Here is a 140,897-nt window from a genome sequence, read left to right as displayed (position 1 = left end):
CTTTTGGAGGGAGCATGCCCAGGTGACATCTTTTTTTTGAGACAGGGTCTTGCTCTAGCTCTGTCATCCAAGATCAGAGCAGTGGCACAATCTTGGCTCGCTGCAGCCTCCGCCTCCTGGGTTCAAGCAATTCTCTTGCCTCAGCTTCCCAAATAGCTGGGAACACAGGCGCCCGTTACCACGCCTGGCTAATTTTTGTATTTTTAGTAGAGACAGGGTTTTGCCATGTTGGCCAGGTTGGTCTCCAACTCCTCGCCTCAAGTGATCCTCCTGCCTTGGCCTCCCAAAGTGCTGGGATTACAGGTGTGAACCACTGAGGCCGGGTGCAGTGGCTCACTCCTGTAATATCAGCACTTTTGGAGGCCACAGCCCAGCCCCAGGTGACATCTTAATTTTGGACTGTAGCCTCTAGACTGTGAGAATAAATTTTTATTGTTTTAAGTCCAACCACAAAGAATTGGATCTGATTTTTTAAAAGAAAAGTCTGGCCAAGTCACACTTGTAATCCCAGAGCTTTGGATGGCTGGGGCGTGCAGATTCTTTGAGGCCAGGAGTTCAAGATTAGGATGGGCAATATAGTGATACCCTATCTCTACAAAAAAATAAAGAAAATTAGCAAGGAATGATGGCACATGCCTGTAAGTCCCAGCTGCTCCAGCCACTCGGGAGGCTGAGGCAGGAAGTAGTTTGATCATGCCACTGCACTCCAGCCTGGACAGAGTACGATCCTGCCTCTAAAAAAATAAAGAAAATAAAAACAAACAAAATAAAAGCCCGCAAAGGGTGTGGAGGCTGGATTCATTGGAAAGGATTTAGGCAAGGAGAGCCTTACATAATACCCACAAAAGATCATAAGTGCCCAAACCGAGAGAGTGCTGTGGGGAAAAATAGCAGGAGGCGAGGAACAGAGAGAATGAGGAGGGAGAATCCCTGGCACGCAGCTGCAGCCCTTTTAGAATGAGAGATGGGAGATAAGGATTGCACTCCAGATCACAGCTGCACCGCCCATATGAAGGGGGATGCTGCTGTCTGAGATAAGCAGTGCAGGAGGAGAAACAGGTTTGAGATGAAGGAAAAGGGTGCTGAGTTAAAGTGGGAGTCTACTGAGGCTTCTGCAGGAGGTCTAAGTGGAGTTCTGGCCCAGCCCATGGAAACAGGGAACAAGAGTTCCTGGGAGCAGATGCCTAGCCAAGGCAAAGATTTGTAAGAGTAAAGGGTAGCTGAAGCCCTGGATGATGCGGAGATGTCCTGATCTAGGCAGAGAACAGAGAGGTCGCTACCAGGCTGCCTGGGATCAAAGTGCTAGCTACCTGCCTGGAAGTCACCTCATAAAAGATTCCAGGGTCACAAGACAGGGACTTGAGTTTCTTGGTAATTATCAGGAACCTACATTTGCTTGTTTTTTTCTCAGCTTGATGTTTTAGGTTCCTGAATTTCCTAGCTTATTGGAGACAATGAATGCCATTTGGATGTCTTCCACGAAGAAGCTGGAGGCGTCGTGGAGAATTGGAATGGCTCACGCTTGTAATCCCAGCACTTTGGGAGGCCAAGGCCGGAGGATTGCTTGAGCCCAGGAGTTTATGACCTGCCGGGGCAACAGAGCAAGACCTTATCTCTACAGAAAATTTAAAAATTAACAGGGTGTGGTGGTGCATGCCTGTAGCCTCAGCTACTTGGAAAGCTGAGGTGGGAGGGTCACTTGAGTCCAGGAGTTGGAGTCTGCGGTGAGCTGTGATCATGCCATTGAACTCCAGCCTAGACAACAAAGGGAACCCCTGTCTTCAAAAAGGAGAAGAAAAAGAAAAACAAGAGAAAAAAGAATGACTGGTGTCAACCAAATAATTAAATGGAGTAAGTGTGCCCGCTCATGAATAAAAAGTCACAAATTATCCTAGGCTATCTAATAGTCAGGCACAGTCCCTGATAAATGAAGTTAGAGTTGAGCAGCGTGAAAGAGCTGGTTGTTTTCTTTAGTATCTTTAAAATACAAAAAACAAAAACAAGAAAGACAAGCTCAGGCTTGTGCAAATCTTGTCCCAGCACAAAAGGGCTGCACGCAGTAATCAGAACATTTTGCTGATTTCATAAGGCACCACATTCTCCCTTGGGTATCCTATAATAATCAAGAGCTTTGATTGGCAGTTATATGTGTTTTTTATAAACTCTGAGAAAGCAAATTAGGTTGATTTAGTCAATGCACTTTAATTGCCAGACATCAATTTTCAAAACCTGAAGTTTCTAGAGATTAAAAAGTAAAACAAAATTAAATGTTATACAGAGAAGTCCAGGCACGGTGGCTCACGCCTGTAATCCTAGCACTTTGGGAGGCTGAGGTGGGCAGATAACGAGGTCAGGAGATCGAGACCATCCTGGCTAACACGGTGAAACCCCGTCTCTACTAAAAATACAAAAAAAATAGCCGGGCGTGGTGGCAGGCGCCTGTAGTCCCAGCTACTCGGGAGACTGAGGCAGAAGAATGGCATGAACCTGGGAGGTGGAGCTTGCAGTGAGCTGAGATGGTGCCATTGCACTCCAGCCTGGGCAACAGAGCAAGACTCCGTCTCAAAAAAAAAAAAAAAAATGTTATCCAGAGAAGTGACAAGTTTGGGACCTCACGGCAAGTGCTCAGCCCTTATTCACTGTCCTTGTTAGTGAGTTGGGCATCACCAGCAGCTCCACCAGCATCCTCTGTGGTGAGCCAGAGTCCTGCCAGCTGCAGCTTCCAAACACATCTGTCAAAGAGGTGAGTGGAAAATTTTAAACCTCCCTAGCTAATTCCAAGGGACTCTTCAAGTGATGGTTCCTCTAAGAAACCCCCCACGGTAGGGACTAAGTAAGTAGCCTTCCTCTGGGCTCGCTCTGTTTGGCCACATTATTTTGTATTGTCTGGGTCTGCCTTTTGTTTTGTGTTACTTTGTTTTGGTTTGGGTCTGGGTCTGCTCCTAGACAATAGCGTCTTTGAAGGCAAACATCGCCTTCTTCCTCTCTCTGTCCCCAACATCTAACATAGTACCTGGCATATTTCCAGGGCTCCAAAATCATATGGACCAGAAGACAATCTGCTTTACAATCAGACATGCCTCCGAAGACAAGAGGATGAAGAGAAAGCAGTGGGAAAGGAGGGCCACCCCAAGATCTGAGGCAGCTGAATAAAGAAACCTCTGGGCCGGGCACAGTGGCTCATGCCTATAATCCCAGCACTTTGGGAGGCTGAGGCAGGTGGATCACCTGAGGTCAGGAGTTCAAGACCAGCCTGGCCAACATTGTGAAACCCTGTCTCTACTAAAAATACAAAAAATTAGCTGGGCATGGTGGCGGGCGCCTGTAATCCCAGCTACTTGGGAGGCTGAGGCAGGAGAATTGCTTGAACTCGGGAGGCGGAGGTTGCAGTGAGCCAAGATCACGCCATTGCACTCCAGCCTGGGCAACAAGAGCGAAACTCTGTCTCAAGGAAAAAAACAAAAAAACAAAAAAAAGACCTCTTTCCTGCCTTGAAGGACCATCCCTGCAGCACCCAGCAAACACAGATACCTACTACCTTCAAGGCTCTAGGATGACACGTGGCCTTTGGTGACTTGAAACCTCCATCTAGTTAGAAAACAAAATCCAGCAACCCATAGAGTAAGTATTTTTTTATTTCAATAGGTTTTGGGGGAACAGGTGGTGTTTGGTTATGTTCCGTCATGGTGATTTCTGAGATTTTGATGCACCCATCACCCAAGCAGTGTACAGTGTACCCACTCTGTAGTCTTTTATCCCTCACCCCCTTCCCACCCTTTCCCCTGACTCCCAAAGTACATTATATCATTCTTATGACTTTGCATCCTCATAGCTTAGCTCCCATTTATGAGTGGGAACATATGTTTGGTTTTCCATTCCCGAGTTGCTTCACTTAAAATAATAGTCTCCACTTCTATCCAGGTTGCTGCGAAAGCTATTATTTCTTTTTTTTTTTTTTTTTTGGCAGAGTACTATTCCATGATACATATACAGCACATTTTCTTTATCCACTCATTGACTGATGGCCATTTGGGTTGGTTCCATTATTTTTGCAACTGCGAATCGTGCTACTATAAACATGCGTATGCCACTATCTTTTTCGTATCACGATTTCTTTTCCTCTGAGTAGATACCAGTAGTGGGATTGCTGGACCAAATGGTAGTTCTACTTTTAGTTCTTTAAGGAACCTCCCCACTGTTTTCCATAGTGGTTGTACAAGTTTACATTCCCACCAGCAGTGTAAAAGTGTTTCCTTTTTACCACATCTATGTCAACATCTATTATTTGTTGATTTTTTGATTATGGCCATACCATGAACGTGAATCTTGAGAGCCCAAGAAGTTCTTCCTTAATGAGAGATGCAGGAAGTGGAGAAGGAGCTGGAATCTGAGTATCTTTTTTCTCCTTATCTACTTAGACCCTGTTAGACAATCGATCTAAATACGCATTTATCTCTGAGCTAAGTCTAGTGGGCACTGCAGGAAATTTAAATCAGGACAGGTGTGGACAGAAGTGTTTGCTGTTTCTTCTCCTTTCTTTTACTTTTTTTCTTTTTCCTCTTGGCAAAGGGCAAGAGGAAGATTCAACTCCAAATGCTCACAAAGTATGTTTCTCCTTCATTGTAATTAAGGTTTCAGTCACCCATGGCTTTACTAGAACTGTACGTAATTGCATTCCAGGTCTCCTCTTCAAATGACTCCGGCAATCTTCCTGGAGGACTCTGCTTTAGGTATGTCTTAGTAGGTGCGAGAACTGACTTCTGAAATCATTTATCTACTTACTTACCCAAGCTCTCCTCCTTTAAAAAATAACAAGCAACAGAGTCTTAAGATATTTATTTCACCTAGCACTAACGGCTCACAAATAGAAATTCAGACTTTGAGGGGGTGATTTCAAAAGGCAACCTTTAATCTCTTTTAACTGTCAGCCATCAGTCTGTAAGAACAGGAAATGTGCTGTATGTAATTGAATCACCACCCTGTTTTCCATCCTCCATTTCTCTTCCCTGATAAAGAGTCTCTCCTCACATTCCTTTATCTTTGCCTAATGCCTCACCTCTGGGAGAAGGAGCTAGGAGCAGTAAAGAGAATTAATTTGGTTGCAACAATCTGGGGGAAAAAAGCATGCAAATGAGGTTGAAGGCAGGAGGTTTTACTTTCAGAATCCAGTTGCTATTCACACTTCCTTGTGCTTTGTAAGTGCTTCCAAATGTCAACCTTCAGGGTGAAGGGAGGCGGCTGCATCTGGTTTCAAAAATGTGGTTTCACACTTGGATTCTCCAGTCTACTCCACAGGGGAATCTGGGATTCCGCCAAGCCAGGATGAGACCTCCAGACTTGACAAACCCCTTCAAATGAATCCTGGGCGTGGGTGTGCTCACAGTCTACTGTCTGGTCATTTTCAGCGTTATCTTTTAGCACGTGGTTGATCACAGGCGTAATACGCTGCTTAGAAATCAGCAGAGGCTCTCTGCTGAGTGTCGGGATAGGAGGGAGAGAGGGGAGGACTGCATTTCTTGGTAGAGATACCCAATTCAGTGATTTGTTTTATGACACTCCTCAGATGAAATCCACATCATGAGAGTAAAGGCTAAGAAGGAACCTTAGCCCTTTGGGGTCACCCCAAGCTCTGACCCCCTGCACGGATTGTCATGGCCACACTGCAGCGCTTGAGAGTTTCCATTTCTGTGGAGGCCGAGCTCACAGTTCTGCAGACTGTGCTTTTTGTAAGGTGGAGGGGGAACGGCGTGATACTGCTGTTACCCAGTTAATATTCCACATATGGCTGCACTTTTCATATCTCTAAGCATGGGGAGTTGGGAGTAGCAGGACATGATTAATAGAAAAAATGAAGTGGAATCAGAATTCTTGGATTCTAGTGCTTTTAGCTATTTGAACCTCTGTCTCCATGTCAGGAAATAGGAAGGAGAAATGTCACCTAGACTAAGAGTCAAGTCAACATAAAAGGGCTTCAGGTACATCAGTCTCCACAAGGGACTTAGGTGACACATGACTTTTTGTCCATACAAATGTGGGCATTGGTGGAATTTTTTCATGGGGTGGTGGACGCGAGCTTTGAAAATTTTCCAGGATGAAATCACCTCTAGCCCTCTCTGGAGAATAAAGCTCTGACTTGTTCATGGGGTAGGGTGGACCCTGAACTGTTTCCTGAGAAATTCCTGGCTTTGCCTTCAGGTCCTCCCCGCCTTCCATCGCAACATAATAAGGTTTCAAGTCTACAGATCATTCTTCAAATACAGACACAAAATAACATCTCTCTAAGCCCTTGAACTGATGCCTTCCAACTCTTATCCAAAAGCTGCGTGACAGGAAGTTCCCTAGGAAGAACTATTTAAAAATTATTTAGTTCATTCAGTTTTCTTAGTACTTTAGGATTTTTCTTTGGATACAGCTGGACATCAGTAAAGTAAACTCCTAGTAGTTAATATTTGGGTTCCAAACAAAACTACAGAGTTACATTTTCATCAGGGAAGCTCCGAGAGCCAGGGGAGAAAGCATGAAGCATTTGGTTTGGACCTGCTCACATTGTGGAGCACCTCCTGCACCTCCTGCATCTATTCTAAGAAACCTCACATCCAAGGCCATATGCAGTGGCTCATGCCTCGGCCTTTGGGAGGTCAAAGTGGGTGGATCGCTGGAGCCCAGGAATTTGAGACCAAGCTAGGCAACATAGTGAGACCAGTCTCTAAATAAAATACAAAAAAAAATTAGCCAGGCTTGGTGGTGCACACCTGTGGTCCCAGCTACTTGGGAGGTTAAGGTGGCAGAATGGCTTGACCCCGGGAGGTGGAGGTTGCAGTGAGCCAAGATCACACCACTGCACTCCAGCCTGGGTGACAGAGTGAGACCCTGTCTCAAAAAAGAAAAAAGAAAAAGAAAAACTTCTCATCCAAAAGGCCTTTTATTTGTCATGGCTTCAGAAAGCTTTCTCTCCCCTGAGTTTACTCTCATTACTGATTTTATCTTCCCTACCCTACCACCCTCCCCCAACCCTGGGATTTTTTTGAGATGAGAGTCTCAGAATCCAAATGGAAATGCAATATAATTCCATGGCCCCTTGTGTGTCCTGCCTGCTTGTGCCACATTACTTTTCAGACCTTGCTGTCTATCCTGCTTGCCTCCTGCCTGAGTTTTGCATGTGCTTTGGTTTAAATTGTCTCAAGTCCTTTTTGAAAATTAAGTCATCATGCCGGGCACAGTGGCTCACACCTGTAATCCGAACACTTCGGGAGGCTGAGGCGGGTGAATCACAAAGACAGGAGATCGAGACCATCCTGGCTAACATGGTGAAACCCCGTCTCTACTAAAAATAGAAAAATTAGCTAGGTGTGGTGGCGGGCACCTGTGGTCCCAGCTACTCGGGAGGCTGAGGCAGGAGAATGGCGTGAACCCAGGATGTGGAGCTTGCAGTGAGCCAAGATCACACCACTGCACTCCAGCCTGGGCGACAGAGCAAGACTCCATCTCAAAAAAAAAAAGAAAATTAAGTCATCACAAGCAAATGTGTTTGTATTGGTCTGTTCTCACGCTGCTAATCAAGACATACTCAAGATTAGGTAATTTATAAAGGAAAGAGGTATAATTGACTCACAGTTCAGCATGGCTGGGAAGGCCTCAGGAAACTTACAATCATGGTAGATGGGGAAACAAACATGTCCTTCTTCACATGACCGCAGCAAGGAGTAATGCAGAGTGAAAGGGGGCCGGGGGGAAGACCCTTATAAAACCATCAGATCGCCTGAGAACTTACTCACTACTAGAAGAACAGCGTGGAGGCCCCTCCCATGACACATGAGGATTATGGAAACTATAACACAATTCAAGAAGATATTTGGGTGGGAACACAGCCAAATCATATCACTGTTTAAAATACGTTTAGCAAAACACCTGTTTAAAATAATCAATTTCACATTATATACATGTTACAAAATCTCTCATGTACTCCATAAATTTGCACAAATAAAAACTTTTTTTAATTAAAATAATCAGTTCGAGAGACTGATGATCCAGGTCATAAATTGGCCAATCTGTTTTTGTCTTCTTTCCTTCCAACTATCCTTCCTCTAAACAACTTCAGTTCTCAATAACACGGATCAAGTAACAACGTTACAGTTTAAAGTAGTAATTCTAAATGACTTACAATACTCAGCACAGAGTCATGCCAATTAGAGGGTATTGGATAAATGTGAATGAACAACAGAAAATCTGCAAAGATCAGAAACTCAGTTTTGCTCTAGAGCTTGAAAATTCTTTCCACATTAATTACTTGAGTTTCTACCCCATAATTGAAGTTGTTTTGCTTTTCCTTTTGAGCTCCCTCTGGTTTGGACATTGTTCGTGACTTCCAGTGCCTGTTTCATTCTCCTTGGAGGAAAGGTTGAACAAACTGGAGAGCAGGGGCTGGCAAACATTTTTTTTTTTAAGGGGCACAAAGCAAATACTTTAGACTTTGTGATCTGTATAGTCTCTGCTGCAACTACAGCTGATCCTCATTATTTGTGGATTCTGTATTTCTGAATTCACCTACTCACTAAAATTTATTTGTAACCTCAAAATGAATACTCATGGTGACTTTGCACTCATTCCTGGAAAAACATGTGTCACTTGACACCCACGTTTACAGCCAATGCTGAACAGGGCAATGTTCTATCTTTTTGTTTCAACTCTCACACTGTAAATAAGTTGCCTGTTCAGGATCTACTTAGTCCCATGTGTTTTGCATTTTTGTGCTTTTTGTTAGTGATTTTGCATTTCAGTGACTCCCAAATATAGTGCTGAGGTCCTGCCTAGAGTTCCTAAGCACAAGAAGCTGTGAGGTGCCTCAAGGAGAAAACCTATGTGTTGGATGAGCTTCGTTCAGGCCTGAGTTCCAGTGCTGTTTCCATGAGTTCCATGTTAACAAGTCAGCAATGTATAGTAAACAAAGTCCCTTTAAACAGAAGCACATATAAAATATAATTACGTATTGATCAGTAGACAAAAATGTGACTGGTGGCCTACAGGAAACTAACCCTATATTTCCCCTAGGAGCAATGGTTCAGTATTACTAATTCAGTATTAACGGTGACTTTATGGAACATAAATGCTGCCAATAACAAGAATAGATTGTACTCAATTCCCCAGATGCCATGCGAAAGCAGCCACAGACAATATGTAAACAATGAGCCTATGTTCCAGTAAAATGTTATTTATGGACTCTCAAACTTGAAATTCATATAATTTGTATATCTAACAAAAGACTCTGCTTCTTCTGAGCTTTCCCCCAACCATTTAAAAATATAAAACTAGTTTAAACCCGCTGGCCATACACAAACTGATGATGGGCTAGATTTGACCCATGGGCTTCTGTTTGTCAGCTCCTGCTGTAAAACCTTGTTTTCAATGAATCTCACTGCTTTGGAGCCAGATGATGGTCAATTTGGGAGGCCCATAATCTTATTCCCCTCTGATATGGTTTGGCTCTGCGTCCCCACCTAAGTCTCATCACAAAATGTAATCCCCATGTGTTGAGGGAGGTGATTGGATCATGAGTGTGGTTCTCCCCATGCTGTTGTCATGACAGTGAGTGAATTCTCATGAGATCTGATGGTTTTATAAGGGGCTCTTCCCTTTCTCTCACCTGCCACCATGGAAGATGTGCCTGCTTCACCTTCCGCTACGATTGTAAGTTTCCTGAGGCCTATCTAGTCATGCGGAACTGTGAGTTAATTAAACCTCTTTCTCTTACAAATTACCCAGTCTTGAGTATTTCTTTATAGCAGTGTGAAAACAGACTAATACACCCTGGAAGTCTCTGCCATCTCAGTGTCATCACTCTGATAGGGCCTAAGAACATTCATGATGTTTGGGTCTGTGTAACAGAAGGAAAGACTACTGAAGTTGGACTCCAGAGAGCTGGTTTTGAAAGCCAGGGGTCTCATTTTGTCACCCAGGCTGGAGTGCAGTGGCACGATCATAGCTCACTACAGCCTCGAACTCCTGGGCTCAAGGGATCGATCCTCCCACCTCACCTTTCTGAGTAGCTGGGACTACATGCGCAGCTAATTTGTTTAAGTTTAAACAAAGTGATCACACCTGGCTAATCTCTTTAAACTTTTTTTTTTTTTTTGGTAGAGACAGGGTCTCCGTATGTTGCCTAGGCTGGTCTTGAACCGGCCACAAGTGATCCTCCCACCTCAGCGTTCCAAAGTGCTGGGATTACAGGTGTGAGGCACCCTGCAGGGCCAGGTATCACTTCTTAAATGTTTGACTTGAGGCAACTTTACTGAGCCTCCTACAGAAGGCAGAGAAAGACACCTGTGAATCTCCCAGGGCTATAATGCAGGTTAAACCACACAGCAAGAGTAGGCTTTGCAGATGGGACTCCTGATTGCGCCTTCGCCAGTCCCACCCCTTTCCAGTTAAGAAATTTGACCCCTGAGGTTCCTTGGAAATCATCCAACTCATGCGGAGAGCAAGCAGATACCGACAAATCTCATCCTTTTCTACCCTTCTCAACATTTTCAGGGGTCAGGGATACCATGCAATGTCATCAAAAAATGAGCAGGAAGATTTTTCCCTAAAAACTGTAGCCTTCATTTCCATCCACTCACAACATGCTGTTTAGAGTACCAGGGAGGCATCCTCAGATCGTCCCCACCCTTGTTTAGGCTCATGTCAGTCAGATAATTCTCAGGCTTGGGCAGAAACCTGCTGGTGAGAAACTTCTCAAGTGTCACTGCTTACAAAAGAGGGAAGAAAACAGAAAAGTCTGTTTATTTTTCTGACCTAAAAGATAACATTGCTTTGCCCTTTCCTTTTGTTTAAGGTTAGATCGGGAGCATTCCATGAAAGTTGCCCAAGAAGAGATTCTCTCAGCCATTTTTTCCTGGCAATTTGTGTTTTCATTCAAAATGGATTACTTTCAGTAATAACCAGGATTCATATTATAAGAAACAACGCTAATTTCCTCATCTGTAAGATTGAAACAGTGGCTCAGATCCCTGCCTATCTGATCACTTAAAGTGATCTGTAAACTATGTAGGAATTTTTTTTTTTGACAGAGTCTTGCCCCGTGGGCCAAGCTGCAATGTAGTGGTGCAATATCAGAGCTTACTGCAGCCTCGACCTCCCAGGCTCAAGCAAGCCTCCTGCCTTAGCCTCCTGAATAACTGAGACTACAGACGTGTACCATTATGCCCAGCTAAGTTTTTAAATTTTTGCAGAGACGGGGTCTCACTATGTTGCCCAGGCTAGAGTACAGTGGTGCAGTCATAGCTCACTGCAGGCTCGAACTCCTGATCTCAAGCAGTCTGCCTGCCTCCATCTCCCAAATTACTGGGACTACAGGCATGAGCCACCAAGCCCAGCCTGAGTATTGCCATGCTATTGGATTACAGAAACCGTGGGCAACAAAATTAACTCATCACCTCTATCCCAAGGAATTCATGGCACTTTTCAGACACGGTATCATTAATTTTTTTTTTTTCAGAGTAAAATGCGATATTCATAAAGCCATAGCCTACACCTGAGAGCTGGAGGGGACCTCAGAGGGCTCATCCAAATCCTTTGTCTATGATGGGGAACCCGAGGCTCTTAGGAGCCTGAGGGGCCCTGGAGGCGGGGGACTCGCGCTGCCCGGTGGCTGGGCCAATCCAGCCCAGTAGGGGCACATCCGAGGGCAGCAAGGGGCATTGTGAGTGGGCAGTCACGTAGCTGCGAGTCTCCACAAGCCAGGCCAGGTCGTTCTGCTCCACCTAAGGACTGCATGACTCCTGAGGTCAGCATTTTATTACCTAGGTATGACCCAGGTTTCTCATAACCTTAGTCGCAACTTGATAGAAAATGGGAATCTGGCACACTTGTATGCGTTACACTTTTCAAAGAAAAAGAAATGTCACAGTGAGAGGTAACAGGGTACCCAGAGAGCGTAGTTTCTCTCTTGTTTTGCAGATAAGAAAATAGATTTGGCAGGCCGGGCGCTGTGGCTCATGCCTGTAATCCCAGCACTTTGGGAGGCCGAGGCGGGTGGATCACAAGGTCAGGAGATTGAGACCATCCTGGCTAACATGGTGAAACCCTGTCTCTACTAAAAATAGGAAAATTAGCTGGGCATGCTGGTGGGCGCCTGTAATCCCAGCTACTCAGGAAGCTGAGGCAGGAGAATGGCGTGAACCCAGGATGGGGAGCTTGCAGTGAGCCGAGATCGGGCCACTGCACTCCAGCCTGGGCGACAGAGCGAGACTGCGTCTCAAAAAAAAAAGAAAAGAAAAGAAAAAGAAAATAGATTTGGCCAAAATCCAATGGTCTAGGAGTCCTCCACAACCTTCCCTTCCCCATGCCCCTCTCTGCCTTCTCCTCTTACCCCTCCACCCAGGTTGCAGGTTCTGTACCCTTGCTTCTGCAGTTCCGTACCCTTGCTTCTGCAGTTCCACAGTTTTTGTTTGTTTTGAGACAGCGTGTCACTCTGTTGCCCAGGTTGGAGTGCAGTGGCACGATCATGGCTCACTGCAACCTCGAACTCCTGGGCTCAAATGATCCTCCCACCTCAGCCTCACTTCCACTATTTTCATCTTAGTGGGTTTTTTAGGACTATAAACAACCCATCAAAAGCGTCAGAGTTGGAAAGCTGACGTCACCTGTTCTGCTGAGTGTGTGTTTTTAGTGAATTGCTTTACCTCTTGGGACACAGCGATTGCAACAGGAGCTGATCTCAGGTGTGCTGCCGGGAAGGGTGACTTGCTATCATGTGGAAGGCAGCAGTATTCTCTCTTGCTGAGCCTTGACAAGGTTTGAGCCCTCCCCAAAGCCCAGGGTTGGTTTCTATACCCACTGCAATTCAATCTTTTCCAGAAAACCTACACACTTTTACGGGTTGTAAAAGGGCCCTGCCCTCCTGCGAGGAGAAAGGAGAAGATTCCACTTGGTTATTATTATTATTATTATTATTTTTTGAGACAGGTTCTCACTCTGTTACCTAGGCTGGAGTGTAGGGTGCAATCATGGTTCACTGCAGCCCTGACCTCCTTGGCATCAAGTGACCCTCCCACTTCAACCTCCCTAGCTGGGATTATGGGCACCAGCCACGATATCAGGCTAATTCTGTTTATTTTATAGAGACAAGGTCTCTCTATGTTGCCCAGGCTGGTCTCAAACTCCTGGCTTCAAATGATCCTCCCGCCTCAGCCTCCCAAAGTGCTGGCCTTGGTCATTCTATAAGACAGCAGCTTTCGGTGCCAGCAGACATGGTTTTCAAAATTCCGGCCATGGAGCACAGCTTTCCAAGGAAGGACCCATCGGAAGCACAGTGTGTAAGCCAGCTCGTGCTGGGCTGCCCTGTCTCAAACAGGGGTGTGCTGGAGTGGAGATTAGAGCCCAATTTAATCTTCTACACCTTGCCCTCATCAGGTGGCCTGGCAGTGGTGAAGCCCTATGGTACAGTTTGATTGTGACAGGTTGAAATTTAACCTGAATGTTACAGGTTAAAATTAAGGCTCTTCCAGGAGTTTGAGGCTGCAGTGAGCTATGATCTCACCACTGCATTCCAGCCTGGATGACAGAGACAGACCCTGTCTCAAAAAAAAAAAAAAAAAAAAAAGAATGAAAAAAAAAAGCTAAAGCTCTTTCACATGCGCCTCAGCACTCAACACTGTTTACAATCTGGCCACAACCATTGCCCACCCTCCACCCCAGCCCATGGTCCACACACATCAGAATGTGCCCCTGTAGGGTTACTGCCTCTCTCCTGTTCCCAGATTGACCCATCAGGACTCTGTTCAGATGTCACCTCCTCTGTCATTGCTTCCTCGATGCTTTCTCCAGCGCCTTGTGCACATCTGGAATATAGCATTATTTACTCTGTTGTCTGAGGTCGGTTTCCCCCAGTGGATCATGAATTCCTTCAAAACAGGAACTGGGTCTTACTGTTGGAATGTTTAAGGGATGCTTGAAGAACACTTGAGTGCTGGGGGATGGGGATGGAGTTGAAAGGGGAAGCCTGACCCTCACGGAGCTGACATCCTGGAGAGGAGGAAGACAGACAATAAACACGATAAACAAGAAGGGGGGGTAGCTTATTATAGAATGAGCAGTGCTGTGGAGAACAAGCAGAGATGGGGACAGCGAGTGTGTGTTAGGTGGGAGGAGGGCATTTCAGTTGCAAAGGGTGGTCAGGGAAGGCCACCCACAATGACCATGGGTATCAGCCTGAAGGTAGCAAGGGGGAGAGCAGTGTGGCTATTTGGGGGTAGGGGCATAGCAAGGTAGATTATAAAATGTGGTCAGATTTTGGACGTATTTGACCTAGCATTTCCGTCCTAGGAATTTATTCTAAGGAAATAGTTGCACAGTTGGCAAAGCTGTAGCTCGCAACAATGTTCATCGCAGCTTGTTCGTGATATTAGCTTTGCAGAAAATGTAAATTTACAAAAATGGCAATCTCACTGAATAAGTTATCAATAATGAAATAGAAAATTATGTATCCACTAAAATAATAATGTAGAAATATGTTCACTGATGTGAAAAGATGTTCACTTGATATTATTAGATGAAGCAAAATGAAAATATAAAATATTTTTCATTTTATTTTTAATTGTGGTAAAATACACATAATATCAAATTTGCCATCTTAATCATTTTATTTTTTTAGACGGAGTCTTGCTCTGTCGCATAGGCTGGAGTGCAGTGGCGCTATCTCGGCTCACTGCAAGCTCTGCCTTCCGGGTTCATGCCATTCTCCTGCCTCAGCCTCCCGAGTAGCTGGGACTACAGGCACCCACCACCACGCCTGGCTAACTTTTTGTATTTTTTAGTAGGGACGGGGTTTCACTGTATTAGCCAGGATGGTCTCGATCTCCTGACCTCATGATCCACCTGCCTCGGCCTCCCAAAGTGCTGGGATTACAGGCGTGAGCCACTGCACCGGGCCCATCTTAATCATTTTTAAGGGCAAAGTTCAGTAGTGTTAGGTACATTCAGACTGTTGAGCAACAAGTCTCTATAACTCTTTTCATCTTGCAAAACTAACTCCCCATTTCTTCCTCCTGAATTATCTGGGGACCACTATTCTGCTTTTGTCTCTGTAAGTTACTCTACACTAGGTATCTCATATAAAGAGGATTATGCCATATTTGCCTTTTTGTGACTAGTACATTTTACTTAGCATAATGTCCTCAAGGTTCATTCATGTTGTATCATGTGTCTGAAGCTCCTTCCTTTTTAAGACTGAATAATATTCCATTGCATGGATATACTGCATTGTGTTTATCCATTCATCCATTAATGGACATTCAGGTTGTTTCTTCCTTCTAGCTATTGTGAATAATATCTCTATGAACAGGGGTGTACAAATATTTATTTGAGACTCTTGTTTCAGTTTCTTTGGATATATACCCAAAAGTGGAATTGCTGGATGGTATATTAACTCTACTTTTAATTTTTTTTTTAAGACGGAGTCTTGGTCTATCACCAGGCTGGAGTGCAGTGGCACAATCTTGGCTCACTGCAACCTCTGTCTTCCTGGGTTCAAGCGATTCTCCTGCCTCAGCCTCCCGAGTAACTGGGACTACAGGTGCATGCCATCACGCCAAGCTAATTTTTGTATTTTTAGTAAAGACAGGGTTTCACCATGTTGGCCAGGATGGTCTCGATCTCTTGACCTTATGATCCACCCACCTCAGCCTCTCAAAGTGCTGGGATTACAGGCGTGAGCCACCATGCCCGGCCTATCTTTAATTTTTTGAGTAACCATCAACCTCTTTTCTAGAAAGGCTGCATTGTTTTACATTGCTATCAATAGTGCACAAGGGGCTGGGCATGGTGGCTCACACCTGTAATCCCAGCACTTTGGGAGGCTGAGGTGGGTGGATCACGAGGTCAGGAGATCGAGACCATCCTGGCTAACACGGTGAAACCCTGTCTCTACTAAAAAAATACAAAAAATTAGCCAGGTGTGGTGGCGAGCACCTGTAGTCCCAGCTACTCGGGATGCTGAGGCAGGAGAATGGCTCAAACCCGGGAGGTGGAGCTTGCAGTGAGCCGAGATAGTGCCACTGCACTCCAGCCTGGGTGACAGAGCGAGACTCTGTCTCAAAAAAAAAAAAAAAAAAAGTGCACAAGGGTTCCTGTTTCTCCCCATCATCACCAACAATTGTTATTTTCTGGTTTTTGATAGTAGCCATCCTAATCGGTGTGAGGTAGTATCCCATTGTAGGTTTGATTTGCTAGAAATGCATTTTTATTGTAGAAATTATTGGCATTCAGTATACGTGGACTGGCTAAAATATTTTATAGAGACATTCCCGAAGATAAAAATAATATTCAAAGATTGCATTAAAAGTAAGCAAAGGACACAGAGACATTCCTCCAAAGAAGATATTCAAATAGGTGATAAACACAAGAAAAGATGCTTAACATAACCAATTATTAGGTAATGCAAATCAAAACCACAATGAGATACAGCTTCACACTCATTAGGATGGCCATTCTAAAAAATAAAATAAAATAAAATAAAATAAAAAGTGTTAGTGAAAATGTGGAGAAATCAGAACCCTTGTGTACTGCTGATGGTAATGTGAAGTGTTGCAGCCATTGTGGAAAACAATATGGTGGTTTCCCAAAACTTAAACATAGAATTACCATATAATCCAGCAATTGCACTTCTAGGCATATACTCCAAAGAACTGAAAGCAGAGACTCCAACAGATATTTGTATACTCATATTCATAACCTCTTTATTCTCAATAACCAAACAACCCAATTGAATTGAATTGAATTATTCTAAATTTGAAACAACCCAAGTGTCCACTGACAGATGAATGAACAAAAAAAGTGGTATGTACATATAATGGTATATTATTCAGGCTTAGAAATGAATGAAATTTGGACACATGCAGCAACATAGATGAATCTTGAAGGCATTACGTTAAATGAAATATGCAGGATGCAAAATGACAGATATTGTATGATTTTGCTTATATGAGCTACCTAGTAGTCAAATTCATAGAGTCAGAAAGTAGAATGGTCATTGCCAAGGCTAAGGGAAAGTGAGGATGGAGAGTTACTGTTTAATGATTTCAGAGTTGCTTTGGCTTGGGTTGTTGAAAAAGTTCTGGAGATAGATCATGGTGATGGTTGCACAACAATGGAAATGTACTTAATGTCACTGAACTGTATGGTTAAAATGTTACATTATATGTTATGCATATTTTACCACTATTTTAAGAAAATCTGTTTAAAAAAGGAACCTCTTCAACTCATCTGAGGAGACCAGAAGTTGCAGTGTCTCTCATATTCTCAAGACTTAAATTTTGCCCTTTGACTATCAGAGTTAGAATAATAAAGTCTAATCTCTACATCGTTCAGCTGAAGAAATAGTGGCTCAAATCACGTCAATTTGTTGAGCACTTAATTCTGTGTGATGTTAATTTTATGTGTCAACGTGGCCAGGTTATAGCACCCAGTTGTTTGGTCAAACATCAGTCTAGATGTTGCTGTAAAGATATTTTAAAAGATATGGTTAACATATAAGTCAGTAGGCTTTGAATAAAGCAGATTACCCTTTATAATGTGTGTGGGCCTTGTTCGACATTTGAGGGCTGTAAGAAAAATAACTGAGCTCCCCTAAAGAGGAAGGGATCCTGCCTCCAGGCTGCATTCAGACTCAAGACTGCAATAGCAGCTTCTTCTGGAATTTCCATTCTGCTGGCCTGCCTTGGAGATTTTGGACTTGCCAACCCCCACAATCGCAGGAGCAGCTTCTTCAAAATAAATCTCTTTCATTGGCTCTATTTATCTGGAGAGCCTTGACTAATCACCATAGAAAGGGCCGTGTGGGATGTACAAGTGGTTCAGACCTGGCTTTCAGGCCTTTTGACTGGTTCAACATCCACTTACCAGACTCTAAACCAGAGCAATTGTTTGGTTCACAGACATGTAATTCATAACATTGCTTGGGAATAAGTGGTTTTCCTGACACATTCGGTTTTTGGTGTGACAATTTCAAAACACCATAAGCCAAAACCAAAATTAAACCCTTTGAATTTACTATTCTTCCCACTGTGCCACACTGATCCTCTTAGGAAAGAGCCTCACCAAACTTAGGCAGTTTATTGCTGACACGTCCCATCTGTTGTCCTCACAGTGTGAATGCCATGTGTTCGTCAAGTTCACTTGGATTTCTCCCACACACTCACACTCTGTATTCTGGGAATTAAGCTGAGGAAAGTATCCTCTTCCTCACCAGCAACTGCTAGAGTCAGCTTCCTTTAGTAAACAATGTCGGTGCAGTGAATGTTCTCAGTAAAGTCCTCTGGATGCGTTCTTTGGCTGTGTAGAGCCAAAGAAAAAAATAGCTGAAATGTGCAATCTCAGCATTTTTCTGTCTAATATTATCAGCGCTCAGTCTCTTCCTTGGAGATCCTGTGTAGACGGCTACGAAACAGGATAAATTTTTTGTCTTAAAAAATGAGCTGATATTACATAACGGAAATTATATATTGGTTAGGATTTCAGCTCCTATTCCCTTCTCCATGAGCTCCATTATAAGAAACCAAACAAAATAAAAAGGAAACATTGAAGGAAAATATTTGAACAACTAAGGTTTGGGACACACACACAACTTTCTTTGAATTCACTTAATGTTGCTTTTAAACAAGAACAGCTTTTTTGATTACATCTTTCTGATTGCAGTCCTCTTTCCCTCTTCCATGATGAGCACTAGCTCCTGGTTCAGCCACGGGTGATGGAGCCAGTGGCTTAACAGGGTTCTCAAAGGATAAAAGGAGACACTCAAACCACGGGGTTGAGAAGACTTGAGCCAAAAAGCAAGCTGGGTTTCAAGTAGCTAAGAGGTGAATCACATTTGCAGAAAGCAAAGAGAACTTGAAGTAGAAATTGAAAAGCTGGGCCACAAAGCTAGAATTTAGGATGAATCAGATAAAGTGACCAGCTAGAATGCACCCTCGTTTTCCTAGCTTTACTTTGCGGTACGTGCATTTACTGTAGAGTAGAGGGCTTTTTGAAGAATGAACAAAGGAAAACTATTCTGCTTTCCTTATCTTCTCTGTAATTTCCTGCTAGTGCCCCCACCCTTAGCTACCACCCGCCCCCATACTAATCCAATCAGCAGACTGGCAAGGCTCATTCCTCATGCATTATTTAGAGCGCATGCTGGTGGTGTTAGAACTAGGTTAGGCAGCTGTGAAAACCTAGAGGCTCCTTTGCGATTCTGATGTGACTTTTTCTGATTCAACTGTGTTGTTCCCTTGTGATGTCCCCCAGAGTCCAAAGTGAAGGCTTGGGATGATTCCTGTAATTTTTAAGGTGAAAAATGTCCCTGTGATAGAGATGCAGGACCAACCATTAAAGTTTATGTGAGAATCTGTTTTTAGGAGACAAAATGTACCCAAGATACATGTAAAAGTTGGAGAGAGAAGACAAAACAACAATGATGAAGGTGTGGAAGACAGGACAAAAGGATACTGAAGCTGGGAAAAATATGATGAAGCCCTTCAGGCTTTTATTCCCAAGATACTTGTGATGAGATCCCATACAGCTGCTATACGGGGATTATAAATTTGGCTTTAAACACTTTAGAAGCCGGGCTAAAATGGGACCATATAATAAATTATGTGACTGGGGGAGGGGTGGTTAGGACAGAAGTACTATTGCTCTTGAAATAGAGATTAGAGAAAAATCCATTCTCCCACCGCCCTTATCAGCCACTCAAAACTCTCTCTGGGGACAACATGAAGACCACAGAGGCTGACTGTGGTGGCTTATGCCTATAATCCCAGGACTTTGGGAGACTGAGGCAGGAGGATTGCTTGAGTCCCAGCCTGGACACCTGAGCCAAATTATCCAGGGGTGGTGGTGCCCGCCTGTAGTCCCAGCTACTTGGGAGGCTGAGGCAGGAGGATCACTTGAGCCCAGGAGGTTGAGGCTGCAGTGAGCTGTGGTCATGCCACTGCACTCCAACCTGGGTAACAGAGTGAGCCCGTCTCTAAAAATAAAAATTTTTTAAAAAAAGCAACACTACTGTGCAGTAGATTTTCTAAGCAAATTTTCTAATGTTCTTACAACGTAAGCATCAACCTTCTCCAAAGGCTGGGACTGTAGGGATACGAGATGAAATAATAGACTTGCTTTCAAGAATTTTCTGATTTAATGAGAAGGGGGAGTATGTTATTATCTAATTGATGGAGGGGATTGAATGGATGGCTTTGGGTGCGCATTTCTGTAGCAGGGAGGTTTTTCCACATTGAAGTAGGGTGCACATGATCTGTCTACAGTGCAGTTCTGCACAGAGACCTGTAGCCACTCCAGGACATGTCTTCTGGAAAACACGAAGTGGCTAAGAGAGAAATGACCTGTGAAAGGGATCAAATGTGCCTCTGTTTGGGGTTACAATAATTCATACTTATGAGAAAAGCGTGAAACCCATGAAACCAGATCGTGGCTCCTCAGTGAAGCATGGAGAAGAGCATTAACTCCCAGAGAACAGATAACAGGGAAAGGCGGAGTGAAAGGCTGATAGCCCATGTCCCAGGACTAGAGAGAGCAGCTGCATCACAGAAAAACACCAGAAGCTTGCCCAGGAGATGCCGCCCTACTGCAGAAGACACATTCCTTCAGCATGAACAACAGCAGCATCTTGCTGGGCTAAAGGAGAGAGAAAAACAAGGAAAGAATTAATTCCAGGGAAACTTTCTCAAGTGAGTAGCATCATATTTATTTCCTCCATGGCAAAGTGCTTTTCAAAGCAGCCACCACACCTGGCTAATTTTTTTTTTTTGAGATGGAGTCTCGCTCTGTCACCCAGGCTGGAGTGCAGTGGCGCAATCTTGGCTCACTGCAAGCTCTGCCTCCCAGGTTCACGCCAATCTCCTGCCTCAGCCTCCTGAGTAGCTGGGACTACAGGCGCCCGCCACCACGCCCAGCTAATTTTTTGTATTTTTAGTAGAGATGGGGTTTCCCCCTGTTAGCCAGGATGGTCTCGATCTCCTGACTTCATGATCCGCCTGCCTCGGCCTCCCAAAGTGCTGGGATTACAGGCGTGAGCCTCCGTGCCTGGCCCACACCTGGCTAATTTTTATTTATTTTATTTTATTTTTTGAGACGGAGTCTCGCTCTGTCACCCAGGCTGGAGTGCAGTGGCGCAATCTCGCCTCACTGCAACCTACACCTCCTAGATTCAAGCGATTCTCCTGCATCAGCCTCCTGAGTAGCTGAGACTACAGGTATGTGCCACCAGGCTTAGCTAATTTTTATTTTTATTTATGTTTTTTAGAGACAGGGTTTCATTCACCATGTTGACCAAGCTGGTCCTGACTCCTGACCTCAAGTAATCTGCCCACCTCGGCCTCCCAAAGTGCTGGGATTACAGGTGTGAGCCACTGCGCCTGGCCTTACCTGGCTAATTTTAAAAATGTTTTTGATAGAGATGGGGTCTCACTATGTTTCCCAGGCTGGTCTCGAACTCCTGGCCTTAAGCGATCTTCCTGTCTTGGTCTCCTAAAGTGCTTGGATTACAGGCGTGAGCCACCATGCCCAGACTATTTTTTACTGTTATTTGTCTGGTTTTGCCCTAGATACCCAGGTTAGGTGAATACTGGTACAGATGAAAAATATTAGTATGTCCTAGAAGCAGCTCTGGAATGCCCCAAAGCAGGAATAATAGGCAGCTCCTGAGTGTCAGTGTAAGTTGGGTATATCCATCAGGGTAATGGAAACTTTACATTACAAACAGCCCCAGTTCCATCCTTGCCCCCTTCTGCCACCATCCTCAGGCAGAACAAGTGGCAGCTAGGAGCATCAGCATCCCACGTTGGCCCCCAGCAGGACAGAGTGGCTTCTTGTCCTGGCCTCAGCTTTTCTTAAGTGATTTCCTCCCAGTAACTTGCTATTCCCCCTGGGAGACTGGCCAGGCTTCATTCTACCCAGAGCCCTTTCTTTTTTCTTTCTTTTTTTTTTTTTTTTTTTTGAGATGGAGTCTGTCACTGTCTCCCAGGCTGGAGTGCAGTGAGACAATCTCGGCTCAGTGCAACATCTGCCTCCTGGGTTCAAGAGATTCTCCTGCCTCAGCCTCCTGAGTAGCTGGGATTACAGGCACCTGCCACCTCGCCTGGCTAATTTTTGTATTTTTAGTAGAGACAGTGTTTCACCATGTTGGCCAGGCTGGCCTCAAACTCCTGACCTCAAGTGATCAGCCCGCCTCAGGCTCCCAAAGTGCTGGGATTACAGGCATGAGCCACTGCGCCTGGCCAGGAGCACCCCTTTCAAATACAAGCAACCTTGCTTTCTGTCCTCTTCGTCTTCCCCAGCTTTCTAGGGCTATTGCAATTCTACGGTAGACAGATTCTCACTGGAATCTTCAGTCATCCCACTTATGATGTACTGTTATGCATGCCGGATGCACAAACGTGACACCTGTTGGGTTGGGGCCACCTGGCTACTGGCTCACCCCGTCATGCTCAGTCGCATCGGTTTATTTTTATGGTTATCACATCACTTAACATTGTTGGAAGTTATCAATCACCTTGTATGTTGATTCACTTACAAGTTTACTGTCTATTTTCTCCCTCTAGAATAGAAAGTCCACAAGACCAGTGACCGTGCTTATCTCATTGACTTCTGTATTTTCAATGCTTTGAACAGTGTTTGGCACATATTAGGTACTCAATAAATTTTTTTGTTGTTGTGAATAGAGGATATAGTACATTCTATTTTATTTTTTGTTCATTTATTTATTTTTGAGACAAGATCTCACTCTGTCACCTAGACTGGAGTGCAGTGGTGCAATCATGGCTCACTGCAGCCTCCATCTCCCAGGCTCAGGTGATCCTCCCATCTCACCCACAGGAGTAGCTTGGACTACAGTCTCACACCACCATGCCCGGCTAATTCTCATTTTTGTTTCTGTTTTGTAGAGACAGGGTCTTGCTATGTTTCCCAGGCTGGTCTTGAACTCCTGAGCTCATGCAGTCCTCCCACCTCTGCCTTCCAAAGTGCTGGGATTACAGGCGTGAGTCACCACACCCTGCCAGGATATAGTAAATTTTAAATCAGAGAACTTAAAGAAATACAACTCTACTGAATGCTGCAGTAGGGGAACTTAGAGTGGACAAAGGCCACCAGGAGCTGAAGAGCTGAGGAAACAGGCGTGCAAAGGTATAAAAAGATGCCGAGAGCAGTGGTTCTCAAAGTGTGCCTCAGACTGCTGTGGGGTGGTATCCCTGAGACCACTCCAGGGAGTTTGTAAGGTCAAAACTACTTTCATAATAATATTAGGATACTATTTGCTTTTTTCACTATCTTTACATTTCCACTGATGGTGCAAAAGCAAAGACTGTACCTTCAGGGGTCATTTCTGTAGTTCATTAATATAGTTTTCTGAGCATTAGAGCACCAAAAAAATAAAAATATATATATTTTAAAAAGAAAAAGGGGATAAAACTGCTGTCATTTTAGCATGGCGCCAAATTATTACCACATACTTATAGTAAAATGAATGGCAGTTTCACTTAAGAATGTCCTTGATACATCAGTACTAATTAATTTCATTAAGCCTTGATCTTTATGTTCATATCCATTTAATATTCTGTGTGACCACATGGGAAAGGCACAAAAGCAGTTTTGCTGAACAGTGAAGTATATTAGTTTTCTTGAGAAAAAAAAACACTTGGTAATTGAATTGCGAGTTAACCTAACCATTTTTTTTTCATGGAACACTGTTTTTACTTTAAATTATGTAAGACAAACTATGGTTATTTTAGACTTAGATATTTCATAAATGCTTCCTCAAAAATGAATAAAGTGAGATTCTCACCTCAAGTAAAAACAGAGTATTTGTTGCCAAAGATAAAATTTGAACTCAAGAGAAAATAAGAACTATAGAAAACTTATGTCTATCCCAGTGAGTTTGACAGCTTCCTTATAGAGACTATTCTGATGAGATCGGTGGTAATATTGTTAAAAATGATTTTTGATGTTGTATAATAAAATATGTTGAAATTGGAAGGTCTATATAACTCAGTGAACCAATATCTTCCAAATGTTACAAAATCATGCATAGATAAAATGTATTCAAAGTGCAAAATAAATCAATGGATTTCCTGTAACAGAGGAAAAACTCCATTGTTAAAGTTGCAGAAAACTCCATTGTTGAGGTTGCAGATTCCACACTGAAATTCACTTCTAAGAAACTAGTACTTACTGAACTTAGGTATAGTATCACACCGTAAGCACCAATACCTGAAAAAGCTATTAAAATATTTCTCCCATACACAGAGGCTGATTTTTCTTCACGAACTTCCACTAAAACAAGTTATTACAACAGGCTGAGGGTAGAAGCAGAGTGTATATGAGAATCCAGCTGTTTTCTATTAAGCTAGACATTAAAGAGATCTGTAAACTGTAAATGACATCACTCTCCTCACTACATTTTTGTTTTGTTTTGGAAAATACATTTTTCATAAGCTGTGTTATTTATATTAACATGTAATACATTACTTTTACTTTTACATGAATAAATAATTTAAGACTTTCTCAGTATTGTTATTCTATTTATTTTATTTTGAGATGCAGTCTCACTGTCGCCCAGGCTAGAGTATGGTGGCACAATCTCAGCTCACTGCAACCTCACCTCCCACGTTCAAGCGATTCTCCTGCCTCAGCCTCCCAACTAGGTGGGATCACAAGCGTGCACCACTATACCCAGCTAATTTTTTTAGTTTTAGTAGAGATGGAGTTGCTCCACGTTGGCCAGGCTGGTCTCGAACTCCTGACCTCAAGTGATCTGCCCACCTCGGCTTCCCGTAGTGCTGGGATTACAGGCATGAGCTACCATGCCCAACCCTGAGTGTTATTTGTGAATATAGTAAATATCAATAACCCAGACTTAAAAAGCCATTTGGAATCCTCAATTTTTAAAAAAGTAGGTGGGTTCTGAGACCAAAATACTTGAGAACTTCAGATATAGATTAGGCCTAAGAGAACTCACCAGTGGCTCCACTGTAAATGAGGCATTTTCTTCTCACTTTTCTCTTTGAGGCCCAAGTCCGCACAAATTAAACAAAATAGAACAATTAAATGGGGTCGGGCGTGGCGGCTCATGCCTGTAATCCCAACACTTTGGGAGACCGAGACAGGTGGATTGTTCGACTCCAGGAGTTCAAGATCAGCCTGGGCAACATGGTGAAACCTCATCTCTACAAAAAATACAAAAATTATCCGTGTGTGGTGGCGTGCCTGTAGTCCCAGCTACTTGGGAGGCTGAAGTGGGAGGAACACCTGAGCCCAGGGAGACTGAGGCTCCTGTGAGCCATGATTCTGCCACTGCATTCCAGCCAGGGTGACAGAAGGAGACCCCTGTCTCAGGAAAAAAAAAAAAAAAGATATATATATATATATATATATCTGAAAGAAATGGCTAATATTTACTGGTGTGTCTTCGTGCCACAGAACATTGACTCTTTTTTTTTCATATGTAGAAAAGAGGCTTTATTAAGAAAAAAATATGGAACGCTTCACGAATTTGCGTATCATCCTTGCACAGGGGCCATGCTAATCTTCTCTGTATCGTTCCAATTTTAGTGTATGTGCTGCCAAAGCGAGCACAGAACATTGACTCTTATTTTCACCTCAGAACTATTCTGGAAGGCAATAGTTAATCAATCTCATTTTGATAGAAGAAGGAAGAGGCTCAGAACAATTAAGCTGCCCAAGGTTACAGAGCTAGTAAATGGATAATAGCCCCACAGGTTTTCTCAGCATTTCCCATGAGACCAGGATGCATCTGATGATTATTGGAAATATTTAGGTCCAGAATACTTTCGCCTAAAGTATAAGCACAATTGAGGTAAAATATGGCTTTGATTTGTTTGAATTATCCCCATAACTGCCTTGGTACGGCTACTTTCCTGGGCCGGTGAAGACAATGGCATCACAGAGGTCCCCAAATTTCCTGCAAAATTCTATAAACCAGCTGGGCCTCTCTTTAAACTTCTTGGTATAAATCCTCTTCCAAAGGAAAAGGATGGTTGGAGTTATTTTTTTTTCTTTTCCGTCTGTTTTTGTTCTGGCATTCTTTTGTGAGTATGGAACTGATTACTAAATACGGTCAAACAGCTTGAGTTGGGCTTCCTGTGTGAATGTGAACAGTGCTGATTTCCAGCCTTGCATTTGATATGTTATCTGTGGCGGCTGTGCCCGATGTTGAAGTTTCAGATGGCTTCCTTCAATTTCCTGTATTGTTATAATGGTGGCTGTGTGTGCACATGCGCACGTGTGGACAGAGAAAGCAGTGGAGACAGAAGAGAGGATGTTTCTCTGTGTTTACATGGATTTTGTGGAAGGTTTTTAGTTAGATATTGAGAGGGCCACATGTTTCAGTGGAAAGAGCCCTGTTTAGCAAAAATGAAGGTCCTCTCTTGTCTGCCACTAATTGCCTGTGTGGTTTTTGGCAAATATTTAGTCCTTGGGCCCAATTCTTCTTCCTTATAAGGTCCCTTCCAGCTCTGAAGTTTTGTAACTCTGGTTTCTACTCAAAGATTCACTTTCCAACTCCCCACACTTGGCTGTTCTAAAACATTTGTTTTTCCTCCTGATTTTACTTTCCAGGACTTTTTTGTTCTCCTCCACTTTCCATTACTATCCCATAGCCTTTTGGATTTAAGTTCTAGAAAAGTTCTTCCTTTCTCAGCTCTTATTTTTCAGCTTCCGTTGTCTCTGAAAAAAATATTACGAATGGTCGACTTTATCTTGGAAAGAAGATCCAGAATGTGTTGGCTTCCTGTTTTGTTGGTGAGATGTCTAGAGCTTGGAGATTGGACTGTGGGTCAGGATTCCCCACTAAGCCTTATATGAGATAGCTCAGAGCTGCTGGACTGGCAGTCACTTCTCTATCTCTGCTCTATTTTTATTAAACACAATTAACTGTAAATATGCAGGATAGGCGAGGCGCGGTGGCTCACACCTGCAATCCCATCACTTTGGGAGGCCAAGGCGGGCGGATCACAAGGTCACGAGTTCGAGCGAGACTAGCCTGACCAACATGGTAAAACCCCGTCTCTACTAAAAATACAAAATTTATCCGGGTGTGGTGGCGCGCTCCTGTAATCCCAGCCACTCAGGAGGCTGAGGCAGGAGAATCGATTGAACCCGGAGGCAGAGGTTGCAGTGAGTTGAGATCCCGCCAGTGCACTCCAGCCTGGATGACGGAGCGAGACTCCATCTCTCTCTCTCTCTCTCTCTCTATCTCTCTCTCTGTCTATATATATATATACACAATAAAATATAAATATATATATATATGCAGGATAATGGCATATCTAATTCATCTGCTTTTATGGCCCAGTATGAACGTTTAAATGGAACCCGGAAATGAAACTTACCGTTTTTCATCAGCTTCTAGTCCCACGCTGATATCGCCCCCAGAGCCTCCACAAGTGGGTCTAGCGCCATCTGGTGGTAGGATGCGCTGATGCTTTGCTGCGTGATGGACAGACAGCACAGTGCTTAATGAAGAAAACCTGTTGACTGAAATACACGCAGAAACTTAAACAAAGGACTGGTGACATTTGCAGCAGATGACTCAGTAGCCCAAAAGTTCAAATTTGTTATTAAACATGCAAATTTGTGAAAGTTAAAAAATCTTTGGGACCATGCAAAGTGAAGATTGATAAGTGTGTGCACTTTAGGCATGAGGCATGTTCAGTTTGTAACTCTGTAGTGAGATGTTTGTGTTCTTAGTATGGAATCCAGATGTTGTCTGCTGGTAATTTATGCTCCTGTGCAAAACATGGGCAAATTGATTATTTTTTATCAATCTCATTTCATCTTGTTCTCATCTGTAAAAGATCATGTCTAAGGACCCTTACAACGCTTTAAAAACTTTCAAAGAACCTCAAACATTGCAGTATTCTGATTTCCTCTAGTGATTGTATGTGCTTCACATCCATGCTTTCTTCCATCCTCCAAGAGTTTAATGTTAACAGGAGGTGTGGAAGTAGTATGAAGAATTGTCATTTATTGGATGCTGCTGTTTTTTGTATTCTCTTAGGTAGTTAAACATTTTTAAAATTCTGGCTGACAAAACTCTGCAAGATAAGTATCACTGAGCTCATTTTACAGATAAGGAGTGTAAAGCTTATCGCACCCTGCTCTCCATGTTTACAAACGAAAAGACAAACAAGAAACAAGGAAGAAATATGCTAATTGTCTTTATAATTCAGCACAACACCATTTACAGTGCATTTACAGCTCAGCGCAATTTGCCACTTTCCAACAATACAAAATGTCAAGTATCCAAACCACATCATTGCTCTATCGTCACATACTGATAAAGCTGCTGCCATACTGCAATTGTAGGAACAGTTTTAAAAATGCATTTTCCAGGGAGCCAGGGGGAAACAAATATTTGCCGAGACCAGAGCTGGTATTTCACAGATCTCTTTTCTGTGAGCTGAGGAATGAGGAGAGGTGGAGTGACAGGCCGTCGAGTGTAATTACCATGTCCCAGATGCTGATGCAAGGATGGCGAGTTGCAGAGGACTATTGGCAGGTGTCTGGAGCATGGCACCACAGCAGCACTCTGTTTCTGTGGACCGGTTTGTTTGGGTCTTCCTTTTAAAAGTTGGGCATCCTTTCCCAAAGAGTGCTCTGTAAGGTGTTCATACATTTTATATGGAAAATAAAGATTTTGAGTGAAATATTATGAGAAACAAGGTGCTGAATACAGTTAAATGGGTTTCTTTGCTCTAGTATAGGACTTCTTGAAACCTTTCATGTTTCAACATGTACTTTTAACATAATTTATAAATTAAATGTATTTTATTATATAAATTAAATACAGGTGATATGGTTTGGCTGTGTCCCCACCCAAATCTCATCTTGAATTGCAGTTCTCATAATCCCCATGTGAGTCGGGAGGGAGCTGGTGGGAGGTAATTGAATCATGGGGGTGGTTAACCCCATGTTGTTCTCATGATAGTGAGTTCTCATGAGATCTGATGGTTTTATAAGGGGCTTTCCCGTTCTCTCAGCTTTCATTCTTCTCTTTGCTGTTGCTATGTGAAGAAGGACGTGTTTGCTTCCCCTTCCACCATAATTGTAAGTTTCCTGAGGCCTCCCCAGCCATGCAGAACTGTGAGTCAATTAAATCTTTTTCCTTTATAAATTACCCAGTCTCAGGTAGGTCTTTATTAGTAGTGTGAGAATGGACTAATACAACAGGTCAAGGTTAATTTAAATAATTCAAATAACCCCAATAGCTGGAGATAAGGCAGAAATTGTAACCTTTCTCCCAGAGCTAGGAATCCTTCAACCTAACTATTTTAGCAGACTTGTGTGTGTGTAAATTTCCAAAAAATATCCTAGTAGCATCACCTCGCTTATGTGGCGTAGTGCATTAAACCTGCTGAATGTTGAAATAATGCGCTGTAGATGTCAAACAGCAACCCTGGTCCACACTTACATAGGGCAATAATGAACTCAGTAACAGCTTCTCTTTTGAGAACGGCTTGTGCTCTCTAGGTGGTACACCCCTCCTGCCATCCCACCCTTAGGTCACCCACCTGGCTCCTGGAGGCATTGGGGTTTGTTTCCAATGGTTGAAATGAATGATCAAACCCACACTGACTTGATATCCAGACAGGCTGTCCTATATCATAGATATTAGTCATCAAAATTTTAGGGCATAAATTATATGTTTCAGAAGTCTATTGAGAATTCCTATGCTGCTAAACACTTGGGAAAATCCTAGACCAGGACGCATTGCATCTTACCATTTTTTTGTTTTGTTTTTTGGTTTTTGAGACGGAGTCTCGCTCTGTTGCCCAGACTGGAGTGCAGTGGTATGATCTCAGCTCACTGCAACCTCTGCCTCCCGGGCTCAAGCAACCCTCCTGCCCCAGCCTCCCGAGTAGCGCCCACCACCACACCCGGCTAATTTTGTCTTTTTAGTAGAGATGGGGTTTCACCATCTTGGCCAAGCTTATCTTGAACTGCTGACCTCGTGATCCACCCGCCTCGGCCTCCCAAAGTGCTGGGATTACAGGCATGAGCCACCACGCCCAGCCACATCTTACTGTTTTAATAGCAACATCTTTACTTTGTGCCTGGAACTTTACATGCAGAAACTTGATGCATCCTCCCAGCAGCCCTATAAAGGTTGGGGCATGTAACATCTTTGATGTGTAGAAGATGAACTGAGTCAGAGAGTAGTTAAGCAACTTTCATCTCTACACAACTTCTGGAATCTCTTAGTGACTCCTACTGTTTCCCCTAGTTAGCCTTTGATTCTGTCCATGAGATCTGCTGTCAGAACTTCAGCTGATCATGATGTAGCCTTACTGACCTATGGAATTTCCTTTCATTCTCCAATGCTCACCTCTCATTAGGACCCGTGGGTCATTGCTCTGAGCATGACACACTGGGGCAAGTGTCTCTGTCAAACTTTGTAAGACATTTCTATATTAAGATGTAAAGAGAAAGAAGCAAAAAGCAAACTTTTATGTACACTCTGACTTCAGTTATGGGAAATGCATGGAAAAGAAGGCTGGAAGGAAAGACAGTGATGACATTGCATTAGAGTTGTAGGGCAATGGATTTTTTTTCTATTTTCTTAGTTTTACGAAATATGGTATATCAGTTATTAAATGAGAAAGGTTTACCTTTTTACTAATTTAAATATTTCTTTCCAAAAACTGAAATACATCTATCAACTCAGATGGTTACCATGCAATATCACAAAATATGCAATAGTCTTTTTTTTTTTTTTTTTTTTTGAGACGGAGTCTTGCACTGTCGCCCAGGCTGGAGTGCAGTGACGGGATCTCGGCTGACTGCAAGCTCCGCCTCCCGGGTTCAGACCATTCTCCTGCCTCAGCCTCCTGAGTAGCTGGGACTACAGGTGCATGCCACCACGCCTGGCTAATTTTTTGTGTTTTTAGTAGAGATGGGGTTTCACTATGTTAGCCAGGATGGTCTCGATCTCCTGACCTCGTGATCCACCCATCTCGGCCTCCCAAAGTGCTGGGATTATAGGCATGAGCCACCGCTCCCAGCCAATATGCAATATTTTTTGAAATAGTTACCATTTATCAATTGCTTAATAATTGCTAGGTATCTTACATATGTAATCTTGAACCCCTGTAAGAATCGACCAAAGCAGCTATTATTATTATTATCATTTTTGAGATAGAGTCTCACTCTGTCGCCCAGGCTGGAGTTCAGTGACACAATCTCAGCTCATGGCAACTTCTGTCTCCTGGGTTCAAGTGATTCTCCTGCCTCAGCCTCCTGAGTAGCTGGGACTACAGGTGCGCGCCATCACGCCTGGCAAATTTTTGTATTTTTAGTAGAGACGGGGTTTCACCACATTGGCCAGGCTGGCCTAGAACTCCTGACCTTGTGATCTGCCCACCTCGGCCTACCAAAGTGCTGGGATTCAGGCGTAAGCCACTGTGCCCGGCCCAAAGCAGCTATTACTATACACTTTTTGAAGCTGAGGAAACCAAGGCCTAGAGAAGGGAAGTGATTGTTTCCAAGAACACGTTGCTGGATTTACATGGCCAGGCTCATCTTACTTCAAAGTGATCATCATCAACTAATCATTCATCTGGTAGAAACTTATTATTTCCATTTTCAGGGTACCCAGAAATTTTTTTACTGTATCAAGATCACAGGAAGAGTTTTTGAGACATCACCAGAATCTACAGCTTCTGATGGTGCTCCTGGGTTCAGCTTCTAGCTTTACAAGTGTGCTAGCTTGTCTCCAAGATGGTGCCCACGAGCCCTAAATTCTTGGATTGATGCTCTTGTCTAGTCCTCTATTGTATCATATCAGGGTTGTTCTGAGTAACCAATGGAACACAGCAGAGGTGATGGCATGTCACAAAGTTAGGTCATAAAGTACATTATGGCTTCCGTGTTGCTGGCTTCCTCTTGGATCACTTCCTCTGGAGGAAACCAACTGTGTGTTGTGAGAAGATTTAAGCAAATCCAGGGAGAGGTTCACATGGTAAGGATCGGAGGCCACCAGCCAACAACCATGCTGGTGAGGGATTTTTAGAAGCAGATCTTCTAGCTCCAGTCAGGCCTTCAGATGACTGCATCCCACGTTGACTCCAACATTGTGAAATGACACTGAGTCAGACTCACCCAGCAAAACCACCAAACTCCTGACCCACAGAAACAGAGGTAAATGTTGTTTTAAACCACAGAGTTTTGGGGGTAGTTAGTTACACAGTGATAGATAATTGATGGACATTGCAGATAACTTGTCTCTTTAGTCCACAGGACTTTAGACACAGAGGAGCTCTACTTGAAGATCTATTCTTAAAGAACTACACCTGGTCAGGCATGGTGGCTTATGCCTATAATCCCAACACTTTGATAGGCCGAGGCAGGATGACTGCTTGAGCCCAAAAGTTTGAGAACAACCTGGGAAACATGGTGAAACCCCATCACCACAAAAAAAAACTTTAAAAATTAGCCAGCCATTGTGGTGTGTGCCTGTAGTCCCAGCTACTTGGGAGGCTGAAGCAGGAAGATTGCTTGAGTCCAGGGGTCAAGGCTACAAGTAAGCTGAGATTGCACCACTGCACTCCAGCCTCGGCAACAGAGTGAGACTCTGTCTCAACTAAAAAAAAAAGAACTACAGAACTACACCTGAGAAGACTTCTCTGTATTGGGATATGATTTAAATAATTACATCCTGGACTTCAAACCTGGACATCTTGTACAAGTTTGAGACTTTTGGGAGGAGTTGAGAGGAGTGAGAGTATTTCACATGTGGGAGAAATAGAAATAATTTGTGGCCAGATGGTGGACTGCGATGATTTAAAATACGTCCACAGATTATTTAACATTCCTTTCAAAAGATGGTACCTAATTACCCTCCACCTGAATTTGGGCTGGTCTTAGTGACTCGTTTGTAGTGAATAGAATGTAGAAGTGATTGTGTGTGATGTCAGAGACTAGGTCATAAAAGTGATGGTGTCTTCCGGCTTACTCCTACTCTTGGATGATCTGCTCTGGGGAGAGTTGTGAGTAGGCCTCCAGCCCACAGCCATGTGAGTGAGCCTTTTGAAGAGTGGATCTTCCAGGCCCAGTCAAGCCTTCAGATGACTGCAGCCCCAGCCAACATCTTGGGAGACCCTGAGTCAGAAACCCCTGCTAAGTCACTTCCAGATCCCTAAGTCTCAGGAACTGTGAAAAAAAAAAAAAAGTATGTGGTTTTAAGCCCTAAGTTTGGGGCGTAATTTGTTATGTTGCAATAGATAATATGTCTGATACAGTGTAACTGTGGCCCCACCCAAATCTCACCTTGAATGGTAGCTCCCATAATTCCTTCATGTTGTGGGAGGGACCCAGTGGGAGATAACTGATTCATAGGGGAGTTCCCCCATTCTGTTCTCATGGTAGTGAATAAGTCTCACAAGATCTGATGGTTTTATAAAGAGAAACCGCTTTCGCTTGGTTCTCATTCTCTTCTCTTGTATGCTGCCATGTGAGACATGCCTTTCACCTTCCACCATGATTGTGAGGCCTCCCCAGGCATGTAGAACTCTGAGTCCATTAAACCTCTTTTTTTTTTTTTTGTAAATGGTCATGTCTTGGGTATGCCTCTAGCAGCAGCATGAAAATGGATTAATACAATGTCATTGCTGAAAATTTACCTCATAATATTTTCATATTTGGATGAGAAAAAAGACTTTGGATAAATCCAAGCAAACTCTTTTCATCCTAAGGTAACAGAAACAGAGTAATTTGCCTTTATTCTTGCTCCTATTTTGTCCAATATAAGCCCAGAAATGCCTTTTGTCTTTATTGTCTAATTTTTTATTGTAGAAATTTATTTATTCAATCACTATATTTAGTTTAGAGAACTTTGCTATAAACAGAACGTTCAAAATTTTTTTAAATATATATTTTCCGAATAGCTACTTTATCATGTACACTGGGCATCCCGAGGCTACAAAGACGAATGAGGTGCAGTTCTTGTCTTCATGGAATTTTATCTATTCATGGACTATTAAATAATTAAAAAACAATAATATATATTAAAGTACCAAATGACATATATCCATATATTCTAAATTGTCTATTACCCTTTTACTCCTGTCTTTTCAACTTAGCCCTTGCAAGTGAATTCTTTACTAAATTTTACGTACATTTTATTAAAAAAAATATTTTAGAGATGGAGTCTCACTATGTTACCCAGACTGGTCTTGAACTCTTCGCCTCAAGCAATCCTCCAGCCTCAGCCTTTCAAAGTCCTGGGATTATAGGTAGAGCCACCGCACCCAGCCAATTCATTTATTTAAAGTTGAATATACCACCAGGTGTGGTGGTGTACACTATAGTCCCAGCTACTCCAGCTACTCAGAAGGGTTTGGTGGGAGAATCCCTTGAGCCTAGGAGTTCTGGGCTGCATTACAGCCTGGGAGGCAGAGCAAGACCCTGTCTCTTAAAAAAAATATATATATATATATATATTATATAAACACAAAAGCTCACATATCAAAGTGTGTACTCCTGAATTCACACAGTGACACACCCATGTATCCACACAGTGACCCACCCCTGTATCCTCAATTAGATTTGGGAGCAGAACACTACCCAGCCCATATCCTGAGGAGCTGTTACTCTGCCTTCCATCGCCATACGAAAATTTTGCCAGTTTTTGAAATTTGTGAATGGAATGATATATGTGATTTTTGGTTTGGCTTCTTTCACTTAAGTTATGCTTGTGAGATTTACTTTTGCTGTTCAGGGTAGCAGTAAATTCCCATAGCTCTATTACATTAAATGATAAGAATACACTTATATAAATACACTTGTCCATTCTACTATTGATGGATAATTCGGTGATTTCCAGGTTTGGGCTATAATGAAAAGTACTGCTAGGAACATACATGTACATATCTTTTGGTAACATAGAACTCTTTTTACCTGGTCTACACTGGCAGTGGAATTGCTGGGTCTTGGCGTACTGTCTTAGATTGGACTTTTAGCTCAGCTCTGTCTCCCTCTCTGTGTCCTTGCTGTCTGGCTTTGTGGTATCTCCTATTAGTGGAGTTTCAAGTTTTTCCACCTCTTCTTCCACATCTGCAACAACATTTGATATTGTAACACTTTTTTTATTTGAGATATTCTTGAGTGTTTTATTATCTATTTCTTACCTAGGTTTTCTCCTGTGCTTGATAAGTCTGAAGGAATTACAGAGAGAGACCGTGTAAAATATAAACTGCTTCTGAGTCTTAAATAGGATGCATTAGAAGATGTAACAACTTGTTTGACAGACCTTTGTTCTCCCCAAACAACCAGATTTGTCCTACCTGGTTACCAAGTTGTTAGTTACCAGTTGTTTGTTAGTTGACTAGTTAGTATCAACTAGTTAGTATCAACTCAGCATCAGTCGGTTCTGTATGGATGTATAGGTATATATATAAGATATATATTTAAATATATATAAGGATATATATTTAAACGTGCTGATGGCCGGGTGTGATGGCTTACACCTGTAATCCCAGCACTTTGGGAGGCCAAGTTGGGAGGATCACTTGAAGCCAGGAGTTTGAGACCAGCCTGGGCGACATAGTGAGACCTCCTCTCTACAAACAAACAAAATAGCTGGGTGTAGTGGAACACACATGTAGTCCCAGCTACTCAGGAGGCTGAAGCAGGAGCATCGCTTGAGCCTGGGAGATCGAGGTTACAGTGAGCTATGATTGCATCATTGCACGCCAGCCTGGGCAACACAGCAAGACCCTGTCTCTGAAAATAATAATAATAATAATAATAATAATAATAATGATAATAATAATAATAATAATAAATTGTCCTGGGCAGATGAGGACTTCGATTCAGCATCCGGCTTTTATTCTCCAGAAGAGGGCAGCCTTGTTCCATGTTTTGTCTGTAGGCCTCCCTGCAGACACCTCCCCGCTCCTCTGTTTGTTAAAGGGCATGCTTTATTTGTTAAGCACATTACAGCCTCCTGGGCAGCCAGGTGGGAACTTGAGAGGTATTTTTTCTCTTTGTTCTTTCTGGCTCTCTAACCAGATTCTAGTTAATTCCACCTGAGGTCTGGACGTGTCCTAGTTTCATTTCTAGACCTGCTGTCCCAGCTCCCTACTGTGTCTCCCAACCTCCTGCTGCAGACCCCTCAAATCTCAGACCCTGCCCTCCCCTCCCTCACCTTCTCCCTTTTCCAGAGGAATTTTTCCAAAGCATGTGCTCAAAAACGTTCAAAGGCTCGCTAGCATTTGAAGAAATAAATACGTGTGATTAGGTTGAAGTCTAAATCCCCCGGTGGCATTCTTGGCCCCTAAGAATCAAACTGCAATCCGCTTCTCCACTTTCCTTACTTGTACTGCCCTCAAAAAATTCACATTTCCGTGGAGTGAGCAGAACTAGGGTTTGAACAACTCTAGGTCTAAGTCTAAATGCAAAGCTCAATATCTTTACTTTCCATCCATAGGACCGTGGCAAGGAACTTAACCTCTATGAACCCTGGTTTTCATATCAATAGATGGGGCTCAGTGGTACCTACCCCTCATGGTTGGTGTAACAAATAAATGATGCTATGAATATAAGAGTTCCTGGCATAAAGTGACATGATAAATGGTACTATCATTGTCATCATCATCATCAATTTACTTAATTTACTCTGAGCTTCGCTTCTTCTCATTGTCCAGATTCCCTACCCTCCTGCCCTACTGAGATTTCATCTTGTGAGGTCCAGCCTTGTGTCACCTCCTTTATGATAACCCTCTTCGTTCCCCAGGGTCCCAGCGTTCACTGCTACTTCTGAGCACCCTCTTTTAGAGCCAGGTAAAAATTCATTCACCCAAGTTTACCGGGAACCCCCAACAGCGCCAGCACTATGCCGGGTACTGTGGGTACTACGGTGAAAGAGGCAGACAAATCCCTGCCATGGTGACAGGTATACTCTGGCAGAGAAATATGCTTAAATAAATAAATAAATAAATATGCGCGATGAATTTCAAAAGGAAATTCACATAACTCTGGGACCACAGAGCAGGAAAATCACTTAGTGTCTCTTCTGTATTAGGGGCAGGGGCCCCAAAGGCTTACCTCGGAAAGGCACATCGAAGCTGAGATGGAAGCATGATGAAGTCAGGCCAACTGAGGAGTGGAATAATATTCTAGAAAGAGAGAACTGTGCCCATCTTATCTGTCCTGCCAATTTTAAATTCTCCAAGATCAGACACTGAATTTTTTTCCCATAAAATCTCCAACAGCACCTGGAAAGTCCCTTGCCTATAGGAATTGTTCAGAAATTGTTGAACAAAAAATGCAAAGAAATGGCAGTTTTTAAAATTGAAGTCTTTAAAATGATAGGGAAACAAGTTATTTCTGTTCCTGTGTTTTCTGTTCCTTTCTCGGGGTGGTTACATATTTTGAGTCCCAAGATGACATGGTAGTGAAAAACTCCAGTTCTTCACATACCGCCTCTTTTGGGGGCCGAGAGCTCACAAGATGGTCTGGGTGAGGGTTACTTCACGATAGCTTCTCACCCCCTGAAGCAGGAGAGTTCTTCCTGTGTGAGGTGTGCAGGTCACTTTATCCATCACACTGAAGTTCCTTCCTTAGCCAAACAAAGGAGTATAGGGTTGAGTTAGATCCCCTAAAAATCAACTTCTCTTGGAGTCATTTTATTTCATGGAACTTTGGGGTCCAACTACATTTCTTTTACTGAGAAACTTTTAGTTGCCTCTAGGGTGGGGACAGTGATCTCCCATGCAGCAAGAACCAGGCCTATGGAAGTGGTCCCCCTGTGCAGTTTGAAGGTGGCAGCTCCACTCACTCCATGCCAGGCATGGACACGGGAATCTTTGCCAAGCTTCCCAGGCAGGCAGGCCAGTGCTCAGGCTCAGCGCTACATCTGGGTCTATTCCAAGTCAGGTTTCTTCCACTCCTGGGCAGCGTCTGGGGGGCTCAAGTTCACTGCTGCAAACAGCTGCTGGCTAGTGGGGCTGTTCCCACTCTCCCCTCCATGCAGCAGCCTCCCTGGGTAAACCCTCTGAGGGCCCTGGCCTCTCAAAGATGGGTGGGGTTCACTTCAAAGTGGCTGCGAGTTCTCTTCTGGAGCAAAAGAGCTCTAACAGAGGTCTGCCTACCCTGATTTTTCAGGGGTGGGGTATTGGCAAGGAAGGGATATCTCTATCCCAGCTTACCATGCCCTTCATTTTCAGTTATTATGAGCTGTTTCTTTGCAAGAGAAAGAAAAACTTGTAACTGATGGTCAGATACCGTTCACTGGTGGTTTTCATTTTTACACTTGGACGATTAACCCCGAGGACCAAGCCCACATGATTAGTTTTCATCAGTATTCAAACAAAAATCTAGCAAATAAATAAAAACATATTCTTCACACCTGAGGTCTCAGAGAAGGCTGAGAGACGGGACTTGGACCTCAGGGCCTGAGAGGAGAGGTTATCTCCTAAGATGAGACTTACGATGCAGGAAGTCAATGAAGCCGGGACATGACTCTCCATTGCCAGCTGATCCCAGGAGCTGAGTGCCAACAGCCAGGGCCGGGACTCTTCCTCCCTACAATGCTGAAAGCAGGCAGGGAGTCTGTGGTGGATGGGAGAGCTCTTCTGTTGCTCATTTAGAGTAGGTCCTTTAAAATGGCAAATGATTGTTTGTTTCTGGAGGTCAGGGATGGGGTGACATGGAGGATAAAAATACTGTGGTCCCTCGATATCCGTGGGGGGTTGGTTCCAGGACGCCCTCGGATACCAAATCCATGGATGCTCAAGTCCCTGATATAAAAATGATGCATAGCATTTGCATATTACTGACACACATCCTCCCTTATATATTAAATCATCTTCAGTTCTTTATAATACATCACACAGTGTAAATAGTTGTTATACTGTATTGTTTAAGGAATACTGACAAGAGAAAATGTCTGTACGTGTTACCACAGACACAATCTCCTTTTTTCAAACATTGCTTGAATCTACAGAGGTGGATCCCAGGGATCTGGAGGGATGACTGTGCTAGGTAGAAAAGTGACTGGAGCTGGAATGGCCCTAGTCAACTATCCCTCTTAACAAAAAATTGGTAGAGACATACGGGAAAAATTGTGGATGATGCAGAATGGTTTTTTAATTGGTAAATTGTAAAGGTGTAAAACGAGTAGTGCTGTAAAATACCCTAAATGCAAAGGGCGTATGGTGAAGGAGGAGAAGATCAATGCGGAGCTGTGGGATCGGGGCATTTCTTTGAAGATGGGACCTGAGTGGGCTGCAGTGTGACAAAGATCAGGATGAATGCATACGACAGCTACCTGGAGGAGTGCAAACACAGGTATGTGTGGAGGAATGCAGAAAGAATCATATGGATCTGGTTCTTGGCTTTGCAAGTCACTCCTCGGAGTCAGTGGCTCCCAAGGTTCCTGGTATCCCAAGCATCTGCTGCTTTTCCTTGCACACACGTGCACTTGCATGGGGATTATCTTATGTGCCCTGCATCCGGGATGGGGTGGGGAGTGAAGTGTTCTGACGTTGACACTTTCCTTCTGATTTCACCCATTGAGAAAACTGTAAAACCCACTATACATCTGTTAAGTATATAATTTTAAAGCTAAATTTACGCTTAGATATTTCAAAAATAGAAAAGGAGCACGAAAATGGAAGAAGGGATGGCTTCTAAAGACAATAACTAGCAGTTTTTAAACTGGGAGGTTTCTGGCAGAGTACAAAGCACAGGACTGAGGTCTCACTGATTCTTGCCAAAAGGTCCGCACAGAGTGTATTTTATTTGTCATCGTTTTTGTCTTTCAAGCAGCCACCTGAGGGCCAAACTGATGCTCAGGGAGTTGGAGTATCTTCTTCCATCACAGGTGAGGAGCCGTCAAGCTGCCCCATGCCAGGACACCATCTGCTGCAAGATTGCATCCCCTCTGAGTGGCATGAGAGCCACAGCAGGGCGGGCACAAATCCTCCCTCACTTCACACCCCCATGCTGGTAATGAGCTGACAAGCTGCAGATGGAGCAGGTCAGGAAAGAGAACAAACTTGCCTACCTCCCAAGCAACATACAAAAATGACATCCTTTCTAGATTAGGACCACATTTGCACGCATCCACTTTAGTCTAATACATCTTTATTAATCTCAAAATATGTCTTTTTGGTCAATAACATTCTTTTAATAACCATTAAAGGTAATCTATTATTAAATGGTTAATTTTGCTTCCCTTAGATAAAGATAACAGAATTCAAATACGAACTTGCCCCGTTCTGTTGAAGTGTAGTGAGAGCTGACTGTGTGAACTGAATAATGCTTGTCCTGTACAGAATGGTGAAGAAAAGCAAAGTTTTGTTCACCTGGGAACATTTTTTAAAAATACATTGATACCTAATTGAATACATATCATAAACATACAAATTACACTATTTAAAATATACTTACTACAAAAAGATCCTGAACATTATTGGTTAATGCAAATAAAACTTCTTCACATTATTATAAAAGTCAAAATATTTTACCTCAATTTGTGCTTTTAAAACTATTGCTAGCTTCCCCTAGGAAAAGTCAAAATAACTGTATATTGTAGAAAAAAGTGTTTGCACTTTTGACCCAAATACACGTATCAACACAAGAAGAGGCAAATTAACATCTAATAATTGTTTTAAATTTTCCTGAAACAAACAAACAAAACCTATTTATTCAATGAAATACATTTCTATGGTAATTGCTAATTTAATGTTTTCACGCGTGCACAAAAGAACTACTTTTTCTTGGTCACTAATGATAGCAAACACTAGATGTCTAGGAATATATATATATGTGTGTGTTATATATATATTTACATACATACATATTTAAGAGAGCATATAAAGAAAATAGGACAGTTTGCACATACATATTCAAAGCCTCTCAGAAATTCCACTTAGGTCCACATTAGTGAGCCTTAATGTATTGCCAGCGTTCTGTGTAAATAACTAGAGAAGTAAAACAAACTTTAGTAGTGGAGTCCCTCCTTGTACATTAATAGAAAATCTAGTTAGAAGTGGTATGATTAGCTCATAAGAGGTCAGGAGTTCAAGACCAGCCTGGCCAACATGGTGAAAGCTCGTGTTTACTTAAAAAAAAAATACAAAAATTAGCCAGGAGTGGTGGCATGTTCCTGTAATCCCAGCTATTCGGGAGGCTGAGGCACGAGAATTGCTTAAACCTGGGAGGCAGAGGTTGCAGTGAGCTGAGACTGCACTACTGCACTCCAGCCTGGGCGACAGAGTGAGACACTGTCTCAAAAAAAAAAACAAAAAAAAAAGAAAACAGAAAAGTGCTTATCACTTAACCAAATTCTTGCTAAGGGAATGTAAATAAAATTGTACGTTCTTCAGGGAATTCAGCATCAAGGTACACTGGCTTAACTGCAATGACTCACTGGTTTTTCAATGTGGAGGTAATATTCATAGAAAAATCAATATTCCATGTGGAGAAAATGTATTTTTCCTGTGGATGTATTAATGATTAATTGGGTTGGAGTAAACTTTACTTTCTGCAGCTCTAGTATTTATTTGTCAAATGAAGATCCAATTTGACAATCAGCTCTTACAAATGGTCCATCAGATTGGTCAGATAGATTATTCTATGGCTCCAATCCCTCCCAGATAAAGTCATTGATTATCTGTGTATAATCAACCGGGGAAGACCCGCATCACAAGAGGACAGAGTATGTGATGTAACTGAAATGATTCACACCTCTGTTAATGTGTCATAGACCGTAGGATCCCTGGGGAATTAAAAAATAGGACAATTCAGCTAGAATCTTCTCTTTGATCAACTCTCTTCAGTTTCTGATTGCGCTCTCATGCTGAGCCCTTTCTATTTGCAATACAATTTCAATCCTTGGTTGGTGAGAGTTCTTTTTAAATGTTTGCACTTCAGTGTTGTGGATAACTGAGGTTGCAGATATGGAGTTTATACTATCAAAACAATCATCAAATAATCAAAATAATCATAATTCTGAGTTAGGATTGGAACAAGAGGAGTTAAGCCTTACGGTCGGTTGAGGGTCTGTTAATGCTTCTCTGATTCCCTTCCACATCCGTGGTTTTCCCATCTGCTGGACGGGTGTGTAATAACACTTACCTCATATGCCTCCTGATGGAATGAAGCCTGTATCGTGCATTTTTCTTTGGAGAAAGATTACAATTATGGCATTTGAAATCCAAGTATATATCTAGGGAATGTGGGAATTACTTGTCATTATGTAATTTCTTATGAAAGCTTTGTCTGAAATAGCAGATTGCAGAACAGAAAAAATCGGGTGCAGTTGCAGGAAATGAGACTGAAAAATAATTCAGAGTTAGTTTATGAAGGGCCTGAATGCCATCCAAAGGAGTCTGCATTTATTCTGTAAGACATATTATTTTCTGAAATATATCCCACCAAACACTTGCACTACAGGATGTTAACATGTCTAGGGCAAGCTAGATTAAGTCCAAGCTTTAGGGTAGTCCTTAAATATGCTAATATGCATCGTGATTCTCTAACGGAGGGTTGTTTGTTGTTTTTCTCAAACTAAACAATATAACTTGGTAATAGGTACACAGGGAATATGAAGAATGTTCCAGCTTGGCACCTTCAGGTCAGTTAATTCTAATACTCTGGGTACCTTCAAGATGCCAGATAGTCATTACCTTGTATCATATGTATCCAGCACACAGCAGATTGTGTATCCAGCACACAGCAGGGCTTAGTAAACAAATGGAGTGAATGAAATATCTGAATAGTCCTCAGTTGCCTTACTTATAAAATGGGAAAACAATAATATAATTGTTGAAAGTTTGAAGAGTTGGAGAAAAGTGGTCCCAGAATATTTTGCAACCAAGAACTGTTTTTTAACTCAAATCAAATTGAAACAGATTTACAAATGAAAAAAAGATAAAAGGGAAAATATGTAAGAGACTACTATTGAATTATTGTCTACCTGTGTAATCTTTGCTTAACTTTTCCAAAGCTCATTTGGAAAGGGGATAATCACACTTATCTTGAAAGGCTCTAATACTCTGCCAAGCACATGAGCTGGGCCCAGGGGTGGGAGTACATGGTGGTGTGGTTAAGAGCAGAAGCTAGGAGCCAGACCTGGGTTTGAATCCCAGCTCTGCCTCTAACTAAATGTGTGATACCTACTATGTGTGTAACCTTAAGCAATTTAATTTCTTTCTGCCTCAGTTTTCCTCATCTGCAAAATGGGAACAATAAGTATACTTATCTTGGACGGCTGTGGTGAGGACTGCATATAAAATAATGAATGTGGCATTTAAAAAAAAAATCCTTTTATTACTCTTTTTTAACAAACAGCCCCAGGGACAGGGGACCAGGGGAAGGGGAAGGAGGGGAAGTGAGGCCCCAGCCCCACAACCTCTCCCCCACACCCCTTTCCCCCTTATATATTTATAATCTATATACAAGCCCCGGGGGTAGGAGGCAAGAAGAACTCCCTCAGCGGGGTCACAACAGGCCCCGGTGTGTGATGTTCCCCTTCCTATGTCCATGTGTTCTCATTGTTCAGTTCCCACCTATGAGTGAGAACATGTGGTGTTTGGTTTTTCATCCTTGCGATAGTTGAAGGTTGAATATTAAGAAAAGTTCACACCTATTCTCATTTCAGATTTTCTATGTAATAGGAAAGAGATGCTGAGGCCTGCCCTAATTTGTTCTTCTTAGACTGCAGCTGCTTGGCTGGTGGTTGGTTCCCATTTCCTCCTTCCTCCAAAACTGGGTGCTCACAGCTCATATTTAACATCTGCCCTCCCCCACCAAGTTCAACTATTGAGTTAGAACTTCTGTTCTCCTCCAAACTCGTATATATGTATTAATTTAATTTAAAAATCCACCAGTGCTTTTTTTTGGCCATTAATATTCAGGGGCATTCATGTTCTTAGCTGGTTTATATTTGGATGGTTTTTTCTCTGGATTACTCTAGATTTTTGCCTATTGAATTGATGGTCATTTAAAAGACAGAGGAATTACTGGCATGTAGAATTTGGAAGGAAATAGAAAGGCAAATGAGAATTAAGAATTAGCACTATTCTGCACGGAGATCTGTGATGAGAAAAGAGAACCAAACCAAACTCCAAGATGTTTGTGTAGCTAGTTTGTTAGTTACTTTGATATGCTGGTGTCATATCATCACTATACTAGCAATTGGAAAAAATTTAAATAGGTGCTTGAATGATTCTCACTATAACATTATTTTGATTCCATCCTTTGTCCATGTTAATGCACTTTCCCCCAAATCCTTTGAAGATTCTGTGGAATTCCTCAAATAGACAGTGAGGCATCAGGAAGCCAACAAAGTTTTGTTTTGTTTTGTTTGAGATGGAGTTTCGCTCTTGTTGCCCAGGTTGGAGTGCAATGGCACAATCTCGGCTCACTGCAACCTCCGCCTCCCAGGTTCAAGCGATTCTCCTGCCTCAGCCTCCCAAGTAGCTGGGATTACAGGCATGCGCCACCAACCTGGCTAATTTTTTGTATTTAATAAAGACGGGGTTTCACCATGTTGGTCAGGCTGGTCTCAAACTCCTGACCTCAGTTGATCCACCCACCTCAGCCTCCTGAAGTGCTAGGAGTACAGGTGTGAGTCATCGCGCCCAGCTGCCAACCAAGTTTTTAAGAATCCTCCAATAACCCCCCAAACTCTCCCTTCTGTTTCAAATAGTGGGACTCTGTGCTGATGCCAGTAAGTAAAGAAGGAATAAGAAAGACACTGTGTAATCTAGTATTAATAAAGAAGTAAGTGATCAAATTACTCCAGCTAGGTCAGTAGAATCTATCATCAAGCAAGTTGAGGCCGACAGCATTCACAAATCAACTGTCTACGTTTATACTCACTGATGACTTGTGTTTCAAGGACAAGTAAGCTTTTTAAATGATCAAGATGTTTACGTTAGTTTTGCTCTTCAATGGCTTTTTAAAAAAAATCCAAAGGCAGAAGTTAAATTTAAAAGAGCTTTCCATGTGACTTCCCCAAAGAGAGATTATCAATCACCAAGTTAAATATTTGTATACAAAATAATATCTGGATGCATAGATTCTTATGTTCATTAGATGAAGAGTAAAAGACTTATTAGTAACCATGCTTTATTTACACCCCTGTCAAACTTACATGAAAATATTTCTCTCCAAAGAACCGTTCTAGAGAACCCTTTCATACAAAGTGGTGTGTGTACATCTAAGAGGTTGCTCAGACAGTTTAGCTCAAAGGCTAAAGAGTCTAGTAAACTGAGTTCCACCACGTCATGACTTTTAAGTGGTAGGCTACCAGCAGAAAGAGAGGACTTCAAGCACAGATTTCTAGCAGCAAAGCCAGGATTAAAAACCCATGTGACAACAGGCTTCAGAGAGAGGAACAATCCATTCATAATTCAAAGGCCATCAAGCCCGAGTTGTAAGAACATTTTGACTCTGAGAATCTTTTCTTTTTACCAAGAAAATCCCTTGCAGTCATGGTTTAATGTCCTGAATTAAGAAATAAAAGAAACAGGCTGGGCGTGGTGGCTCACACCTGTAATCCCAGCACTTTGGGGGGCCGAGGCGGGTGGATCATGACGTCAGGAGATCGAGACCATCCTGGCTAATGCGGTGAAACCCCGTCTCTACTAAAAATACAAAAAACCAGCCGGGCATGGTGGTGGGTGCCTGTAGTCCCAGCTACTTGGGAGGCTGAGGCAGGAGAATGGCGTGAACCCAGGAGACGGAGCTTGCAGTGAGCCGAGATAGCGCCACTGCACTCCAGCCTGGGAGACAGAGGGAGACTCTGTCTCAAAAAAAAAAAGAGAAATAGAAGAAACCAAATTATTTTTTAATTTATACTCCACTTACATATGTTTTCAATCGTCCACTACTGCAGGATGTACACTGAACAGTACAAGTCATATGCATCATTTTCACCAGACAACCTCCTCTACCAAAATAGTGATAACACAATCTTATTTTGAAGCCAAAAGAGAGTTATAAACATCAATAGTTTTCATGTGCTTTAAAAATAGTTCTTTAAGTTTGTTCAAAAGTAACATCATTATTTTAAGTTACAGCACAATCATTAAAGGAGAAAAGAACCCAAAAACAAATGAAATTTGTATTATTTTAGTTACTTTTAGTGGAAAAAATAAAACAAGATTTGGATTTTCATCCAGCATAAAGTAAAAAGATTCTTGTCAGATGTCAATTTTCTCATTAATGAACTACTTGAGACTGTATGTCTGGGTCAACTTATTTCTGCTTCTCCTGTCTCTAGACCTGTCTTAATTATATTTTTGTCTCAGGATCCATGACATAGATTTAAACAGACCCATGGGCAAATCTAAACAGTGACCACACAGTGTCCAGTCTATTTGTTTCTCTACAAAGTGACAGAAATTCAACCTTTAATCAGTAGAAGTTGATTCTACCTAAATTCCCAATATAACTAATAAAATGTAGTCACCTTCAATAAAATAAATGCCCAGATACTATTTTAAAGGATACAGCAAACCCCAGTCATACCTCTACCAAGGGTAACTATGCTGTACCTTAATTTGTTTGTTCTCAGAGCTAAAATCAGTGCTTCACCTAGATTTTCCTTTCCTAAAGAGTCCGTCAACTCAGAAGAAATGCGTAGTTCTTGATGCAGACTCATCATTAGTCAATCTTGGTCTTGGATATTCATGCTTCTAATAAGATTGGAAGAATACCACTTGGGTACTTGCATATAACTCCTAGCACTTACATACTCCACTCCTTACAAGCTAACAATGCCTTTATTATTATTATTATTTTGAGACAGTCTTGCTATGTTGCCCAGGCTGCAGTGCAGTGGTGCAATCATAATTCACTGCAGCCTTGAATTCCTGGGCTCACGTGATCCTCCTGCCTCAGTCTCTTGAGTAGCTTGGACGACAGTCATGCACCACCACACCTGGCTAATTTTTTATAGTGATGGGGTCTTGCTATATTGCCCAGGCTATTCTTGAACTCCTGGGTTCAAGTGATCCTTCTGCCTCGGCCTCCCAAAGTGCTAGGATTACAGGCATGAGCCACCACGCTCAGCCTAACAGCGCCTTTAAAAACCTCCTGGGCTACATTGAAAACCTTGTTATCACATGTCAACTTATTTTGAAGCAAGTTTGCTTATAATTTAGAAAAGTCCTTGTAACACTTCTTGGTTCTCTCCACTGTCACTCAGTTTTCTGAAAACTTTAAGTAGAAGCAAGGCCTTGGCAACAAGATAACTCATCGCATGGTTCAATGTGTATCTGTGCAATGGATCAAATTTACCTATTATCTTGCACACTGCTCTCAATTATAACCTGAGAACCAGAAATTATCCCCTCACTTTATAAAAATACTGTTTTAAAAGATTATTTAACAGCATAATCTTTTTAAATCGATGTTTAATACTGAAAAACACTATACATGTATTTTATCTCTCTGGGGTTAAAAAAAAAAATCTGAGCTGTACTGAAGGGCATTTTCTGTTGCTCCTTCAGATCTTTTATATTAACATTTAAGCACAAATACCCTTTGTCAAGTGCTTTCAGTGCCAGGATCTGTGCTTATTCAAAGATAAAAACAAAAACAACCAAATAACTAATAGTCTCTGCAGACCAAAGCATAAATGGATTAACAAATAACACTGAATGCAAATTCAGGTAACCATATCAAACCAAGAGAAAAGAATGTGGCTCATCTTTTGGAGGAGTTGTCTAAAAGGTTCCAATCAATCACAACTTCCCTTTTTCTCTGCAATGATACACCAGTTACCATGATCATTCCCAGAACTCAGGATACGGAGCTCTGACACATTCTCCTTGAGCAGACTGTAGAGCTCCCCTTCTCGAAACACGTGGTAGTAGCGCATAAAGGCTGTGGAGTCCAAAATATCAGGCTGTGGATCTTCCACAGACATTGTATCATCTGGGTTGGAATCTGTGGAATCGACTGCAGAAATCCTTCTCAATATTTTACTAGCAGAAGGATTATCATCTTCTAAGTTACCTGCATCCACACAATTCACACCGGTATTAGTGCTATCCAGAAAATTTCCGCCTCCATTTCTTCTCATTTCTCCTTGATGGCCTCCATTTAAATGATTCAGGGTACTTGGTGCTCTCAGCCACTCCAAGTGTTTTCCAGAAGAAGATTCCACAAACACTTCCTCATCTAGGCTTTGCTCTTTTGTTGAAAATGGCTCTTGGTGATCAAAGTCTAAACTAGAGTGTCTGGAAGGCTGGATTGTTACAGTGCTATTGGCCCAAACTTCTGTGTTTTTCAAGGGTCTTACTCTTTCAATTTGCTTCCTCAGAGTCGATTCATCCAAAGATCTGGAGAAAAACCAGGAACGAAACGATTTTCCTAATGTGCTGTAGAATCCATATTCTTCCTCGCCTTCCTTAGAAATATTTGCAAAACAGGTTCTTGCCATAGCAGGTTCATAGTCCACACTGTGGGACCGTTTTGAACCACACTGCTCTTTAAAACAAACAGAACAGCTACACTCAGAGCAAGGAGGATGGTAGGGATGGCCTCTTTCCGGGTGTCCACACTGCCTCTTCCTCCCAGACTGGCTGGACTCTGAGAAGAGCTGGGAACACAGGGCCCTGTTCCATGGAACAAGCACGTCTTGCTTCTCAAAGCGACGGTTCTTTTGTTCCATTGCCCAAACATATATCATCAGCTGGCCTCCAGGAACTAAGACCCTGGCCATTTCTTTTATTGCTCTGATTCTTCTTTGTTTTGTAGAAAAATGATGTATGACTGAAAAAGACAAAACTGGATCTCAGTGTGTATGCGCACACATAAACCCACACACGTATACACTGGTGTTTACCATATAACAATGATGAAATTTTGACATCTAATAAAACCTTCTTATTTCCTCCATGGCAACGATAATGACAGAAATAGCACAGGCCTGATTTTAGGAGAAACATAAATTTTAGCTTTGGCTCCTGTACTTTAATATTAGATGGCTGATCTTGGGCAAGATATTTAAGTTATACAGATTTTAAGTTTCTTCCTCTATAATAAGAAGTCTAGAGTCCATAAATCCATAAAGTCTCTTCAAGTTCCAAAATACTACGGATTTTTTTCAACCAGAAGAATGGTCAATGTGAATTACTAAAATTTGAAAGGGATATTAAATGTTCCCTTTGAATTCTATGAGGTAATTCATTGTTTTAATGAATAATTTGTACTTCTAAAGTAATAGCTGAGAAGTAGAGAAATATGTTAAAGATTGTTTCTCTGTCTAGATAATGCAAAGATCAGCAGCTCACCCCAAGTCCAATTGATTGCTTATAATAAGATACAAAATAGTTGTGTCTATTAAAAAATCCATCTATAGGTCATCACTTCACTTCCAATTTCTGCAAAGCCAAAATGAGCTTCAAGTAAGACTGCCTTTATCAAGTCATAAGTGTGTTATTAGGCATAATTTTATCCACCAATAGACAGAAAGTGCTAGTCTGTTAGTTCTTGAGGGAGTGTAATCACAGTACTGTGTCAAGAGAAAACTTCAAATTGTTTTTCCCCACACAGACCCACCAATACATCAGGGAGGAAGTTAATTTCAAGCAAAGTTGGAAGACTCTTGTTTTGATATGAGCTGTGAGGGCAGAGACAGAGCCCGAAAGGGTTGCTCTAAGGGTCAAAATAATCCAACTGTTAGTGGATCTTTGTAGTTTACCTGCCACAGAGACATATTAAATATCAAAAATGGGGTTTGTGTACAGATCAAACTAGTAAAGAAATATCACTCAACAGATACATTTTGTATCGTTACCAATCAAGTTTTCATTCCTATCAACAGCACACAAACCTTGGTATCTCTACCATGCAGCAATGTAAGAAAGCCAGAGGTGTGAGGGTGAAATGGGTTTGAAGAACAACACACCAGTGTATTTCATTCTAGATCTTTCGGTAACTAGTTTTGTGATCTTTGACCAATCACTCTCTTCCTGGCCTCAGACTGCCGCCACCCACTCCCCAAAAGAAGAGTCCTTTAATGTGGCTCATTTGAAAGCACACCTTTCTAGAAGTAGAGTCCTGATTACTAAGCTAAGGAGGTATAGCAGTCAGGACTGAGAAAGACTCAATCCACTGCTAATGCTCACATTTATCCGTGGTTACTAAGGGCCATTAATATCTCCCATGCTGCGTGCAGTGGCTCATGCCAGTAATCCCAGCACTTTGGGAGGCTGAGGTGGGCGGATCACTTGAGGCCAGGAGTTTGAGACCAGCCTGGGCAACATGGCAAAACCCCATCTCTACAAAAAATACAAAAAAATTAACTGGGTGCAGTGGTGTGTGCCTGCAGTTCCAGCTACTCAGGAGGCTGAAGTGGGAGGATCATTTGAGCCGGGGAGGTCGAGGTTGCAGTGGGCTATGATCATGCCACTGCAGTCCAGTCTGGCCAACAGAGTGAGACGCTGTCTCAAATATATACACACACACACATATATATATATATATACACACACACACACATATGTATATATGTATGTATGTATCTCCCATATGTATGTATCTCCCATAACTTGCACCTAATTCACTTTAGAGCTTCTTCTATGGATGTATTTTCTAAATACAATCCATCTTCATTATTCATGGATTCTGTATTTGCCAATTTGCCCATTTGATAATCAATTGCCCCCAAATCAATACTCCCCAAATTGTAATCCCCCAAATCAGTACTCCCAGACTTTCATGGTCATTCACTGACGAATGCAGAGGGGCAACTTGAGCCTCTCAATGCACATATTCCCAGCTGAGATGAAACAAAGCAATGTTCTTCCTTCTTATTTCAACTCTAATACTGCAAACAAGGGTTCTTTTTGTGATCTATTTTGTGCCACATTTTCTGCATGTTTGTGCTTCTTGTTGGTGATTTTGTTATTTGAAATCACCTGCAAACATAATGTTGAGGTATTATCTAGTGCTTCTATGACTTGGAAGACTGTGATGTGCCTTACAGAGAAAATATGAGTTAGATAACTTCGTTCAGGCATGAGTTGCAGTGCTGTTGGCATGAGTTTAAGATGAAATAAACTGTCTTTAAACAGAAACACACATAAAACAAGGCAATATATTGTTCAGCTGACAAAAATGTTGTGACCAGAGGCTCACAGAAACCCAATCCTGTATGCCGCTTGGGATTCTATATTCCACTGAATGTATTAATTCAGTGTTCACAGAGAGTTTATAGAACATTACTACTGTAGATAATGATAATTGACTGTATTTTTTGGGGGGTGGTATAAGACCAATAAAAAAAACCATTAAAATGGGACTATTTTAATAAAATGGTCTCTTTTTAGTAGACTCATACGTCAACATTCAGAATTTTATTGGGCTTCAAAGTAGGTTTTTTTCTTTGTTGGTTTTTTTTTTTTTTTTTTTTGAGACAGGGTCTTGCTCTGTCACCCAGGATGTAGTGGCTCCATCTCAGCTTGCTGCAGCCTCTGCCTTCTGAGTTCAGGTGATTCTCCTCTCTCAGCCTCCTGAGTAGCTGGGACCACAGGTGTATATCACCACACCCAGCTAATTTTTGTATTTTTTGTAGAGATGGAGTTTTGCCATCTTGCCCAGGCTGGTATCGAATTCCTGGGCTCAAGCCATCCTCCTGCCTCAGCCTCCCAAAGTGCTGGGATTACAGGCGTGAACCACCACGCCTGGCCAAGTTTTATTTTATTTTATTTTTTTAAGAAAGTCCTTATTTATTCATTTATTAATGCCTAAGTGACCATTCCTTTCTAATCAGATGTAATAGCATAATTTCACCCAGGAATATCAGTCTTTTATATTATGTTTTATATTTATATTTAAAGTGTAATAAGTAACAGCCTTTAAGCCAAATGTTCTTAAGAAAAAAATAGGTGGCCGCAGATGGTGGCTCACATCTGTAATTCCAGCACTTTGAGGGGCTGAGGTGGGTGGATCACTTGAGCTCATGAGTTCAAGACCAGCCTGGGCAACACAGTGAAACCCCATCTCTACCAAAAAAAATTAAAAATAAAAAAAAATTGGCTGGGTGTGGTGGTGTGTGTCTGTGGTCCAAGCTACTCAGGAAGCTGATGTGAGAGGATCACTTGAGCCCAGGAGGCAGAGGTTGAAGTGAGCTGAGATCACGCCACTGTACTCTGACCTGGGTGACAGAGTAAGACCCTGTCTCAAAAAAAAAAAAAAAAAGCCTACAAATGATTACTTCATTACATATTAAATGTGTTAGACATGTATACATATACATGCTCTATTAAGAAACATTGTAAATATATCTAAAATGAGAAGTAAGAATATATTTATCTGAAATATCAATGTCTGGAAACTATATTTAATTTTTAAAAGTCCCTTTTCTTTAAAAAATCATAATCACAGCTTGTAAAGGCAAAAGTAGTACTCAATATATGTATCTTAAAGCAATATTTTCCTGCTGAGAGCCCAGACAGTAGGTAGGTTGAATTCAATTACTGGATTCCAGATGAGGAGAAGTTACACATGATTTCCTTTAATATCTTGTTATATCTTGATATTTTATCATTTATTGACATTTAACTTTTCAAGTTTCGCCTCTCTAACCTTCAGCATTCAGAATCTACAGGTTTACTGTAAAGCAGGCTTTTTTTAAATATCAGTACTATTGGTATTTTGGGCTAGATAATTCGTTTTTTGTTTTTTGTTTGTTTGTTTGTTTTTTTAAACAGAGTCTTGCTCTGTCGCCCAGGCTGGGGTGCAGTGGTATGACTTGGCTCACTGCAACCTCCGCCTCCCGGGTTCAAGCAATTCTCCTTTCTCAGCCTCCCAAGTAGCTGAGCCTCAGGTATGCGCCACCATGCCTGGCTAATTTTGTATTTTTAGGAGAGATGGGGTTTCACCATATTGGCCAGGCTGGTCTCAAACTCCTGACCTCGTGATCCGCCAGCCTTGGCCTCCCAAAGTGGGTAATTCTTTATTGTGGGAGCCCACTTTCTAGATGACATTATACATACACACATACACACATCCAGTTGTGACAATTAAAAATGTCTCCAGACATTGCCCATGTCCCCTGGGGAAAGGGGGAAGGAGCAATATAACCCCCAGTTGAGAAGCACTAGCCTGAAGGGCATTGTTGATTGCTGCTATGTTAATATGCCACCACTTTTTCCCAGGATGTTTATCAGACTATTCCAAAGGTAAGTACAACAATGTTTCTTTTTCCAATCTGCCAGCAAATGAAGGTATAACCAGATATGATGCTTATCTCACATTATTATTAAAAGATGTGGAAAAGCAAATATATATATACATATATATTTCTTCCTGTTAAGCAAGAAGGGCCAACATACAGAATTTATATAGAGAAGTAAATATATAGGGATGTAAGACAGACAGTCTATTGAAATTTCTCATCGTATACTTCCTTTTATATATATTATTTATATTTATATATATATTTCTCGTAATATAGGTCCTTATCTATGTAATATAATATGAGAAATTTCAATAGACATGTCTCTTATACCTCATCTAGTTATATAAACACACATATATTTTATATATATAAATATACATTTCATATTTATATTTATATATGTTTTTATATATATATGATTTTCAGGGACAGGGTCCCTTATGTATGTTTTATATATATATATATGTATATGATTTTTAGGGACAAGGTCTCATTATGTTGCCCAGGCTGGACTCAAACTCCTGGACTCAAACAATCCTCTCACCCCAGCCTCCCAAAGTAGCTGGGACTTCAGGTGCCCGCCACCATGCCTGGCTACCATAATATAGTTCTAAGTGTGAAATTGAACTGAAAATAACCACATCACATTAATTCATAGTTACAGATCATAAAAACGCATACTGTTTTTCCACTCAAGGAAGCATTTTTAATTCGAAGATGGTAACTAGGTGTGCTCCATTTTCTCTGAGGGCAAGGCATGAGATGTAAACTGAAAATAGAGAGGACTTAGCCAGATATGCATGGAGTGTTTCCCAAGCATAGGAAAGCTGGTCTATATCCCCTTCCTTCACCAGTGGCTCAGTGGCATCGTCTGGATGTAGGTGGCCTTGCAGACTAAAATGAACTTAGCCTGGGCATGGTGGCTCATGCCTGTAATCACCACACTTTGGGAGGCCAAGGCAGGTGGATTTGTTGAGCCCGGGAGTTCAAGGCCAGCCTGGACAATATGGCAACCCCATCTCTGCAAAAAAATTAGAAAAAAATTAGCCAGACATGGTGGTGTGTGCCTGTAGTCCCAGCTACTTGGGAGGCTGAGGCAGGAGGATAACCTGAGCCCAGGTGGTCGAGGCTGCCACTGCACTCCAGCCAGGGTGACAAGAGTGAGACCAATAAAAAAATTGGTCTCACTTTACGCTAAACCTGCGGATTCTAAATGCTGAAGGTTAGAGAGGCGAGGCATCTACACTTGAAAAGTTAAATGTCATCAAATGATAAAATATCAAGACGTAACAAGACATCTCAAAAAAATTTGTCTCAAAAAATAAAAAATAAAAATAAAAAATTCTTGAACCACTAAAAAAATCCAATAACAATTTGAAGGTTTAAATAGTTAAAAAAAATAAAAAATAAAATGAGTGTAGACAAAAGAAGAGCAAAGAGTCCACACATTTCTTTGACTTTCTATTTTATTTATTTATTTATTTATTTATTTATTTATTTATTTATTTTTTGAGATGGAGTCTCACTCTGTTGCTTAGGCTGGAGTGCAGTGGCGTGATCTCGGCTCACTGCAACCTCTTCCTTCCAGGTTCAAGCAATGCCCTGCCTCAGCCTCCCGAGTGGCTGGATTACAAACGCTCGCCACCATGCCCAGCTAATTTTTGTATTTTTAGTAGAGATGGTGTTTCGCCATCTTGGCCAGGCTGGTCTTGAACTCCTGACCTTGTGATCCACCCGCCTTGGCCTCCCAAAGTGCTAGGATTACAGGCGTGAGTCACTGCGCCCGGCTCATTTCTTTGACCTTTCTCCAATTTCTAGTTAAGTGGAATGACCAAGCCAAAACCTTTTTCCACTAAAGATTCAAAGCACTGTATAGTGTTGCTTAATTCAACAAGGTTTTTTCCTGGTTATAGACTGAATGTTTGTGGCCTCCAAGACCCATATGTTGAAGCCCTAACCCCCAGTATGAAGGTATTAGGAGGTCAGAACTTTAGGAGGTTTAGATGAAGTTGTGAGAGTGGGCCCCCATTATGGGATTAATGGCCTATTTATAAGAAAAGACCAGAGAGCTTGCTCTATCTCTCTCTTTCTCCCCTTCTCCTTCCAGTCTCCTGCCACACTCCACGTGATGATACAGCAAGAATTAAGCCATCTGCAAGCTGTTAGGAGGGTCCCTTACCAGAACCTTACCCTGCTGGCACCCTGATCTGATATGTCCAGCCTCCAGAACTTTGAGAAATAAATGTCTGTTGTTTAAGCCAAGTCTATGGTATTTTGCTATAGCAGGCTGCAAAGGCTAAGACAATCCTCTTAATGCTTACAACCAAAATGGATCTAACAGTTTCAACTGCAAATGAGACTATCAGAGAGCAAGTTTCCATGGCAACCATCTCTTGCCAGTCTTTACTAGTTCCAAGGTTATGGCTTCCAGGTCTGCCTCCCTTCACCATATGAAGAAATAGTCCCCACCTAATGTTGGATAAATCAATCTTTTATCTATTTTAGGAAAAGAGCAAATCATCTTATTCTAAAATTTTGTCATGAATAACTCCATTTTATAAAAGATCATCTTTCTTGGATAAAACTTGTTATTCAAATAGGTTTTTTTTTTGAGATGAGTCTCACTCTTGTCATCCAGGCTGGAGTGCAGCGGCGTGATCTCAGCTCACTGCAACCTCCGCCTTCCAGGTTCAAGCGATTCTCCTGCCTCAGCCTCCTGAGTAGCTGGGACTACAGGCGCTTGCACCACGCCCGGCTAATTTTTGTATTTTTAGTAGAGATGGGGTTTCACCATGTTGGCCAGGCTGGTCTCGATCTCCTGACCTCATGATCCACCCACTTCGGCCTCCCAAAGGGCTGGGATTACAGGTGTGAGCCACTGCACCCGGCCAAATAGGTTGATTTTTAAGAGTGTATTGGGACAAGAAATTTGCTTTGCAAAATATTTTTCCATTGCAAAACAAACAAATAAAAAAAACCTTGTCACAGGATTCCATTAAATATCAAGTTTCCCTGCATATTTAAATATGGCAGGTGTCATGTATTCCTTACCTGCATGTATTTCAGGCATGGATTTTTTTCCCCCATTTTTTGGCATGTGTGTTTTCTGGTCACACTTGTTGGGAGGATATGAGAAACACATTCCCTAGACTCATGAGCGATCTCTGGCAGTAAATGAGCAGAGTGGCATTATAAAAACAATGCAATCCAAGACCAGATGGGACCTATCTTCTCCATGAACTTGAGTACCAGTGAGTGGCAGATTGGTCCAGGTGAAATTAGGTGTGTTAGCCCTAGAATTCTCTGTTAACAAAGGCCACTATTTTGGCCTAAAAAATGGTAATATAACTTCTAAAAATCTACTTTGCTTTGGATTAATCTGGCTTCATTTAAATATAATGAAGTGCTATTTTCAATGAGTAAGATTCCTCTAATCCTTTCTTACTCATAAATAAAAGAAATTGGAATGAATCATGAAAAAACTGCAATAACAATTTGAAGGTTTAAATAGTTAAAACAATCATATGTGCCATAAATACATTTTGGAGTTGAGTCAAATCACTCAAGTAGTTAAAACAATTTTTTTAAATTAGATAAAATAAATTACATTGACATTTCTACACAGAACGGATGTTGAGTCATGAGAATGGACTAAACCACGTCAATTATTCTCATGGCAAAGGGTGAATGTGTGATCCGGCTGCCTTACCTCCTATGGAGATGATGGCATCAAAGCCCTCATCCCTAAAGGGGAGATTAAGGTTGTCACATACCAAGGCTTCACATCCTCTATTCCGGGCAATCTCTACCAGTGGCCCACAGTAGTCACAGCCCACGGTATGTACCTGGCTGTTCACTTTAAGATACTTTCCAGTCCCACAACCTATAAGAGAAAAACCTGCGTTACATGCTATCCTCAATGGAAAGTGTGAAATAGTTCATTTGTCTCATAACAAGAAATATAATTAACCTTTTATTTATTTATTTATTTTTTTTGAGACAGAGTCTCGCTCAGTCACCCAGGCTGGAGTACAGTGGCGCAATCTCGGCTCACTGCAACCTCCGCCTCATGGGTTCAAGCAATTCTCTTGCCTTAGCCTCCCGAGTAGGTGGGATCATAGGTGCGTGCCACCATGACTGGCCAATTTTGTATTTTTAGTAGAGATGGCTTTCTCCATGTTGGTCAGGTTGCTCTTGAACTCGCAACCTCAGGTGATCCGCCCGCCTCGGCCTCCCAAAGTTCTGGGATTACAGGTGTGAGCCACTGCGCCTGGCCAACTTTTTTTTTTTTTTTAACTAACCAAGACAGAATACAACATGGTGTGAAGGTATTCACAAAAGCAAAAGAAAAGCCTTCAGCGAATACTTACATATTCTCATATAGAAGACAGAAAGGCAGTAGGAAAAAAATAACATTTATTGAATATTTAATGAGGTAATGTCCACAGGGGTCAGTACACTGGCGCAACCAAGGCATGTTAGCTGGTCCACGGCAAGAAAGATAGTTCGAGTATCCCAGAGACCGTGTGTAGCCTCTAAGCTCACATCCATATTTCATTGTGTATATACGCATGTTACGGCCTTTATTTTCCTGTTGTCTCTGCAAAGATCCTTGCCACTTGCTGACTGCAAAACAAACAACTGTCAACAACTTTTCAATTATTTATACACTAAAACGTGCCTTTCAAATTTTTAAAATTTGAACTTGAATTAGAAAAGAATTTTTAACACTGTTTTTATCCAATCTCTATTCATTGCTACATTTAAAATGATCTCTATGGGTCCAGTATACAACTCAGATTATAAAAACTACTTTTTTTCTTAAATAGACGACTTTTGATGTTCACTTTCCAGTAGCAGAGACCTAAGTAATTCAGGATTTACAAAGCCCAAAGATTTAGATCTTTGAGGTCTTACTGAGTTATGATTGAAGAAGGTAGTAACATGAATGAATAACCACCTTGAAACAAAGCCTTCTACAATCTAATACTTAGTATTATATTCTATCACAGATATATAATCTAATTCCTTTCCAGAAATATTAAAAGAAATCATTAGCGCCTATATTTGTACCTATTGGCATTACCTATAAAATTTTTCTACCTGAAAAAATATCTATCACTATTCAAAGATGATTAGTTTGCTGCTTCTGAAATACATCTGGACACTAATAACCCCTCCTTACTAGGCACTTTCAAAATTATGATACAATAAAAGCAAACTTAAGATTCATTAATGCCAGCTGAGACAGTGGAGAATATATGAATAAAAAATAAAATTTGGGGTCTGGCGCGGTGGCTCATGCCTATAATCCTAGCACTTTGGGAGGCTGTGGCGGGCGGATCACTTGAGGGCAGGAGTTCGAGACCAGCCTGGCCAACGTGGTGAAACCCCTCTCTACTAAAAATACAAAAATTAGCTGGGTGTGGTGGCAGGCACCTGTAATCCCAGCTACTCAGGAGGCTGAGGCAGAAAAAATCACTTAAATCCAGGAGGTGGAGGTTGCAGTGAGCTGGGGTAGCATCATTGCACTCCAGCCTAGGTGATGACAGAGTTAGATTTTGTCTCAAAAAAAAAAAAAAAAGAAAAGAAAAGAAAAGAAAACAACTCCAGCATTATTATTTCTATGTAAATGTGACCATATTATTTCTAGGATATTATTTCTTTGATCTCGTAGCCACACGGTTCCCAATTAATGCTTATGAGAAAAAGTACCCACTATTTGAAGGCAATCATGGGGAAAATATAATGCACAAAGTATTTTAAAATTAAAATCCTGTGTATTTCAAAAGACGATGGTCCTATTTTAAGAAAAATAACCTTGCAATTCATTTGCTTTTTCATTTGCTTGAGGGATAGTTTAGGAGAAATGAAAGGGAAATTTACTTCAATGATATTAATAAAATCAGACTCACAGATCTTTAGAATGAGGACGGCCTGTTCAGAGAGCATCTTGTAATAAGGAGGAAACAGAGGTCTTTTCTCCTGACATGCTTCCAGTGCCCTAGAACTCTTGATTTGCCCCTATTCATTTCTAATGGCATTCATGTTTAAATCTTGAATTGGAACGAAAAAAGGATTTTAAATATTTTTTAATCCAAACTATTGTCTATTCATCAAACAGCTGATGACTTTAGCTAAGTGGAAAACCTAGCAACAGAAACCATTTCCTTTAGAGGACAGTCATATTACCATCTGTCTTTTCTTCTCATCCCTTCGAACTTCTTTCTTTTTCATTTCTTTCTTCTTTAACTTCAATTTTATTAAAATGTATCTTTCATTTTGGAATGAAAATACGACCATATTTATTGAATAGTTTAAAAAATGTATATAGTAAAAAATTCAAAAGATACAAATTGGCAAAAAGATATTTACTATAGATATAGTTGTTGATCTGCACAGAGGTATTTAAAGAATATTATTTGTAAGACTTTTTTTTTTTTTTTTTTTTTTGAGATAGAGTCTCACTATGTCACCCAGGCTGGAGTGCAGTGGCACCATCTCGGCTCACTGCAACCTCTGCCTCCCAGACTCAAGCGGTCCTCCTACCTCAGCCTCCCAAGTAGCTGAGACTACAGGCATGTGCCACCATGCTCAGCCAATTATTTTTATTGTTGTTGTATTTTTTGTAGAGATGGGGTTTCACCACGTTGTCCAGGCTGGTCTCGAACTCCTGAGCTGAATGATCTGCCCATCTCACCTCCCAAAGTGCTGGGATTACAGGTGTGAGATACCGCGCCTATTTGTAGTGTAATTTGTAGTGGCAAATACAGCAAACAACACATATTAAATGTTAATATGGCACTATTAGCATAGAAGGCTAGGCAGCTTTTAATACTGGGTAGCTCTATAATAAATATAAAATGGAATGATTTCCTCAAATATTAAAAGTATAACAAAAGCTAGGTGTATAATTGTTTTTATAGCATATTACCATTAGTGTAACCAAAAAAGGGAAATTACCCATCACACACTCACAGGCACAAATACGCTTATATTTACATAAAACATCTCAAAAAGATCCTACAAGAAGCTAATAGCACCAGAGGCCTCTGGTGTGGGTTGCTTGGCTCCAGGGACTGGGATGGGAGAAGATTTTACACTAAGCATTATTTTGTGCTTTGTTGCTGAACCGTATCAGTGGGTTACCTATTAAAATACTTTTACACATTTTGAACCATTTGTTCACATCCTTTCACTATTTTTCTTGTGACTTGTTGGTAGTTTTCCTTTTTTTTCTTTTGAACTTAATTCCTTCTGTTTGATACTCTGAACCTTTTAACAAACATCTTACCATTTCCTACACTTACCCCACCCACTTCCACATCCCAGCCCCAGGTAACCACCATTTTAATCTCTCCTTCTATGAGTCCAACTGTTTTAGATCCCATGTGTAAGTGAGATCAATGGGTATTTGTCTTTCTGTGCCTGGCTGATTTCACCTAGCATAATATCTTCCAGGTTCCTCCGTGTTGTCGCAAATGACAGGATGCTGGTCTTTTTTTTTACAGTGACATTGAAGAATGCTTAGTAGGTTAAAAAAATTACCGGCCGGGCGCGGTGGCTTACGCCTGTAATCCCAGCACTTTGGGAGGCCGAGGCGGGTGGATCACGAGGTCAGGAGATCGAGACCATCCTGGCTAACACAGTGAAATCCAGAATGGCCTGAACCCGGGAGGCGGAGCTTGCAGTGAGCCGAGATCGGGGCACTGCACTCCAGCCAGGGCAACAGAGCGAGACTCCGTCTCAAAAAAAAAAAAAAAAAAATTATCTAGATTTCTATGACGTGTTGCAGATATTTTTACTTAGTTTGATTTTGGTCTTTTGAATTGTATGTCTGTCTAGATTTTTGTCTTGTGGAACTTTTCCATTTTTATAAGGTCAAAGTTATCTGTCAATATAGTTAATCCTCATAAATTACAGCTTCCATATTTGCAGTTAATCTACCTGCTGAAATTTATATGTAACCCCAACATCAATACTACAGCCTTGCATGGTCATTATTAGACTTAAATACTCACAGTGCAGCAAAATATTTGAGTCACCTGAGACCCACATACCCAGCCTCCTTTTTTCAGCTCCCATACCGTAATCAAGTGTCTTTTCCATAATCTACTTAGGGCCACCATTTCTCCATTTGTCCAGTTTTTACTGGTGATTTTGCTGTTTCAAATGGCCTAAGGATGGGGCTGAAATGCCGTCTACTGTTCCTGAACATAAGAAGGCTGGGATGTCTCTGATGGACAAAATGTACATGTTAGATACGCTTTGTTCACGAAAGAGTTATAGTGTGTTGGCCGTGAGCCCAATGTTTACAAAATAATGATATATAGTAAATAAGGTGTCTTTAAACAGAAACACATATGCAACAAGCTTACACATTGGTAAACTGACAAAAATCTTGTGACCCGAAGCTTACAGGAGCCTAATCCAATATTTCCCCTAAAAACAATGATTCGGTATTTGCCAATTCAATGCTTATGATACATATATGAAATTTAAGTACTGTGAATAATGGCAATCAACTGTATATTCTTTTATGATTTCTTTTTGTACGTGTATCATACATAGGCATTTTGCCTCTGAGAATATTTTAAATAATAATCTAGTTGTCATTTAGTCCATTTTCTTATACTTAAATCTTTGCTTCATTTGGAATTTATTTTGATGTAAGGTGTGAGAAAATAACTCTCTGATTATATATGTCATTATCCCAAAGCCATTTACTGAATAGTTCCTTTTCCCCACTGATTTTAAGATCCTGGTACGTGGTTACTTAGATTATAGGTGGTAAGAGCGCCAAACTCACTGCACATTCTGAAACTAGATTTATTATTTTTTAATTTACATGATAGAGATCTTTTTCAAAGACTCCCAATTTCCATGTGACATGCACCCCTTCCCCAGATTCCACATTACTCATACTATCTTCAGCAAGCCATAAGTTCTGGTACGTCTGTTTCTCTTACCAGTATTTAGAATGAATATCAAACTAGACAGACTTTGCAGCTACAGACTTACGACTCATGGGTACAGTCAGCATGCAATTGCTAGAACGCAGTTTTAGATGGGTAGGCCTTGAGTGAGATTCCAACCACATCTTAAGTCTTAGTCCTAGATCTACTAAGCTGTGGTTTATCAGTTCTTGATTTAGGAGGATACTGAACCAACGTCCTCCAGACAAATAAGTTATTATTAAAATACTGTTTAATTAAAGAGAAGCTCCTATAATGAAACACCTACAGAATAATTAAAGGAAAGGACCCATGAGATTCATAAGATATTACTGGACCTCTTCCATAATCCCACAATTCTATAGAAGGCATGTGAGCCACTCAAAGTAAGCCACCAGTGGAGAACACATTTGGCAAATGTGAATATCTTTAAATTTACAATGGTCAGTTTCACAAGCCATCATTTCCATCCTGATTTACTCAATCAATGTCAGGTCTGTTTTGGTGGAGGATGTACACAAAGGCCCTGAAAAGCCACTGTCTAAATGTAAAGTTTGAGGCCAGGCACGGTGGCTCAAGCCTGTAATCCCAGCACTTTGGAAGGCCGAGACAGATGGATCACCTGAGGTCAGGAGTTCGAGACCAGTCTGGCCAACATGGCGAAACCCCATTTCTACTAAAAATACAAAAATTAGCTGGGCGTGGTGGCGGGTGCCTGTAATCACAGCTATTTGGGAGGCTGAGGCAGGAGAATCAATTGAACCCGGGAGGCAGAGTTTCTGAGGCTGCCTGGTCACCTATGTCAGCGATGAGGCTGCCTGGTCACCTATGTCAGTGATGAGGCTGCCTCGTTACCTATGTCAGCGATGAGGCTGCCTGGTTACCTATGTCAGCGATGAGGCTGCCTGGCTTCTGCTCTTGCAGGAACTGGCGGACACGAGGCCAGGCTTTGCTCTGCAGGTCACTGAAGTAAGGGGCTGTGCTCTCGTACACATTGTGCACATGCTGCTTCTCCAGCTGGGCGGCTTCATGATCCATCCTGGAGAAAACAGGACCAACCCAAGGCATGCAGGTCAGCCTATGCACCATAGATGGCTGAAGGAGGATGCAGATTTCCTAAAATCTGGAGCCTACAACTGCAAAAGTCATGCTGTTTGCACACTTTCTTATAAGCTGCAAAGAACAATACCTTCACTTTAACCTCGCTATAGTTGCCAAAAGACTAGCAAATGCATGGTTTTTACCTGCTATATTAAGGAAAACAATGGTTTGAGACTGAGCTAATTATTGTAAGTTCCTGTACAAGATGAATTCTTAATTTTGGAAGCATAGCCAAAATTCTTACCAAATGGTTTACTTTGGATAAGACCATTGTATCTGATGCTAAATAGATTTCAAAATTTCATAACAGGTAGCTCACCATTTCAACCCAATAACAAAGCCCTATTAATTCTCCCTTTTTAGTGTTTGGGTTCCAGCCATGTCTCTATATCACTACTGCTTTTATTTTAATATAGGTGCCCATTTCTGTACTGAATTACTTCAACAGCTGGCAAACAGTTCTCTTGCCCTTCAATGCTTTTCCCAATTTCAATTACATCATAATTATTTTTGTAAAATATAGGGCTGGTTGTGTTCCTTCTTATTTATTTATTTTTAATTTTTGTGGGTACGTAGCAGGTATATATATTTACGGAGTACATGAGATGTTTTGATAACAGGCATACAAGGCATAATAATCACATCAGGGAGAATGGGGTATCCATCGCCTCAAGCATTTATCCTTTATGTTACAAATAATCCAATATACTTTTAGTCATTTAAGAACGTACAAATAAATTTTTTTTTACTATAGTCACCCTGTTGTGCTAGCAAATACTAGGTCTTATTCTATTTTTTGTACCCATTAACAATCTCCACTTCCCTCCCACCTCCCCACTACCCTTTGCAGCCTCTTGTAACCATCCTTCTACTCTCTATAACCATGAGTTCAATTATTTTAATTTTTATCTCCCACAAATAAGTGAGAACATATGAAGCCTGTCTTTCTGTGCCTGACTGATTTCAGCTAACATAATGACCTCCAGTTCCATCCATGCTATTGCAAACGACAGGATTTCATTTTTTTTTTTTTTTTTTTTTGAGATGGAGTCTCGCTGTATCGCCCAGGCTGGAGTGCAGTGATATGATCTTGGCTCACTGTAACCTCTGTGGCAAGTTCCCCCAGGCCGTGGGCAGCTCTAGAGGTGCTGTCTGGGAGCCAGGGACTGGAGTCAAAAACCTTAGAAGTGTACTTAGTGTTCTATTGTACTGTGGCTGAGCTGGCACTCAAGCCATGAGATGCAGCCCTTCCCACTCTTCCCTCCCCTTTCCAAAGACCCCTTCCCCACTGTGGCCGAGCTGGTACCTAAGGTGCAAGGCAAAGTCCTCTTTTCTTGTCCCTCCACTTTTCTTAAGCAGGAGTCTTGCCCCATAGCCACCACAGCTGGAAATGTGGTGAGTCGCATCTGGAGCCAGCAAGACTCAGAGTCTCACCCAAGGCCCACAGCGTACCACTTGGGTATCACTGCTGGTTATTCAGGGCCCAAGGGCTCTTTAGTCAGAAGGTGATGGGTCCTGCCAGGACTAGGTCCTTCCCTTCAAGACAGCAGATTGCCTTCCGGCCCAGGGTGTGTCTAGAAATGTCATCTGGGAGGTAGGGCCTGGACAGAGGGCCTCGGGACTCTGCCTAGGCTCTATCCTACCTCAGCAGAGCTGGTATCCAAAATACAAGACAAAGTCCTCTTTATTCTTCCCTCTCCTCTCCTCAAGAAGAAGGAAGGGCTCTCTTTTGGAGCCAGGAGCTGTGCAGCCTGGGTCGGGGAAGGGTAGTGCAAGCACTCCCTTAGCAGCCCTAGCTGGTGTCTCAATAGGTGGCGTTCCCTCCTCCCCACCTAGTCCACTGGCTCCGAGGCCAGTTCAGCAGGAGGACTTACCTAGGAGCTGCAGTGCTTGTGGCCTAGACTGCCTTTCAAGTTTATTTAGTACCCCAGAGCCCTTTAGCCTACAGTGGTGAGGTCTGCAGGGACTCAAGTTCAGACTGCTGGGATCTGCAATTCCCCTCTGGCCAGGGCTGGTTTAAATGCTCCCTCTGTGGGCAGGTGTCAGCTGAGTTCAGCGGCATGCTTTTGCTTTCTACTGTGACAGGGCAGCACTGAGTTCGATACAGTGTTTCACAAAGGCAGCAGTCTCCCTCCCCTAAGCACAGATTCTCTCTCCATGGCACATGGCTACTGCTAGGGGGTTGGAGGAGGGACGGCATGCGCAATTCAAGACTGCCTTGCTCGCCCTCTTCAGTGCTTCCTTTAGTGATATGAAGTCAAAACCAGGCACTGTGAGGGCTCTCCTGATTTTTGGTTCTTATGTAGGTACTTTTTTTGTGTGTGAACTTTGGTCCTCGTGGGGAGGGTGGCGGAGCGGGGACACACCATCAGTGGAGCCTTCCATTTGGCCATCTTGCTCCACGCTACCCCCCTCAGTTCTTACCTTCAACTTCTTCAGAGGCATTTTATAGCTTGTCCCATTGGGTTCAGCTGGCTTAGGCGGGCACATAAGGCTCTTTCTGATCTGGCCTCACCAGACCTCTTAAGGGTCATTTCTCACCATCTTTCCTCAGCATTAGCCGTAATACCAAATGACCCATTGTTTCTCAGCGGTGGCACACTCCCTCTCATCCAGGGGCCTGAACAGATGCTGTGCTTTACCTGGCTAAATTCTAGTCATTCTTGGAAAAGGCATCACCTCCTCCAGGAAGGCTTCCCTGACCTTCCAGGCAGGATAAGGGTAACAGGGAAGGAGTAAGAAAAGCACAAGGGCAGGTCCCGTTTTGGGCTTAACCTTGTAATTATTCTATTCTATTTTGGCATGTGAGTGAGTGGTATCCCAGGGAAGTGGCCAGGGGCTCGGGTTGTGGCTTTTACCTATCAGTATGAAAGTATTTTCAATCATTTAAGAACCCATTTGGCCCTACTGATGGCTATCAGCTATTGCATCCCACGCATACCTCTACAGGGATCACAGAGTCCTGTAATTGTTGAATTTAGATAACATATTTTTCTCTGGCAGAGTCTGCTGGAAGACTCTGGAGAACAAGGACTTGTCTTATTTAATACTGAGTCCCCAGCACTTAGGACACAGCAGACCCCCAGCAAATGATCAAATAAATACACATAATGAGAATGGAATCTGGCTCTGAGTACAGAGGGTAGTCTTGGCTTTGGTTAGCAGAGGGAGTGATCACCCTGAGGAGCTGGGGAAGGGAGGGGACTCTACACCTGCAAACTGGCAGATGGGAGTGTAACTAGAGAGAAGATACTGTCCCTGGACAGCCTCTGACCCCGCACCTCTACCCCATCCTGGGAAGTGGGAAGTACTTGGGTAAGATGGTGTCTGCCAAGTTACTTCCCTGTATGGAGAGAGACTTTGAGACTATGCAAATATTGTTTCTTATTTGCTCACCCACCAGTTTTACCATCTACCAATGATTCTTGCCCCAATTATTACTACAAGTATCACCAAATGATGATAATATAATTCCATCATTCCTTCCGTTTCAAGGAAGAGCTGTTCAGGATTTACACTTAAAATGTAATAGGTTGTCTTTAATTAGTGTGAACCTACCCACAGCCCCTGCAAAAAATCCTAGCAAACTCCTAACTGAGTATAAATCTAATTTGTGAGGTCTGACTAAACTTCCACCCAGATTGAAACAGCTTATGTTGCACCTTCAATTGAAATTTACAAAGTAAACATATGGCTGGCTATAACTGCCCACACAAGAGAAAAACAGAAACACTGTGTGCTTTTCATTTAAATCAAAATCTCAGTAGATTTTAGTCTATTTACGTTTCCCCTTCCTCAAGGAATCGATCAAGCAATACGATTTAGAGAACACTAGAACAAGTAAGTTTTTCTTTATTGCGCTTGCAAATGTTAAGTGGTAACCGACATAAACTGGGTTGCTTGCAATATGAAGTTTAAAAATGACTCCAATTTCAAGCTCAGAATTTGTAGTATCTGAACAGCACCCCCTGAGATCTTCCCCTAACTTTTCTATGGCCTCTACTATAATCAAGTAACCTAAAAGAGAGTTATTTTTAAGTGTATAAGCAATATGAATCTATTTTGTTTTTCTGATATTTTACAGTTAACTTTATAAACACTGCAGATTTAAATTTTAAATGCTGCCGATTTAAATTTCCTACAATAGTTTCCACATGAATTTTATGTATATAAGCAAATTCCTTGTGAGTTTGAAAGTGTGACTAAGGTAATAAGACTAGTACTAAAACAAGAGCATGGGATTCCAGATGAAGCGAGAGATAAAGGGTTTGGATTAGCCAGGATTCCTAATCTGTGTGCTCTCAAATTCCAGACCCATAAAATAATCCACATAAAAAGTCAGTATTTAAAGCCTCATATTGTGTCCCTCCTTTGAGATTCAAAATGCACACCAGCACACTACGAGTTTCGAAAAATCTTGCAGAAAAGAGTCCTGGTTGATGTTTTAAAAATTTGGCTTTTTTCTCAGAATTATTGGGTCTATAATACTCTTTCTGTCTTTAAACACCTCTTGTCTTTTTAGGAAATAGTATTCTGCAGAAGACACTTTGGAAATGTTAATTTAGTGTTTTCCAATTTAAGAAAGTCCCCAAAACAAAGGAAGCATTTTTCCTGAGCATCCTTTTTCATTCATGTAGTTTTAGTGAAATATGTTATCTATAAATCATAACTTCTAAGATGGCTTATAAAAAGACTAAAAGTATGAGACAGTAAACATTTTAACTAGAAAGTCAGAAAGATGCGCATCAGAGTTGCTCATCATTGTCGATCCAAGAGAACCTGCTTCTGAGCCTTGTGCCTCCTCTTTCCAGGGTTCCCCGCCTCACTGAGTGGACCCAGGTTAAAACCAGACCTATAGTGAACCAGTCCATGGGTGAGACTGACCCAATTTTGAGAATTTGAACTGAAAGACCTGAATAGTCAGATGACCGCAAGTGGTTGGTTGTGATCACTTGGAGTCTGTGTTAGGGAGTCCATTTTTAGCCTTGCACATATGGATGAACCAAAAGAATATTTTTCTGCAAAATAAATGTAGCTGTAGGGAAAGAAAAACAAGATGAGAATCCGTGATGCTTCCTAACATGGCGGGGGGAAAGGCAGAAGGACTGGGGAAGTCTAGTAGATGATATTCTAGTTCTAGTTCCGATATAGGCTCTAGACAGGGTCTCAGGGTCACTCATCTCCAAGAAACCTGTTCATTTTGGAGTACCAGCCTTGCGTCCTGAGGTACTTCATTTCCTAACCTTGAATCTCAAATGCATACCCTGTTCTAGCCCTAAAATATTCTTCACTTGAACTTATTTCTGTTTCTTACAACCACACCTTTCCCAAGGCAGGCAAACTGCTTTTTTAATTAACATTTTGAAATGATTATTTTACACTTTAAATAACTAGTGTGCAAGGATGCTGACACATAGTGTTGTAATATCTTACCTTTATTGCTACTTTTCAAGCAACTTGTAAAGTTTACAGTGTAACCTTAAAACAAACCCCCAATATTGAATGCTAACAATCAAAAGAAATCATAAATATGATGACAAAAACAGAAATAAGACTGAGTAGAAAAAGATACAACTAACTTTGCCAGGGGGAAGTTGACGTAGGCACAGAACAGGAGACCTCAGACATTGAATCATCTTTGTTCCTTCCCTTGCCCCACAAACTCTGCCTATTTCTAGCATTTATTTCTTGGAGGATGGAAGAGAGGACAGAAAGTGACAGAAAACTAACAGGAGAGTTAGTGGCCTGGCATGTTTCCCAAGGCTAGAAAAACAAAGAGAAGGACATTGGCAATTCCTGCTTCTAACAACAGGGTTCTATTGAGAAGTCACAAATGTTTAGTTTTCCTGCCCTGGGCATGTGATTAGGCTAACATTTTTCTACCTACTTGAATTCAGGTAAACCCTATGTGACTTGCTATGGCATAAATGTCATCTGCAAAGATCAGGATTACCCCAGTGTGTTGCTTTCCAAGTTCCCTATCCCTTATCTCTGCAATGAACTGTTCCTTGTCCTGGAGGCATCAGCCTGCGTCCCTCAGAACTCTTGATGGAGAGATATCATGGGTATTCTAATCCCACCCACCAAAAGGAATAAACAGCTCAGTTCATCATATGAACTGCAGAATATCTAGATCATGAAAAAATAAGAAGTATACATCAGTTTTTATTAGATGACAACTTGTTACCATATAAGTTCCCCCTTTTTTCTTCATAAAGATTAAAAGTTTTCTTTTTCATAGAGATATATTATAATAAAATTGAGAGAAAACTGGATACAGTTTTGCATCCTACTTTTTTGAACTTAATATTGTGAGCCAAGTGGCAACTTCTACCTACAGGCTTCTCCATCTTCTCAAAGAAATATAACCTCCACACTCCCTAATTCCACAGCACTTGAAATATATCATGTGCTGTAAAGTATTATAATGGCTTAAGTATTTCTACTGGATTCTGAACTTCTAAAGAAGAAACAAGATTTCATACACATCTTTGGTTAGCCCATAATATCTAGCACTGGGCCTAAATGTAATAGGTCTAAATACGTTTAGTGAATTCATGAATGATGGAACTCTAGCCAATTAAACAATATTTCTTTTAAATTTTTACATCATATTTTAACAGTTTTATTTAGGTATAATTGACATATAACAAACTGCATATATTTAAAGTATAAAATTTGATGTTTTTACATACATATGTGTGTGCATATGTGTGTATCTATGAAACCATCAAGACACTCAAGATAATGAACATATCCTTCCCCCAATAAATCACCCCTCCCATCTTCCCCCACCCTGAACAATCTTTCTTTTTTTTTTCTTTTGAGACGGAGTCTTCCTCTGTCACCCAGGCTGGAGTGCAATGGCATGATCTTGGCTCACTGCAACCTCCGCCTCCCAGGTTCAAGCGATTCTCCTGCCTCAGCCTCCTGAGTAGCTGGGATTACAGGCATGTACCACCATGCCTGGATAATTTTTGTATTTTTACTAGAGACGGGGTTTCACCATGTTGTTCAGGCTGGTCTTGAACATCTGACCTCATGATCCACCCGCCTTGGTCTCCCAAAGTGCTAGGATTACAGGTGTGAGCCACTCCACCCAGCCCCTGAACAATCTTTCTTAATGCTATATTTCTGGGTAAAGAAACAGGGATAGAGAGGTGGGCATTGACATATATACCCAACAGCCACAATTTCAAAGGCAACTTTGAGTATTTGATGTGTCGACAAATAAAAGTAAAAAGGTTGTTTCCCAAGTTTTTCCAACTTCTTAATGATCACTGGAAAGCTACACACATATTGACACCCAGAGGCAAATAGTAAAAATATTCCGAGGATCTGAAAAGGCTTCCAGGGAAAAGCTTTTTCTACTGTCTCATCAAGGAGATGAGACTCTGTACTTGACCCACAGAAATCTAGCGAACTCTGAGAAAGAAGGCTTTGCGTTGTCCGGAGGAGTGGCTACTTGTCCCCAGGGAGGAGGTGCTATAACTAAATGTCCTCAAGACGGTGGTTTTTATATCCGCTCCTCCTAAGAAGTTAGCACAGAGACGGGGTAATAGGCTATAAGCACTTAGCCCTATCATCAGAAGGGATTTCTCATTTGTTTGTGATGGGAACTTCCATTACCTCTATCTTGAGTTTCTTTCTGTACCACACTTTTCCCTGTAGTGAGTCCTCTATGTTTTAGCTCAATGGAAAACACACGTGGCTTTAAAACAGTTCTGTCTCCAAATACTGACATACATTTATGAATTAAAACCTTTCTATCATATAGAACAATAAAGCTTTTAGAGGAAAACACAGAACATCTTCATGACCTTGGAGTAAGTTAAAATTTCTTACAAAGGGTCATATAAAGTGTTAACCATAAAAGGAAAAATAAAGTAGACTATATTAAAATGAAGACACCATGAAGAGAGGGAAAATTCAACCCAGAGTGTGAAGAAGTATTCATAGTACATACAGCTGACAATTGAGTAGTATCCAGAATATAAACAATTCTTACAAATCACAAAGCAGTAGAAGACAACACAATTGAAAAATGGGCGAGAGACTTTAACAGACATTTCACAATGGTCAGGAGACGGGCAGGAAACACACACAAAGGGGCTTAACTTCACTAGTATCAGGGAACTGCAAATTTAACCCACAATGGGATCCCACCACCTATACAAAAGAATGGCTAAAATGAAAAACACAAAGAATATCTAGTGTTGGTGAAAACATGGAATCGGTGAGTTCTAATACACCGCTGGAAGAAATGTGAATTGTTTCAGTCTGTTTGGAAAACTGCCTGGCAGTAACAACTAAAGCTAAACACATGCATAGCCTATGGCCCAGCAACCCCAATCTTAAAGGTATATACATATATCCAAAAGAAATGGACACCTATATTCACCAAAAGACATATGCTAGAATATCCAAAGAAGCACTCTTCGAAGTAGCACAAATGTGGAAACTGCACATGTGCCCATCATCAGTAAAATGATCAAATAAATTGTGGTATATTCATAGAATGGAATGCTACCAGAGTCAAAAGAATGAAAGTTTGCAACCATATGCAACAATATGGATCAATCCCTATATTAGTCCATTCTGTGTTGCTGTAAAGGAATACCTGAGGCTGGGTAATTTATAAGGACAAACAGTTTATTTGGTTCATGGTTCTGCAGGCTGTACAAACATGGCACCAGCATCTGCTTGGATCCTGGTGAGGCCTCAGGAAGCTGTTACTTATGGTGGAAGGTGACTGAGGAGCATGTGTGTCACAAGGTCAGAGAGGGAGCAAGAGAGAGGGGAGGAGATGCCAGGCTCCTTTAAACAACCAGCTCTCATGAACTGATAGAGCAAGAACTCACCCATTACCATGAGGAGGACACCAAGCCATTCCTGAGGGATCCACCCCCATAACCCAAACACCTCCCAATGGTCCCCACCTCCAACATTGAGGGTCACGTTTTAACATGAGATTTGGAGGGGACAAACATCCAAATGATATAAATTCCATAAATATCATATTAAAAGGGAAGTCCACAAAAGAATACACACTATAGGATTGTATTTATGGAAAGTATAAAAACATGACCCCATAGATAGATCAGAAAAAATAAAAAATAAAATAAAATAAAATAAGGAAGGTACAAAAACAGATAAAACAAATGTGGGCCATTAGAAGTGGGACAGACGCTGCCTGGGGTAGCACCTGGCAGGGAATACTGGGGGTCGGGAGGTGGTCCTGGGGCGCCTGTAATGTTCTGTTTCTTGATCTGGGCTCGGGTTACATGAGGGTGCTCAGGTTATGAAAAATTCATTCATTTATTTGTACATTTATGATATATGTACTTTGGTCCATGTATATTTCAATTAAAACCCCGTTTTGCTTTGAGGCAATTGCCTTGTTATGTACTTTAAACCATGTTAGAACTTGAAACTGAGCAGAGTATCCTCTCTCATCTGTGTTCTGCCATTCCCATGAGGGATGAATGCCATCCAGTCGGTGCCTTCCAGGCAGCCAGAAACTGGAGATCACCGGGTTCAAAGATCAGGTGAAATGTCAAAGCAGTATCCCCATTCAATAAGATTATGTCATAGCAAATACAGAAACTGCTGAGAGAGTTTTAGCTCAGAAGAAATCTAACTGAAGAAATACGTAACTTAAATGAGATCATGTCCAACGCCAGATTATCCAGTAACCAGCCAAGAATAAAGTCCATTTGCTCCCAGTAAAGAAGTTGTTTCAGTTAGGGCAGCAGGTGAGTGACTCATTAGTATGATGAGAGGAAGGAAATTCATTTTACCTACCTTATTGTGATCTTATTACACATTGAATAGCTTTACTCAATAACTCAAAGTGAAATTAAGGATGAATTGTGCCAGCCACAGCTTCCAAGTAGCACAACTATAATAATGTATGAGGATTACTGATCTCAATAAATAGATGGGAACATAAATTGTGTAAAGGTCCAGGAAGGAGGCTACATGATCCTCAGCTTGTAGCAGCAGGTGGTTGCTATTGCTGCTTACCTTCATTCTCTAATTATCTTGCTGTTTCATGGTTACTGGTACTCGTTAAGACAATTCTCAGTTACTTCAGTACCTTATGAAAAATGTATGGACAAACTAGTGTCCTCATTTATTACTCTCATGTGGATCATCTGTAATATTTAGTCTACTGTTTATGTGGCTGTTTATATGTGCAGTTATTGGAAAAATCTGCTGAGCTTTTTATTCTGCAGAGAATAAAATCTTTCTGAAAAATGTTATAATATTTATAAGCCTTAGAACCTAAGACAACAATGACTTGGGCCTAATTGGTATCTGGGTGATTAATCTCCCGAAACACACACAACTCATAGAAGAATCAGTGTTCCCTCCCCAAAAACCAAACCCAAAACAAAAACAACACAAAGAAGACAAAAATATGTATCAGTAAAGTTTTCTTTATAAAAATCAAGAAAAGGATCAAGACAGAATGACAAGGAAAAGAAGAAAGAAACCAGGGGAAGTGAAAGGAGAAGAAACGGGGAAATTAATATATGTATTGAATGATCATCATGCGGTTCATATATGTTAGTGCAAAGAAAACCAAAAATGGAGAATAAGGAAAGCAGACAAAGAGCTAAGAGCTATGACTTAATATGTATAAAGAATAGAGAGAAGAAAAGAAAAGGTAAAAATATATAATTTTGTATATATTTGTTTATATCTACTCCAATTAGCACTCAAACTAGATTTATATAATCAAATATCAATTGCTCATATAACTTTTTACACATTTATCACTAATGGAAATTACATGTTGACGACTTCTAACTGCAACTGAAACTTGCTTAAACCTTTGTGTTAAGAAACTAAAATCCAAAATAATGCCAAAGGTTAACAATTCTTGCTCTAGAAAGTCTAGAGTTGTATTGTGTTGCAGTTTATTATGTTCATTTCCAGAGTATTAGGAAATTATTAAAAAGGTAAATTTTCAGTGATCCCTCTGTGTGTGTAAGCTGACGCATCTTCAAATGAATGCATGAGAAGTCGAGAACTGCGCCTTGGAACTCAGCCTAGAAGCGTAGGCAAGATTTGAAAATGTTCTTTTCAGCCACGCGCGGTGGCTCACGCCTGTAATCCCAGCACTTTGGGAGGCCGAGGCGAGTGGATTATCTGAGGTTGGGAGTTCGAGACCAGCCTGACCAACATGGAGAAACCCCGTCTCTACTAAAAATACAAAAATTAGCCGGGCATGGTGGTGCATGCCTGTAATCCTAGCTACTCAGGAGGCTGAGGCAGGAGAATTGCTTGAACCCGAAAGGCGGAGGTTGCAGTGAGCCGAGATCGCGCCATTGCACTCCAGCCGGGGCAACAAGAGTGAAACTCCATCTCAAATAAAAAAAAGAAAATGTTCGTTTCTTGTCATTTAAATTGCACTTGCAAGAAGAATCAATTCAAGGGTTCCCAAAGGTGGACAAGTCACTGTGCTTTTAAGGTCCTCTTAGCCTGCTTTTCAGGGAAAGTAGCAAACTTGAGAATTCCAACATAACTAATGCGTATAAATTAAGTCACCTCGGGGCACTTGACGTGTCTGAAGAGCTGACCGCTACAGAAGAGAAGAAACGAAAGGGAGAAAGAGAAAAGACACTTAATCCATGTAGCTAGAGGCATGCAGGCATGAAGGTATTGCCTAGTCAATACCTTCTAGTCAATATCAGTATCTTCTTAAAAAATAAAAAAGCTTCTAGTCAATATCGGTATCTTTTAAAAAAATAAAAAAGACATTAGTTTGAAAGAGCAGAGGGTCCATCAGAGGTAGTAGTGAAAAGTAATTTTGGAGATCTAAGATTCTGGGGAATATCTCATCCATTCCCAAGCCTGAGACCATGCACACACACATGACCACTATTTGCAATCGCAGACGTTTTAGAGATTAAAATACTTTTAAAAGCCTCTGTTTATCCTCTGTTCCTTTGGGGAACTACATCTCTCTCAGACCCCAAGTGTCTGCGGGGCCTGCCAGGCACACTGACAGTGGCAGTGGGGTGGGCACATGATCCAATCTTGGACAGTTATTCTCCCTCGCCTGGGAAATTGACAAGAGGTTGGAGCAGAACTGCTGATGGCTCAGCCCTGAAGAAAAGATCCTCATGCCTCATCCCAAGTTGTAACTTTCCCGAGGTTTGGTTTGCGGGAGTTCCTTTTATTGTGCCAGCTACTTAAGCACTCCCAACAAATCCTCCTTCTTGCTTTAGTTCTTTTTGACATGTATAGCCAAAGGACTAAAGTATTACAAACTTGAATTCTTCTTCACAACCACAGCATGTACCCCAGTGGGGGCCACAGTGAAAGAGATGTACCATGGCCACTAGGGTCGCCAACAGGACCCATCACAAATGGATGAAGGGACTCTTGTTGGAGCAAAAGAATCTACTGAGATGGCAATGTGCTATTGGAATGCCAGCCTAGAAGATCAAAGTTGTCACAGTGCTGGCACCTCTGCCCCCTTTCTGTCTTTCTGTTTGTACTGCCATCCACTAGTATCTCAGCTAGTCTAACTGGTCTGTCTGTTCCTCTTGCTGTCTCTGCACCCCCCACATCTATCCCCTCTAATATATTCATAAACATGGGAGTTGGCAACACAACCTTCTCTGTTAATGTCCACTTCGCTGGAGACACAATACATTCCTATAGTAAAAGGTAACTGTGTAAACCACATAGCACGTGTGCCATTCCTGGTTTGCTGGCTACAGTTCATGACTTTCCTTCTATGAATTCAAGGAAAGTTGGTTAGAATCTCTATTTCATGGCAGTGCAGGGTTAATTTTTCTATACAACCTCATTGGACAATATTCACTCCTTCTTGAAAGCCCTTCAGGGCACCTCTGCTGCCTACGGGATAGCACCTGCACACCTCAGTCTGTCATGAAAACCCTCCCTGACCTGGTCCAGTCCACTTTTGCAGTCCTATATCCTGTAACTACAGTACCTCAAACTCTCAGCTGTACCCACACAAATCTACTCACTTTTTCCCGAGTGGGACTTGCTCAGGACCTTATTCAGGTCTTTGCTGAAGCCAGCAGTCTATTCTCTCTCACCGGCAATGCTCTCCTATCACTTACTCCTGCCAAAATCTTCTGGTCTGCAAAGTCTAGCATAGTTTCTTCCTCCTGCATAAAGGATTCATGGATAACTACAGATAAAAATCATCCATCCAAGGACTTATTTTTAGTTTTTATTTTTTTGAGATGGAGTCTTGCTCTATCTCCCAGGCTGGAGTGCAGTGGCACGATCTCTGCTCACTGCAATCTGTGTCTCCCAGGTTCAAGCAATTCTCCTGCCTTAGCCTCCTGAGTAGCTGGGACCACAGGACCACAGGTGCACACCGCCACACCTGGCTTTTTTTTTTTTTTTTTTTTTAGGAGAGATGGGTTTTCACCATGTTGCCCAGGTTAGTCTCAAACTCCTGAGCTCAGGTGATCTGCCTATCCCGGCCTCTCAAAGTGCTAGGATTACAGGCATGAGCCACTGCGCCCAGTCAATGATGCTGTTTAAATGAAGTTCTCCTGAGCTTCGTGACCATCTGAGTTTGTTGTCCTTCAGATACCACAGAGACAATATGCCCAAGTCTAAAACCTACACCTCCTATCGCATTTCCTCTGATGGTGAACCACTGCACTGTCTATCTAGGCCTCCCAAAGTGCTTACAGGTGTGAGCCACTGTGCCCGGCCCCAGGACTTCTATACACTGCAAATTTATTATCTCTATCACTCTTAGGGCATTTTTCCAGATACTGTCATGAACTCTCAACTCTGTATATGTTCCCAACTAGATTATAAGTTTTTGGAGGGCAGAGATGGAAATGTGATGTTTTTATATATCTATATCTATGTCTCATCTGTACATCATAGAGCCTAGGATAGTGCAGAACATAGAGCATCACTCAATAATTAATTGTAGAGCCAATGAATCAAGGAGCTGTTTCTTAGCTCCCTCTGCAAAACAACAATACTTTACTCTGTACAAGCTGGTCCTTGACTCTTTGGTTATAAATCCTAAAGAGCCAGCTGTGAGTCAATGGGCACTTGGAGGAAAGCAAGACTGAGCTTTTCCAGTTTTATTTTGTGTTTTCTGATTTGCTGCCCCAGAGGTCTGCTGTTGTTGTTGTTTTTGAGACAGAGTCTTGCTCTTGTCGCCCAGCCTGGAGTGCAGTGGCGCAATCTCGGCTCACTGCAACCTCCACCTCCTGGGTTCAAGCAATTCTCCTGCTCCAGCCTCCCGAGTAGTTGGGATTACAGGCGCCCACCACCACGCCCGGCTAAGCTGTGCATTTTTAGTAAAGACGGGGTCACCATGTTGGCCAGGCTGGTCTTGAACTCCTGACCTCAGGTGATCCACGTGCCTCGGCCTCCCAAAGTGCTAGAATTACAGGCATGAGCCAACACGCCCAGCCAGGTCTGTATTATAGGAATAATCTAGGCATACAATGGTCACTTTTTCATAACTAAAAAGAAATATAAATATTGGAAATGGCTCTCCTATTATAAATGCCGTAGAAGACACAGAATTAAAAAAGAGACAGCATAAAATTCTACTTTAAATTTCAAAGACACACTTAAACTACAATTCTAAAGTAAAAATGCAAGTTGGTCCAAACAGTTAAAAGACAACTTACATTATAAAAAAGACCTAATTACAAAATGCATAGCTTTTTAATTTTACTTTTCAATACATGCAACTTCACACTTAACATCTATATATCATTTCCAAGTACAAATGATATTGTAAACTTTTGTGTGACAAAAATCTCATTTAAAAATATGTTTAAGTCCTACAAAATTATTTTGCTTTCTAAAAATGCTAAATATGTTCTTATAATTTTTACATACCCTGTACAACTACTTTCAAATACTGTTTTCCACCTCGTGCAAAAATAAATTCCAAGTTACTTTATATCACATTGTCATAAATTTAAAACTATAGGGATTGGGAAGAATTAGGTTCACTGAAGATGCGCAGTGCTAAAAACACCTCATGGTATGTGAGTTGCAGAAGGGCTGAAAGCTACTAACCTGAGTCATCCTGTGATTACAGGAAAATTACCTCTTGTCTTTGTGAATCACGGCAGTCTCCACCTCCAGAGAGTGACAGTTGCTTCTCATAACTTTCTCAATGTGTAACATAAATGAAAACTTGTAGGAGTGAAATGAAATAGTGCGGTCCTTCTCATGATAAACCACTTGTGTGAGTCTCTGAAGGGAGCCCAGGCCCTATCAGGAAGAAAACAAATACTAAATGTCATTTCACATGATAAATATATGGAGCCAGCTACAGCCCAGGCTGACTTCCTGACCTATGCATAAATTACCTAGCCAAGTAGGGATTGGAAAGAATTGTTAATATGTGGAGTGTGCCAGAATTATAAGAGCAGTTCAAATCAATAGGCCAATAAATCAATTCCTAAGCTTTCTATAAAAGATACGATACTTTCTCCTAAAATTAAATTGAATGATTTCATCTTGTTCCTGGGAAAATTGCTAACATCGAGAGTCATCTCTGATTCCAGGGGCTTAATTAAATGTATACTACCTAAGACAATATTACTGAATTGTACTGAATCATTCCAGTACAATTGGACTGCTCAGTATTTTCCATATTACCAGCTACTTTCATGTCACTCTGACAAGTACTCGTAGTTATTCATCATTGCTCACATTTTTCTTCCTGTTCATAAGAGTTTGTCATGAAACCTATCAAAAGGCTTTTAGTTATTAAAAAATGCATCAAAAACCACTTTGTAATATAGAGGTCTTGTGATATACAATGAGATCCCGAGAGATGCCTGATGTGATAGGAAAAGCCCTTCCTATAACACCTTGGACCCTAATTGCTTGTCTGCAAGTGGAGTGAATGGACCATAATCTAAGTCCCAGCCTGTAACCATTATTCCTAGTTTCCTTATCACTTGTTGTTCACCACACTGCCACAAACTGTACTTCTCATTATACCCAGTGATTCTCACGATGGCAGGGTGCGTGTGGGCTTTCTACTCAGAGATGCACGTGGCTTCCCCCAACATTCCCCTACACCAGCCCCACCCTAGTCCTGGCCCCTATTTAAGAATCATTGATCCGGATGTGCTTTGGAAAGCTTCTCTCTAGTCTTCAGAACTTGCCTATAGATTTTAACCCCAGCTATGTCTCACTCATAGGTAGGCACATGATCTGTGCCACTGAGAACCACAGAAGCTAACTTTTTAGAAGTGCATTTAAGAAGCATTTTGAAAGAGCTACCTTTCAAAGATAAGCATCTTATCTTTCCCCATGCAATTTTAGAGCCTGCCTTAATTATAAGAGAGATGATGTTTGCTAACTGAGTCCCTATGACAGGGTGAAGCTAAAGACTCTCCGTTCGGACTTACCCTGCCAGGCTCTGACCTGGGCAGTCGACTGTCATCAGACAATGTGGTTGTCTATGCGCCTTTCCTTCAGGCATTTGTGCCTAAATGTGTTAGACCCCTCAGATAAGCTACCGAAGGCAAAGTCTTCAAAGCCCCCATCAGTAAAAGTACCAATGAGAAGAGGAATTGTAGCTAGTGTAGAAGTAGGAGGCATATGTGAGCTACCTGGGCAGGAGGCTTGTCTATATGCCCAAATCAGACACCCAAAACACCTTCAGATATGACTGATTTTGCTTCATTTTCCTAAATTAGGATCCAAATTTGCCTCTGTGTAAAGTGCATGAATCATATCACCTTCTCCAAGAAGTTGTTGGGCAATGATAGAATGGGGTCGTATATATCTAAAAGGAGTTGAATTCCAATTGAGTCTTTTTATTAAATCAGTCATATTTAGTGTTGAAAGAAACACATTTCTTCTTCTCTTCTCTTTGACTAAACAGGAGGCCATCTTCTAGGGCAAGGTCTGACCTTAAATCTTCTGAAATGAGCCATGCACGTATTTTCCTGGGAAGAGGGTCAGCACCTCAAACCACAGCTCAGGGGCAAAGCCAGATTTTTGAAAAAAAAATAATTTTCTGTATTAAATTAAAAATACACATTCATCTTTTCAACAAATATTAACTGAATCTCTGGCAGATGTAAGGCACTAGGGATAGAGATAAAACAGCTCTCACCCCATTCAGGACCCCAGAATTTAATATTTGAAGCATACAAATAAATAGAAAATTAAAGTGTAGTAGAACCTTACTTCTGGGATGGATACATCCTGAGCTAATGTGATTCCCCAAACTCATGCCTTGCCTTATTTAATACCAAGAATCAAGATTATTTGATATAATCATCTACAAAATAATAGAATTGATATGGTTTGGCTGTGTCCCCACCCAAATCTCATCTTGAATTGTAGTTCCCATAATCCCCATGTATCGTGGGAGGGACCTGGTGGGAGGTAATTGAATCATAGGGGTGGTTACCCTCATGCTGTTCTCATGATAGTGAGTGAGTTCTCACGAGATCTGATGGTTTTATAAGGGACTTTTTTCCCTTTTGCTTGGCACTTCTCCTTGCTGCCGCCATGTGAAGAAGGATATGTTTGCTTCCCCTTCCACTCATGACTGTAAGTTTCCTGAGGCCTCCCCAGCCGTGCTGAACTGTGAGCCAATTAAACCTCTTTCCTTTATAAATTACACAGTCTCAGGTATGTCTTTATTAGTAGCCTGAGAACGGACTAATACAATAATCATACATTCATACAATCATTATAAAATAATCATTTTGTGTCATTGCAAACTATTAAACATCATGGACCTTTAGGTCACTTACAGTGTTCAAAATCACAATGTCAATACCCCTTATCTGGTGTGATGAATGTTATGATGTGGGTGTGCACCGGTGCTACAGGAGCACATAGGAGACTAATCCAGCCTGCAGTGGGAAGGGGGAGTGAAGGCTCCCTCAAGGGGCTGATACCTAAACTGAAGTTCAAAAGATGAGTGGGGTCAGCCAGGTGAAAAGGAGAAGTGGGTGATTCCAGACATGTGAAACAGCATATGCAAAAAGAAATACACAAAGCCAATAAATGAATAACAACAGCAATAACAGCAACACACACACAGAAATATATACAGATGGTCCCAGACTTATGAAGGTTTGACTTTATGATGGTGTGAAAGTGATATACATTCAGTAATAATTGTGCTTTGAATTTTGAATTCTGATCTCTTTTCCAGGCTAATGACATGCGGTGGGATCCTCTCTCACAATGCTGGGAAGCCACAGAGAGCCACATCTCCCAGTTGGCACACCATCATGAAGGTAGACAACTGAGATTCGACAGTGTTCCCTTTTGCCAGGTGATTTTGCCCAGCTGTCGGCTAATGTAAATGTTCTGAGCACGTTTAAGGTAGGCTAGGGAGGTAAGCTATCATGTTCTGTAGGTTAGGTGTATTAAATGCATTTTTTTTGAGACAGGGTATTCATTCTGTTGCCCAGGCTAGAGTGCAGTGGCACCATCGCAGCTCACTGCAGCCTTGACCTCCCAGATGCAAATGATCCTCCTGCTTCAGCACCCCCAAGTATCTGGGACTATAGGCGTGTGCCACCACATCCTGCTAATTTTGTTATTTTTGTAGAAATGGGGTCTCCCTACGTTCCCCAGGCTGGTCTCAAACTCCTGGGCTCAAACAATCTCCTGCCTTGGCCTCCTGAAATGCTGGGATGACAGAAGTGAGCCACTGCACCAGGCCTAAGTGCATTTTTGACTTATAATATTTTCAACTTGTAATGGGTTTATTGGGATGTAACCCCATCATAAGTGGAGAAGTGTCTGTATTAATTATTTGCTATGGGCCAGGCCCTGTTGTAAGCATTTAACACATTGACTCTTCCCAATAACTATATAAAATAGGAACTACTACTTCCCCCATTTTACAGATAAGAAAAATGAGGCACGGAGGACCTAAGTGACTTTCCCAAAGTTACATAGCTAGTAAGTGGCAGAGCGAGGATTTGAACCCAGGCAATTTGACCCTAGAGTTCGCACTCTTAACTATACAGATGGCGAGGAGAAAGGGAGGCAGGGAAGCAAATGGTGAAATAAGAGGCTGGAAGAGAGGGTAGAAGTCAGATTATATAGGACCTAGTCCAGCTTCCGAACATCATGGGGAACCACTGAATTATTTCAACAAGAAGAATGACAAAAGTTGATCTGGGTTTTAGAAATTGCCTCTGGCAGTAGTGTAGACTGGCACTGCATGGATGGGTCCACAATGAAGACAGAGAAAGAACTTGGCTAAATATCTTAGCAAAGAATGATATTAATAATGCTTAGAAATGATTCAAATGAAGGGATATTAAGGAGAAAGAACCAAATGAATAGGACCTGGTGACTCATGCAGAGTTAAGGCAGGGAACATGCTGAAGATGAAGCTCTGATAATAAGCCTGATACTGTACAATGTACCACTACTATCCTAAAATAAGGAAGAAGAAAGAATACAAGGTAAAGCAAAGGAAACTTTAGTAATGGCCATATATAAACTCTAATAAACCCTTCCTTCGTAATGCATGTGAATACATCCAAATTACTTTACTTAAGATGTATGCATTTGCGGGAAATAGGATGTAAGAAGGACTAGATACTGGTAACTGATTTTGAAATGTCATAATGGTCAGCAATGCATTGTATTTTATATTACAGTATGAGCTGTTTGAACATATCTTCCATAATTGACGGCAGCACTTTCTAGACAGGGACAATATGTCTTATGATCTCTGCATCTTTTTTGGTATTTTTACAATGTTCAATAAATGTCTACTGTATAAATACGTGAAGAACAGATAAGAAGGATGGCCCCAGGGTAGACAGTACACTGGTTCACCATCAGATGAAATGCGATAGGAGGTGGAGGCTTTAGACTTGGGCATATTGTTTCTGGTATCTGAAGGATAATAAACTTAGATGGTCAAGAATCTCAGGAGAACTTCATTTAAACATCATCATTGACTGGGCGCAGTGGCTCATGCCTGTAATCCCAGCACTTTGGGAGGCCGGGATAGGCAGATCACCTGAGGTCAGGAGTTTAAGACAAGCTTGTCCAACATGGTGAAACCCCGTCTCTACTAAAATTACAAAAATTAGTCAGGTACGGTAACACGTGCCTGTAATCCCAGCTACTCAGGAGGCTGAGGCAGGAGAATCCGTTTGAACCTGGGAGGTGGAGGTTGCAGTGAGCCAAGATCACGCCACTGCACTCCAGCCTGGGCAACAGAGTGAGACTCCATCTCAAAAAAATTAAATAAAAAAAAAAATCATTATTCTAATACATAGCCCATTAGGGAAATTAGAGTATATTAAATCAAAAGAGAATACACACAGTAAGAAAAGAAATGAAGCTAGAGGAGGAAGGATCACAAACTCTTAAGTCCCATAGATGTTAGCATTAGAGGAGAGGCTAGCCATGTATGATAGAGCTCTATTATAACTAAATTTAATTTGAGAAATGTTGACTAAGCACCTACTAGGCAACAGATGCTTTGGTAGCTGTAAGACAAACAAAGATGGGTGGTCCCTATACTGTCTCAAAGCTACAGACTAATTCAGGAGTAACACAGAATAAGAGCTGAATAAGCACAGCCAGGGGTAAACATATGACGGGTGGATACAAAAGTATAGACAGCAAGCAATATTAGCTTTTCTAGATTGGGGTGACACTTTGACTCTGGTTCCTACTCCCTTTGAATAATGAAGCCAGTAAAACAGCCTCATAAATATTTTCTCCTCTACACAGAACTCCTTAATGATACACCAGAGAGATTACAATGGAAATGCTAAGGAAAGGAACAGCTGGCATCTCTCCTTGAAATCCTATGAGCAGAACAAATTCAGAGCTTCAAAACAACAAAATATGTTGCATCAGGAGAATAAAATCCTCTCTGGAATCCCACCAGAGACTAGAAAGTTACCCCCGATAAACATGTTGAAAGAAAGTGAACAACGTGAGGGGCGTTTATCTTAGGGGAAAGAGATCAAATACTCTCTGAGAGCACTTTGTTTTCCTCGAAAAATGTCAAGGAGTATGTGTCTAAATGGACTGTTCACTAAGAGTAGAATATTAGCCCCCAAAACGAAATAGGGGAAATGAACATGACAACATCTGGGTGGGGAGTGCGAGTGTGTGTGTGTGTGTGTGTGTGTTGAGAGGGGTGGTTGTAAGAGGATAATGTAAAAATTAGGAAAAGAGAGCTCACAGCTTAATATTGATCATGAGATCAGTTACCAAAGGCCGTCCCTCCACAGGCAATGACAAGGCCATGTTCATTGCAACTATATTACAATTCATTTTGATTTTGTAGATGAGAGAATGTCAGAAATGAACAAGAAAATCAAACACGAGAGTGAAGAAAAATGAAAATATAGCGCCTGGCTTCCCCTAGGCATTAGCTGCTGGTGTCAATTTGACAAAAACAGCTCTCAGTTTGTGTTGAGGTAAAAGCAATAGGTCCCCCAAAATAGCAGCGTGGAAGAAGACTGCTCTGCTATTACATACGAAAGGCACTTCCAGAGAAGAAGTGGAATGTGTATTACTCATCCTCTGTTCTCCCAGGAAGGAAGGTTTAGGTAGGATAGAGGACAAGTAATCCCAAGGTCATTTTACTGAAAAAAGGTTGCTCAAGAAAGAGCTTTTAAATGAAGATCATGGTTTTCAACCATAAAGCTATAAGTCATCTAATGATTTTCCTAAGGCTGAATTAAGGGGAAATGTGACGATGAATTATATATTAGTGTATTTCATAAAATAAAATAACACAATTGATCCCAAAGAGGCACTCATGGGGTTATTACAGTTTGAGTATCCCTTAACCAAAGTGCTTGGGACCAGAAGTGTTTCAGATTTTGGATTTTAGAAGATTTGCACAGACAGAATGACATTTCTTAGGGATGAGACCCAAGTCTAAACACAAAATTCATGGATGTTTCATAATACCTTATATACATAGCCTGAAGGTAATTTTATACCACATTTTTAATAATTTTGTGCATGAAACAAAGTTTGTGTACATTGAACCATCAGGAAGAAAAGGCGTCACTATCTCAGCCACCCACGTGGACAATCTGTGGTTATGTGACCTCACCATCATTCCTGACTATAAATTTATATGCTTCTGATAAGCAATCATGTTCATATACTTATTCACACTTAAATACTTAACAGTAAAAATAGGACATATCAGTAATACAGTTTTTAAAAAAAAGTATTCAGGATAGCCAAGCAGCACAACATCAGATACCTGTGTTAGCTGTTAACAGCAACAACTAAGAGCAGGCTTTCAGTCTCCATCTGCAATGCTGTTTTGATTAAAAGGCTACTATACACTGTATTTTATTTTTCAAGGCAAGAAGAAACATCAAGCAATTGAGAGACCAAGAAGAGGGGCCTCTAGGGATGAGGAGACATTCTGCTAGAAGGGTTTTATTATTATTGTTTTTTTTGAGATGGAGTCTTGCTCTGTTGCCCAGGCTGGAGTGCAGTTGCACCATCTTGGCTCACTGCTACCTCCGCCTCCTGGATTCAAGTGATTCTCCTGCCTCAGCCTCCTGAGTAGCTGAGATTACAGGCACCTGCCACAACACCCAGCTAATTTCTGTAATTTTAGTAGAGACAGGATTTCACCGTGTTGGCCAGGCTGGTCTCGAACTCCTGACCTTAGGTAATCCGCCCTCCTCAGCGTCCCAAAGTGCTGGGATTACAGGCGTGAGCCACTGCACCCAGCCTGCTAGATGGCTTTTAAAAAATATTTCCTCCAGAGTCACCTGCCTCATTAAGAACTTTTTTCTTTGTCTTGGAACTCTCTCTTTGATTTTATAAACTGACATGATTTCTTGTGTTATGGCTGCACACTGCTCTAGTCCTTCAATAAGCCCATCGCACTTTTTCACCATGCCATCGACAGGCGCTTTTTCTGCAGTGTTGACAATGTCATCTTCATCATCACTACTATATAAATGCTTCCTTTTTCTCATCACTCTTACTCATAGGGATATCTGCAGGTCTTTTTGACATTTTCAACAATATCTTTACACTATAGAGCAGGAAATTAACAAAAGACCACACTGAGTAATGCACGCAGGTATTGGCCCCATGTGGGGCATCGTGAGGAACCCGTCATTGGTGCCTGAACACATGCCATTTTGTTACACTTTGTGAGCGTGCTTGCATGGGGAAGTCTGGGCATGCGAGGAATACATAGATCACATCCGAAGGGGGATGGAAGGGCCTTTTGTCCCCTGGAGACGCTGAAGAAACCATTTGTCCCGTGGCTGCATTTTGACCGCAACCAGTCACATGAAGTCAGGCGTGACTTCCACTTGTGGCATCATGTGGGCACTCAAAAAGTTTCAAATTTTTGAGCATTTTGGATTTGGAATTTCAGACTAGAAATATTCAACCTGTACTAAAAAAATAAACTAAATAAACTCTGATTATGATTTTTTTTTTTTTTGATGGAGTCTCACTCTGTCACCCAGGGTGGAGTATAGTTGTACGATCCTGGCTCAATGCAACCTCCGCCTCTTGGGTTCCAGTGATGTTCCCACCTCAGCCTCCCGAGTAGCTGAGATTAAAAGTATGTGCCACCACACCCAGATAATTTTTGTATTTTTAGTAGAGACGGAGTTCACCATGTTGTCCAGGCTTTTCTTGAACTCCTGACCTCAAGTGATCCACCTACCTCGCCATCCCAAAGTGCTGGGATTACAGGCATGAGCCACCGTGTCTGACCCTGATTGTGTATTTGAATTTCAGACAGAGTCCATGTGTATGCAAAGCATAGTAGAATCTGGTCTGTCAAGGATCTCACGGTGTGGATTCCAGCTCTGTCATATCCCTCTTGTGAGTACCCCTGCCCCTTCCCTATCACCTCTGCCTGGGGTTAAGTCCTCACCTGGTCCAGGATTTCCCACTCCTGCAGATTGCACAGTCCAGAAAAATCTCAAAGGGACAACTGGAGAACTAGAGGGACCAGCTGATTTTTTACTTGAAGGCAAAGACATGGATAGGTATGTAGACAGATAGATGTAACAGATAGATACAGATATTGTAAAGCCTATTATTTATTGTTACCATAATTTCATAGAAAAATGGACAATTTTACCCTCATAAAATTTAGGAGGTCATGATCTCAAACCAAAGGAGAGTCCTTTAAAGTTGAACAGAATGTATGAAGAACTGACTATATCATGTTTAATTTTCTCGTTTCACTACAGAGTGATGAAAACGTTGTCACCTCCCAACACTGGCTTTGGGAGGCTGAGGCAGGAGGATCACTTGAGGCCAGATGTTTGAGATAAGCCTGGGCAACTTAATGAGACTCCTGTCTCTATAAAAGATTGAAAAATAGCTGTGTGTGGTGATGCATGCCTATAGTCCTAGCTACTCAGGAGACTGAGGCTGGATGATCACTTGAGCCCAGGAGGTTGAGGCTGCAGTGAGGTATGATCACAACACTGCACTCCAGCCTGGGCAATAGAGCAAGACCCTGTTTCTATTAAAAAAAAAAAAGAAAGAAAGAAAGGAAAGGAAAAAGAAACCAACACTGGAATAAAGAACTGAGTTTGGAGAAACAGATAATATATTGGTCTCCAATCTCACACGCTCCGTGCCGTCACACTCAAGTCCCGAAAGTCATCCTCTACGTCACCATTGTATCACTCTCCAGCTCTAAAGAGAAAGTCCAAATACCTAAGCATGTCACCTAAAGCCCCCCACAATCTGATCTGCATCTTCACTCATGATGTCCCACCCCCAATTCGCGCCCTGTGCTCTGCCAGCACCATTTGAAGTAGCCAGCCAATGACTTCTCTGTGACAACGAGAGGAGTTTGCACCAGAATGTAAATCAACGGGTTGCTTCTATCATGGAGGAACTCTTGCAGTGATCAAAGAAATCAAAGAAAAAGGAATCCGCATAGTGACTTCGTGGATTTATATTCCAGCACAAGCTCCTTATCTAAATCAATGTGTTGCTTCTATTATGGAGAAACTCTTGCAGTGATCAAAGAAACAAACAAACAAACAAAAAAAGGAATGTGCATAGTGACTTCCTGCATTTATATTCCAGCACAAGCTCCTTATCTAAATCAATGTGTTGCTACTATCATGGAGAAACTCTGGCAGTGATCAAAGAAACACAAACAACAAAAAAAGGAATTCGCATAGTGACTTCGTGGATTTGTATTCCAGCACAAGCTCCTTATCTAGTGCCACTGCTCTTCCCTCTGGACTTGAAATTCCCTGAATGCTTTGGACATGATACCTTTATGCTTTTTGCTCGTCTGTTCCCTCTCTGCCTGGAATTTTCTTTCTCCTCTACACCACCTAACAGACCCAACTATCTTTGAAGGTTCAGCTTGTGTCACAAAGCCTTTCTTGTCCCCCATGTAGGATTCGTCTGCTGTGCTCTCTTCTACCTCTCCTGTGTTATATGGTAGGCTTTGGCACTAGTGCTGTGGTTGCAATCTTGATTTATTTTGGCTTTAATATCTCAGGACATTTTCTGCTCAACTCTGTAGTGTGCAGTGCTGGTAGGATGCAGAGCCTTGCCTCTCACCATAGACACGGAAGCAGGCAGATTTTCCCACTCCCTGTCCCGTGAGATGGCGTAGTCACACTGTGACATGCCCACATCCTAACCTCTGGAACCTGGGAATGTGACCTTATTTGGAAAAAAGGGTTTATAGATATAATTAAAGATCTCAAGGCGAGATCATCCTGGGTTATCTGGGTGGACCCTACATGCCAATGACAAGTGTCCTTATAATAGACAGGAGAGAAGACAGAAGGCGGAGATTGGAGTTACACTAGCACAAGCCACAGAGTGCCTGGGCCCACCGGGAACTGGAGGAGGCAAGGAGGAATTTTCCTAGTGGAGAATTCAAAGGGAGCAGGGCCCCGCTGACAACTTGATTTAGGACGTCTGGCCTCCAGAGCTGCAAGAGAATACATTTCTGTTGTTTTCAGCCACCCAGTTTGTGGTCATTTATTACAGCAGCCCCAGGAAACAAATATAGATGCCTGGCCCTATGACCTAGATTCAATCAACCATGAACTCTCATCCTGGACTCTGAATGCAAAGCAAGTCATTCAAAGGCAAAGGCGGGGTGACAGTGTCCTGGCCACATCACTCCCACTAAAAGGGACCCTTGTCCTTCTCAGATGATCAGGGTTCAAACCCATTTTCCAGCCCAGGTTCTCCTGATTCTGTACAGTCCCTACTGTATTCCAGAAAATGTTTTCTCTGCTTAAGATATCCAGAATTCCTTTCTGTTGCCTGCAATTCACAATTTTAACTAAATTTTAAAAAACTTGTTGGTCATTGTTCTGGCCATTCCAAGAGAAATAGGAAGATTCTGAAAAACATCATTAAGTCCAGAATGGGACTCTGGCAACCAATGGCGTACAGTAGCAGAAAGCTCATTTAACTAATCAACTGTTTGCGGGAATTAGGTATCCAAGTAGGGCAAGGCTTTGGGAGTTAACATCATTCTCACTGGAGAATGCTACCAAGGGCATGAGGAATTCAAGAAGGCAGAAAGGCATTTGAATGAGCTTAAGAAAAAAAAAAAAAAAACTCAAATCATTTTTATATTTATTTATTTATTTATTTGAGATGGAGTCTTACTCTGTCGCCCAGGCTGGAGTGCAGTGGCATGATCTTGGCTCACTGCAACCTCCCATTTAATTCTTAACTCAACACAGGCTTGATTCTCTTATCTCTTGAAGCTGTAGTGCTAAGGCAGCTGAAATATAAACTCCAGGTTAGTGAGAATCTATAGGCTGCCAAATTACTTGAATTCACAGCCTCCCCAAATATTTTATGTGAAAGTCAGGGCATTGCCTGTAGGGGTCAAAACTGGGCCCTGAGAACAGGAATGAGAATTTTTGGATGCAGCACTCGGTCACTCCCCTGAAAAGGACAACCCTTACTTCCTCATAGGCCTGCCATTCTCCCGCCAGAGGGAGTTTCCTGTAACAGGGAGAGAGCTCAGGCCATTCCACACCTCCACATTCCCTCCCCTTCTCACTGTCCCTAAGTCTGTAACTGGCCACTTTCCTGCATGTTCCAGAGAAAAAATATTACAAAGTCAAACCCAGAAGGTTTACACACCAGAAGATTTACAGCCCATTGAATTTAGAAGGCAAAGATCTGGGGTAAGTATCGACACATATGGATTCTGAAGGTGACTGCCAAAGACAGAGAAATGTAATTATAGACTATACTGAGTTTATCAACATGGGTGAGCTTACCAGGGAGGCTGGACTCCATGTGCCAACCTGGGAGACTGAATGCGGTTCTAGGAGCTTGCTCATCTGTCAAATCAAAACCTGGACTCAGTGGTGGCCTAACCAGAGTTGAGATGCTGTGTATTTCTTGGTTAAAGATAACTAAGGTGTAGCAAGTAGGCCTGTTTCATGTCCTGCAGTGGCTACTATATTGGCCGGTTAGTGACACAGAAACAGTCTGGAGAAGAGTCATATAAATGAACTTCTCAGAATTGCTCATAGCGCAAGAATCTATCTATCTATCTATCTATCTATCTATCTATCTATCTATCAATCATCTGTCTATCTCTCTGTCGTGGGTTAGCAGGAACTGTCTGGGCCAGTGATGCAGGGGTAAACAAATTTACCAAGACAGTTGTAGGTAAAGAAAAGCAGATTTATTAGAGAAAGTTGGAAAATAAGTTGCCAGGTTGCAATGGGCACAAACAGCAGAAGAGGAGCTGACTGCCAGGAAACAAAGGCTTGCTGGAGATTTTATAGAATGGTTCTTGGGCTGATCGATAATGCCAAGGTAGCAGGGAGCTCACCTGCATTCTTCCGTCAGCCAAGGAGCTTGATGATAAATCGAAGTGTTTGATGATGAGCAGGAAGTTTGTGAGTTATGCACATTATTTGCTCAGGAGAGCTATATGTCCTGGGCCACGAAGAAAGGCAGACCTATAGCTTATTTGCTTTCTCTCTTCGCTTTCCCCTGGTCCTGTCAGCCTGACTCCTTTTCCCTAATTAAGACTCCACACTACCCATCTACTTTTTTTGGAGACAGGGTCTCACTCTGTCACGCAGGCTCGAGTGCAGTGGTACAATCGCAGCTCACTGCAGCCTTGACCTCCCGGGCTCAAGCAGTCCTCCCACCTCAGCCTCCCCAGTAGCTGGGACTAGAGGCACATGCCACGGCACCTGGCTAATGTTTTTGTATTTTTTTCTTTTTTTTATAGAGATACAGTCTTGCTATATTGCCCAGGCTGGTCTTGAACTCCTGGCCTCAAGCCATCCTCCTGCCCCGGCCTCCCAAAGTGTTGAGATTACAGACATGAGCCACTGCACCCAGCTGCAAGAATATATTTTGTTTATTTGTTTGTTTTTGAGACAGAGTCTTGCTCTGTCACAAGGCTGGAATGCAGTTGAGTGATCTCAGCTCACTGCAACCTCTGCCTCCCGTGCTCAAGAGATTCTCCTGCCTCAGCCTCCCAAGTAGCTGGGATTATAGGCACGTGCCACCATGCCCAGCTAATTTTTGTATTTTTAGTAGACATGGGGTTTCATCATGTTGGCCAGGATGGTCTTGATCTCTCGACCTCGTGATCCACCCGCCTCAGCCACCCAAAGTGCTGGGATTATAGGTGTGAGCCACCACGCCCGGCCAGGTTTTGATTTGACAGATGAGCAAGCTCCTAGAACCGCATTCAGTCTCTCAGGTTGGCACATGGAGTCCAGCCTCCCTGGTAAGCTCACCCATGTTGATAAACTCAGTATAGTCTATAATTACATTTCTCTGTCTTTGGCAGTCACCTTCAGAATCCATATGTGTCGATACTTACCCCAGATCTTTGCCTTCTAAATTCAATGGGCTGTAAATCTTCTGGTGTGTAAACCTTCTGGGTTTGACTTTGTAATATTTTTTCCCTGGAACATGCAGGAAAGTGGCCAGTTACAGACTTGGGGACAGTGAGAAGGAGAGGGAACGTGGAGGTGTGGAATGGCCTGAGCTCTCTCCCTGTTACAGGAAACTCCCTCTGGCGGGAGAATGGCAGAGTTAAATATTTTTAACTCAAGAAAGTAAGATGGTCATAGTGACCTCCTTGCTTGACACTCTAGGGCTTGCTCCACTGGGGTCATGAACAGGTTGACGGCTATCTGTGTGCACAGTAACACATTCCTCTCCTCTCCAGGCTGATCTTGCGATTGGCACTGCTGAGTGCTCCATCGACCAGCAGAAGTAATAAATCCTGAGCTCATGGCATTATACAAAGCTTCAAGGGAATCAGCCATCTGTCTGACAGCAGGCTGATTGTCTGGGGTCACCTTCCATCCTGGAGGGGGCAGCAACTGGAGAGGGATTCAATAGAGTAGACATTTAATCTGCATTTGAATTTTCTCTTTGCCCACTATGCTTCTGTTTGCAACACCATCTGCTAGCTACACCTCCAGGAGGCTCTCCAAGGAAGCTTCTTTGCCCTCAGGCCTCCATCTGGGGCATGATCAGGCATAGGCAGGATTTGGGAGGAGGCAGCAGGAGCAGAGGTCAAGTTATGTATTACCCCAACTGCCTCCCAGATAGGTCTGGGTTGAACAATGGCTTTGTCCTTTGCCTGTAGGTCACAGCTCCTGCTGGGGTTAAAGTTATGCCAAGTTCTGGAATCCAGTCTTTCTGCTTTCCCTTTCAGGCTAAGGATGGTAATCCTGTCAGTGCTGACCCCAGGATGCTGTGCCATCCCTGGTTAGTTTTCTTAACCTTGCTGACACTTTGTGAACGGGCCTTTTACTAAACTCTCTTTAGTAACATCTTTTGAATATGCCACTTTTTACAGAAATCTGTACTGATATGTTATTTTTATTTTATTTTTTATTTTTTGTATTTTTAGTAGAGGTGGGGTTTTACCATGTTACCCAGGCTGGTCTCAAACTCCTGACCTCAAGTGATCCGCCCGCTTCTGCCTCCCAAAGTGCTGAGATTACAGGCATGAGCCACTGCACCTGGCCCATATGCTATGTTAATGTAACTAATATATAGTATCTCACACAACGTTGCTGCTGACCAAGAAATTCACTTTATAGTGAAAAAAAAAAAGTAAAGCATAAACAATGCCCCATTACTAATCCTACCATGTATTCATCCCCTAAAAATCCCTGGCCTTTTACGATGGTGAAATGGTCTCTAAAAGGCTCAGTCAAGCTGCAAGTGGGAAAATCTTCGGAGCTGGGAAAGTGGCTTTGTACATATAGTCCTCCCTTTGTACATATAGAACTAGGGCAGGTGCCGAGTGTGGCAGCAGGAACTCGCCAGTGGCCCCGAGTCCTGGTCCGACTGACTGTTGTACCTACGACTCCTGGCATGGTGGAGCTTCCCTGGGGCACATTTATTTTCCAAGTCTAGTTCTCTGGCTTTCTATGTCCTTCATATTTCAATAAATTCCTGATCAGTCCAAAGATCACAAGTCAGTTTCTGTTGCTTGTAATCAGCAACCATGGCTCATACAGAACTGAGAAAATATTATCGTATTCATTTGTTGGTGCTTGTTTATTGCCCCCGACTTTTACTCTTTATGGACAATGACCATACCTGTCTCATCTCTTTATCCGTAATGTCTGTCACCATATCTGGCAAATATGTTGGTGGTGGATTATCATCAATTGAAGGAATGAATGCCCCCAAATAGCTAGAAGCATCAATTTATTTATTTTTATTTTTATTTTTGAGACAGTCTTGCTCTGTCGCCCACGCTGGAGTGCAGTGGCACCATCTCGGCTCACTGCTACCTCCACCTCACAGGTTCAAAGGATTCTCAGATCTCAGCTTCCGAAGTAGTTGGGATTACAGACACATGCCACCGTACCCAGCTAATTTTTTGTATTTTTAGTAGAGACTGGGTTTTGCCATGTTGGCCAGGCTGGTCTCGAACTCCTGGCCTCAAGTGATCTGCTCGCCTCAGCCTCCCAAAGTGCTGGGATTGCAGGCATAAGCCACTGCACCTCCCCTAGAAGCATCAATTTAAAAGCATTTTTTTCCTTTCCTGCTACTTTTAGAAGAAAGGAGCAAATAATAAGTTCTAAATTTTATTCTAGGGTCAGTCTATATATGTTCAACAATTATATGATCAACAAAATATTTGTTATCTATATCAAGTATATCGTTCAGGGGAGTGGACCACTTTGATTCCCATGGGCTTATACCAGCAAATCTACTAATCTATTTGTATCTCTTCTCATATACTCTTTCTTCCTGGAAGAGAGATGAGGATGAGCTATCTGTACTTCTATAATGCAAACCCTACTAGCCGTACATGGAATCCTATGTTCTGGACAATTAACAGCTTCTCTCCTGTAATTTTCTTCTCTCTCTTCTCAATCATTGATTTGAGTTCAATATCTCAACTAAAAAAAAAAAAAAAATCTGCTTATGTATGACCATAGACCATGATCCAGTCTCAACCCTAACTTCCCTGCTTCCTTTTATGGCACAGTTCTCTATTTGTTGGTTTTCCTTTGATCTGAAAACTTTAGCTTTATGATCTTTTAGGGGATCATAAAACACCTGTCAACCTCAGGAGTGAAGAGCTGCACCTAGCAAGCTGTGTAACCAGGTGAGCTACTTTAAAAAAAAAAACAAAACAAAACCCTGCCTGCTGCTGTCCCGCCTCCTGTCCCTTTTCATGCAAGAGAAGTGAAATGCTTTTATTTTACATATAATGCAGTCGTTTACTTTTCATCAACCTCACAACATTACTTTCACTGCAACACAGGCAGTACTCCAGATTGCCACGTTTTGCTTCCAGCCTTCATCGCCACTTGAAACATCTATTGGCCAACCTGTTGTCTGGAACGAGCAGGACTTCTAGGTGACTTCATATCCCTGGAAACTTATTCTGTTGGGGCTCATTCTTCCATTGCCCTTGAATGAAATTCCGGCAGGCCCACAGATTTTTCATAAATTTCAATAATAAGTAAATGCTCTCCAGATCACAAAACATTCTCACTTCTGAAATTGATTTCCCGTCCAGTGTAAAATCCAGGCTCCACGTTTCATCACCATTTGAAACTTCTCATCTCCAGCTTGCACCTGCTGCTATGAGGAAGCTTGCAGTGGGAAAGATGGTTTCTTCTCTTGTTGCATCCTTCATTCCCAGCTCAGTTGTTAATGGGACAGGGTCGCAGTGGTGGTGAAGGGAGCCGGCAAGGAGAGGTTAGGGAGCCAGAAAAGTCCTTTTCTTTCCTTTTTTTAAGAGACAGGGTCTTGCTTGTCATCCAGGCTGGAATGCATTGGTGCGATCTTGGCTCACTGAAGCCTTGAATTCCTGGGTTCAAGCCATCCTCCCGCCTCAGCCTTCTGAGTAGCTGGAACTACAAGTGCTTACCACTATGCCTGGCTTTTTAAAAAAAAATTTTTTAATATATTTTTGGAGATGATGTCTCACTATAATGCTCAGGCTGGTCTCAAACTCCTGGCCTCAAACTCCTGGCCTCAAGCGATCCTCCCATCTCATCCTCCCAAAGTACTAGGATTACAGGTATGAGCCACTGCATCTGGCCAAAATGTTCTTTTTGACTGGCACTGGTGTGAACTGAGTTCAGTGATCTCTGGGCACAGTGGGAACTAAAGGCTGTTCTCGTTCACAAAGTGTTTTGTGGACCTCATGGAATTTTTCACTGGCTCTGTGCAGATGCTCATGGCTGAAGTCCTTTCACCAGCAGTTTTCTGAAATGGATAATCCACTGTCCTGCTGGCTGCCTATGACAGTTCCATGTCATCCACCCCTACACCTCCAACATGTTTCACCTGCCATCTCTTCACCTCTCCAGATGAGATCCTAGCCAATGCCATCTGTCTTTCGTGGCCCACATCTAGTCCAAAGAAAACAAGCGCCTTTGTTCTCTCTTCAGTGAAAGTAGCAGTTACTTCCCAAACAATATCCACTCTCTGCTGCCATAAGTTGCTTCTACCAGCCTTTAGACTTTTTCAGGCATAGCTCGGTCCAGACCACTGTGTCTGAGATCTCATCTGCAGCGGCACATAGCCAGCTTTCTGTGTGGTCCTCCTGAAGCCCCAGTCACTTGACTTGAGGATGGGGAGAAATACCTTCTTCTCTCCTCCCGCGATGCTGTGCGTGTGTTGGCAAGGGAAGGGGCACCCAGAGCATGCCAAAAAAAACTTCCTAAATACATCTTCTCCCCAGTGTCCAACTGGGTATTGGACTAAGGGTCACAAAACCAGATTTCATATTATTCAGCCTTAAAAAGCAATGCAATTCTGACACATGCCACAAACACGGATAAACCTGGAAGAGATTATGTTCAGTGAAATAAGCCAGACATTAAAGGACAAACACTGCATGATTCCACTCATGTGAGGTTCCTGGAACAGTCAGATACATAGAGACAGAAAGCAGAATGGTGGCTGCCAGGGCCTGGGGAGTCAGGGTAAAAGGTGCTTAGTGTTTAAACGGGCTGGAGGTTCACTTTGGGAAGATGAAAAACTTCTGGCGATGGATAATAGTGATGGTTGCACAAGACTGTTAATGTATTTAACGCCCCTGAGTTATATAATTAAAAATGGTTAAATGGTCGTTTTTATATTATGCATATTTTACTACAATAAAAAACATTTCAGTCATTTCTTCTGCAAGTCCTGCTGAGGTAGTCTAGCAACTAGCTTCAGAACATGAGAGTCATTGTCACCTAGCGTATTTGGGACCATGCGTGTTATCAAGCCATTGTCTCTCTCCTCCAAACACTCCCTCCTACACACCGCTTTGTGTGGAGAGGGCGGGACTCTGTAAACAGCACTGCTAGTTTACTAAGTGTCTCTGCTGACAGGGGACACCATAGGGAGCCTGGAAGGACAGGGTGTAAGAGGGGACCGGCTCCTCTCTGTTTGCTTCCTGTTCCTGCCAGAGTTGACCAGCAACAGCCCTTCACCCTGGCAGCGGCATTTGTTTCCAATAGCGGTCGGTTAGTTTCCAGTTTCTTTCACTTTCCCAGGACTAGCTCTTTTGCACACCCGTAAAAGACACCTCACCCACAAGCAAGGCTCCTCCCAAGAGATCTGCCTCCCAACTCCTCAGGGACTCTCCTCTGAGCTTTCAAAGTCTCCGCACCAGCCGGCCAGCCCCGCCTCCTCAGGAGTCTGGGTCGCAGCTCTGGGGACCCGTGGTCCAAGCTTCTAGGTGCTGAGAAACTCATTCTCTTCTCTTTGTCCCCTCAGCACAGGAGGCAGCTGCTTCCTGCTGTTGTTCTTGCCATCCTGCCTCATTTGTTCCCTCTTTGCATTGCTCGTCCTTTAATATCTGTCTAACCAATTCCTTATATTAAATTTTCTCTGTTAACATAACTGATGGGGTTTTCCCTCCCAGACTCTACCTAACACTGCTGTATTTTTGCACTATTGTGCAAAACATGAAAACAATAAAGAGTTCCTTTTCAGTATTTGGCTAGAGTTATTTATGGCTTGTCTCTCCCAGTGAGTTTATAAATTCCATGAAATCAGGGTTTTTTTTTTTTTTTTTGGTTCACTGATGCTATGTTCTGCATTCTAAACACGGCCTGGCCCAAAGCAGGCACCCAATCTTATCTGTTGGACAAATAAATAGGAAATATTTAAACGTTAAAAAAAGTAATTTTGGTCATGAAAATATGCTTATAATATGTAAAAGTGACAACCACATCTAAATATATTCGGAGAAAAATAAGTAGCTGAACTCTTTTTCTGAAAATTTTAGCAATATCCATTTTCTGCTTCCCCCGCCCCCATTTTCTTGTTTGCTAATTTTTGTCAGTGGTGTTTCTCCATTTTTTTCTTGTAGATTAGGGCAAGTTATCCACAAGATAGTCATTCAGTCAGTAAAATACTTTTTAATGTCAACTGTATACTGGATATTGCACTAGATGCTGTAATGACAAGTTCATTTTAAATCCAGCTAATACACAATTTGAAATTGGCACACCAATACAATATGTTAAACCTCACAAAGAAAACTTCAAAAGTAGAACTCAGAGGATTTCATTATTATGAAAAAATGCTGTACCGGGAGAACCCTGAGGTCGTAGGCCCAGGCCCGTCGTTCCCTGGCAAAGTGACCTTGAGCAAAATATTTAGCTTCTCTGGGTACATGCTCTTTCCTCTTAGAAATAAATAAATATCAAAATGAAAAACAAAACAAAAAAGAAAAACAATTGAAAAAAGGGGAAACAAAAAGAAAGAAAAATAAATAAATACCAGTATTTGATACTACACCAGGGAAACGACAGTTAACAAAACTTTATTGTCTATTTCAAAATAGCTACAAGAACTGTAATGTTCCCAAGGCAAAGAAAAGATACAAGTTTGAGGTGATGGTATGCAAATTACTCAGATTAATCATCACATATTGTATACATGTGTCAAAATACCACATGTACCCCCAAAATATGTACAACTATGATATAACATTTAAAAATGCAAAAAATGAAGAAATACAGATACTTTCTAAAGTGCCTCTCCTCTTTTAAGACTGGGCCTTCATAGAGAAATCTGTTTTAACATCCCCCAAATCACAACAGAACTTTCGAGCACTGGCAGCCGATATGCAGACTTGAATTTCTTCTTATCACAGTTCCCAAACATGTTACCCTGTACAGACTAAGAGTCTAGAAAGACATGAAGTGACTGACAGGGAGCCAAAAATGTCATAAAAAGCCTTGGTGCCAATTCCTATTTCCAGTTCCAAATAAAATTGTGATTTTCTGTAGTGATACTTTTTAAACTTGGCTGGATATTTTTAGGACCTTAATCCATGGAATAGTATTAATATTGACAGCTGCATTAACCATCTCACACATGTGAATACATTGCAAGCCTCAAAAAAGGTCAGCAGAGCCGGCTCATCTCTTTCACTGATGTAAATCTGTAAGACCGCCCAGAAGGCGTCTGCTCTAGATCTGAACAACGGAGTCCACGTTTACCAAGAGGCCCTGCATCAGGCCATGAAAGTGGATTGGAATCATGGAGCACTGAGAAGAGGAAGGCATCTGCCATAATGTGCTCTCTTCACTGTTAGGTTGGGATGGAGAATACTGAATACATGACAACCTAAAAGTTGGGCAAATGCTACTTTGGAAATAAGAGTGAATAAATGAGGAGAAATAGGCTTACATAAAAAACAGGACCAAAAGTTCAAGGACAGTGAAGGAAGACATTGGTCTGTTTAATAATAACAGATGTCTACAAGCTAACGAAGTAAATTTGTTTTTTGTTTCATATATTTTTGTTCACAGAAGTGAAACACTTTACACATACCTGGAAGAAAACCAAGTGGTATTGGAGTTATCACCAGGAGAGGGCTAAAGGGAAGGGTTATTCAGCAACAATGAGGTCACCAAGGAGCTCTAATAGTTCTGCCTCGTTATGCGTGGTTGGCCGTCTGTATCTGAGTTCCACATGGGCCAGTCTGACCAACTGTGTATCAAAAATATTTAAAATCAGAATCATGCCTGTAATTCCAACATTTTGGGAAGCTGAGGTGGGAGGATGGCTTGAGATCAGTTTGAGACCAGCCTGGGCCACATAGCAAGACCATGTCTCTACCAAAAAAAAAAAAAAAAAAATTAGCTGGGTGTGGTGGTGCAGGCCTGTAGTCCTAGCTACTTGGGAGGCTTAGGTGGGAGGATTCCTGGAGCCCAGGTGCTTGAGGCTGCAGTGAGCCGTGATTGTGCCAGTGCACTCTACACTCCAGCCTGCGGTATAGAGCGAGACTCAGTCTCTAAAAAAAGAAGAAAGAAACAATAAAAAGAGAATTTTTAAAAAAGAAAAAATATTAGGAAAAAATAAAAAATAATACAAATAAGATATATTATTACAACTACTTAGCACTTACATTGTATTAGGTTATTGCAAGTAATCTAGAGATGATTTAAAATAATGGGAGAATGTACCCAGGTTATATGCAAATACTATGCCCTTTTATATCACAGAGTTGAGCATCTATGAGTTTTAGTACAGGGGTGTGGGGGTAGAGTGGGTCCTGGAACCAATCCCCTTTGGATGCAAAGGAGTGACTGGGTATGTATGTATACTTATTTATATATACACAACACAAAAACGTAAGAAGGTAGATTTACAGATCTCTGTGAGCCCAAAGGTAGCTAGCACTGTCCCAGAGACTAGGATGGATGGAAACCTGTGCAATCAAGAGACGGTGGGCCTTTCAGTATTTTTTTGTTTGTTTTTAGACACAGTTTCACTGTCTCACCTAGGCTGGAGTGCAGTGGCGCAATCTCAGCTCACTGCAATCTCCACCTTCCAAGCGATTCTCCTGCCTCAGCCTCCCGAGTAGCTAGAATTACAGGTGCATGCTACCACGCCCGGCCAATATTTTGTATTATTAGTAGAGATGGGGTTTCACCATGTTGATCAGGCTAGCCTTGAACTCCTGACCTCAGGTGATCCACCTGCCTTGGCTTCCCAAAGTGCTGGGATAACAGGCATGAGCCACCGCACCCAGCCCACTTTTCGGTTTTATATAAATATGTGTAAGAGCAGGCTTATGTGACCACTGCTGAAGGCCTGCAAATGTGTTGCTTCTCCATGGGGTGAGTCAGGCCAGGCCTGTGTAGATAATGAACAGCATGGCTCTCTACCCACCACACTTCACCTCTTCTAGTAACTGACCTTGTCAAACAGGACCACACCTCCTGTGAGAGGTAGGGGTGCACTCTTGCGACTCAGGGAGGGGACTTATGGGCTGCCAGCTGCTCAGGCTGTCGCTCCCACCCTGAGGACTGATTCCTCCCAGAGTGGGGAGCTGAACCTGGAGTCCACGTGGCCATCGGCTCACAGCTCACGCCTCCAAATGTCACTGTCTTAAGATTCCAGTTAACCTGATTGCATTCCATTAAAATGCAGACCTCCAATTAGAAAGCATTAAGGGATTTTGGTAATTTATTTAAAACTATGTAGCTCTTTACAACAAATATACCGGAAATTGCTAAAATGTCTGTCACTGGATAATGTCTGTTTATGAAAGGAAAAGTCTCCTTTTGTAGTAATTCCAACAAAACAACAAGCCTGAGGCTTTCTAGATTAAAGGGACAGAAACCAGGAAGATCCGCCCACTTCCTCACTCTTCTTGACCTCATCCCCATCACACAGGCCACATGCCCAGAAAGTCACATATTCCTGTAGAACTTTATAGTCCCTTGGGATGTATGTCTTCTGTGACTTGAACAGTATTTCATTTAAAATAGCACTTTTGGCCAGGTGGTGGCTCATGTCTGTAATCCCAGCACTTAGGGAGATCGAGGTGGGTGGATTGCTTGAGCCCAGGAGTTTGAGACCAGCCTGGGCAACACGGTGAAATCCCATCTTTACTAAAAATGCAAGAATTAGCTGGGTGTGGTGGTGTGTGCCTGTAGTCCCAGCTGCTCAGGAGGCTGAGGTGAGAGCCCAGCAGGTGCAGGTTGCAGTGAGCCAAGATCGTGCCACTGCACTCCAGCCTGGGCAACAGAGCAAGACCCTGTCTCAAAAAGTAAACAAGTAAACAAATTAGAAGACTGTTGTCTTTTTTAGCAGCTGTATAATAAGGACCTTCAGCCTGTCCAAAGACATGGGAAAATTAAACTGTTAACAATGCTTCAAAACCCATTTGTTAAGCTTTGTCCCACTGACCACTTTCATACTGACCATTACTGTATGCATAAAGATGTATTCAATACTCTCCTGACATTCTAAGTGGATGAGTAATTATAATTCTACTATAGAAGTGACTATTCACTTAAAAAGAAAAATTGAAAACTCAGGAGGCTTTGCCATTGTTAAGGAGCCGCTTTAATTAGAAAGGATGCATTTAATTATTAGTTCATTGGTGGAGAAAAGCTAAAAACAATCTAATTCCCTAATTGAAGAGGGTCTGAGCTGGTCAAATACTAACTGGAGAATGTCATCCTTTTTAATGTCAACTTTAACCCAAGAAAAATCTCTGGGGTAAACAAATCATCGTTGTCATCATCCCTGCCATTTCATTATGGTCTGGTGAGGTTCAGTCTTTGTAGGGGAGCTATAGGATGGAGTAGTAGTTCAGAAAAGGATTTTTCTAGACCTATAGTCCCAAGGTCAAGTCTCAGCTGTGCCACTGTCTAGTCCTATGAAATACATTTGTTCCTAAAACATTTGATGACTTTTTACCTATGCCTTTGAACCCACTGGTATTGAACTTAACTGATCAAACATTTCTGGACATTGTGCATATCTTTGGATGATCATTTCAGAAAGAGAACAAATTCAGGAGATGACTTACCCAGGATCCTAGAGACATGTCTTGTTTGGAAATGAAGCTTGTAAAACATTTCTGCTTCTCAATTTGAATTTTGTGTACTCTTAAAAAATACCTATAATGTCATTACCTATCCTTCCCACACCATGGGAGTATTCACCGTCGGTGTCTGCAAGGAAGGTGAGTACTAGAGTACTACCTAGCCCTAAAATGCTTTTGGATTATAATATCGTAATGTAAACATGGAAAGGAACACTGTAAAATGGAAGCAAGGTAATAAGAATGTGGTAAAGCCTATTTTTTTGCTCCTCTGGGAAAACAAGGCCTGCAGACTTCCCCACTGCACCCAGCTCCTCAACAAACCCTACGAAGCCCAGGTCCCATCTCGAACAGGATGGTTCCCCTAACCCTATGCGCTAGAAATGAGGGTGCTCTGTGAGTTCCCACAGCATCCAGTTCCTACTCTCATACATTGGATGGTATTCATGCATGCCATCTCCTGTATTAATCAAAGAAGTCCCAGGCTAAATAAATGGACACTGAACTAAAAATTTAGACCAATTTAAATAAATGCTGTGCCACATGGCTAAACAATAGAAATAGCTGTATTATCATGGAAATCTTTCCAACACATGCTTTTATGTCTATCTAAATAGTCTATAAATAACACATTTTTTATTGGTAACATAGGAGCTAATTATGACAATGTATTACAGAACAGCAATGTCTAGCTTGTAAATAACACATCTTTATTGATAACATAGGGGTTATCAATAAAGATGACAAAGTATTACACAGTAGCAATGCTTTCCAGGGTTAACAAAGTGTCTGCATCCACACTAAATGGCACATGGCTGTTATTTGTTTGGAGTATTTCTTCTCCCCGCCCCCACCCTGAGCACAGAGACAGCGTCTCACTCTGTCACCCAGGCTGGAATGCAGTAGCTCCTGAGTAGCTGGGACCACAGGTATGGGCCGCCACGCCAGGCTACTGTTTTTTTTACTTTTTGTAGAGATGGGGGGTCTTACTATGTTGCCCAGGCTGGTCTTGAACTCCTGGGCTCAAGTGATCCTTCTACCTTGGTCTCCCAAAGTGCTGGGATTATAGGCGAACATCACCATGTTCATGCCTGGCCATGGAGTGCTTCTTTTTTTTTTCTTTTTGAGACAGAGTCTTGCTCTGTCACCCAGGCTGGGGTGCCGTGGCACTATCTTGGCTCACTGCAAGCTCCGCCTCCCAGGTTCAAGCAGTTCTCCTGCCTCAGCCTCCCGAGTAGCTGGGACTACAGGTGCCCGCCACCACACCTGGCTGATTTTTGTATATTTAGTAGAGATGGTGTTTTGCCATGTTGCCCAGGCTGGTCTTGAACTACTGAGCTCAAGCAATCTGCCTGCCTCAGTCTCCCCACATGCTGGGATTACAGGCGTGAGTCGCTGTGCCCCAGCCTGCCCCACCTTGCTGTCGGCTGTCACTTCTCACTCTCATTGTGCCTGTCTCCACAAGCTCCTCCACTTTCTAATTTCCTGCTTGTAGTCTACCTTGGGCTTAAAAAAAAAAAATCAGACAACTAAGCCTTTTGGGATCCTATCAAAAATATGAAGAAAAAGACTTTCGGGTCATCAGAGGGGTCAGCTTTGGATAAATGAGTTTGGTGACATCCTGTACTGACAGCTCACAGGCCACCTTGGTTCTGGACGGGGATCTGGGTGCTGGGGAAGGCTGGCCACACCGTGTCTTCCTGCTAAGCCCTTGGGTAGTTGGCCTTCTGATTGCCAGCCTTCTGCTTTTTAGCCAAATCTCCCTGCCACCATCTCTATGCTCTGTGTTCACGTGGTGCTAGCTCTGTTTCTTTCAAACTGAACTCCTCAATAGCTTGGACTTTGTAGTTCCCTCCAGAGTCTCCGAATCCACACCTGCTTAATACCTACAAAAACCAATTCAGCCATATGGCTTGAATGCTTATACCACACACAGAGGCTTTTGGTTCTGAGTAAGTGCCACAATTATGAAAACTGCACTGAAGTAGGGAATAACACCAGTTGAAAGAATGGCCTCATTTGCAGGCAGCTTGCATGTATTTTATAAGAATGTGTTTGATATTTTAAGCCTTCCTGTGGCAGCAAATTGTACTTCTCCTAGTGGGAGGGGTTATTAAGTCTGTGACCAGAATAAACCAGACTGTTTTGGAAAGTTTAATTTTTTCAGTTTTCATATTCCATTTTATGACTGTGTTTGTTTTTTCAGAGATAAGCCTGTGTATAAGAAAACAGTCTTATCTCTGAACCAAGCACATGGCTCACACCTGTAATCCCAGCACTTTGGGAGGCCGAGGTGGGAGGGTCATTTGAGGCCAGGAGTTTGAGACCAGCCTAGGCATCATAGTGAGACCCCATCTTTACAAAAAAAAAAAAAAAAAAGAAAACATTAGCCTGGTGTGGTGGCATGCTTATAGTCCCAGTTACTCAGGAGGATAAGGAGGGAAGATCGCTTGAGCCCAGGAGTTTGAGGCTACAATGAGCTGTGACTGCGCCACTGCACTCCAGCCTGAGTGACAGAGACCCCGTCTCAAAAACAAACAAGCAAAAACAGAAAACAAAAAGCACAGTCTATTATTTAGAGTTAAAAACTACAAATACTATTTTTTAACCTCAAGGAGTTCTATCATAAACTGCTTTAAAAATAAAAAACAAATTAAACAAGAATACAGAACTCTGGCTCTAAATTTAAAATTACAAAATGAATAAGACAAAGCATTCCACCTGAAGTGTCTGCGGCAGGATGGAAATGTTCTGGTAAATGGCTATAAAACATTTCACAGAAGCTAGGAGGCCATCTGTTTTGTAAAATACACAACTATTTTACTTATTGTCAAGAAAGATGAGGACGTGTTATCAACTGTAAGATGTACCCCATGTCAATGATGTTGAAATGTAAAATAGTGTTTTTCAAAAAGATGAAATACAGTATTTTTGAAAAACAGCTTTAAAATAACAAAAGTCATGTCACAATAATGACATGAGTCTTTTCGAGTTTCCTTAGAAAAGCCAATATTCTACTCTGATCATCAAATCTCTGTTTTAGGGCATCCTAAATTGTTAGAAAATGAGGTTACACAGTTCATGGACGAGAAGACCAGAGTCAAAAACAGGTGAATGGATTACAAAACCAAAGCTGATGCGATTGGTGTCATTTATAAATATTTGGGAATCAACCAGTATGGAAACAATATCATTAGTTTCTTGAGGAGCAAGGACTAGAATCCATATGGACTGATTCCACATGTCCACATCTATCATACCACGCTGCAGTCTAGTTTAAATAAACAGAAAACAGGAGCTACTCAGGCACAGCTTAAATGAAAGTAGCCACTGCACCAGATTTTTAAAAACTTGTATACATTTTTGTTTTGTTTGAGACAGGGTCTTCTTCTGTTGTGCAGGCTGGAGTGCAGTGGTGCAATCATGGCTCACCACAGCATTGACCTCCAAGGCTCAAGCAATCCTCTCTGCTCAGCCTCCTGAGTAGCTAGAACTACAGACACACTCCACCACCCCCAGGCTAATTTTTGTTTTCGTAGAGATGGGGTTTCTCCATGTTGCCCAGGCTGGTCTTGAATTCCTGGGCTCAAGCGATCTGCCTGGCTCTGCCTCCCAAAACGCTAGGATTACGGGCATGAGCCACTGTGTCCTGTCAGTATACATGTGTTTTTTTGTTTTGTTTTGTTTTGTTTTTGTGACAAAGTCTCACTCTGTCTCCCAGGCCGGAGTGCAGTGGCGCAATCTTGGCTCACTGCAACCTCCACCTCCCGGGTTCAAGTGATTCTCCTGCCTCAGCCTCCCGAGTAGCTGGGACTATAGACGCATGCCACCACTCCAGGCTAATTTTTGAATTTTTAAAGTAGAGACCGTGTTTCACTATATTGGCCGGCTGGTCTCAAACTCCTGACCTCATGATCCGCCCACCTTGGCCTCCCAAAGTGCTGGGATTACAGGAGTGAGCCACCACGCCTGGCCGCCAGTATACATGGTTTAGTGATTACTATTTACCTGTAATAAAAAGCTCCACGTAAAAATATAACAATTTTTCCTCTGTTTTTTAGTTATTCAATTATTCTTGAATTTCCTGCTTTAATGGATAAATCATAATACTCAGTGGACTGGGAAGAATTCAAACCCCCAAATCATGTGGCCACAAGTTTTTAACTTGACAATTGAGTTGACAAGCCCTACCTCATCTACAGCACAAACACATAGCCACAGCGTGAAGTCAGTCAGCTGTTAGCTGCACCAGTGGTAGGATTTCTAGTAGGTTCTGCCTTTCAAAGATTCACTCTCATTCTAAAGTGGTATGCTACACATAAAACCATCAGTCTGGCCAGGCACAGTGGCTCATGCCTACAATCCCAGTACTTTGGGAGGCCGAGGTGGGCAGATCACTTGAGCTCAGGAGTTCTGGACCAGCCTGGACAACATAGCGAGACCCCGTCTCTACAAAAAATATAAAAATTAGCTGGGTGTAGTGGCACACACCTGTGGTCCCAGCTACTTAGGGGGCTGAGGTAGGAGGATCACTTGAACCCAGGAGGCAGAGGTTGCAGTGAGCCAAGATCACACCACTGCACTCTAGCCTGGGTGATAGAGGGGGACCCTATCAAAACCAACAAACCAACAAACAAACAAAAAACAATTTTATGCCAGAACACATCATCTTAAGAAGAACAAAAATCTTTTGCGTGCACATATTGCCAACACATTTTAAAAGGCCCACATTTTAACAAGTAGAATAGACAAATTATCAGACAAGAGATCATAAATTATTTTGGCTGACAAAAATCGTTAAAATTATCTAACTCAACATTCTGCATGTAGGTTTCTACACATAATGTATATGTATGGGTGTGTCTACATAGCTTTCTGAAGGGAATGGCATATGATGAAGCCCATTTTTCCATAGTTATGATGGTGTGCTAGCAAAGCAGGAATATCAAGGTCTGCATTTCTGCCAACTCAACGCATAGCCCCAAGAGCTTCCTGCAGAGGAAAGCTAGCATGAAGAATACAGTCCATGTCTGTAAGACAAAACATTAATGGTAGAAGGTTGGAGAAACTTGTGGATCGTTGGCATTGCAGCTTCAGGGCTGGCATTCTCTCTGGTTTCAGGTGTGTCTGTTAATGGATTCTGTGGTCTCTAACCCAAGTCTTTAACCAATATGAAACTGGATGGCAAGGAAGTGGTCTGCTGAGAAGTCTGATTGAATATATTCTCCTCGCCTGCTAAAAGCTTGGGTGAAATATCTGCACTGAAGGTGCAGTGTAGCTGATTAGATGTTTCCTCTGGGATTAAGGCAACAGAGCTGCTGTGTTTTGTTAATTCTCTTGACTTGGAGCTATGTAGCCTACCATTTGACCTGCCATCACTTGGAGCCCTGAAGGTAACGTTTTCTTTTTTCTTTTTGACATGGAGTCTCACTCTGTCACCCAGGCTGGAGTGCAGTGGCGTGATCTCGGCTCACTGCAAGCTCTGCCTCCCGGGTTCACGCCATTCCCCTGCCTCAGCCTCCTGAGTAGCTAGAACTACAGGTGCCCGCCACCACGCCTGGCTAATTTTTTGTATTTTTAGTAGAGACAGGGTTTCACTGTGTTAGTCAGGATGGTCTCGATCTCCTGACCTCGTGATCCGCCTGCCTCGGCCTCCCAAAGTGCTGGGATGACAGGCGTGAGCCACCGCACCCGGCCAAAGGTAACGTTTTCTACAACTCCTATGCTAGCATCAAGTGAGGTATTTGTTAACTTTAAAAAATATATATGATTTTTTAAAAATTAAAATATTGCATTGGTGTGGTACTTGGGTTACAACTGATGAACCACTATCGATATTTATTATTAATTAACATTCATAGGCTGATTCAGGATTCACTCTTTGTATTAGACAGTTCTTTGTGTTTGCCAAATGCATAATGTCACATATCCACCATTACCATATCACACAGAATAGTTTTTTGTTTGTTTGTTTGTTTTGAGATGGAGTCTCACTCTGTCACCAAGCTGGAGTGCAGTGGTGCAATCTCGTCTCACTGCAACCTCCACTTCCCAGGTTCGAGTGATTCTCCTGCCTCAGCCTCCCGAGTAGTTGGGACTACAGGCGCCCGCCACCACGCCCAGCTAATTTTTGTATTTTTAGTAGAGACAAGGTTTCACTACGTTGGCCACGATGGTCTAGATCTCTTGACCTCGTGATCCACCCGCTTTGGCCTCCCTAAGTGCTGGGATTACAGGCGTGAGCCGCCATGCCCAGCCTAGTTTTATTGCCCTACAAATCCCTTGTGTTTAACCTATTCTTCTCTTCCCCCCACACTCGACCCATGGCAACCACTGATCTTTTTACAGTCTCTAGAGTTTTGCCTTTCCATATGTCAATTAGCTGGAATCACACAGCATTTAGCCTTTTTCAGACTGGCTTCTTTCACTTAGTAATATGCATTTAGGGTTCCACCGTGTCTTTTTGTGACTTGAAAAATCATTTCTTTTTAATCACTAAATAATATTCCATTGTAAGGATATACTAAAATTTGTTTATCCATTCACCTATTGAAGGACATCTTGGTTGCTTCCAGTTTTTGGCAATTAGGAACAAAGTGGTTACAGACATTTGTGTGCAGGTTTCTGTGTGGAGTTGCCTGTTCATTTTTCAGTCTTCGCCCATACAGGTACAGTCCAAGGAGAGCAGGCCTGGGAACACTGTCCATTCTGGGCTGCCGTAAGATACTCTGTGGGCTCCATTTTTCTGAAAGCTCCTTAATAACTGTTTGGTTCTCAGCTACCATTTCTGATTGTCAGGTAGCTTCTGCAGATGTATTTTCTTAAGCTCGGTTACAACTAATGACTGAAATGTAACTATTTCCCTCAAGGCTGCCACTAAAAATGAGCAGATTTCCTCTGTTGACTCCTTAGAGTGCCAAAACTGGCTCAGAGAATTAAACAGGGGGAGCAATTCCCATATAGTAAATGCAGCAACTCCTTATTTGTCCCAGAAGCATGGACATTACTTTCCAGGACTGTAAAGCTCCAGTGGAAATTGTGTTACTTAAAACTTCCAATGAAGAGTTGCATTTTGATGTCTCCACTTCCATAAAGGGATTGTCCAAATTGAGATCAGCTGCACGTATGTTCTTGACACTGGCATTCAGGTGTCTACTTCCACAGCCAAAGGAAGAATATCGGTACCTGGAAGCTCCCTATTCTGCTGTAGCCTGTCTCCTTTCATCTCAGCTTCCAAATCAACAGATACAGATTAAGTATCCCTTTTCTGAAATCTTTGGGACCAGGCCAGGCGTGGTGGTTCATGTTTGTAATCCCAGCACTTGGGGAAGCTGAGGTGGGAGGATCGCTTGAGCCTAGGAGTTCAAGACCAGCCTGGGCAAAGGAGGCTTTTTGCGAGACCCAGTATACACAAAAACTAAACAAAATTAGCTAGGTGTAGTGGCATGAACCTGTGGTCCCAGCTACTTTGGAGGCTGAGGCAGGAGGATCATTTGAGCCCAGGAGGTTGAGGTTCCAATGAGCTATGATGGTGCCACTGCACTCCAGCCTGGGCAACAGAGCAAGACTCTGTCAAAAAAAAAAAAAAAAAATGAAGGAAAAAGGAATGGAGAGGAGAGAAGAGGAGAGGAGAGGAAAATGCAAAATGCTTGGGACCAGAAGTGTTTCCAATTGTGGCATATTTGCATGGACATAAACACAACATTCATTTATGATTTATAGACACATACCTAAAGGTAATTTTATACAATCTTTTAAAATAATTGTATGCATGAAACAAAGTTTGGACTGCGTTTTGACCGCAATCTGTCAAATGAAGTCAGGTGTGGGATTTTTCCACTTGTGGCATATCATATTAGTGCTCAAAAATTTTTGGATATTGAAGCATTTCAGATTTTGGATTTTCAGGTTAGGGATGCTCAACCTGTAGTTGTTAGACCTGTTCCCTTTCACCTAGGAAGTTCATGATCCCCTGTGTTACAAAGATGTTCTTGGTCACATGGAGAATTCTTTTTATTATTATTATTATACTTTAAGTTCTAGGGTACATGTGCACAACATGCAGGTTTGTTACACAGGTATACATGTGCCATGTTGGTTTGCTGCACCCATCAACTTGTCATTTACATTAGATATTTCTCCTAATGCTATCCCTCCCCCAGCCCCCCACCCTGAAAAGCCCCGGTGTGTGATGTTCCCCGCCCTGCATCCAAGTGTTCTCATTGTTCAGTTCCCACCTATGAATGAGAACATGCAGTGTTTGGTTTTCTGTCCTTGTGAGAGTTTGCTGAGAATGAAGGTTTCCAGCTTCATCCATGTCCCTATGAAGGACAGGAACTCATCCTTTTTTATGGCTGCATGGTATTCCATGGTGTATAGGTCACGTGGAGAATTCTTTTGTTCAACCTCATGCTGGTTCTTTGTGCTATTGAAGGCCATCATTCACTTTGTTCAGATTCTGACATTCTAGATGCTAGCCTTGTTCATTTAGAGACATACATCTGTGGTAAATGCATCATGGTAGTTGTGACAGAAAAACTAGCTTCCTTTCTTGTACGGAGATGAAATTTAAGATCTCGGGTGCTTTTTCAGCAGGTAGTTTGTTTGAATTACCTGCTTCTTCTGATGAATCCTACAGAGGCATAGCTGGGCACCAATCTGATGCAGTACTACGCTGGAGAAACAGGATCAGAAACATCTTACAGAAGAAAAGAATGCTTTTCTTTTCCTTCCATTTTTAATTTCTTCATTTAAAAACCAGTACTTGGGTATATACCTAAAACAACTGAAAGCAGGGACTCCAAGAGATATCTGTACACTCATGTTCAAGGCAGCATTATGCACAACAGGCAAAAGGTGGAGGCAAGCCATGTATCCAAACTGTAGCTGAATGGATAAGCATAACGTGGCATAAACAGACAATGGGGTATTATTCAGCCTTAAAAAGAAAGGAGATTCTGATATACACTATAACATGGATGAACCTTGAAAATATTATACTACGTGGAATAAATTAATCACAAAAGGACAAATACTATATAGGGATTCCACTTATATAGTATATTAGTCCGTTTTCACCCTGTTGATAAAGACATACCCGAGACTGGGTGATTTATAAAGAAAAAGAAGTTTAATGGACTCACAGTTCCACATGGCTGGGGAGGCCTCACAATCATGGTGGAAAGTAAAAGTCATGTCTTACACTGGCAGCAGGCAAGAGAGAGAAGCTGGTGCAAGGAAACTCCCCCTTATAAAACCATCACATCTCGTGAGACTTATTTACTATCACAACAGCAGGGAAAACACCCACCCCCATGATTCAGTTACCTCCCACTGGGACCCTCCCACGATATGTTGAGAATTGTGGGAGCAACAATTTGGGTGGGTGCCCAGCCAAACCATGTCATATAGGTTCCTAGAATAACCAAACTTATACAGACAGGGTTATTGCCAGGTACTGTGAGGAGGAGGGATGGGGAGTTATGGTTTAATGGGTATGGAGTTTCACTTTGAGAAGATAAAAATGTTCTGCAGATGGATAGCAGCGATGGTTGCACAACAATGTGAAAATAAATGTCACTGAACTGTACACTCAAAAAACAGTTAAAATAGTACATTTCATTCTATGCATATTTTATTACAATTTTTTAAAATCAATGTTGCAGTTAATGCAATCAAGCTATAATACTAGCACCTTAATCTTGAGTGACCGTTAAGTCCTGGTCTCCCCTGGGTTTGCTGAGGCAGTCTCCATTTATGCTTCTGTATTCAGGGCAATCACTAATCATTCCGTCTTCACTCTCAAAAGTGTCCTGGCTTGAACAAGAAGTCATCTGATCACCCTAGATCTATTTCATAATTGTATAAGTCATTGAATTGCCATCTTTGTATGCAAATGTCTTAACATTGAGAATGTACCTGTATTTTTTTAAATTACTCTAATCATAAATTTGATGTCCCATGGAATGTTATAGGCTCTGATAAAATTTTAAAGGCTTCTGATTACTTTCTGAACACTGATTAGAGCACCAAGAGCAGTCCTCATTTCTTATAAACACTATTTCTCTAAACGCTAAAACCCTCTAACATTTGTCAAGCTCACCTACTTCACTAGCTCTGTGTTAAGGGGAACAGAGAAGACAAAGACATGGGCCCAGACAGTTGCTATTTCTTGCCTCTCTTGGCTACCTTTTTGTTGTTGTTAAAAATATCAACAAATAGTCTTCGAAGTCAGAAATATGTTCATGTTTCAATTATTTCCATCTTCCACCTCACCATGAGAGAATACACCACTTTCTCTTCGAGTAAGCTACTGTTCTGCACTTATAATAAAAGTACCATACTATCATAACCTTATTGTTATCCACCCCCTGGACGAATATCTTCTCTCATTTTCTAACTCCAAACATCAGAGGTAAATAAAACACGATTTTGTTCAATAATCAAGACCATCCCTTGATGTGCTAATGTAATTTGTGAGTGCAAATAAATTGGTAATTTATTGCTTAAAAATAGAAGAGATCCAATCATATCTACTTCAATAGTTTGGAAAAAAAGGAATCTGACAAGCACCAGGGTATGAAATAAGTAATTAAAGTGAATTCAAGCATACTCTTATGTTATTCTCCAATAAACAAGTCATGTCTATTTCTGTAATCCTTAAAATGAGCATGCTGAAAGTTACAGGGGAGAGAAAGATTCGGGAAAAACACAGATAATTCATCTAACGAAAGAACTAACAAGCCAGGTGCTATTATTTCTCTCTTAGGACATTACTTTCTTCCTTTGTATTGTGGTTCATTAAATGGGTAGACTATCTGTGGCTTTGAGAAGGAAAAATAATTTTTTAAAAATCATTTTCCTAATATTTTACCTTGATTATGAAACCAAACCTAAGGAACATTATTTCCATTCAATTAGTTCTATATGCAGAGGCAGGCGCTTGGTAATTTTTAGTTATTCATTTGCTTGATGTTTTTCCAGCAATTTCAGCTGCAAAATGATAACATCCATCTGTTTGAAAAGGTAACTGGTTAGCAACTAGCTCCTTTAAAAAATTTTTACAACATATCCTCTTACCTTTCCAAAGTCAGTCTCTACCAGCTTTAAAAATAAATATCCTGGCCAAATCTAGGATGAAATATATTTCAGATATGTGTTAGGCATGATGGATTGTTACAGAACATTCACTTCTATCTCCTTCAAGTGTGCATCCCTCTACCTTTGAGGCTAGAAACCTATAAGCTGCATTTCCCAGAGTCCCTTGCAGCTAGGGTTCTGGGCACAGTGTTCTTCCAGGGAGATGAGCAGGGTAAGAAGGAAAGTGGAGAGCATCTAAGGAAAACATTTGCTTTCTTGTTTTTGCTGTTGGTAGCAATGTTCAGTCACTAGCTTCCTAGGGTGGAGAGGCATTTTGCAGCAGCCTCTCTGATCAATGGAACACAGCCCAAAAGGTGCACCCTTGATGTTAGCAGTTCTAGTGGTGGTTCTGATTCCCAGCTCCCAGGCTGTGGCAATGACAGCAGCAACCCTGGGGGCCAATCAAGCTTACTGCCTGGGAGCCAATGCATGAGGCTCAGGCCAGATCCCCTCCTCTACTTTCAGTTGCAACCTTCATTCCAACCTTCTTGTGAGCACCTAATTCTCATATTCAACCCCTTCCTGCTCAAAATAGTTAGGATAGTTTCCATTATCTGCAACCTAACAGAGAAGAAAGAGAAGGTAGAAACGAGCACATTCAATACAGCAAGATGGGACGTAACACCCCAGAAGAAGCATGGAAGTGGCAAAGGTTGTGCTGATTTGACATTCACAGTTACACCTTTAAGAACAAGAAGTTCATAGGCTGCACCTTCCAGGACTACCCAAATCAGGACTAAGAACCCTTCAGGGCCTAGGGTTGATGCTGAGACATATTAACAAAAGCTGGGAAATAATCGTCGGGACCCCTCGAGAGAAAAGAAGGGAGGATAGAAGGGAACAGGGAAAAGCAAAGAGAATAAAAACACGCATATGTGTGAAGAGGATCATACATCAAACTCCTCAAGTGCCCTCCCCCCCACCACCTCATCGTCATCTCTAAAAACAACCACAGGTTACTTCTTTAACCTAGCTGAGTCAAAGGCCTGTCTAGGGTGGAGGAGATGCAAGTGTGACAGCCTCTGGCTCCCAAAGGACACTGATTACTAACAGTACAGCATATTCTATACTCTATGCTATAGGAGTATACTAGGAGTATATTCAGTATACCCAGATGGGGGATTGAACCAGTGACCCAAATATTCAGTTCTAGAGTCAATTAGGCAGCAACCTCTCTGCAGCCTCCAGGAGATGATATTTAGTCAACACACTCCTACTTCTTGTTATAAATCCCTCTTTATGACTGCTCACAATGTGCCAACTGTGTACTCAGCATTTTACACCTATTCATTTGCTCCCCACAGCCACCTGGGGAAGTGTCATTATCTCCATTTCACAGACAAGGAAATGGCTCAGAGCTGGGCTTTTTAATCCAGGTGATCTAGTTCAAACTCTTAAAATGTCTTCTTTGAGTGGTTAGAAGTTTCTCTGGATGAGAAGGGAGTACCCAAAATGAATGATGTTAACTCTTTTTGAAGATGTCTCAGCTAGGAGTTCTATGCAATGTACTTTCTTTATGGCATCAAGAGAAGTGAGTCACAAAAGCTGAAGGACATTTAACTGGCCATTTGGCATCACTCTTCAGTCTGTCCTTGAATTCTCCAGTTATCTTAATGCTTTCACGCCATTCTTTTCAGAAGAATTCCTAATTTATCTACGAGTAAAAACATAAGATGGCACAGACAAGTGCTGACAGCCTAATTTCAATAATGCATTATACCAGGGGCTTAATTGCAATGAGAGCTTTCACTCAATTCCTGTTTAAAAATACAAATGAGAACAGTGACATGTAGTAAACACAGGCATTTAATTGCATTTTGCTCTCAACATTATGAGCCTGTATAGTGCCAAATACGTCTTGCTTGTGTCTTCTTCAAAGCAATGATAGAGCCTTCTTCATAAATGTGTTTCAGATTTTGGAGACTAGTTCTCTAAAGGAGCATATAAATTCTTTACAAGTGAAATGCATTTAAGCATCCACATATCCACCTATCAGAAATACTATAAGGTCTGGTCTCTTCTTCACAATCCTTGCAATCTCCGGTAAGATTTGGCTGTCAAAGATACACATACACAGAGATTTAAGATTTACTGGGAAGATCCCCACTCCCATTGACCTTCCAATTTAAGGCAGAGTTAACCATCCACCCAGGGTATTCCCAATTTCACATCACTCTGGTAAGTAAAATTTTATTAAAACCTTTGAACTACCTTGGAACTTTATCCATATTAAGATATACACGCAAAAAGGCACATTTCCAAAGAACATCATTACGGTAATTGAATCTTTCTAGAAACAATATTTCTTTGGAGTTAGAAAAAGAGTGTATACAGAGCTCCCTTTTCAAATCTGATCAAATGCATTAATAAAGCAGCAGTTCTTTGGCACAATTTCCTCAGTGACAAGATATGTCCCAACTTCTCAAAGGTCTTCTTTAAATAAGTTATAGGTAACCAATGACCATCTGAGAGCCACTTCCATTCTCCCAAGTGATCTTCTTGCTCTGAGCAACTCTAAGGCACCACTAACAATACTGGACAGTTCTTTACCCTGTATTCTCAGCCAGCCATCAAGGACAGAGAAAGCTCTAACTCTCCCTTCCCCAAACTTCAAACAAGTTAACCATTCATTAGCTAAAAGATAAAGGCTTCCAAGGTGGGTGGATCATTTGAGGTCAGGAGTTCAAGACCAGCCTGGCCAACAAGGTGAAATCCCCCTCTCTACTAAAAATACAAAAAAATTAGCTGGGCATGGTGGTTTGCACCTGTAATCCCAGCTACTGGGGAGGCTGAGGCAGGAGAATCGGTTGAACTCAGGAGACGGAGGTTGTAGTGAGCCAAGATCGCACCACTGCACCCCAGCCTAGGCGATAGAGTGAGGCTCCGTCTCAAACATAAACAAACAAACAAATAAATAATAAAAAATAGAAAGATAAAGGCTTCCATTTGCTGATGTCACATGAATAATAGCACTTTTAATTGCTGAAACAGGGTGAAATGCCAATGGTTAGCTGCAATATTACCAATAATCTTAACCTCAAAACAATACAGATATATTTTAGCTCTTTCTACACACTAAATTTTCAATGTACATTTAAATTCATGCCTACCACCTAACATAAAGCTCTGCAAGTAGACGTTTACAGCCTTATCTTCTACATAGAGCATTGTGGGCTCACATCATTTATCACAAAGAATCCATGTAGTATAAAAAGAATCAGCCGGGCCCGGTGGCTCAGGCCAGTAATCTCAGCACTTTGGGAGGCCGAGGCAGGCGGATCACGAGGTCAGGAGTTCGAGACCAGCCTGACCAACATGGTGAAACCCCGTCTCTAGTAAAAATACAAAAATTAGCCAGGCATGGTGGCGGTTGCCTGTAATCCCAGCTACTCAGAAGGCTGAGGCAGGGGAATTGCTTGAACCCGGGAGGTGGAGGTTGCAGTGAGCCGAGATCGTGCCATTGCACTCCAGCCTGGGTGACAAAGAGACTCCGTCAAACAACAACAACAAAAAACCCACATCTAGCAAGTAATATCATACAAATCCTTACCTTCCTATTTTGGCATTCCTTCTTAAACTGTATTTTCATCGTGAGCTTTGAAAACTTTCTGGCTTCAAGTTTTCTTAGTTCTTTGCCTCTTACTAATTAAAAATCAGTTCCCCGGGGAAAGATACACGTGCACTCCATGAAAAAATACAAATCCATTTTAACCTTTAAGGCACTAGACACGTCCTTTATCTCTGAATTCTGATTTATCCAATCTCACACCCAAAGCACATCCCGCAATCCCTTACTGCATGGCTGTCTCGCCTGTTTTGATCGTATCTAAGTTTGCAAGGTAAACAGGCCACCCTGGGCTACTGGAAAGGCAGGGGACGAGCAGGAACTCACCCAGGCGGCCAGACCCGGGCGCGGGCTCCGGGGCACGCGCTAGACGACCTGTCGCACCCCCTCCTCCCTGCGGGCGGGCGCCGAGGCAGCGGATCTAGGGCGGAACAGAGGTTTCTCTCCGCTCCCCTATGCAGACCATTCACAGCGCCCGGGTCGCCGGCGCTTTCTGCACGGTATGGGGACGGGCAGCAGCTCTCCCGAAGCGAGTAGTCACAGAGCTGTCCCGCAGCCAGGGGCAAAAGCTGCTTTTGCATCAGAGCCGAGGGCTGCACCAGGTGTAACTTCCACCCCTTGACCTATTTTGGAGTGTGAGGATGAAAGGAAGAGGAAAAAATAGACGGAGGGCGCGCGGGGGTGCGGGCGGAAGGGTGCGCGCGTGGCCGTGGGGGAGCGCGCGCGCGGGCACGGGCTCGTGTCGGGGCTTCCGAAGAGAAGTTGCAGCGAGGCGCCCCCCGGCCTCCGGCGCCTGGGCCCGCTCCGGGGTGCTTCGCTAGCCCCTCCTCCCACCGCGGCCGCAGGCCAGCTTGGCCCGCCCTACTCCGGCGCCCCGCGCGGGAAGCGCAGCTCCCGGGGATCGGGGGCTTTGGGCTGGCCCCGCGACAGCCGTCGGGAGACAGCCCGCGGCCCCCGCCCCCGTCGCCGTCCCCGCCTCCCCGGGCCGCCTTCACCTTTCGGGAGGCGGCGCTCGGGCTCAGCTGTCCGGGAACCCAGGCCTGCGGCGCCTCCGGGCAGGGAAGGCGGGCTGGCGCGCGGCGGAGCCGGGGACTGTCGCCTCCCCGCCTCGTTCCCTGCAATCGCCCCGCCCGAACGTGCCCGGGAAGTGAGGCTGGGCCGCGCCCGCCCGGCCGGGGACAGGGGTGACCTTCCGGCCTCCCGCCTTGCCCTTGCTGCCTGCCTCTCCCGGCGTGGCCCTTCCTGCGTAGGAGAAGACGCCCCGGCGGGCGCACCTGGTCGGCCCGCAGCGCATCCGCGCAGTACCTGGGGTGACGACGACGCTTGGCTTTAGCGCGGCTCTTCTCACTTAATTTTTACAGCCCGGGACTTCAGCGGAAATGCCCCCTTGGGGTCGGTCCATTGGGATAACTGGAGATGGGGGGGTTAAGTAGGGTGCCACGGCTTACACGCTCCAAATCATTCCACTACACAGCATGCCTTATCTGTTGAGTTTTGCAAAACGAGCCCCATCAAAAAAGCATCCATCAGAAGGCGGGGTGGAACTTAGAAGTTTTTGCCCAAAACCGGACACAAACCTTTCCTCCCCCCATTGCTTCTGTGACAATAGCGTTAACTACTTTCTTCCAGGTCCCTAACGTAATAGTATCTTCAACCGCCTATTATTAAACAACTCCGTTATCATCAGGGATCTATGCACTTGAAAAATGCACGTTCTCAGTGACGAAAAATGAGCACATTTAGTAACCGCTCTGCCGCCCTTTGTATAGAGGTTCGTGCTCCTGATCCCCTGCGTAGGAGGCAGAGTTCATGTCGAGCTGTTTTTTCCAGTCCAGGTTATTTATGGGGACCCAACTCTAGGTCTCACATAGACGCTGGTCTACAACAGGTTATTTGTGAGGACCCAACTACAGGTCTCACATAGATGCTGGTCTATTTCAGGTGCTACTAAGAGGGCTAATGGAGATCAGCATATAGTTTCTGATTCTGGAATGGTTTTTTAGTGTCACAGTATATTGGGTGGGGTGGAGTGGGGAAAACCTTTGTTTGGGCTTCTCTTTATCGTCATGCCCTAGATAATCAGATTGACATTTTCTTTTTCTGTAAAGGCCTCACATTCAAAAAGAAAGAAAGAAAAAACAAACACGAGTCTGGTTTTACGTATTCTTGAGCTGAATGCCAGCTACAGAAATGCAACTGCTCATCCTTGCTTCCATTCATTGGAACTGCAACTACAATATGTCTTTGGACACAGAAGACGTATTGGAAACTGTGATGTTCCTTGTCCTCTTCTAACAGTGCATTAGGAGACAAAGCATACCTGAAGTATGGGATAGTGCCTGGCAAATAGTAGGACCTGATAAATACTTGTCCAGTGATTGAAAGACTGTGATAAACAGGAAAGTAACCTAGCTTAACTTTTGTAGGAAAACATGAGGGAAATCAGTTATAGGTGATATCGTCAGGGAAGGCATCCTGGAAGTGGTGTCCAATATCTGATTTAGATATAAAAAATTGGCTAAGGACTAGGTGAGGTGGCTCATGCCTGTTATTCCAGCACTTTGGGAGGCTGAGATGGGAGGATTGCTTGAGGCCAGGAGTTTGAGACCAGCCTGGGCAACATAGTGAAACCTCATTTCTGAAAGAAATACAAAACATTAACTGGGCGTGGTCGTGCGTGCCTATGATCCCAGCCATTCAGGAGGCTGAGGCAGGAGGGTCACTTGAGCCCAGAAGCTTGAAGTTGCAGTGAGCTGTGCTTGCACCACTGCATTTCAGCCTGGGTGACAGAGACCCTGTTTCAAAATAAATAAATAAATAGAATTAACTAGGGAGTGGAAGTGAGAAAGTATATTTGATATGCTTTCAAGATAAAATAGACGCAGAGATTCTTAACCTTTTGTAGGTAATAGGCCCCTATGAAAATGTTGATAGAAGCTTTGAAACCCCCTTACATAATAAACAAATGTAAAATATTTGCATATGTTTTCTGAAAGTTCACTGACTGGCTGAAGCAGATGTGTAGAATCCCTAGAGACTTGTGAACTATGACATGAGTTACCAATTTCTTTCTTGTTTGGAGGCAGGTAGAAAAATAAAGAGATTTTTCTAGTTGAGGCCATCATAAGAGGCATTTCAATGACCACCAGTAGAATTTGGGTAATGGTTGTGGGAATGGAAAGAAAAACGTACTGTAAAGAAAATTTGTACACTAGAGAAACATAGCTAGACTTTTAAACCATTTATGTTATTTTTGTACCTGAGAATTTCACTTTCATATCTCAGCAAAAAGGGGGAAGGGATAAAAAATGACTGTCAAAATACTGACAGTTGCTGATGCTGGGTGCACACATGGGGGTTTATTGTATTATTTTCTCATTATTTGTGAGGTTTAACATTTTCACTTTTTAAAAATTTCATTGGATTTTTACTCTTGGTAGTCATAACCAATCCTATAGCATTTCCTAACTTGAGTTCTTAGAATGGAGATTTTTGTATATAAAAAAAGAAAGAAAGGAAAGAAAAAGAAAACGATACAAACAGGCCAGTGATGCCACACATAAGATTGTTATTAATAAGTAGAGTCTATGTAGAAACAATACGTTTTCTCTGAGGAAGAATTATAAAGTGTGTTGGCCAGAGTCTCAACAGAAATTAGACAACTATGAAACGTTGAACACGTGTTTTTCTGGGTTTTTCTTTTGTTTGTTTTGTGGGGTTTTTTTTTGTTTGTTTGTTTGTTTGTTTGTTTTTGAAACGGAGTCTTGCTTTGTTGCCCAGGCTGGAGTGCAGTGGCATGATCTCGGCTCACTGCAAGCTCCGTCTCCCGGGTTCATGCCATTGTCCTGCCTCAGCCTCCCAAGTAGCTGGGACTACAGGCGCCCGCCATCATGCCCGGCTAAGTTTTTGTATTTTTATTAGAGACGGGGTTTCACCGTGTTAGCCAGGATGGTCTCGATCTCCTGACCTCGTGATCCGCCCGCCTTGGCCTCCCAAAGTGCTGGGATTACAGGCGTGAGCCACCGTGCCCAGCCTTCTGTTTTTTTCTAACATTACACTTAACTTCATTGTATGTTGCTTAGTTAACTAAGTTTCTTTATCATTACATTTTATTATTATATCATGCATATAATTTATATATTTATATATTCTTATGCAATGTACATATATATGCAATATGAATATATATTCATATGTATTATACATTTTAATATATTTGTATAATATAAATTATTGTATTATGTGTTATATACATACATATATTTATATATAACAGAATATATTTTATATATATTATATATACAGATGTTCCTTGAATTACAATGGTTCATTTACAATTTTTCAACTTTATGATGATTTGAAAGCAATGCATATTCACAAGAAGTCATACTTCTAGTACTCATACAACCATTATCTTTCATTTTTAGTACAGGATTCAATAAATTACATGAGATATTCAACACTTTATTATAAAATAGGCTTTGTCTTAGATGGTTTTGCCCAATTGCAGGCTAATGTAAGTGTTCTGAGCACATTTTAACAGTAAGCTAAACCAAGCTATCATGTTCAGTAGGTTAGGTGTGTTAAATGCATTTTACAACACTTTCCATTTACAATGGGTTTATTAGGATGTAACCCCCATCATAAGTCAAGGAGCATCAGTACTATATAATATTATTATGACCTTTCTCGGTTAACTCAGTTTCTTTATTAGTCAACTCCCTGGGTCTGGCACACACCTCTTGAGGCTGCAGATGGCCGGCCATGATTCTTTGAGTGCCTGCCTTGCTCACGACCTCTTTCTGAGCAAGGCAGCCCCAGTGCTTCCTTATACATAGGCTGCACACTTTCCAAATGTGACCAATTCAATCAACCAAAGGAGCTATCTAGCATGTCCTGTGGACTACAAGGCCGTTGCCTAGCAAAGCATGAAATTTCTCCAGCTTATGTAATAAATACTCTACACCTGAAGTCTCTTAAGGTATGGCATTTAAGTAAGGAATTCACGTAAGTTCTTTTCCTAGAGCTTTTGACCATTATTTTACTTATCCTCATTGGCTATCACAGTCCTTGGCACTTAGAACTCAATGCACATATTTGCATTAATATGCATGTGTTGCCATATGCCTCAAAATGTGCTGCATGATGCTTATGTCACTATTTCATTCACTTCAGCATTGACCATCTATTTTATTCAAGGACCTGGTCTAAGGTACTGGCTCTTAGCCATTGAGGGTGCTTACCTATTATTAGCATAATGGAGACTTACCAAAAAAATTACTGTATTTTTACCCTCTTTTCTCCACCTTTCCAAGTCATCCCATATTTTTTTTAGTGATTTTAGCTAGTTTAGCATGATAACATCTTGATGCATAAGGAAGTGGAACCATCACCAGGCTGAATGGTAGATCCGGGCGAGCTTAGCTTCAAATTGCAGGAAGAAATTGTGAGGTGTGTTCCAGTCTCCCAGACCGATCTTTAGGAGACTGGAGACAAAATATTCCAACAACAGGGACAGGCAAAGCTCAAGCTTTATGGCCTCATTGGTTTTAAAGGATTCCCCGCAGTGACCCAGTCAGAATGGACTGAGAATCAAAGAGCTCACAGCTGTTTATTAGTCAGCACAATTTAGAGACAGACATGCTAACCAAGAGCTGTCCTTGTCATTTTGGGATGTTCATGGGCTGGAGTCCCAGTAGCCATCTCCTAAATCCTAAACCCTTCAGTTCTTCAGCCATTTTGCTGCCAGAGAGTGTGTAGCTGCTGCCTTTATCCAAGGAACTGATATCCTCCACACCTGTGAAACCTGGAACACCTTCTCAAGGTACATAGGGAACTTCCTGGCATTGGGAATAGGACGGTTTCTTCTCTCATAGGGTTTTATGCACCAAAAAGAGAAATGCCACTTCTCTGTCTTCCTGAACTTTTAAAAAACTAGTCCTGCCAAGTCTCATCATTTCTCAAGCACCTGTCCTTGGTCCTCTGCTTTTATCTCTACATAATCCCCCTGGACAACCTCATCCGCCTTTCTAACTGCAAGGAAAAATGCTGTGTAGATTTCTCAAAATTCTGTATCTCTGAATTGGTCTTCTCATAAACCTGCAGATCCCATGCTCGCATCTTGCTTGACATCTCCATCAGGGTGACCTCAACACATTCGAACCTGAGGTCCTTTGCCCTCCGTGTACCTAAAGCGTCTGCCTTTTTCTTTCTTCTACAGTCTCCGTCCTCCCAGTCACCTGGCACATTCTTAGACTCTGCTTCTTCTTGCCCTTCATAGCCCATGGGTGACCACCGTCTGACAATTTTGTATCTGTACTGCTTTTATTTATCAACTCTGCTCCCTTCTTATTGTTTCTATTCTAGTTGTTTATGTCCCATTACTTCCCACCTAGATGATTACAATAATTGCTTAATCTGCTCTTCTGATTGTCAAGGCAGTCTCTTCCATAAAAGTTAATTCCAGACAAAAAGCTTTTGTCTAGATTAATCTTTCTGTCCTAAGAATTTATCAGTTCTTGATCTAGACCCCTCTTACAACATTTATCACTAACCTTTGTATAAAGTATTATTTTATTCAACAAAGATTCATTGCTGAGCAGTCTGTGAGAAAAGCAATGGGGAGCAAAACAGATATCTACCCTCATGGCACTTATAGTCTCGTGGGATGACAAACATTAATCAACTAATCACAAATATCACAACTAAAATGTGCAACCCCAAATTGCAACACATACCTTGAAGGAAGACTGCAGAGTTGCTAGGAGAGCTCACAGGTTTCATCACTCTCTCAGAGGGAGGACTGTGTAGGATTCAGCCTTAGATCCTCAAAGTCTAGTCCAGAGCCCTGCACATGGAAGTGTTGAATAAGTTTCTGTTGAAGGAACATATGCATCAAGAAAAAAAAATTCAAAACAAACTAACAAACAAAAAACACAAAAAAATGAAAAAAGAATAAAACAAAGAAAAAAAAAAGCCAGAAGAACATATGCATCTACTTCTGACATATACGTGTGTGACCTTTTCTGTACTACACAATACTGAATAAAACACACACCGGATGTTCCCTCAAATACTGACCTCAACACATAGCCATGTTAGCTGTTTGCTTTTGTTTCCATGACCACAAGTCCGTGGGGCATCTAATCTCTAAATATACCCTATTTTCTTTGCCAGCATGACAATATGTAGAAACTTGTTATCCTGGTAGCATTACCAAGAATAATTGTTGCTTTATGGTGAAAGTTCTTAGGTACGCTTTAATACTTTGCTGTTATCACCAACACAAACCCATCATCCCTCTTCCTTATAGTTTGGAATGTTTGCTGAAGATGTCAAACAACATTGTTTCTTTTGCCCCATGGGAAACTGGGTCATCCTTCAGCTGTCCTTTGTGTCATTCGCCAGCTTCCTCTCCATCTCCAAAGCTGTTTGAGTATTACCTCTTCATCCTCTTGCTCTTACCTTTTGTCTGTCACTCTTTCATCATTCTGCTATTGTGATCATGTAATTTTTGGAGTCAGCTTTTCACTGGAACACTGAGTGACACATATCACTTGGCTTATTTTATCTCTTTTTTTTTCTTTTTACAATACTATTACATAATTTGTTTCAAGAAGCACTTTTGTGCATAGAATCTCAGGTCTGATTTGGGTGTGTGTGTTGTTTGTTTCCGGCTTTGAACAAACAAGGACTGGAAAAGATGAGCTTATTGTCATGGCAGGAAAAGAAAAACTGCAAAAAAATACAATAAATTTCACCAACAGAGAATGTGTTATATAAATAAGGGAGCAACTACATGTCAAAAAACGCAGAGCCATGATACTGAAGACAATTTAATGACCTGGAGATACAATGCAGTGTTAAATAAAAAGCAGTTTCACCCCAATATTTTAACATTATATAGTATATTTACATATATGTAGGGGAAAATGCTGGACAACCATACAAAAACATGACTAGTGATTTTCTCTGGGTGATGGAATTTTATTTTCATATATATATATATACTTTTTTTTTGAGAGAGGGAGACTTGCTCTGTCCCTCAGGCTGGAGTGCAGTGGTGCAATCTCGGCTCACTGTAATCTCTGACTCCCGGGTTCAAGTGATTCTCCTGCCTCAGCCTCCCAAGTAGCTGGAATTACAGGCGCGTGCCACCAGGTCCGGTTAATTTTTTTGTATTTTTAGTAGGGACAGGGTTTCACCATGTTGGTCAGGCTGGTTTCAAACTCCTGACCTCAGGTGATCCACCCACCTCGGCCCTGCAAAGTGCTGGGATTACAGGCATGAGCCACCGCACCTGGCCTCTTCTATATATTTTTTAAAGGGAAGGGGATTCTATGCAGTTTTCGAGCAAAGCATATCCCTATTTATAGCCACAACTCTTGTCTCATAAATTTTATTGCTAGTTCATCACTGCTCTTACCAATCAAATATGTGAGGAGCAGTACCAACATAGTACTCTTTTGTTCTTTTTATCATTATTTTAAATTCTCAAGTGCAAAAGTACAAGAAAGTCCAATTGTTTCAAGTGTAGAAGTCACAATGACCTCATCATTCTCATTGTAAAAAGCTATTTTATGTCTATGTCAAAAATAAATTACCTATTGTATTTACATCCTGTTTGTTAGGTGAAGGCAAATGTTGGCTCCCTGGCTAAGTGTCTTGATTAGATCTACCTATTAGTAATGGTAATCTTGGGTTTGTATGAAAGTCAGCTCTAGGAAAAATGGAGAAATAGGGTCACTCTGTGTGTGTGTGTGTGTGTGTGCATTGTGTGTACTTGTGCACTCACCTGCGCTCATGTCATCCCTAGAGATTTGTAGAGTTGTAAAATAAAGAAGGAATTTGGTGCTTTCTTTATTGCATTCATTTATAATCTAAAGGTTCAGTAGGAAAACTTCCCATTTTCCAAGCTGCATTTCAAAAGACTGGGTGTGGAGTTAATAGTTGGTAGAAGCTTCTATTTAATTCATCCAAAAATTTTAGGAAGAACTTGTGAGATGGAAGAGGAAGGAGACTTTTCTGAGATGCTCCAGAGGGCAGACTTGGACCAGTGAATGCAAGCTATGAGGAAGAACATTTAGACTAAACTAGAGGAAGAGATTTCTAAAGTTTGAACTGCATAAAAGCAGAGCTTTTGCAAGAGGCACAACTCTTTGTCCCTGGATCGGTAGAGGAAGAGGCCAGCTCGTTTACTGGTGATGTTTGTAGAGGGTACCCATACATCAGACAGGAAGTCGTGCCAGACACCTCAATGTCCCCTCCTGGGCTGGGGTTCTTTGATGTGATGTGACAATGTACTTTGGGAAATGGCAGAATACACAGTCTTTTCAGGTGTTTGGAGAAAGAATGAGCCTAGTATTTTCACAACACAGCCTTTGCAGCTCTTATTTCTCTTTCCTGCTCCGATGGTGTCACGTTCTGTACTGGTGATGAAACTGGTTATGTTTGGAATAGGAGTCAAGTCAAGGTATAAGTAACGCGAGAAAGAGATGCGAAGATTGGTTTCATCCAATTTATTTGAGGGATCCAGCTGAGACCAGAACAGGGAATCCGCCTTGGAGACCACGAAAAATGTTTGCATAGATAATCCAGGAAAATGGCTTCCTAGTTTCGGCATAAGACTGCACATACCTGTTGAACTGGAATTCGTACTTTCTTCTTCCCATTTAATGTGAAAGAAGAAAAGGAAACAGAATAGGCAAATGAGAAAGAAAAGAAACTTTATCTGAGGAATGCAAGCCTCCTGTAAATGATCAGGCCCAGAGAGGCAAAGGAATGAGGCAGCAGTCAGGCTCCACTTCTCCCCTGGAGCTAAGCTAATCACTCTTGAATCTGCTTGCTCTAGACTGACTGTCGCCACATTAGCTGTAAATTAACCTAACAATGCCATGCACTGGACACCATAACTAATATCCTATAGTTCAAAAATATATAGCCAATTACTAATCATTGTCATTTCTGTAAACCAATGGGAATTCCTGACAACTTGTCTGCCTTGTTGCCTTTAAAAACCTGCTTGTAAGAAAGGTTGAATGAAGCTCATATCCAAAGTTACTTGGGTCTGAGTCTTTCAGGCAGCTGTCCTCATCTTGGCTCAAGTAAATGCTTTAAAATTATATTTTGTGCCTTAGCTTCTTCCATGAGGTTGCCACAAATAATGATTACCAGTAGGAGGATGACCAGAAGCATTTTAAAAATCCAACTGAGCAGTCAAAACAGCCACTAAAGGTCAGAGAAGGTATTTTTTCTTGTAGTTTGTCTAAAAGAAAAATAAATTACCATCATGACACAAAAGCAACAAAACAGGAGAAAATGCCATTCGCAGGAGAAGATTGCAGGTGAAATAGCACAGAGATTGAAGTCACTGCTCAGGGCCAGACATGTGGGAAGTTTCCTTGGCTCCTCCATTATTTATTTATTTATTTATTTATTTATTTATTATTATTTTTTTAATTATACTTTAAGTTCTAGGGTACATGTGCACAATGTGCAGGTTTGTTACATATGTATCCATGTGCCATGTTGGTGTGCTGTACCCATTAACTCGTCATTTACATTGGGTATATCTCCTAATGCTATCCCTCCCCCCTCCCCCCACCCCACCACAGGCCCCGATGTGTGATGTTCCCCTTCCTGTGTCCATGTGTTCTCATTGTTCAATTCCCACCTATGAGTGAGAACATGTGGTGTTTGGTTTTCTGTCCTTGCGATAGTTTGCTCAGAATGATGGTTTCCAGCTTCATCCATGTCCCTACAAAGGACATGAACTCATCATTTTTTATGGCTGCATAGTATTCCATGATGTATATGTGCCACATTTTCTTAATCCAGTCTATCATTGTTGGACATTTGGGTTGGTTCCAAGTCTTTGCTATTGTGAATAGTGCCACAATAAATATACGTGTGCATGTGTCTTTATAGCGACATGATTTATAATCCTTTAGGTATATACCCAGTAATGGGATGGCTGGGTCACATGGTATTTCTAGTTCTAGATCCTTGAGGAATCACCACACTGTCTTCCACAATGGTTGAACTAGTTGACAGTCCCACCAACAGTGTAAAACTGTTCCTATTTCTCCACATCCTCTCCAGCACCTGTTGTTTCCTGACTTTTCAATGATTGCCGTTCTAACTGGTATCTCATTGTGGTTTTGATTTGCATTTCTCTGATGGCCCATCATTTTTTTAATTGCAGGAGAAAATTCATCCATGATTTTGGACAGTGGCTCTTTTCTTTCCCCACAGCAAAGCTTTTCTGCATTTACTATTCAGGACACATACAGGCAACCGTAGGTAACATAGGTCACTTCTCTCAATTCCATCTGATTACAAATCGGATCAGCATAACCTGGAGCACACAATTTAAGAAAAATGTCAAGCACAATTTTCCTATATTCAAACTTAATACATGTTAAAAGAAAATTTTGTTTACACAAAGATTAACTTGTAATTTTATAATCAAGATTCAAGAAATGTTCATGCACACTGTTTAGCCAAAAAAAAAAAAAAAAAATGGCAGGCAGGCACAGAGGTTCACACCCGTAATCCCAGCACTTTGGGAGGCCAAGGTGGGGCAGATCACTTGAGCCCAGGAGTTCAAGACCAGCCTGGGCAACATAGTGAAACCCTGCCTCTACAAAAACAAACAAACAAAAAAACACACACACACGCATGCACACACAAAATTAGGCTGGTGTGGTGGTGTGTGTCTGTAGTTCCAGCTGCTCAGGAGGCTGAGGCAGGAGGATTGCTTGAGCCTAGGAGGTCGAAGCTGCAGTGAGCTGTGATCATACCACTGCATTTCAGCCTGGGAAACAGAGGGAGACCCTGTCTCAAAAAAAGAAGATGAAAATCCTGCCATTTGTGACAACATGGATGAACCTGGAGGGTATTGTGTTAAGTGAAATAAGCCAGGTACAGAAAGACAAATAACATGTGATCTCACTCATATGTGGAATCTAAAAAAGGAGTTTAATCTAAATTCCTTTTGTTGCAATTTGGTGGTGGGGATATAGGTCAAAGAACACAAAATGTCAGACAGGAAGAATGCCTTCAAGAGATCTATTGTAAATATGATGACCATAGTTAATAACATCTTCTATTGTTGCAAAATGCTAAGTTAGTGAATGTTAAGTGCTCTCACCACAAAAATGATAACCATGTGAGATAATGCATATGTTAATTAGCTAGATTTAGTCATTCTACTATATATATACTACAGACAATTTTATCTGTCAATTAAAAAATGTTTAAAGAAATGTTCATGCAAAAGAGAAAGCTATTTAAAATGGAAACAAAAATGAACAGTTTTTCTCAAGATTGCAATTTATACCTAAATGTATAAAGCCAAATAAATGTATGCATTCTGTATACTTTAGCTTCAGCTATAAAGAAACTCTGCAATGGTTTGGGGTTCTAGAGTTTGATATCTCCAATTGTCATGTTTAAATGTCAGTAAAATTTAACGTTAGAAATTATTTGGAATTATTCCAATATGTATTCATTCGGGATCCAGGAAATGTTAGAGAAAAAAGGGGAAAAAATGAGGATTTGAAAAGGTATGTTATGTTTTTACTATTGACTAAGAAAAAAATTAGAAACAAACAAACAAACAAACAAAAAACCTATTTGCTTCTCAGCAGATGAATTTTTAATGTTGCTGGCCAATTATTCTAAGGCAAGAGCAAAGTCAGGAGTTTCCTCGGGGATGTCTTGTCTTTAGGAGAAAATAACAGATGGAACCACATCATGTTAATAAAGCAATTATGTATGCATACAAAGTTTAAGAGATGTAAGGGATTTTAGAAGTAATATGATGCAAATAAAAGAAACAAATGTTTACCCCTAAACTTCTGAAGATTCAGAATTGTATAACCCGGAATATAAAAACATCCACAATTGTACCGCCTACAAACATCATTGTTAATATTTTGGTGCATTTCCTTTCTGTCTATCTGTGTCAATCAATCAAAGTTGGGATTACGTTGTATTCATTTTTACTTTAAATTGCATTTTTTGTGCAACATATCGTGTTGTTAAATAATCTACAAAACATTGATTTTTAACATCCTCATAATCTTTCATTTAAAAAGTATTTATCATGTGCCCTGTGGTGGACGAAATACAATGGTGCTGCAACTCATGTAACTCTCAGGAGATCCTGAGGAAGTATTAGTATTATTATTGTTATTATCCCTATTTTTTCACAAATGGGGGAAACCGAGGTTAAGGGAGGTTAAGGAACTTGCCCCAAGCCAACAAACAGCTGGGCTGTGACTTGAAATGATTTGCATCTAACTCTAATGCCAATATTCTTAATGATTAAGGTAAACTTTCTGTATGTGAGAAATGTAAATGATGCAAATGAATGTCAAAATCTTTTTTTTTTTTAACTTGTCAAGAGATCAAGTAACTTTTTTCAGGTGTACTGACTAAATTGCCATGACAGCTGTGTGAATTGTATCTTTCCTTAGAGAGTAAATAATACTCTCTGTTTATCAAGGTCTTCAGTTTTCATTTGTACTTGTCTGATTTTTTTAAAGGCCAATATATTTTGTCTATGCTTGGAAAATACGATAAGCCTACATTAAAACTATGTAAGGAAATCCAAATAACAATATATTTTGCTTCTTTTTCAGAATAGCATTATATGAATCCTAAATTAAAATCATATAAAGTGTTGCTTTGTATATTGTCATTTACCATATGCCATATTGTATTGTAATTCTCTCACACTGTGTGTCCTCTCCCCTGTCTAAATTGTAAGCACCTTCAGTAATTATATCATTTATTGCATTTTCAGAGTCGAGTGCATCTTGTAAAATAGTTATTCAATATTTGCTTCCATCCAGCTACTTGGGCGGCTGAGGTGGGAAGATCTCTTGAAGTCAGGAGTTTGAGGCTATACTGTGCTATGACTGTGCCTGTCAATTGCCATTGCACTCCAGCCTGGGCAACATATCAAGATCCTGTCTCTTAAAAAAAAAAGAAAATTAAAAAAAAGTTGTTTGCAACATACATAATTTTGTTCATGTTTCATGTATCAATAACTAAATACAAATTACTTAAACACTAAACAATAGTCCTCTTAAATAAATTGGTCTTTATAGATAACATTGTCTCTGTGGCAGAGATACTATTAAGTGATCAACAAACTAGGCTCAGTTACCTCTTGGGCACTCAGGAGACTACATAGCCCAGTCTCCTTTGTGTTTAAGTGGGACCACATCCATGTGACTTAGTTCTGGCCAATAGAATGTGGGCAGAAATGATGCATGGCAAGTTCTAGTCCTTACTCTGTACAGCCTCCTCTATGTCATGATCTCTCTTTCTTGCTCTTTCATTTTCTGTCTCTCTTTGTCTGCTGAATACAGGTAGAATTAGGAAGAGAGACCCAAGAGATTCGTGAATCTCCATGTAGAAGATCACAGTCTGAATTCTAAATTTGACTGTGATGTGAGCTATTGAGATTTAGGGGTTGTGATAGCCTCTAGCATCCTATTGTGTTTATCATGTATTGAGTTTCAGTTGTGCCTCAGGTACATACCAACACACCCTCTACTATCACATTCTCTTCCTTTCCCTCATACTGTTCTCTCAACCTGACATTTCCTCTTTCCATATTTTTATCGATTAAAACTGTACTTATGACAGAGTTCAAATGCCTCTTACATAAAGCTTTGTTTCATATCACAGGCAAAATAACCTTGCTCCACTGTAACCCATCACAGAATTTTCTTCCCTTATTCCACATCCATAGTTGAGTGCTGGTCACCATCATATCCCTAATGCCCAATGGTTGGCACTTACAATACTTATCCAACAAATGAATGAATTAGTGCATTTCATTTCTCTCACAGGTTTGATACATTCCCTGTGTGTAGGATCATGTCTCATTCATCTTTATACTTCCCAGTGACAAGCACAGAACTTGGAACATAGTAGATACTCAAAAAATGTTTGTGGAATGGCTAAAGTATTATTAATGATGATTGAGAGAGGTTCCTTTTTTAAATATAAGTGTTCATAGTTTTATAATTCTTCAAGTATTTAATAACTTTCACAGAGGGGAAATTTGTCATTAAATTTAATCTAAATTCCTTTTGTTGCAATTTCAAGTTTTTAGTGATTCTTGGTTACCTTCAGTCACGCACTTCTGAGCAGGAAGAGACTCAGTTCTCAGAAGCTATTTCTGTCTTGACAGATATATTTACAGAAGGGGTGGTAATGATTCAACTGCTCTAAATCAATACTGCTGAATTATTTCAGGAAAGACAGGGTTTTTGGACACTTCTCCCTCCGTATATTCTTTTTCCCTTATGGTTTCTATAATTAGTCACAAATTTATGCTTGTATGAAGGTGAAAAATTGAATATCATTAGTTAGGGAGAAGTGAGGGAGATGGCAACTGGTGACGCCTACTCTATGCTGAAGGCTCAGTAAGTAGTACTCTAAATAGAAAAGAAACTAGGCCAGGCACGGTGGCTCATGCCTGTAATCCCAGCACTTTGGGAGCCAAAGAAAGAGAAGCACTTGAGCCAAGAGTTCGAATCCAGCCTGGGCAACATAGTGAGACCCTGCTTCTACAAAAAAATTTAAAAATTAGCCGGGGTGGTGGCCTGTGCTTATAGCCCCAGCTACTCAGGAGGCTGAGGTGGGAGGATCACTTTAGCCCAGGAGTTCGAGGTTGCTGTGAGGTATGACTGCACCACTGCATTCCAGCCTGGTGACAGAGTAAAACCTGGTCTCACAAATGAAATAAATAAAATATTTATTTCCCAATTATAAAATCAAGACATGTATATCATATGAGCAAAATGGTAAAAATAGCATGGAATTAATTATCAAGAATTTGTAATTATCCAAATTATAAAAACAATCTTCTGATTTCAGAAAATACATCTAAGCATTGAAAAAGCCCACCATGGTTGTTACTGCACTGAAAAGGCCTCCAACCATACCCTGAAATGCAAAAATATATGTTTATTGCTAACTATTATAAAGACAGCAAAATAAGATTTTATAGTTTAACTGTACAGCTAATATCCAAATATATTTTTGTAAAAATTCAAACAATAGGGAAGATGTACAAAAGAAAGGGCCCTTTTGACAACCTCCTTCTCCCCTCACTTGCACTTTCCTTCCCAGAAGTAGCCTCTGTTAAGGGTGTTTTATTCCTCTAGATTTCTGTGCAATTGCAAAACAACTATATCCTTATACAAATAGGATGAAAAGTAGCTTTTATTTAAATATCACTGAAATACTTTGGATATCTGTTCCCCTCCAAATCTCATGTTGACATGTAATCCCCAGTGTTGGAGGTGGGGACTAGTGGGAGATGTCTGGATCATGGATCATGGGGGTGGGTCCCTCATGAATGGCTTATCACCTTAGTGATGAGTGAGTTCACGCAAGATCTGGTTTAAAGTGTCTGGCATCTCCCACTCTCTCTCTTACTCCTTCTCTGGCCTTGTGACATGCCTGCTCCTGCTTCACCTTCCGTCACTAGTAAAAGCTTCCTGAGGCCTCCCCAGAAGCCAAGCAGATGTCAGCACCATGCTTACTGTAAAGCCTGCAGAACTGTGAGCCAATTAAAGACTTTTCTTTGTTAATTATCCAGTCTCAGGTATTTCTAGCAATGCAAGAACAGTTGAATATCATTGCCTGCTCATTTCACTTCCCCGATTTCATAGAGTTGGATATCTTTTTCTTACTGATTTGTAAGAGTCTTTTTATTAATTCTAAGCCCTCCTTTTTTTGCTCTAAATGTTGCTAAAATTTTCTCCCAGCTATGAGACTTTTAAATTTTGTTTATCTTTTGTCATATAAAAGTTTTCAGTTTTTAGGGAGTCAAGCCTATTAATCATTTTTATACAGCGACTTCTAGGGTTCATATTCTGTTTTTGAAATCTTTCTCCTTCCTATGATTATAAAAACGCTTGCATATATTTTTGTGTAATGGCTTTGTTCTTTATTTATTTTTGCTATGGTGAGAGATAAGGATCATGTCATAAAAGCAGTATTTCTCAATGACCATTCTGACCTTCCAGACTTCCATAGAACCAGGGTTTGGGGATGCGAGTCTCATTCTACCAATCAGAGGTTCCCACAAGAGACTTTGATTTGAACTGAGTTATTTTGAGAGAAAGAAAGGGCATGGGGCATTCACTTTGCAGGTTTGGGTCATGGCAGAAGTAGCAAGGTCTGAAATCAACAACTATGGTGGCCGCTTCTCATCAGGCAGATGGATTCCTGTTTTGACAGCTTCCTGAGAAGTGGTGTGGTTCTGAAGTCACTGCTGTGGTAGAAACTTCTGATTTTTGCAGCTTCCCCTTTTGTAGTACATGCACCAGTTCCTTGGGCTGTTTAGTTCTGTGGTTTGGTTTTGCTGGTCATTCCTTAAAATAAAGACTGGAATCTTTTTCTTCATGAATTCCCTGCAAGGATTGTGTACTCCACGTACCCTCTAACATGTTCCTTTTACCTTAAACTAGTTTGAAGGAATTTTATTTTTTGAAACTAAGAACCTTGACCAAAACAAGATATGACATTCTGTTTTTGCCCGGAATCTATTTCTACATCATTTATTGTATAACCTTTTCCCTACTTAAAGGCCTCTTTTCATAAGTCTTCATAATTATATTTGAAGGATCAATTTCTGCATTTTAATCTATTTTATTGATATGTTTATCTACTTTTGTACTGATTCCACACAGGTTCGTTTTGTTTTGTTTTGTTTTGAGACAGAGTTTCGCTCTTGTTGCCAAGGCTGAAGTGTAATGGCGCCATCTTGGCTCACTGCAACCTCTGCCTCCCAGGTTCAAGCGATTCTCCGGCCTCAGCCTCCTGAGTAGCTGGGATTACAGGCGCGTGCCAGCATGCCCGGATAATTTTTTTTTTTTTTTTTTTTTTTGTATTTTTAGTAGAGACAGGGTTTCTCCATGTTGCTCAGGCTGGTCTCAAACTCCCGACCTCAGGTGATCCCCTGCCTCGGCCTCCCAAAGTGCTGGGATTACAGGCGTGAGCCCCCGCACCCGGCCAATTCCACAGTTTTAATTGCTATTTTTTTAAGCTTTATATGATGGTTTAGTATGAGTAGGGATGTTTCTTTCCATTGATTTACTTTTTTCAGAATTTCTTCAGCTAGTCATGAACATTTTCCTTCCCAAATAAACTTCAGAATTATTTGGCTGAGTTGCATAAAATGTACCATCAACATTATGATTTCATTTACATTAAATGTAGAGTTTAATTTGGTAAGATGCTTTAAAACAGTGGTTTTCAAACCTTTTGGTGTCAAGACCCCTTTATATTCTTGAAAATTAATAAAGATGTTAGAGAGCTTTTGTTTATGTGGGATATATCAGTTAATATTTATCATGTTAGAAATTAAAACTGATAAAATTTAGAAATATTTATTAACTAATTAAATATAATGATAAAATGTATTGTATGTTTATTAGGAAAATAACTATATTTCCCAAATCAAAAGTATTAGCGAGAAGAGTGGCATTATTTTACATTTTTGCAAATCTCTCCAATGTTTAGCTTGATAGAAGAGACCTGGATTCCCATATTGGTTCAGCAATCAATCTGCTGTGATATGTTGTTTTGATTGAAGTACATGAAAAAAATCAGCCTTACACAGGTATGGAATTGGAAAAGGAAAGAGTGTTTTAATAGCCATTTCAGATAAGTGTGGATATTTTTCTTTGCTACTGCACCACAACTTGATAAGCAGTATTTTCATAGAGGTTAGCTAAAATGTTGAATCTGAAAATTTGTCAATGAAATTTTTTTACTCGGATACTTTAAAAGCCATTGATCTGTCTTGTACTTTTAATTAGATATTTTATTCATGCATTTTGTAACATGATTCACTGATCATCTGGCAAACATTGGTTCACTGAGTTATGGTGATCTTCCAAATATTAACACATCTTATTATACGAAATCAAGATAGCACATTCATTAATATTACCACTGATCTGATTAGAAAAGTCTTCAATCATTGAAAAGCTGACAAGCTCATTATGATAAATCCAAGTTACCGAAAATTTTAAGTTTCATTTAAAAGCTTAAATTTTTATTTTATTATTATTATTATTTTATTATTAGAGATGGGATCTCACTACATTACTCAGGGTGGTCTTGAACTCCTGGCCTCAAGTGATGCTCCTGCCTCAACTTCCGGAGTAGCTGGGATTACAGATGTGAGCCTCCCCACCTGACAAAAGCTTAAATTTTCTCATTAGCAATAAATACGGTCAGTTTTGTTTTCTTTGAAGCAACAGTCTCACTTCATTCCCTTTTTTTTTTTTGAGACTTAGTCTCGCCCTGTCGCCCAGGCTGGAGTGCAGTGGCGCGCTCTCGGCTCACTGCAAGCTCCGCCTCCCGGGTTCGCGCCATTCTTCTGCCTCAGCCTCCCGAGCAGCTGGGACTACAGGCGCCCGCCATCACGCGCGGCTATTTTTTTTTTTTTTTTTTTTTTTTGTATTTTTAGTAGAGACGGGGTTTCACCGTGTTAGCCACGATGATCTCCATCTCCTAACGTCGTGATCCATCCGCCTCGGCCTTCCAAAGGACTGGGATTACAGGTGTGAGCCACCGCGCCTGACCACTTCATTCCCTTTTTTTAAAGAAAATGTCTGCCCAATAGCCAAGACTTTTCTGTTATTTGTTCTTTCAAGTAAAAACAGTATTCTATGAAAAAAAAGAGAATACATTACCAGAAAGAAAAATTTTGTTTAAACTTTGATAGAGCTTTTTGGAGGTCAGAATTGAGAATAAGGAAGGGTGGACGTGAATTACATTTACTTCATTACTGATTTCTCCATTTCATAGTTCACACCCGGGGGCTTATCATGATGGAATGAATAATCCATTTATTCAGAAAAGGTCTTCAAGCAGTGGAAAGTGGACAAGCTCGCTAAGGTAAATTCAAGTTATCCAAAATGTTAAGTTTCACTGAAAAGCTTGAATTTTGATTTTACTATTTTACTTTATTTGATGTTTTTTTCCTGCAAAATACATATGGAGCCCCTGCCATGGACTGAACCCTGTTCTTAGTCCTGGGTATAACTAAACAAAGTTGCAACCCTTACGTTTTGATGAGGTTGAGAGGTGACAACGTGCTAGCAGCCCTCACTCGCTCTTGGCGCCTCCTCGGCCTCGGCGTCCACTCTGGCCGCGCTTGAGGAGCCCTTCAGCCCGCCACTGCGCTGTGGGGGGCGCCTCTCTGGGCTGGCCCAGGCCGGAGCCGGCTGCCTCTGCTTGCAGGGAGGTGTGGAGGGAGAGGCGCGGGCGGGAACCCGGGCTGCGCGCGGCGCTCGAGGGCCAGCGCGAGTTCCGGGTGGGCGCGGGCGTGGCAGGCCCCGCACTCGGAGCTGCCGGCCGGCACCGCCGGCCCCGGGCAGTGAGGGGCTTAGCACCCGGGCCAGCAGCTGCGGAGGGTGCGCCCGGTCCCCTAGCACTGCCGGCCCGCCCGCGCCGCGCTCGAATTCTCGCCCGGCCTCAGCCGCCTCCCTGCGGGGCAGGGCTCGGGACCTGCAGCCCGCCATGACCGAGCCCCCCGCCCCACCCCCCAGCCTAAGTAGGACAGCAAGCAACATGAGCACTGGGGCAGAAACCTTTCTAGGCAGAGTGAACAGCAAGTGTTCTAGAAGCAGGCGTGTTCTAGCAGGTTTCAGGAAATGAAAGAAGGCTAGGGTGGCCACTGAAAAAAAGAGCAAAGAGAGTAGAAGCAGAGCCTGCTGGCAATCATGTCTGCTAAGGACTTGAGATCTTTTTCTCAGCAAGATGGCACCCTGTTTGAGGAGGGCCGTGAGCAGGGAGGTGACCAGCGAGGACTGTGTGTAACAGGGTGACTCTGGCTGTGGTGTGGTTAAGTAGGGGAGGGCAATGAATGAGTCCTGAGGTCTGGCGCTCAGGATCCATTCCAGCCTCTTTCTAGAGTGCTCTGCAGTCCTGCAGAGACCAGAAAGGGAAAATCACATGCCCTGGATTCCTGTGTAGCTGGGGTTCTGGATGGGACGGATGTAGGTTCCACCAATCAGAAGCACTCACAGGAGATTCAGGAAGGTCAGTTCTCCCACCTCAGCTTTCTGAGTAGCTAGGACTACAGGTGCACGCCACCAGGCCCAGCTAATTTTTGTATTTTCAGTAGAGACTGGATTTTGCCATGTTGGCCAGGCTGGTCTCGAACACCTGACTTCAAGTCATTTGCCCGCTTTGGCCTCCCAAAGTACTGGGATTACAGGTGTGAACTACCATGCCTGGTATTATTTTTAAAACTCAATAAACATTTACTTCACCTCCTAATGTCTCTTCTCAGTGGCCAGCCTGTTGTTCCTCCCTGGATGATTCCTCACAGAGCCTCTTCTTCCCCTGCAGATTTTCCTCTACTCTTCTAATCCTTTCTATTTCCCTCAGCCTTTCTTAAGCAGGGCAGTTCAGCTCTAGCATCTCTCATATGTAATATGCTTCCACCCCATCTCAAGATCAGCAAACATCAGACCCTCAGGTGACCAGAATTTATGCTCCCTAGGTAACATTTGAGGGGCTTTAAAGGACAAAGACATTTTTCTTATATCATTCAACAAGTTAGTAAGACTATTTACCTTTACGGATATTTGGAGAATTCAGTGAGATATCAAATGTGATCTGCCTGGCTTAGTGCCTAACACATAATATGTGATTAATAAAAATCAGGCCTTTAAGAAATATATAGACAGGGTCTTACTCTGTCACTCAAGCTGGAGTGCAGTAGTGTGATCCTAGCTCACTGCAACTTTGTACTCCCACCTTAACCTCCCCAGTAGCTGGGACTACAGGTACGTGCCACTACACCTGGCTAATTTTTTTACTTTTTTGTAGAGATGGGGTCTCACTGTGTTATCCAGGCTGTGCTCAAACTCCTAGCCTCAAGTGATCTTCCCTCCTCGGCCTCCCAAAGTGCTGGGATTACAGGCGTGATCCACTGCACCTGGCCAGAAATCAGTTCTTGCTCTTCCTGACCTTCAGTTCTCATTAATTATGATTTATGATTTTATCTTTTTTATGTTTTAAGATAATAGAAAACAGCTAATTCACAATTGGAAATCATTCCCAGGGAAGCAAAGTTTGACTCCTGCTGGTGTTCCCTGCCCTGTCGGCACATGGACAGGCACATATTAGGGTTCAGTGCATGCTGGTTGACAAGGACCAGCAAGTGGGTTGTGATTATTTAAATTGGTTGCCTTGGGAGCCAAACATAGGGGACTATGCTGATGTATCAAAGCACAATCAAAAAGATCTAAAAGTCTCCTTTGTTATATTTTCATGCCTATCTCACTGTCCTTATCAGCCAGTTCCCACAGAATAGCTAAGAGATTAAAAAGCTTAAATTTAATTTTCTTGCTTAAACTCAATGTTCCAAGAGCCTTCCAACCTGACAGCCCTAAAATATTTAAGTCTATTAGTCTATGGTTCCAGGAATTTCAGAGAGATGCTTGTGTCAAATGATTTCCAGCAAGGACATATTAAATTGCCTTTATCTCATCTGTCTGGGAGGATCTTGAAATGGCAGCTGTTTATTGGAGGGGTGCAGCCAGACAGTCAGAGCCTTTTTTGAAGTCCTCATCATCCAGTTCTTAGTTTATGACATTTGAAGCACTTACTTGCTGACAGAGAGGGAAGTTAGCTATTGATTCAAATGATTGGCAGTACTTAGCAGGACTAGGTACATGTAACTCAGGCACTGGAATGGATTTTTAAATTAACCTCACTACTGGATCTGCTATTCAGCCCCCAGATCTGGGAAAACACTCCCTTAAGAATCAAATGTTAAGATTTCATTTTAAAGCTGCACCAACCTATTACAGTTCCAATCTGGAAATGTTGCCTTGCTAAATCATATTCAGCCATCACTCTGCATATGTCTGCCAGCCACCAAATTACCCCAAATATTGCTCCCTTCCTTTAGTTCAGATCTGTCTCCACACTCGCTTTCTTTCTTTAGACAGAGTCTCCCTCTGTCACCCAGGCTGGAGTACAGTGGCATGATCTCGGCTCACTGCAACTTCTGCCTCCCAGGTTCAAGTGATTCTCCCACCTCAGCCTCCCGAGAAGCTGGGATTACAGGCACGCACCACCATACCCAAATAATTTTTGTATTTTTAGTAGAGATGGGGTTTCACTATGTTGGCCAGGCTGGTCTCGAACTCCTGACCTCAAGTGATCCGCTTGCCTCAGCCTCCCAAAGTGCTGGGATTACAGGCATGAGCCACCGTGCCAGGCCTTCCACACTCCCTTTCAAGATAGACCAGCCTTATTCAATTTCCTAGCCGCCATAATGCACTTGCCTTACCTGTGGCAGAAAGAATTCAACAAATATTTAAGCATAAAGAAGAAATTAAATATGAGATCCAAAATTAGGAGTCCACTGAAGTTGTTTGCAACTTTGAAATATGATTCTTGCATTTAGGTTTTAACATCCCAGGAAGCCGACTGAAGCTGTTTGTGGAAGAATACCCCGATTACTCCTCCCCCAAAATCTTCTGTTTTCTCATAGGAAAGCAAAGTGGCCTCAGAGAATGCTTCACTAAATTATAAATATGGCCCTGTGTTTAGGGCTATCTATCCCACCTCCTAAACATCACTGTACCA

The 140,897-nt window shown here is 41.8% G+C and overlaps 1 protein-coding gene, 2 long non-coding RNA genes and 1 other non-coding gene across 16 annotated transcripts; 1 reads left to right on the top strand and 3 right to left on the bottom strand.

The window, feature by feature from the left end:
- Window positions 1–19,352: 19,352 nt before the first annotated feature.
- LOC129042490 (uncharacterized) lies at window positions 19,353–31,986 on the bottom strand. The gene is made up of 4 exons (XR_008504144.2): window positions 31,704–31,986; window positions 28,507–28,656; window positions 27,390–27,534; window positions 19,353–20,658 (listed from the first exon to the last, which is right to left on the bottom strand). It is a non-coding gene; the product is annotated as an uncharacterized LOC129042490 (long non-coding RNA).
- Window positions 25,508–25,614, bottom strand: LOC129043370 (U6 spliceosomal RNA). The gene has a single exon (XR_008504445.1). It is a non-coding gene; the product is annotated as a U6 spliceosomal RNA (small nuclear RNA).
- On the top strand, window positions 31,919–84,183 carry LOC129042489 (uncharacterized). Of its 3 annotated transcripts, XR_008504143.2 has the most exons (5): window positions 31,919–32,196; window positions 32,289–33,226; window positions 39,823–39,880; window positions 81,434–81,556; window positions 83,992–84,183. It is a non-coding gene; the product is annotated as an uncharacterized LOC129042489 (long non-coding RNA). The 3 variants fall into 3 exon arrangements; XR_008504142.2 differs by lacking the exons at window positions 81,434–81,556; window positions 83,992–84,183 and having other exon boundaries at window positions 39,823–41,008; XR_010127151.1 differs by lacking the exons at window positions 39,823–39,880; window positions 81,434–81,556; window positions 83,992–84,183 and having other exon boundaries at window positions 32,289–34,087.
- TRMT9B (tRNA methyltransferase 9B (putative)) lies at window positions 44,932–118,614 on the bottom strand. 11 transcript variants are annotated; one of them, XM_063668513.1, is made up of 5 exons: window positions 118,551–118,614; window positions 117,573–117,868; window positions 63,042–63,196; window positions 56,913–57,086; window positions 44,932–48,789 (listed from the first exon to the last, which is right to left on the bottom strand). In XM_063668513.1, exons 2-5 carry the CDS (start codon window positions 117,824–117,826, stop codon window positions 47,753–47,755), a joined length of 1,620 nt encoding a protein of 539 aa, XP_063524583.1. In that variant the 5' UTR covers window positions 117,827–117,868; window positions 118,551–118,614; the 3' UTR covers window positions 44,932–47,752. The 11 variants fall into 11 exon arrangements, with proteins under 11 accessions (XP_063524583.1, XP_063524585.1, XP_063524584.1 ...); XM_063668515.1 differs by having other exon boundaries at window positions 118,520–118,594; XM_063668514.1 differs by lacking the exon at window positions 118,551–118,614 and adding an exon at window positions 118,241–118,507.
- Window positions 118,615–140,897: the final 22,283 nt, after the last annotated feature.

Source organism: Pongo pygmaeus, chromosome 7 (assembly GCF_028885625.2).
Source record: "Pongo pygmaeus isolate AG05252 chromosome 7, NHGRI_mPonPyg2-v2.0_pri, whole genome shotgun sequence".
Classification (NCBI taxonomy): domain Eukaryota; kingdom Metazoa; phylum Chordata; class Mammalia; order Primates; family Hominidae; genus Pongo; species Pongo pygmaeus.
This window is presented reverse-complemented; position numbering and strand designations above follow the sequence as displayed.

Bases quoted from the DNA above. Each gene is read 5' to 3' on its own strand.
- TRMT9B (XM_063668513.1), bottom strand. From the start codon at position 117,826: ATGCAAAAGCAGCTTTTGCCCCTGGCTGCGGGACAGCTCTGTGACTAC. The intron at 63,197-117,572 runs GTGAGTTCCTGC...TGTTTTCTCCAG, and splicing joins GCCCGGGTCTGGCCGCCTGG to GATGGATCATGAAGCCGCCC. The intron at 57,087-63,041 runs GTAACCAGGCAG...TTTCTCTTATAG, and splicing joins CAGCCTCATCGCTGACATAG to GTTGTGGGACTGGAAAGTAT.